The sequence below is a fragment of the Peromyscus californicus genome, unplaced genomic scaffold (genome assembly GCF_007827085.1).
Source record: "Peromyscus californicus insignis strain IS unplaced genomic scaffold, ASM782708v3 Scaffold_11__1_contigs__length_118956290, whole genome shotgun sequence".
Classification (NCBI taxonomy): Eukaryota; Metazoa; Chordata; class Mammalia; order Rodentia; family Cricetidae; genus Peromyscus; species Peromyscus californicus.
Window position 1 is genome coordinate 4,747,887 of NW_026294402.1, and position 144,179 is coordinate 4,892,065.

General features: G+C 45.3%; 3 protein-coding genes and 1 long non-coding RNA gene across 11 annotated transcripts in view; 1 reads left to right on the forward strand and 3 right to left on the reverse strand.

Annotated features, from left to right (window-relative positions):
- Positions 1 to 9,778: 9,778 nt before the first annotated feature.
- Positions 9,779 to 28,247, reverse strand: Birc2 (baculoviral IAP repeat containing 2). The gene is given in 10 exon segments (XM_052751701.1): positions 9,779 to 10,427; positions 10,510 to 10,551; positions 10,817 to 11,071; positions 13,558 to 13,585; positions 13,587 to 13,798; positions 18,626 to 18,671; positions 19,846 to 19,924; positions 24,674 to 24,773; positions 24,859 to 26,714; positions 28,119 to 28,247. Coding segments are annotated over 9 exon segments (1,836 nt in total). The 5' UTR covers positions 25,739 to 26,714; positions 28,119 to 28,247; the 3' UTR covers positions 9,779 to 10,233.
- A 1,555-nt stretch (positions 28,248 to 29,802) lies between these two features.
- Positions 29,803 to 50,090, reverse strand: LOC128118902 (baculoviral IAP repeat-containing protein 3). Of its 4 annotated transcripts, XM_052751724.1 has the most exons (10): positions 50,072 to 50,090; positions 49,808 to 49,877; positions 43,392 to 46,074; positions 43,183 to 43,282; positions 41,263 to 41,341; positions 40,434 to 40,482; positions 38,496 to 38,735; positions 35,515 to 35,766; positions 34,480 to 34,521; positions 33,491 to 34,242 (listed from the first exon to the last, which is right to left on the reverse strand). In XM_052751724.1, the coding sequence occupies exons 3-10, from the start codon at positions 44,242 to 44,244 to the stop codon at positions 34,049 to 34,051; spliced, it is 1,809 nt and encodes a 602-aa protein (XP_052607684.1). In that variant the 5' UTR covers positions 44,245 to 46,074; positions 49,808 to 49,877; positions 50,072 to 50,090; the 3' UTR covers positions 33,491 to 34,048. The 4 variants fall into 4 exon arrangements, with proteins under 4 accessions (XP_052607703.1, XP_052607684.1, XP_052607676.1 ...); XM_052751743.1 differs by lacking the exons at positions 33,491 to 34,242; positions 50,072 to 50,090 and adding an exon at positions 29,803 to 31,506 and having other exon boundaries at positions 49,808 to 49,938; XM_052751716.1 differs by lacking the exon at positions 50,072 to 50,090 and having other exon boundaries at positions 49,808 to 49,937.
- A 57,222-nt stretch (positions 50,091 to 107,312) lies between these two features.
- Positions 107,313 to 109,925, forward strand: LOC128118938 (uncharacterized). Its single transcript, XR_008221393.1, has 2 exons — positions 107,313 to 107,606; positions 107,674 to 109,925. It is a non-coding gene; the product is annotated as an uncharacterized LOC128118938 (long non-coding RNA).
- Positions 108,218 to 144,179, reverse strand: part of Yap1 (Yes1 associated transcriptional regulator) — a 99,040-nt gene continuing 63,078 nt past the window's right edge. For 2 of the 5 annotated variants that reach the window (XM_052751773.1, XM_052751757.1), the window contains exons 5-9: positions 131,969 to 132,150; positions 129,493 to 129,540; positions 118,577 to 118,707; positions 112,596 to 112,708; positions 108,218 to 111,043 (exon numbers count right to left, since the gene is read on the reverse strand). In XM_052751773.1, coding sequence (XP_052607733.1) covers positions 110,805 to 111,043; positions 112,596 to 112,708; positions 118,577 to 118,707; positions 129,493 to 129,540; positions 131,969 to 132,150 — 713 coding nt within the window. In that variant the 3' untranslated portion in view covers positions 108,218 to 110,804. Of the gene's footprint in view, positions 111,044 to 112,595; positions 112,709 to 118,576; positions 118,708 to 129,492; positions 129,541 to 131,956; positions 132,151 to 144,179 lie in introns of all 5 variants that reach the window. The other 3 variants (XM_052751767.1, XM_052751781.1, XM_052751790.1) reach the window with 3 other exon arrangements.

The following is a 144,179-nucleotide window of genomic DNA, read 5'->3' on the forward strand; positions in this document are numbered from 1 at the left end:
GGTCACCTGAGCTGGGGTCAAGCCCTTCCTGGGGGTTAGGGCTGTGTGCGCTCTGCAGGGCAGAGAAACTCACCGCAGGTGCCCATATACTTTAGGGTTTAGTCATACAAGTAGCCCTAGTGGACACAAGGGCTCAGATCCATGTGGCTGGGACCCAGTGGCTCTAGGGTGCTACCATGGTTGACCTGCAGTGGACGCACAATCCTCTGAGCCAACTTGCTGCCACTGCTGCAGAGGCTGTGGGCAGGAGCTATAGGGAGTGTGGGGTCTTTTTGTCACGTGGGCACCACTTATTATGATCGATCCCCATGACTCTATTAAATGGGTAACAGAATTTATTAAGTTATAAATTGAGGAAACACACTCACAATTACAGAATGGAGTAGACAGCAGAAGTCATCCTCTGATCTGGGAGCGAATCCACCACGCAGGCAGGAGCAGGGAGAAGGGGCATGCGACCCTTCTCCCTTTCTTTAAAGAGGTCACTTACAATGGCAGGAAGCACCACCTCCTTTGGGCTGTATAGCCCAAGGTCATGGGCAGAGCAAGTACCACTACAGCTCCAGCTGGCTCTCTTCACCTGACCCTATACCCCCACCCTCGGAGCTGCAATCCTGCAGTTTCCTTAGACCTGACTGGGCTATTGTGCGCCTTCCTGCCCTCTTCTCCAACCCTCTCCTCAGAGCTGCAGTGTGCACATTAACTCGCCCCTACACACACACACACACACACACACACACACACACACACACACACACACACTCACACTCACACTCTTCAAGGGCTGGTACACCTCTCAGCTCCCTTCTGCAGTATCCTCTGTCTATAGTCAGGACTCAAAAGTTTCCTATCTCTAAGCCTTCTTCGTTCTCAGCTTACAGGATTCAGTTTTACAGGGATTCAGGTGTCTTTCAGGCATGAGTGGCATTAGACTGTTGTTCTATGTTGTCCCACTTCAATTAAAAGCTGGCTTTGGAGTTAGCGTATGGCTGCCCCTCCTCTAGACCCAAGAATGCTTGTTTAAAGGTTTCCTCCAAAATCTCCCATATCAGGCGAGCCACCTGAAGGAGAGCAAAACAAAGAGACACACTATTCCCGATATTGCTACTCATCTCATACTCTTGGTTTTGATTTAAATCTCTAAAACTTTTGCTAAGGTGTGAATATATTTTCTTTTGTTTGTGAGACAGATTTTTGTCTGAGTTTCAAGACAGGATTTCTCTGTGTAACAGCTCTAGCTATCCTGGAACTCTCTTTGTAGAGCCTCCTGAGTGCTGGGGTTAAAGACATGTACCACCACTCCCGGCAAGGTATAAATCTTACCTCAAGATTTTTAAGTATCTTGGGTATAATTAAAAACCTGTAAAAATCTGTAACAAAAGGGTTAACTTAAAACCCATAACACCAGGCTTGACAGTTAAAAATCTACACATAGGCAATCTTAAAGGAAACATGTGGCTTGCTGTCATCTTAGTTCCTGTCCCCCAATAGGGATGGAGGTGGCCATGTGACTGACAGCCATCTTTGCTAGGGTTGGAAAGGATGGGTTTTACCATATGACTTCACTCCCATCTTGATTAAAAGTGCCCACATGACATAAGCCAACCAAGGAAAAAACAGCTCCTCCCAGCTGAGGCCCAAACCAGACTTCCCACTGTTTCAGATCATGCTAACGACCCTCCTCCTTGTCAGCTTCAACCCACAGTCCCTTCTCTCCCTCTCCAGACTCTTCAATCTCCCTTTCTCCCTCCTCTGCCAGAAGCCGCCCAAATCAACCCTCTCAGGTGCCACTGGCAGCCCTTAGTCCTGCTCCTCACTCCTGCTCAGACATGGGACTTCCTTTACCTCCCCCTACGTGACCTAAACTGGCCACAGTTCTCGTTTGTGGGAGGTTGCTGGGGTAGATGGCCTGGTCAAGGATAAACATCACCTTCTCATTAAGATACTCTCTCAAATAGAAAAGATTGGGGTCCTACACTGCCAATTCTTTCACCTGTATTAAAGAATTCCAGTATATTACCCAGCCCCACAACCTCACCTTCCATGATGTTTATATGATTCTCCACAACAATCTTTTACCAGGAGTGCAGGTGAGTTTAGGACCAGGCTGTGGGGTACATGCAGATGAAATCCATCAAACAAACGCCACCCAGCTATGGCTGAGGCAGTCCCTGACCAGAACCCTGAATGGAATTACAACACCCCAGGGGGCATCCTTGCCAGGGATCAATTTGTAACTTGCCTCCTGGATAGTATTCACAAGGCCACCTTTAAAGTGGTAAATTATGAAAAAATTAAAGAGGTCATCCAGGATAAACCCAAAACCCCAACCTAATTCCTTGACAGCCTCACAAAGGTCCTCTTACAATATCCCAGTCTGGATCCTGAGACCCAGACGGAAAACAGCTCCTTGTGACCCACTTCTCCTTCCAGAGTTTCCTTGATATTAGGGCCAAACTTCAACGTCTAGAGGAAGGACCCCTGACTCCACAAGCATAAGACTTAGCTGTGGGCTCCAAGGTATACCATGAGAGAGATGGAAAAGCTCAAAAACAAAAACACCCGATGCCACCTAAGGGCTTTCAGCCGGCCATGGCAGCTGCCCAGGCATTCAAAGCCCGAGAACCTCCGGGTCCCCATTTCAGATGTGGTCAGGAGGGTCACTGGGCCAGGTCTGTCCAAACCCTTGCAAACTGTTCTAACCACGTGCATGGTGCCATCAAGAGGACACTGGGCTACTGACTGTCCTCATGTCCTTTGCAATGTGAAGACATCAAGCCCAGATCACCCTCCAGCTGACCTAGGTCTGGCCATGGAGGACTGTGGGGCCCAGGCTCCCTTGGCCTGACCACCACCATCTCTAACAGGGAACCTTGGATAAGAATCACAGTGTCAGGACAACCCATCTTCTTCCTTCTGGACACCAGGGCCATGTTTTTGGTCCTGATGGAATTTTGGGACTCTACCTCTCCTTGTTCCTCTATTGTCAAAGTAGGGGGACAGCCTTACCAGCCTCACCAGACCCCACCACTTAGCTGTATTCTAGGGGCATTCCCCTTACCTACACCTTCCTAACGGTTCCAACCTGTCCTGTCCCCTTGCTGGGAAGGGACCTCCTAACTAAGGTGAGAGCCTCTATGTCTTTTGCTCCCTTTATCCTTTTAAACCCAGGCTCACCAGCTGTCGCCCCCTTCCTTCTCCAAACCACACACTCTGACACACCTTTGCTATTACCTGCTTCCCAGGTAGATCCCCGGGTATGGGACTCCCAAAACTCCTCCACAGTCAAACATCATTCCCCTCTCATCCAATTACAAAATCCTTTCACTACCATCCATGGCAAAAGAGGAGATGTAGCCCTGTTGCTTGGTTCTGGTTGTTTGGAAAGTTTTGTCTGTCTGTTTTCTGTGCACAGATGGGGCTATGTTTTCTGGTGTATCTGTAAGTTTCATTGTAAACATGGGAGCTGAGACAGAAATCAGTCAGGCTCAGTTGAATGACAGCAGCCACTGCACGCTGTGTTTCTGAGTGGTCTTGTTGGAGTGTGTGAGCGCTCTGTGGTCTTGAGTGTGTGAGCTCTCTGTGGTCTCGAGTGTGTGAGATCTCTGTGGTCTCGAGTGTGTGAGCTCTCTGTGGTCTCGAGTGTGTGAGCTCTCTGTGGTCTCGAGTGTGTGAGCTCTCTGTGGTCTCAAGTGTGTGAGCCCTCTGTGGTCTTGAGTGTGTGAGCTCTCTGTGGTCTTGAGTGTGTGAGCTCTCTGTGGTCTCGAGTGTGTGAGCTCTCTGTGGTCTCGAGTGTGTGAGATCTCTGTGGTCTTGAGTGTGTGAGCTCTCTGTGGTCTCGAGTGTGTGAGCACTCTGTGGTCTTGAGTGTGAGCTCTCTGGGTCTTGTTGGAGTGTGTGAGCTCTCTGTGGTCTCGAGTGTGTGAGATCTCTGTGGTCTCGAGTGTGTGAGATCTCTCTGTGGTCTCGAGTGTGTGAGCTCTCTGTGGTCTTGAGTGTGTGAGCTCTCTGTGGTCTTGAGTGTGTGAGCGCTCTGTGGTCTTGAGTGTGTGAGCTCTCTGTGGTCTTGTTGGAGTGTGTGAGCTCTCTGTGGTCTCGAGTGTGTGAGCTCTCTGTGGTCTCGAGTGTGTGAGCTCTCTGTGGTCTGTGCTGGGTGGTTTTGTTTGGCTCTTGCTGGTGCTGCCAGCTGCCGGTCAGTCACCACTGCTAACACTGCCTGCTAACGGCTGCTCTGGTGACCAGAGCTCAGAACACTGCATGAGTTTCTGAAAGATACGATTTAAAAACAATTCTTGTTTAATGAGGTTTTTAACACTACACCTCCATGTATTAACATACAATAATGTACCTCTGGCCACAGCCTAACTTCTTATACGTGAATCAAAAAAGTTAACCTTGGGGTCACCTATAGTACTGTCTTCTCAACACCTGTCCCACTTTCTAACATACAAGGTCCTCCAAACACTCCTCCCTTCCCAAGTTCTCTCTCTTCAGGGAGCACTGGTAGAGGATGGTCTATACTTTTCAGCCATGACCACATCTCAACATTTCAAACTGACTCAAGTTATAGATTTGATGTCTAGACTTGCTCTCTCCTCCTCTATTTCTTCCCATCTATACCTGTCCAGGGTAGCTGACATATGAACATTTAACATCCAAGAGACCTCCACTCCTAACCAACAGCCTATTCTAATAGGGTTGGGAAATTGCTCTATATCAGGCTGCCAAAGGCCGATTCAGTCCCTACAACCCCCTTACTCATCTCTCCTTCACCATGGCTTACCCCATGCCTGTTTCTCTATGACCAAAAGGAAGTTTACTATAAAAAGTGGCCAGAAACATGAAGAGGTGCCCATATTGTCCCGAAAATACCATGGGACAAATCTGGGGCCACCCTAATTGCATATCAGCTACCAACCCTCTGCCTGACCACTTTGAACGCACTGGTGTGTGTCTCCCCCAACCCCCAGGTGAAACTCATGACCATCGTTCATGGGACTGACTCTCACCCTACCTCTCTTAACTGCCCCGAGCCAATCACCACTCCCACCTCTTATCTCTCCCATCTTTCTCTTCGGTATCACAGACTGTTTTAACTACTCAGGGACACACTCATGTGGGCACACAGGATGCCTCAGACTGTAATTATACTTTGAGCACTGCGACCCAGCCCTTATGTCTGAAAGTTTACAATGCCTCAATCCTCTGTGGCACTCAGGTTAAGTGCTGCCCCACCCACTGGGTGGTCTGGGACTTGTGCCCTGGTCTTTTTCCCATCACAGGGTTTATAGTGGCATGGCACGGCAAATGAGTGGTTCAGGGCCGACCCTTTCTCACAGCCCTGGGTATAACACCGCTGCATCACCACTGAAACAGCAGGGCTGACCATCCATTTTCCTCTCAGTTCATCCAGGACCTCCAACGCTCCCTGCTCCATGGCCAAATAGTGGCCGTCATAGTGCTACAGAGTCAGCAAGGACGAGATTTACTAACAGCAGAGAGAGGTGGTCTTTGTCTCTTCCTCAGGGAGAAATGTTGACAAGATCTGACAACTCTAGATAAATCTCCAAAAATGTAACAAACAACTCGATGCCTCTGGCCAGTGGCTCACTGACAGTCTAACATGGAATTGGATACTACCCTTCTTAACCCCTTTCTCCTGTTTTTCTTAATCCTACTAGTCACACCCTGCCTTATAAATTTCTTGTCTAGATTTCTTCAACAATAGATTCAAAAGATTTCTAACCAGATTTTTAACCAGCTGCTATTACAGGATTACCTAGAAGCCAGACCCAGAGGCCAGCAACTCCTGATGATACTGATGATGATCAAGTCTGCCCAAAGGACTTGCACATTCTGATTCAGCAGGAAGTTATCTAATGATACCATCGCCTCCCTTCCCCATAAACTGATTGTTTATCAATAATGAACAAAAAGGGGGAAATGTAAGGCCCTCCCTCGAGCTACACAAGTGACCAGGACCCTCCCCGAGGACCTCCAACTGCCAGGTTCCACCCCCAGAGCATTCTAACTGTCCAGCTACAGAGTAAAAATAAAAAGCCCAAGCTCTGAACTTGAAATCCCACCTATCCCCACCCTAGAAAGCTCCAACTCACCCCCAAGAAGCTATACAAGCCCTGTCTTCGGCTCAGTTCACTGCTGTTTCTTGTCCACACAGAGGCAGCCACCCTCCTGGGTTCTTCCCTCCCAGTCTCTTGTGTGAGGTTTGTTGTGTGGTATGACTTTGTGGTATTCTTTGGCTCCTGACTGCCGGGATACCTTTCCCCTCAGAGCTGAAACACAGACTGGAGCTCACCTACGTGATACTTCTCCTTGATTACTGCTTTTAAAGACCTATTTCCAAATGCAATTGCATTCTCAGTTCCCATATTATAAACTCCAAAATCAAAACTCGGCCCAGAGAACAGCTCAGTTGCTTGGCAGACAGTGACTCCTCAATGCATACTAGCCAGTAGTAAGCAAAGGGCTAAAGAGATTAAACAGTAAGTTTTAAAAGGACTGACTACCATTTAAGAGGGCATGAAGGGCTTGTTTTTGTTTTTGAATTGCAGAGTCTGAGATAAAACTCAGATGGCCTGGCACTGAACTGCCTACATCCTCATCTTGGGGTAAGTTCTAACTGGGTTGCTTGACTGGCAAACTTCTAATTTTACTCCCTGAGAAAGCTGAATGCCTCATCAGAAATCATTCATAATAGGTCCAAGATGAAGATAAAAAGTTTGGCATGTTTTAGACCTACTATGTATTCAGGGTGTAAAAAACTTCTTTGCAGCAAAGTGCTAGAGAGGCCCACAGAAATCCACAAAGATACCCCTACAACAGACTGCTGGGAATTGTCGAGAGAAAGCCCGAACTGACCTACTCTGGTGATAGGATGACCAAACACCCCAAATGTCGTGCTAGAAACCCCATCCAACAACTGAGGGATCTGGATGCAGAGATCCATGGCTAGACCCTGGATGGAGCTCTGGGAGTCCAATTAGCGAGAATGAGGAGGGTTTATATGAGCAAGAATTGTTGAGACCAAGGTTGGATAAAGCACAGGGACAAATAGCCAAACGAATGGAAACACATGAACTATGAACCAATGGCTGAGGGGTCACCAACTGGATCAGGCCCTCCGAATGGGTGAGACAGTTGATTGGCTTGATCTGTTTGGGAGGCATCCAGGCAGTGGGACCGGGTCCTGTGCTCATTGCATGAGTTGGCTGTTTGAAACCTGGGGCCTATGCAGGGTCGCTTGGCTCGGCCTGGGAGGAGGGGACTGGACCTGCCTGGACTGAGTCTACCAGGTTGATCTCAGTCCTGGGGTGAGCGGGGCTGGAGCGGGGAGAACATGGGAATCCGTGGCTGATAGGTAGAACTGAATTATACTGAAAAAAAAAAAAAATTACCCCATCTAAAAAAAAAAGAAAAGAAAAGAAACTTCTTTGCATTTCCCCCATGGTGGTATGGACAAACTTTCTCTAGGTAATACAAGATTCTGAACCTAGGCAGTGCCATTTATTTATCCTGACAGAGCTTCAGAAATGGCCCAGGGATTTAGAGCATTTGCTGCTCTTAAAGATGACCAGAGTTCACAACTCCAGCACCAGGGTTACAACACCCTCTGTGGACAACTGCACACATGTACAGACAGAAACACAGCCAGAAACAGAAATCTTTACAAAAACAATCAGGACAGGATGGGAACATTCCCAGAAGAGTGGAAGGCAAAGATTTTATCCACCTTTCCGAGTCTAAACACTGATCTTGTGGAGTAAGAAAAAATGGATAGCTATTCTTGGTTGTCAACTTGACTATATTTGGAATTAACTAAAACCCAAAAATGGAGGGCACACCTGTAAGAGATTTTTGCTTAATTTGAAGTAGGAAAATTCACTTCCAATCAGGATCTTGAGTTGAGAAGACACACCTTTAATCCACACCCTTTGAGCTGGGAAAACTCACCACTATTCTGGACCACACCTTCTGCTGGAAGCCTATGTAAGGACACAGAAGTAGGAAGCTTTGCTCTTTGCCTCCTTATTCTCACCTCCTGAGCAAGTCCATTCCTTCACTGGCATTAGAGCCTACTTCTTCCGGATTCTGGTGTATTCTAAAGACCCGCTGAGACATCCAGTCTTGTGGACTGAGCAACTACTAGATTATTGGACTTTCCATTCATAGCTAGCCACTGTTGGATTATCGAGACTGCAGCTTGTAAGTCATTCTAATAAATCCTCTTTCTATACATATATAGATTCATTCTCAAAGTTCTGTTACTCTAGAGAGCCCTAACACAGAGGGTCTTGGTTTTTGTTTGGCTGGTTTTGTCTTATTAGCTATCCCTGGCTGCTCTGGAACTATGTAGTCCAGGGCATCTTTGCTCTGTCTTGGTCAAGGTTTTTATTGCTATGATAAAACACCATAACCTGCCGGGCGGTGGTGGTGCATGCCTTTAATCCCAGCACTCGGGAGGCAGAGGCAGGCGGATCTCTGTGAGTTCGAGGCCAGCCTGGTCTACAGCGCAAGATCCAGGAAAGGCGCAAAGCTACACAGAGAAACCCTGTCTCGAAAAACCAAAAAAAAAAAAAAAAAAAAAAAAAAAAAAACAAAAAAACAAACAAACAAAGAAAACACCATAACCCAAAGCAACTTGGGGAGGAAAGGGTTTATTTCAGCTTACAACTCTCAGGTCACACTCCATCACTGAGGGAAGTCAGAGCAGGAACTGAAGCAGAGGCCATGGAGGTGTGCTGCTTATTGGCTTGCTTTCTTGTACCATCCAGGACCACCTGCCTAGGAATGGTACCACCTAAAATGGGCTGGGCCCTCCCACATCAATTTTTAATCAAGAAAATGTCCCACATACATGTCTATAAGCCAATCTTATATATGTTCTCAATTAAGATTCCCTCTTCCCAGGTATGTCTAAATTTAAGTTGTCAAAAACCAACCAGCAGAGAGATTTGCTCTGTCTTGGTCAAGGTTTTTATTGCTATGATAAAACACCATAACCTGCCGGGCGGTGGTGGTGCATGCCTTTAATCCCAGCACTCGGGAGGCAGAGGCAAGCGGATCTCTGTGAGTTCGAGGCCAGCCTGGTCTACAGTACGAGATCCAGGAAAGGCGCAAAGCTACACAGAGAAACCCTGTCTCGAAAAACCAAGAAGCACTTGCCTCTGCTAAGACTGAAGCTATGTACCACCATGCCATCTTGTTTTGTTTGTTTTATTTCTGTTTGTTTTTTGAGACAGGGTTGCTCTGTGTAAATTCTGCCCGTCCTGGAACTCTCTCTGTAGACCAGGCTGACCTCGGACTCAGAGATCCACTTGAGTCTGCCTCCTGAGTGCTGGGATTAAAAGCATGCACCACCATGTCCAGCTTGTTTTTTTAAAATATACTTCAATTTTCACAAGTCTACCAAACCTACATCTGGGACTGGTCATGTATGATTTGGTCCACAAAGAGGGTACTACTTATCATTGACTGTGTCCTATCCCCAATCCTATCAACACCTACATACCAGGCAATATACTGTTTCTTGTAAATTCTCAGGTAGATTTATCTGAGTTTTTTGATAGTGAAGTCTTCACCCAATGCTTTATTTGCAAAGCATACACAGTTTGTTAGCTAAAGGAATTCTCATGAATTGCATCATTAGAAACACTTTAATAATTTGTTTTATGAATTCATTTTTTTACCTAAGAGCAAATGAGTGCAATGAAGTCTTAAGAAAATTACTTTTTTAAGTCAGGGTAGAAAACACACTGTGTTGATGCAAGCCTTTCAAAAACACTTTATTAGTACGTTTCTCACAATTAGGGGAATCTTATTTACCAAGTAACAGAAAAATCCTTATTCTCCAGGAAGGAAATGCACCATGAAGCATGAGGCACTGTAACTGCTGGGTGCCAGGGTTACTGGTTTCCAGGATTTCTGAGCTCCACGTCACCCGAATCTAAAGCTTTCACAAACTCCAAACCAAGTAACTCCTGAATGACACACAGCAAGCACCACCATTCCTGTTCTTATACATTCTCACTCCTTAGCTGACCAGCATGGACCTTCTCTTGCAACTAAACAAATTAAATATACAATACTGTCTTTCATGAAGCAGGATTACTAGCTCTGGAGGAGAGCAAACATGAATGTACTCGTTGAATCAGTAATTCATTCTTTGTTCAGACGGCTTCTGGTGTCCAACAATACTTTAAAACCACTCTTCATTTATGAGAGAAATGTGCGCACAGTCCCCTTGATCGTGCCCCTGCAGATGGGGCACTTTCTCAGGGAAGGGGCACACTCCTGGCAGACTACCAGATGACCACAGGGAATGAACACAATAGAAACCTCTCTGTCCATACACACTTTGCAAGTTCGCTCTTCTTGCAATCTCCGCAACTGCTCTTCCAAAGACAAGCCTAAGTTAGAGAAAAAGAGCGTTGGTAAAATGCGGCTTCTCAAGAGCGACAGAAGTAATGTGGAGTATTAACTGTGTTTTACCTGAAACGTCTTCTGCTGGAATATACTTCATGTTCTTTTCCACTGAAAAAAGAAAGCATACAAAAATCTATCTCTATCAATACAAAACACTTTTAATCTACTATTTTTATATGGATTTTTAATATATATTACAAAGAATACTACCTAGACAGTAAAATACACCAGGTTTTTGTTTTTGTTTTTTGTTTTCTTTTTGAACAGATAAAATGTAAAGATTACAGTTTAACTGGGTTTATTCTGCTAGCTCAACAAACAGATGAACAAAGCTCTACATAGCTATCTAAATAATTTTCAAAAAAAAACTCACCAAATAAGTTTTCATATAACGTGGAGTCAATTTCCTTCAGACAGTTTTTGAAGATATTGGCTGCAGCATTTCCTTTGACTAAAACAGTGTCAATCAGCTCTCTTGCTTGTAAGGGCACCTGTGTTTTCTGTCGGATGATATCATGTTCCTGTCTAGTGATTACACTGGCCTCAAGAAGATGATCCAGGATTGGAAGGACACACGTTAACTGCTGAAAGAGGGCCATCCTATTCTTCCGAATTAATGACAAGTCACCTTCAGTTCAAAACAAGCAAGAAGAAAGTTCATTACATTTCAAACGCCCCCAACTACAACCCAACCAACCCTATACACAAATTAGGCACTAAGCTGAGCTGAAGGAAACTGACTTGTGTGCACCTCGTTGCTGCCATCTCAAACTTCCAGATTAAACTCAGACTGCCCAAACAACACATACACACGCTTTCAAGTCTAAATACTGATGAATAGTAAAGCATGTGCCTCTTTTTCTTTCTCTTTCCCCACTATGGAATTCAAAAAGTAATTTATTTTTTATCTATATTATATCACTTTACTTGTTTACAAGTAGAGGCACACAAATTGTCATATTCAAAATGTCAACTATCTTCCAGACAGGGAGCCTCAGGATAGCATGAGTGGCTTGTCAAAGGCCACAATGAGTTGTCAAACCAGTCCCTAGCTGAATTTTTTTGGTTTGTTATTTACTAAGATAGGACCTTATGTATTCAGGCTCCATATGCAGCCAAGGATGGCCCTGATCCTCGTGACTCTTCTTCCCTTCCAAGTGCTAGGGTTCCACGTATGAACCACTAAACCTGGTTTACATCGTGCTGACTTCCTTTCTGAGACCCCACACCATCTATGAACTACAGCACTCAAAAGCTTAAGCTACAAATCAAGACCGACTTAGCGGGCTCACAGGTAAGTCTAGCCACTTTAGCCATGTCCTGCCATACATCTCAGCTTCCTGATGTGAAATATGAATAATAGCACCTTCCTTAAAGAGTTCAATAAAATACACATAAACCACTTACCACAATACCAGGCGCATTTTATAAATCTAAATTTATAGTGCAGCTTTAGAATCTAGCTTGTTCATAAGAGAATACCTTACTTCGGAGGTTAAGAAACTCCAAATTTAGTGGAATGAGCTGCCTACCTATTAACCGAAAAGGCCAGAATTTAAACACCGATCTGTCTCAATCTGGAAAGTTAGACTTTTAAACACATTGCTATATGGTCATACAACAAGGCTGTCTTGAACTAGTCCTTTTTTTTTTTTTTTAACATTTTCTTCCTGGGGGTGGGGGGGTGCCACATCATGCAACTGGTAGGGATCAGTTCTCACCTTCCACCACGTTGGTCCTGGCAGCAAACCCAGCCGTCAGGCTCGGCAGCAAGTGCCCCCCTGGCCTCAACTACGCCTACCTTGACTTAAGGACAAAACGGCCTTCCAACCCAATCCCCCAATGTACACACACAGACAGACAGACAGCCGTCACTCCTCCGACAGCTCTTCTAGGGTTCTGTACACTGTGGGGGGGGTACAAGTGCCATGGCATGCACACAGTAGCCAGAGGACAGTCTGTAGGAGCTGGCTCTCTCGAGCTAGGGCTGTCAGGGTGGACAGCAAGTACCCTTTCCCACTGGGCCATCTTGCAGGCCCTCTGCTAGCTCTCAGACTCTGTCTTCTGTAACCTAGTTTTCCCAGCTGGTCTACATGCTTGAGAACAATCAGCATTTCCATATTACTTACCTCTGCTATTCACATACTTAAACATATGAAAGTATTTGTTAGATGTAATTACTCAGACTTGTTCTGGGAGGTTAAGGTGTGAAAAAAAATCTACACAAATATCAAAATCATTTATATATTGTCCTTGGGTTAGGCAAAGGACCACAGGCCAGGATGTCATCTTAAGTTGGCGTTTTGGTGTAAGAAGCACCTACCAAGGATTACTAGTAAAATACCATATAGATTTGAAGGAACATTATTTAAAAAGTAGGAAAATCGGAATCTTTTAAAAAGAGATTCTTGCTATGTAGCCCAGGCAGATCATGAACTTGGCATACTCCTGCCTCTCTCTCCTGAATTCCAGGAGTATAGGAACTAGGCATGTTCCACTACAACCAGCTCTGATTCAGTTTTTAAATACTGCTTTTAAAAAAAAGAAAGTATTCATTTTTACGTGTGTGTGTATGGGTCTGAGTGTACGTATGTGTACCAGGTGCATGCAAAGGTCACAAGTATTCATTTTTGTGTGTGTGTGTATGGGCCTGAGTGTATGTATGTGTACCAGGTCACAAGAGGGTGTCAGATACCCTGGAACTGGAGTTTCGGACACTGGACTCCACATGGGTGATGAGAACCAACTCAGGCCCTTCGCAAGAACAGCAAAAGCTCTTTGTCACTGAGCCACCTCCCCAACCCTTGAAATCATGCTTTTTAAATTTAGCTATGTAAAAAGAACAACTGCAATATAGCTCAAGAAAAAAGTCTATTAAAAACCTGGGTATGGTGGCACATACTATGGGATCCCAGTACTTTGGTGGTGGGGTTAGGGAATTCAACGATAGTACTAGCTACAGATCAAATTTAAAGCCAGCCTGAGCTTGGCAAACAGTTCAGAAACACTGGTGGGGGGGGGGGGGGAGGCGTCACCAGCAATGCATGGGTGTGAGCTGAGGATGCTGCCGTGTGACATGTGACTGACAGACTGTCGCCACCAACCCTGCAATACCTGATGCCACTTCTTCAGTCTGTCTGTCCCCTCTCCTCCTCTCTTCTCTCATCCTCAGCATTAAGAAGTGCGGAGACAATGTCGCTGACGGTCCTGTAACTGTCCCCGGTGGCCAGGATGTGACGCTGCACCGTCTCTCTCACCAGGCCCCTGCTGAAGCCCATTTCCAAAGCCGCTCTAACCACAGGCGTGCTCATCATGACCGCATCTTCTGAACTTTCGCCAGGTCCAAAATGCACAACTGCTCATAAACAAACTTGCTAATGTTAAACTCCACATATTTAAAAACTATGGAAAAATAATGACTGTAGCACCTTTATTCTCATATCCTGATAAGGGAGATATATCATATGCATCAATTAAATTAAATTAACTTCAATAAAATTTAAACTTGATAATGGGTAAAATGAGAGGACAGTTTATGCACTATGCATTTAACAAATTACTTCCTATAGTTCATACATCCTAGACACACTTAATAAAAAGACTCTCCTAGGAACAGGCCCAGGCATCTGCACTGTTAAACATTTCACCAGTGTTGAGGGGATGACCCGGTGGTAAAGGCACCTGTTGTCAACCTCACAGCCTTAAGTTCAATTCACAGGACCCATAAGTAGGAGAAAAAGAACCAACTCCCCAAAGTCTTCCTCTTTTTTTTTTTTTTTGGTTTTTCGAGACAGGGTTTCTCTGTGTAACTTTGCGCCTTTCCTGGAACTCACTTGGTAGCCCAGGCTGGCCTCGAACTCACAGAGATCCGCCTGCCTCTGCCTCCGGAGTGCTGGGATTAAAGGCGTGCGCCACCACCGCCCGGCTCCTCTTTTTTTTTAAATGGACTGGTGTTTTGCCTGCATGTATATCTGTATAAGGGTGTCGGATTCCCCTGAAACTGGAGCCACAGACAGTTGTGAGCTGCCATGTAAGTGCTAGGAATCGAACCTGGGTCCTCTGGAGGAGCAGCCAGTGCTCTTAACTGCTGAGCCGTCTCTCCAGCCCCCAAAGTTGTCCTCTTAACCTCCATACACATGCTGTGGCATGGGCACCCACACATGCTGTGGAATATTCCTTTACACTGTGTGAATACATGTTGCTGTGACTGGTTTAATGAACAAGCTGACTGGCCAATAGCTCAACAGGATACAGTTGGTGGGAGAGCCAAACTGAGAACGATGGGATGAGGAAGGGCAGAGTTAGGAGTCGCCGGCAAAATGCAGAGAAGATGAGAACGTCAATACTGAGAAAAGGTACCAAGCCATGTAGTTAAACATAGGTAAGAATTATGTGTTAGTTTAAAGTGTAAGAGTTAGCAAGTAACAAGCCTGAGCTATCGGTTGAGCATTTATAGGTAATATGAAGCCACTGAGTGGTTATTTGGGAACTGGCTGGTTGGAGAGAAACGTCTGACTACACACACATACACAATAAATAAATAAATACTTTTTTTAATTTTTCAAAAATTAAGCAGGCAAGATGGGTCATGGTAAAAGTGTTTTCTGCACAAGCCTACCCAAATTCAAGTCCTGAAACTCACAGTAGAGTACTGACTCCTGAAATAATTAACCCTCACTGTCTCTGTGTCTCTCTCACACACCCAATTAAATGAAACAGAAGATCTTCCTAAATGATTCTAATATAAATTCTTTTTTAAAAACTAACGTGCGGCCGGGCGGTGGTGGCGCACGCCTTTAATCCCAGCACTTGGGAGGCAGAGGCAGGCGGATCTCTGTGAGTTCGAGGCCAGCCTGGTCTACAGAGCGAGATCCAGGAAAGGCGCAAAGCTACACAGAGAAACCCTGTCTCGAAAAAAAAAAAAAAACTAACGTGCTACAAAAATAAAGGAGTGAGAAATCACCTCCAAGCACGAAAATCGGGCAAACTGAACATGTGACAACACAGACAAAGCCTTGGGCCCTTTCCTGACACTCAAAAACAAGATTTAACAAGCTACATCCTCAAAAAATAAAAATAAATAAACAAACACACACAGTAGGAAATAGGGTAACATGGAGGTACAGCTCCTTGGTAGAATGCTTATCTAGCATTTGGCTGATAGCACATTAAAACAAATTTAATTAAGAAATGGGGGTATAGCCTAGGTAGAGGACTTGTCTGGCATGCTTGAAAATTCCATTTCTAGCAATCATACACACATCTATTCCCTTCCCCCATAAAAGGACTAGGTGTGGGGCTGGGGCTTTGCAAAGTGTGGTGAGTGCTTGCCAAGCACACATGAGCACTTGGGCTGGATTCACACCATCAATGGAGATGTATCAGACTTGAATGATGAAGAATGTCTAAACAGGTACTAAATGAGACAGAAAAAACAACAAAGATGGGAAGCAAAAAGACAGAATGAAAACACAGAGTTAATAAGCAAAGTAATGATGTTCTGAACAGAGAGGCTATCGAGATGAAAAGGTGATGAAAGTAGGAACCGGGAGCCCATTTCTGAGAGGACAGGCTGGGGAAGCATTTTCTGTTAACAGTCAGTGCGAGCTCATCCTGTGCTGCACTGTTCAGACACTTTTCCAAGACACTGTACTGCCATCTGCTGGAAACTGGTACAATAAACACATAAATGTCCAATGTCAAAAGTGTGGAGAGCAACCTCCTCAAAAGCGTGTCTGAAGAGACCAAGACAGCCTTGATCCTGACACCTCCTGCAGAAAGTAACACTGAAAACAAATAAAGTCTTGAAACTGAAGTGACAAAGTAAGCGATGGAGTGTCTGAAAGAGACCAGCAAGCGTAACAGTCTTAAACAGGACAAAGCTTGGCATGGTCAAGAAATAAAGACTGTAGTAGACAGTGAGGACAGCAGCCGATGGATGGAGTGTCTCCATCACCCCAAGTTTGCCAGAATACTCTAGGAGGGTCTTGAGCAGAGGGCTATTCCAAAGGTGACTAGAAATGCTGCAGATGGACTTGGGACAACCTAGGATGAGGGAGAACTGTGCAGACAGATCAGGCAGCACGGACAAGGCTGGCAGTGGGAAGATGGTGAGTATCTGGACATCTTGTGAAGGCCCAGCTGGTTCTGTAGCTGGTGTTATGAACTGCGATGAGGAGAGTGAGAGCAGAAGCTCTGAGGAACAAAAGTGAGGGACCCTGTGCTGCTTTGGCGTATTTACTGAAACGGCCCTTCAGCCAGAAATGGAGGCACTTTAAATTTAAGCGGGTAACTGGACATTGCCACCTGGCACCCATCTGACTGACACTTCACATGGTAGCCTGTCACTTAGAAACAGGAAAAAGGAGCTAGCAAAGGAGACTGCTCAGAACCAACACAAGACACAGGAAAAACCCAAAGAATGTCAGGGAAGCCAACCAAAGGGTGTGCTGAGGACAAAAGCCCGTGTGCTGGAGTGTGCTTGTCACCCAGCACTAGGGAGGCAAAAGCTGTAGGACCCCAGGTTAGGGCAGCCAAGAATATGGCACAACACACTTCCAAAAGCAGCACTCAATCGTATCAAATGCCAGTTGTCACTAAGTAAGAGGTCTGCTAGTACAGCAGTTTCCGGGGACCACAACACGAGGGGACCCTCGCCTCCTGTCATTACCAAAGCTACATTGACAAATTGGCAGCCAGGGCCATAATCCAGAGGATGAAGCCAGGTATGACGGCATATACCTGTAATAGAGCATGTAGAGGCGGAGGCCAGAGGATTCAAAGTTCAGAGCCAGCTTGGGCCACATTATGAAACCCCGTCTCAGAAATGGACGAATAAAGGGGAGATAAAGAAAGAATGAACAGAGAAGAGTTCACGGAGACCAGTGGTTCTGATACAAAGACAAGAGTTCTCTTCTCATGCTTCTGTTTTCTCAGTGAAGCACATGGCCTAGGAAAACCATGGCAAGAGCTAGAGTGCTACTGAGATGTGGCCCAGGGGGAAGCACTTGCCAGGCAAGCCAGAATGATCCTCAAAGCCAAGAGAACTGACTCCTGAGAACTGTCACACACACACATGTCCAAACATACATCATACACACAGGTACACAATCTCTTACACATGCTTTCAAAAAGAATTTTGTAAATTAAAAACAGAAATCTGTGAAGAAAGAAAATGTCCAACAGTCATTCTGAAGACTGACAAAGTGATTTTATAAACAAAAGTAAGATGTAAGTTTTAAGGAAGTTTCAAGAGGCTGGAAATATAGCATGGTGCAGCATGGCATACACAAGGCCCTGGGTTCTAGCCCCAGCCCCAGCCTGAAGAAACACTAAAGAAGAACAGGTACCCACCACTTCACCTCCCCAGTTCTTCTACACAGGGGCAGTACCACACACTTAGTACTCCTTCCTTCCATGACCAGGTGCCTTATCTACTGCAGGCACAGCTTCCATGACTTCTAGATCTTGGTCCTCTTTCTCTGTTCCAGCTAAAGCTGCCAATTCCTCTCTTGAAATGGTGAGCCAAACTCCCCTTCTGATGTGATTAGCACATAAAGTGATAGTTATTCAACCACTGGGGGACCATGACACGTGGAGATCACACACATCAACTACTGAGTATGGTTAAGATTCAGCTCTAGCCTGTGGCAGTGGTGCATGTCTTTAATCCCAGCACTCAGGAGGCAGAGCCAGGTGGATCTCTGTGAGTTTGAGGCCAACCTGGTCTACAGAGTGAGTTCCAGGACAGAGAAACCCTGTCTCGGACAAAAAAAAAAAAAAGATTCAGCTCTAATCCAGAGACCCTGCACTGAATACTATGTACCTCCTTTACACCTGACTTCCAGCCCCATCATCACAGATCAAGTGCACACTGGGCCTTTTCCAGCACACTCAAGCATGGCAGCCTTGTCCTCTGGAGGCAGAGCGTATCCACCACGCCTTTCATTGGCACTGCTTCAGACTATCTGCTTTCTGCCTGTGTCCTGTTGTCTCACATGAAATGTCAGCACTGCAAAGACCAATAAATGTCCTGGAATCTTTGAAAATATCACGAATCTTAGCAGACACCTAAATTTTCTACTCAACATCCTGCAGTTCCCCATATGACTTCCTCTAATATACTTTCACTCCTAACATTCTTACAAATACTCCGTTGTATTTGAAATGTTTTCCAACTTACTTGGAGGTTCAGAATTTTCTTCTGGGGTGTCTGAAGTGGACAACAGCTATGAAATAAGAGAACACTTGACAGTTAAATCAGAAATCTCAAACAGTCTAAACAGCACAGTCAGGGACTTGCCTTGCTGTAAGATAGGCTTCTCACTCTGTTGCTGAGGCTGGCCTAGAACTCATGGCAATCTTCCTGCCTCAGCTTTCCAAGTACTCGGTGACAGGGGGTGAGCCACCACACCCAAGCAAACAACAACATTTACTTTAAGTAAATGCACATACCCTTTTGGAAACTGGGTGGTTCAGATATTCATTTTAAGCCAGGTATGCTAGCACATTCCTGTAAGTTCAGCACTTAGGAGGTTGAGGAAGGAAGACTAGGAGTTCAAGGCATCCCTCCCTCGGCGGCATGCCTCAAACCTCTAAAACAAATAATGCACGTGTACACTGTACTTGGTTTTCTTTCACCATAATTATCACACGGCTATGCTTACACTTGATCGACATCCAAGTCAGGGTTCAAGTGTATCTCCATTTCAGAGAACAGGAAGATACAACAGTGGCTCCTCACTCCATTTGGAAAGTGATATTTCATTTGGGTAACTCTTAAAAGGTTTAACTCCCTAAAAAGGTTTTTTTGTTTGTTTTCTGGAAAAGGCAAGAGACATTGAAGATACCTCCTCAACCCCATTAAAAAAAATTCTGTATATGGCAGAATGTAGTATTTTTCAAAAAAGTAAAAGTAAAAATCAGTATTTATAAAGAAGCCTGAACAGCAAGCTAGCAACAAAACTACCAAGGGGATGCCATTACCATGGCTACAAGACATGTAACATGAACTCCACAGCTCTACTAAGCACACACCCACAACCTCAGGTATGTCTTTCTTCCTAAGAACATTTCTTTTTCTTAACTATGGTGCTTAAAATCGCTATAAGAACTTCTTGATCAACTCCAATTTTGCCTCAAAAATTTTGTATATAGAACTAATAAAACAGATATAAATAGGGGTCTCTGTCTCATTCAACCTGGAACTCCCTGAATGGTTAGATTTTCTGGCCAGAGAGCTCCAGAGATTCATTGGTCTCTAATGCCCTAGTTACCAGTGCATGCTGCCACACCCAGCTTCCGGTGCTGGGATCTGAACTCAGGGCCTCATATTGCCTAGTCGGCACTTTACCAAATGAGTCATCTCCCCAGCGTTCATGTTAATTTGAAGAATCAGTTTACCTGTTCAAGAAGATGAGGATATCTAGCTTGAATCTCATTAACAAACTCCTGCCCCTTCATCCGTATCAAGAACTCACACCTAAATGTGAAATAAAAATGATTCTAAATTATTTCATATCAAGCATTTTGATATTTCATATCAAAAATAAAATTATTCTAGAAGAGTGACTTTCAAATCTTCTGATTATACCCCACAGCAAAAATTTTACATCACAACCCAGTAGACATTTCTATCTAAGAGAACTCAAGCTATCATACACCAGCACACATTCTTACTGTATTAGTACCTTCCATTATTTTTCTGTCTCCTTCCACTTACACACAGCAAAGGGAAAATTCTGGACTCAGAAAGGGCAAAAGTTGGCATGTGAAAAACAATGTTACAGACATTGTCTTTTTGTGTTTAACACTATTTCGAAAACTATTGCTCATTATCTATTAAAAGTTTATTGCTCACAATGTAGTAATGGCCAATCCTGCTCCAGAGTTCATGCTCCTATCTTGAAATACAACCCACCACACTCCTCCAGGAAACACATGATCAAGTCCTTTATCTCCACATTTTGTAGCAGTTTCTCAAATATTTAAACTACTATAACTTCTCAAAGGAAGTTCACATAACATCCATTGCCATATTCAAATTTTCTTTTAAAAGCACAAAAACAAAAAAATCTTGATCTACACTCATACTATGTGCAAAAATAAACTAAATATGAAAGACATCCTTAACTGTAAGAAAAATCCTTTTGTCCTTCCTTACGTCGGAATGTTCTTCCCTCAGAAGCTTGGAAGGAAGGCTGGAGACAGCTCAGTGCTCAAGAGCACTTGCTGCTCTTACAGAGAGCCAGAGTTCAGTTCCCAGCGCCCACGTCAGGAAGCTCACAGTCTTCTATAACTCCAGCTCCAGGTAATCCAATGCTCTGGCCTTCCTGGGCATCTACATTCCTGTGCACAGGTCCACATGCAATCACACACTGTGCCAGATATAGTTTTATGTCCATAAGCTCAAGCTGTAAGGCATTTTTATAAACAGTGACTGAAGGTGGTGGGCCCAGTCCATCGTGGGTGGGGCCACCACTGGGGCTGGTGGTCCTGGGTTCTATAAGAAAGCAGGCTGACTTGATGCATGGGGAGGGGCTTGTTCCTGCCTCAACTTGATATGCCAGGGAGGCCTTACCCTCTCTGAGTAGTAGATAGGGGGGTGGGATAGGGAAAGGTAAGGATGGATGGGAGGAGGGGAGGGAGGGGGAACTGTGGTTGGTACATAAAATGAAAAAAAAAATTAAGGAAAAAAGAAAGAAAGCAGGCCGAGCAAGCCATGGGGAGCAAGCCAGTAATCAGCACCCCTCCGCTGTCCGCATCAGCTCTCGCCTCCAGGTTCCTGCCCTGTTCAAGTTCCTGTCCTGACTTCTTCTGATGATGAACTGTGATGTGGAAGTGTGAGCCAAATAAACCTTTCCCTCCCTAAGTTGCTTTGGTCATGGTGTTTCATCACAGCAATAGTAACCCTACCTAATACACACATAATTAAATATGGTCAAAACAAATCTAAAACAAAGTAAAGAAGCCTGGGAGTATAGCTTCATCAGATACAAAGCCTCTGCTTAGCATGCTGAGCCCACAGGATTCAATATCCAAAAACAGAACTTTTAGGTAGGGACCAAAAACATAATTCATAAAAGATAAAATGAAAGACATCTGTTCTTCAAAAGACTCTGTTAAAGGAGTGAGGAAAAAAGGGGAGGGGGAGCTAGAGAGATGGAGCAGTGGTTAAGAGCAACTGCTGCTCTCCCAGGGTGCCCAGCACCTATGTGAAGGGCTCTCAACTGCCTGTAATTCCAGCTCTAGGAGGTTTTATGCCCTCCTCTGGTTTCCACAGGCACCTGTATTCACATGGGACACACTCAGACAACCCATACACATACACATAAATAAAAATTAAAAACCAGAAGTGAAAACATTGATGGACCAGACTGACTCCATCTTAAGGATGGAGGCCATTTTGTTGTAAGGTCAGAACAAGTTCATTACTGTTTGCTGCAAAAGTTGACCATGCTTTAACTGTTTCTGGAATGTGATGCACTCCCCACCCTATGGAGTTGACTCACATACTGAATACACCCTGATAAGATCAGATGGTCTGCCAAATAATGTTAAAATGTTCAGCTAAGTTCCTACGTAGCCAAAATTCCTCTGGAAATCCTCCAACCCTTGAACACCCCCTAGTCTTACAGTTTTGGACTATAGAAACCCTACTCTCTCCTGTGTCCATTGCTATTTTTTCAAACTCCACTTTAGGGAGATAGCCTGAATAACAGAAAACAAAGCTTGCTTAATTTAACCAGAGAATCTGGGTAATGGTCTTTACTCTCATTCGGTGGGATTAACAAATATAAACCACAGATTAAAGGACAGTTTGCAAGAATGTTATCAGAAAGACGGCAAAGTCAAAGGTTCTTGTTTGCTTGCTTCTATAACAAACCCAAACTAAAAAAGACAGCTGTCCGTGGAATACACAGCCTAGGGAGAGCTCAATAACCCAATTAACATAAAATGAACACAGATATGTGGGTGGAGACTGTGGCAGTGGTGGGGTGTTTGAATGCTCGAGGTCAGGGGTCAATCAGCAGGATCACAGCAGAAAAGAGAGAGAGAAAGAGAAAAAAAGGAGGGGAGGGACAGAAGGCCCACTGGGGAGGACAGGCTTAGCAGAGACATCTGGAAACATGTCTCTGTATCAGTAGTCTGGCAGGCAGACACCACCATGGTTCCTAGAGGCTTACTTTGGGGAGAAACCCAGAACCTTTGCCACTGAAGTTATCAACAACCTTGAGATAATCACCGACCTCCTGAGGTATCACAGCAAAAGACTCTCTAGTGTGCACTGGCACTGAACTCAGAACCTCCTCTGCCAAGAAGCAGCCAGTTCACACCACTACTGCTGAGGAACCCTGCAGGCAGAAAGGAGCAGTTGCTGCAACACTCCACAAGGAACCACCTTCCTCCCTAGCCCATGCGCTGCATCCATGCTGCAGAATAACCTGCATGTCAGAGCTCATTCTATATCCACTCTTGTTCTTGTGCTCTTCAAGCCCCAGCCCTGCAGCTGTTCTGCACACACCTGTGCTCCACATCTACTCCAGCTGCTCCAGCTGTGTGTCCTCATCTCAGCACAGCACAGCAGTCAGGGCTCTCTCCGCACACTCAGAGATCGCTCTGTGGCTGCTCTTCAGGCTCTCGAACGTCAAGACAGACACCAGTGCTACTGCCCCCACCATTGACAGAACACTCACAAGCCACAACAGGTATCAACAGGGGTCCCATTGGTCAGGATGTTTCTCATGACAGAAGAGATCAAGTCTTCAGCCTTGCCACCAAAACCTTTAATGCTGCCCTGGACACTGAGAATCTCTAAAACTTTCACTGACAAAGACTTCAGCTAACAGAGCTGAATGGAGATTATGACACTGGACTTCCCAAGGAGTCAGAGCATACCATACCCCTAACAAGCCCAAGCCCTCACCCACCTACAGTTAAAGGTCTTTGCTCAACACAGTCACAAAATCTAAGATGCAAGAAACTTAAAACACAAACAAAAACCATAACAAAGGAATGCAATAATTTTCCAAGAACCAATTCAAAAAAAGGAAGAGAAAGGCGCTTACATACTGCCAGATAAGCAATTAATATTCATCTCCAGGGAGCTTGGTGAGTCTCAAGAGAACAAGACAGATAATGCAAGCTAAAATGAAAGAACACAATGAGCAATTCTCGAGAGCACAGCAAAGTACAAAATTTACAGGTGAAGACAAATACAAAATCACCCCATCATATACTTTTAAACTACTAACAATTTTTAACATTTTATTGATCCACTATAAATACTGCTACTTCAAAATTCCTGTTCATCATATATTATACAAAAATGACCAAAGGTCCTTGTAATTCCCTGAAGGAAGTCCAACAGATTCCTCATTATTATGGAAGGCATGCACAGGTCCAAAGTCCCTTCATTGTACGATTTCACTTACATGTGGTTCCTAAAGTCAAAACCTCAGATATATCAAGTAGGAGGGTGGTTGCCGGGGGTATGCTCGCAAGTGTGTGGGATACAGAGTTTCATTCTAAGAGGATGAAAAGGCTCTGGACATGACTATAAAACAGTACACATGTACTTTATACTACACAAGAATACATTTTACATGGCTAAATTGGTATATTTTATGTGTATCTTATCATAATAATTAAAAACACCTAACATAACCCATTCATTTTAGAAATGAGGTCCAAGTTCACAGAGCTAATTGGGTACAAACACACAATTTCCAATTCCATTTCACTAACAACTGTGCCCCTAAAATCTTGTTTTGTTTTGTTTGTTTTTTGAGACAGAGTTTTTCTCTGTGTAGTTTTGGTGTCTGTCCTGGATCTTGCTCTGTAGACCAGACTGGCCTCGAACTCACAGAGATCCGCCTGGCTCTGCCTCCCGAGTGCTGGGATTAAAGGCATGCACCACCGCCACCTGGCCCCTAAATTATTTTACACAATAATAAAAATTAAGAGGTTAAGGATATACCTCAGGGGTATAGTACTTGCCTACCAGATGTGAGGCCCTGGGTTCAATCCTCCACACCACAATAAATTATCAGTTTTTAAGAACCAATTACCAAGCTGGGTGGTGGTGGCACACGCCTTTAATCCCAGCACTGAGCAGAGGCAGGCAGATGCTGTTGAGTTCAAGGCCAGCCTGGTATATAGAGCTAGTTTCAGAACAGCCAGGGCTACACAGAGAAACAAAAACCAAACAAGTAAACAAAGAAGCAGTTACCTTGGAAACCACTTGGCATGCTCCACCCAGGGGTCGTCTCCAGACTCCCAACACCTCAGCCCGCCATCACAGCAAAAGCACTTGACATCATCATTGCGATCTAAACAAGAGAAAAAGACCAGAAACTGATTCATGCATATTCCCATAAGCAAACTAGATAAAACTCTAGTTCTGCTGCATCTTACCCATGTAGTAAAATCCAGCACTTGCAAGCTGCTCAGGCTGAACAGGAACACTAGACGGCCAGTACAAAAACGTCCTCATTCGAGCAGAGTGTGTCTGCATACTCAGATTTGATATACTAAACCTCTGTGTTTCTGAAGAATTTTCCAGAAATGGGCAGCTGGGGAAATGTCTCCGATGCTCTGACATAGCATCATCCTTCGGTTCCCAGTTGCTCAGTTTCCCACCACAGGCAAAGCAGGCCACCCTGTCTCCAGGCCCTATGTAATAGAAGCCGGCTCTGGCCAGGTCGGCCGGTGACAGAAAGGACAATGGCCACGTACTGTAAGTAAGAAGTCTGGCCTCTTCAGTAGTCATGGCATGGCTGCAGGGACTCATCCTCGATGGGGAGTCTTCCACTGCTCTAGAACGGAGAGGGTTTGAGGACAAGCTGGAGTAAGGACCACCGCATTCCGGAGGAGGTAACGACTGTGCAAACCCACTCCTCACAGGAGCTGTGCTCTTAGTCGGGGACGGCAGACTAGCTGAAAGCAGAGTGTGGACGAAGCTGCAGCTGGGGTACAGCTGCCTGTGCTTTTCAACAGGGCTGTCCCCTTGTTTCCAGTTGTCCAGCATCAGGCCACAGCAGAAGCACTTGACCTTGTCGTTGACGCCCGTGTAGTAAAAGCCAGCACGAGCCAGACTCCGTTCTGAGACAGGAACTCCAGCGGGGAAAGCTGAGTATGTGGACATTCTGTACAGCTCACATGAAAAGTCGTACTTCATTTTTTCTTTGCTCTCTCTCGTCCAATTTGGCAAGGTTGTGCTATTTTCCATTATACTTTTGGGTTTTTTTTGGTGTAAGGTACCTTGAACAACTCTCTGGGAGACAATTTTGTGCATGAGTAGTGACGGTATTTCTGACAGCTTAAACTGCCCTGTGAAGCGTCTCACCACTTCCCACTAAGCTCTCTACCACAGACAGAAATGGAATAGCAGGCTAACTAGGTAGAATTCACTCTGATTGGATTTATATAAGTTCACTGTCACATAGGACAAATCTGTCTCCTTTTCCAAGATACTACACTACTCAGGACTCTGGGACAGTATTAACTCTTTTGGGTAACCCAAGAGCTATTTACCCATAATTTACTTTCATGAAAAGTTATGAACTCTAGATACTAAGTCAATTGCTGACTATATTGGAAAAATTATATGCACGCTTTTTTCCCTTATAAGGACTTTAATACAACATCCAAACTACTCTATTCGTCTACCAAATACAAGTAACTAAACTCTCCACATGGCCACATTTCCTAAAAGCTAACTTCATATAGCTCATCATCATAGTATTTTCTAAGGTGGGTTATACTGATCTCAGTTACCTTCTGAGGAAGTTAACACACAGCCCTATTAAGACTACAGACAGTATGTGTGGTGAATGATCTTTGCTTAAAGCTTAGACTGTTATTCTTCTTACCCGTTAAATCTTATACGTCACTACCTCAAGCCTTCCTGTGTCTATCATTTTAAGACATCTGGTCAACAGACAGCAAGCTTAACTAGACTGCATTTTAAAAAGTCCACCTGTACTTCTTTTAAGTCTGCTAGAATTAAGGATGAATCAAGTTATCAAGACATAGCCTTCTGTTATCACAAGTATCTAATAACCCTGTTTTACCACAGCATTCCTGTTGCACAATGTACCACACTTACTAGCATTCTTTTTGAGAACTCAGTATTTTATATAACTATTCATACACAAAAGTACACTCCACAGAATTCAAACTGGGTTTTTTATAAAATTTTTCAGATTTCTATGACTGGGTTTATTTCTAGTGAAACATGGGAGGAAATGAAGACTCTCAGTGATATAAGTCTGAAAGGAAAAAAAGATATTTTAGAAAACTAATTGCATAGCAATTATAGCCTCTTCAATTTACTCAGTAGTATTTAAAAATGTCTCATTCTAGATAATGCATCCTAACTACAGCAGTTTCTCACACAACCAGTCTACTTAGAAAAGGTTGAAATCAAAATACATGCTTGCAAAAGACTTCCTAGAGCACTAATTATGCTTGTCTTTAAAATGCACAGCTTTATACATTTTATAAAGCAAAACTTTGAAGACAGATGGACATTTCCACCCAGGAAGAAAAACTGGTCCCCAATTTGTTGATTTTATTTATTGTTTATTTACTGTTACACAAAATGTATCATACTTCATGGGCATCTTTTTTATTTTTTGCAGGGACATGGTCTCATTCTGTAGCCTAGGCTGGCTAGGAAGTCAATGTAAAACAAGCTAGTTTTAAATCTTGTTAGAAATCTCCTGTCTTAGCATCCCAAGTGCTAGGACCACACTACTATCAGGCTCCTTTCATTTCCTGATTTACTATTTTGATAGGCACTTCATTGGAGACAAAAGGCACCTGTGGGTAATGGAAAGACAGTCTGCAGGGCTGCTAGTGTAGCTCCGTGTTCGAGCTTTTGCCTTGAAGGTAAAGGATCTGGGTTTAATCACCAGCAATTACAAAAAAAAAAAAAAAAAAAAAGGAGGAGGAGGAGGAAAGCAGCTGAACAGAAAATTCCTGAGGCCTGCTTGCAATGTCAATCTCAACACTTGGAAGAAAAGGCAGGATGAGATGCTCCACCAGTCAGAGCACTTATCTAGTCAAGGCTGAGTTGGCCTAGATGAAAGTATCTGGTTGTCATCAACGCATTCCGTTAAGGACAACCATTCCCTAACAATTCCAAAGCAACCATCGCAGAAAGCATCTCAAAGCAAAAGGTACAATAGCTTGTAAAGCACTGGCTCTCTATGGACACTGAAGGGGAGAGACACCTGGGTCAGAAAGACAAAATACATGTTACCCCCATTAAACCACGGAGTTATTTCTCGCATCACTACAGAGCACAACTTGAGAACCGAGATCTCCCAGCCGCACAACTGTCTCCGTTTAAAGGCAGTAAAAAAATGCCTCGGGTAAGTTTAAAACCCTGCGAGGTGGGCGTGGTGGTGGTGCATGCCAGTAATCCTAGCACCTGGGAGACTGAGGCAGGAGGATGCCGCAAGTTGGAGGCCAGCCTGGACTGGCTCAAAAAAATAAATAAACCGAAGGGAAAAGAAAGCAAAACTGGAAAGCAACTCCAAGGACTGGGGGAGCGAGCGGTGGTCCGGCGGCCTTGAGAACAGAGGGGTTCTTACAACACCGGCTGCACTGGCTTCGGGGAGCCGAAGGCGGCCCGCTCGCCCCGCCAGGCCGGAGGGAGCCGCACTCACCGCGGAGCCGGAGGACTCGGGCCTCCCGCGCCCGGGAAGCGGCAGCAACGGGACTGTTCAGCCGCAGCCTTCCCGAAAGCCCCCGGGGCCAGCGGGACGTCGAGGACGCGCGTTGACGTCAGCACGGCGCGCCTCCACTGCGATGGAAGGAGGGGCTAAATTAATGCGCGCAGCTGCGCCTGCGTGTTCGGGTTTTGGAAGCCGAACATCCGGGCCTCGCTGCCCGGGACCGGAACAAGGCTGGGCCTTCACGAACGCCCTTCCGGGCGAGCTGGCGCCCTGCCTCCGCTAGGTTCTTCGGGCTTTGCTTTCTTGTGGTTTACCTTGCGGTTGCACCTTTAGGGGGGCTCGGGAAACCTGTGGGAAAGCCCGGGAAGGCGCTTTTCCCACCTCACCCCGCCAGGGTCCTAGAGACGGCGCTATGGCGAACGCGGCTTCGTAGCGAAGGCGGCTGACAGACAAGGGAGCTGGCCTCGGAACGCCCGAGTCAAGCGGACTACACTCGGGTGCATGAACATAAATATAACGGGTTTTTTCGTAAGATAGGCCTTTTCATTGATAAGTGGGCTTCTCTGGCAGGCCCGCGCGGTGGCGCGCACCTTGGATCCCAGGAGTTCAAACCCAGCCGTGGCTCGCACACCGAGGCTTCCTGAGACCCTTTGGGCGGGGAGGCAGTTATGCATATTTTTTTTAATAAACGCAGCAGGCCCCAAACAAAAAGATAAGGAGAAAGCAGGGGACTGCTTGGGAGGAAGGTATAGTAGGAGAGTTAATGGTATAATAGGGGAGCGTATGGTCAAAGTGCATTATATATGTGATGAAATTGTAGAAGAATAAATTTAAAAATGGGAAATTAAAACCTGGGTTCTTTGCTCACGGGCATTCTGTCTCCTCACCCCCACCCTCCGCTGCCCCTCCCACACAAAGCGCTAGCACACTGGGAATCTGCACTCGTCTGTTTGGATGTTTTGTTTTTGTTATTTGGTTGTTTGGGGTTTGCTTTTGCAGTTTTTTGTTTTGTTTTGAGAAAAGATTTTACTGCACGGCTCAGGCTGACCTAGGATCTAGAATCCTACCTCAGCCTCCTGCATGCTGGGATTAGAAGCATGCCACTAAGAGGGGGGTTTCTAGGGTTTAATTTACGTTGGGCTAGAAGGTCTTAACCAATGAAATCAAATCTCTCAGGGGAACTCCAGGGGGCAAACATTTCAAAAATTTAGAAATAACAGGCCACTAGGTTAGGCAGCCAGGGGAATTCCGGACCCTAAACCGTTTCCCATTTCCTTTCCCCATCATTTCTGCCTGCCAGTCATCAGTCACAGAACAAGGCAGTCTTCTGTCCCAATGTTGATAGTAAAAAGAAAGTATTTGTCACAGTTTGTGATACAGAGAAAAGACGTGTCGTGGTTACCAGTGACTAACTTCCAAAAGTACACACGGATGCCAGTCACTACTTCTCGGAAAGTTACAAAAAAACATTCCTAATATTTGTGGGACTCCAGCAAGAATTGTGCACATTGAATTCAAGAGTATCTACTTTTCAGTTCTTGTCGTGACCAAAACATGAAATAGTGAATCTACTTCAGTATATAGGCAATTCAGAAGCTTCAGAACTTACTACTTTTTTTAATATTGTATAATCTTGGAGCCCACTCATTTATTTTGTTGACCATTTATTCAACTAAAACTTTCAATGTTGAGGTAGTTATGACATTTCATCTTTATATACAAAAAATATACGATTCAAGATATTTTTGAAGAAAAATTAAGATTGAAAAGATTTCTGCAACGTAAGTTGTATAATAAAACCAGGGGCTGGAGAGATAGTAGTTAAGAACACTACTGCTGCGGAGGACCCTGGTTCGTTTCCTAAAATCCACATCATGGAGTTCCAAAGAATTCGACGCCCTCTTCTGGCCTCCGTGGGTATTGCATACAAGTGATGCACTGCCCAAACATACAGGCAAATCACACATAAAATAAAACATATAAATAAAGAAAAAAGTAAAATTTCAAGTTCTTAGTAGCATGCCTTTCTCCACTTGCTAAATTGCAGACCACTCAGTATTGCACATAGCGACGAACGTTATAGGTGCTGGTGATACACGGCATAAGTACACCATAATATATTCAACTTTAACGATTTGATTCAAAAGCAGTTAAGAGCCAGGAATAGTGGCTCAGGCCGAGGATCGCTGCGAGATTAAGGCTAGCCTGGACTACACAGTGAGTTCCAAGCTAGCTTTGTTCCTTTCGTCTCTGCAGCTACAGTAGTAAGATTAGGTACCGCCAGGGGCGTGTGTGCAAGAGTCAGGAATAGTAGGTCCCTGAACCACAAAAGAGCGTCCCAGCCAGTGGGCCGGCCACAGGGTGTTACAGTGATGATAGAGGGAAGGCACAGCCAGCCGCCAGCCTTCATGACCACCACGGTCCACTCTGCCCGCCATCAGTAACCATGCACACTGCAGGTATCAGAGCCATCCAGGAAAGACAGGCCTGTTACTGAGGAGGAGATGAGTGGGGACGGCCAGGAGAACTTGAGCCCAAAAGAAGTAGAGCCAAGACCTGACCTTTTTCTTTATTTTCGGGATGGGTTTCTCTGTGTAACAGCCCTGGCTGTCCTTGGAACTCACTTTGTAGACCAGGTTGGCCTTGAACTCACAGAGATCTGTTTACCTATGCCTCCCGAGTGCTGGGATTCTAGGTGTTGGACACCACATCCTGTGACCTTTTCTTTACCAAAAGAAAAGTCAAAGTTTCCTCTAGCCAAAGAGAAAAAGTATTACCATAGATCTGGCTCAAGGACCATGCAAAATTCAAAAGATTGCCCATGTTAAAAATTGGGTTATTTCTAAGCTGAGGGTGTGTGGTATAGCATTTGAGACAGTAAGTTGAAATCTCAGCATTACAAGGAAAATACTAGAATGAGTTCTCTAAAGAAAAGAAATATTGTAAATTCAGCTATTTTCCCACTGACAGGCATTTGGGTGGTCTGCAACCTTCCACAAACACTATTGTAATTAGCAGTTTTGGATAAATGTCTTGTTTTATAATACTTTGCTAGGAATGGGTTGTTGATAGCTTCTCGTGTAAACCATATGTAATTTTGCTGGACACATCCACATGAGGGAATATTGGCAATTGTAACCCAAGAAATGAGACAGGGTGTATCTTTGTGCCTAGAGTCACGGCCCATGAGCATCAGCAATCCTGTCTTCTGGTCCACATCACTGGAGCAACACGTCACACAGGCACTGTGCAGCCATGCCCAGCTGTTTGCTAAGGTGCTAGGGATTTGAACTCAGCTCCTCAAGCTTGTGCAGCAAACCCTCTTAGCTGCTGAGCCATTTCTCCATCCTGAATGTGGCTTCTTCAGAGAGAGTAAAGACTGCAAGAGAGGGCAGGGAAGATGGGAGGGAATGATTCAGAACAAAGCATAATGACACACATGGATGGAAAAGAAGCAACCCTCCACTGTATATGGGGTTATGTCTCTTGCCAAAAATTTCCAAACTGCCTACAAATAGACTAGAACACCTCTTCCAAGAAATTCATGGCAAGATTGTGAACCCTGTTGTGATGGCGAATCTTCAGGGCCAAACAGGCATGGCTGTGTGTGTAGACGGACGTTCCAAGGAGTACATTAGCACCCTGGGACTCCACTGGCTCGAGCCCTGCATGCACTGCTGCTAGGTGAACAGTGGACCTCGCCACCTGTGGGCAACCTAGGTACCCACTCTCAAGTCAGGCTCCCGTGTACCTGCTTAAAACAACTGAAACGAGTTACTTCCCTTAGCAACCTCTTGATAGTGCTCCACTTCTATTCAGATATGTCCCAAGACACATCATGAAAACAAGAGAGATGAGCCACTCGGCCTAGAGGGGATTTGGGTCCATGCCCAGTAAGGCATACTGTATCCTTTGAGTGAACTTTTAGGGGAAATCCCCTATTTATTATCTTATGTTGGGTGTTCATTGGATTAAAATCAGATGCATCACAGGAAGGGACCTGTGCAGTGAGCAAAGGCTTCCATAGTCCAGTCCTAACAGGGAGCCCTCACCATGGCCCTTTGCAATCGAGCTCTGCTCTTGAACCCCACAACGCCCCAGACGAGCCTTGCTTGCTCAGTCACCACTGTCACCCTGACGCCGTTTCCTTCTGACCTGCCGTCTTGCTTTACTTTGAATAAAATATTCCAGCTACTTTGCAATCGGTGTGCAATTTATTTCATTCTCAATAAGATACCAAAGACTGCAAATTCCCAACCCGGACCCAGACCACCAGTCACCCTTTCAAGCTCTTCGGTCCAGACTCTCCATCTTGCTGTTGTGCAGTGCTCTTAGACAAGAAAGACCCTGCTCTGGCTTCATTCTGAAACTTCTCCCATCAGCTTTCTGTCAGAGCTGTGGCTCCACGCTGCTTCTCAAAGGCTTCCCCTGTGAGGACTTCCTGTTTGCCATGCTGTCTACCCACGGGGTCCAAATAAGGCTCCGTGCAAACTCTGCCACTGGGACAAAACAGTGACTGAGACTAACCTGGAGAAGAAAAGGCTTATTTTGTTCACAGGTTACCGACCGTTACTGAGGGAAGCCCACACAGGAACCTGGAGACGGGAACTGAAGCAGAGGCCGCGGAGGAACACTGCTTACTGACTTGCTTCCCAGATTTGCTCAACGAGCTTTCTTATACCATCCAGGACCTCGTGCCTAAAGATAGCACCACCACTGTGGGCTGGGCCAGTACCACACTAATTAGCAACTAAGAAAATGCTCCAGATATCCCCACAGGCAAATCTGATGGAGGCCACTCTTCCATTGAGAATCCATCTTCCCAGGTGTGTCCACTCGACAACTGAAGCTATAACGCTGGCCTGTGAGCACATACTTACTTTGATTAGCTCCCAAATCTTTGAACTCAAGGGTGGCCTTCAGGTAAGAGCTTGCCCACTCTGTCATTTCTCTCTTGAGTAAACTGTCACCAAGTTCCCTTTTACATCTATTTCAAGATTTCTCTATGTATGGCAACAACCTGAAAACTGTGAAAGGGACTCTGGGTCCCTTCCCCCATGCATGGCAAACTCATGTATGACTGGGGAAACATCATTGCAAGAAATATCAGTGGCAAACACAAAACCAAACACACCTTCTCATTCTGTACACATTTCCAGTCACCGAAGCATTGAGCTAGTTCCCAGAGACGGCATGTCATGCTGCCACACCTGACTTTATGGGGCTCTGGGGATCTGAACACGGTTCTCTGATTACACCATCTCCTCATCCCCATCATATAAGAATTCTTTAAATGGTATGGCAGGAATCTGGGTGCGACTAAACTGCCAGTATCATATAAATAAATAAATAAATAACAAGAGTAACTTTGTTGCTTTATTAATTTTTCCTTACAACTTCTTTATAAAAATTCTATATCCCTAAAATGTCATTCAATAAATAAGAGGTGTTTCCATGCATAAGACACTTAGAAAAGAAGTGGAAAATCTGTGTTTCCAGTTCTTAAAGCAACTGGAAAAGATTTCAAATTCTGAACCATAAATGCCAACATCGTAAATCTTCTCTGAGAATTTCAGGAATGCAGGCAACCCCCACTTTTCTCTCGGCATCTGCACACGCACATACATATGCTTCAGATGTTTACAGGAAAGAGCTTTGTGAGTGGGAAATAAATAGCACTTTTACGGAAACCCACTCAGTTTAAGAGTTAAATTATTATATAGTTGACCATTCACTCTGGAGTTCAGCGTTTTTTCTTTTACCCTTGTTCTCATTTTCACGTGTGTTTACTGATTTATTTTGAGGCGGTGTCTCATGCAGTCCAGGCTGGCTCAAGGTTCCTATGTGGCTGAGGGTGACACTGAACTTGTGTTCCTCCTGCCTCCACCTCTCACGGGCTGGGGTCGGAGCATCAGTCCTGGTCAGGAGAGAAATGTGCGCACCGTGCCCTTGATGGCCCCCCTGCAGATGGGGCACTTCCTCAGGGAGGGAGCACAGTCTTTGCAAACGACCAGATGGCCACAGGGAATGAACACGATGGATACCTCTCTGTCCATACACACTTTACATGTTCTTTCTTCCTGTAGCTTCCGCAATTGTTCTTCCATCGGCAGAGCTATGAAGAGGGGGAGATTTTTGATTTTAAACACTGGGTCTCTCTGTGGAGCCCAGGTGACCTCAGACTTTGGTTCTCCCACATCCAATTTCCAAGTGCTGGTCACATGGCATGCGATGCCATGTGAGGCAAGAAAAAAGAATGTTTAATGGAAAGCAGTTTGCTTTTCCTCTAGTGAAATACCAATAAAATTAAACAGTGATCTTCGCAGGTTTAAAGTGTGTGTAGTACCCTTACCTGCAATGTCATCTGTGGGAGGACGCCTAAAGTCCTGTCGCACTGGGGGAGGAAAAGGGAAAGCATTACCATGGCAACCAAGGCTGGTTTTAGCTATTTGTTTTTGTTGATTCATTTTTGTAATGCAGGTGTTCAGACCCAGGGCCTGATGCAGTCATGCTAGGCCAACAGGCTCTCACTGAGCCAAATCCACAGCCCAGAGTGCACTGTTCAAATTTTTTATTTACCTAGTATTAATATTTATTTGAGACATAGAATTATTCTGTAACCCAAGCTGGTACTGAACTCATAATCTTCCTGCTTCAGCCTCATAAATGCTGGGATTACAGGTGTGTATTACTATGTCCAGCAGCAAATTTATTTATTTACTTGTGAGTGTGTGTGTGTGTGCATGTGCTCAGGATGCCACAGTGTGTATAATGAGATCAAAGGACGACTTTCAGGAACATTCTCTTTCCACTGTAGATTCTGGGGATCAAACTCAGGTCATTGGATTTGTGAAAGGCTTATGGTGTGGTGGTTGAAAGAAAATGGCTGCCGAAGGGTGTGGCGTTACTAAGAGGTGTGGCCTTGTTAGAGTAGGCGTGGTCTTGCTGGAGAAACTGTGTCACTGTGGAGGCAGGCTTTGAGGGCTCATGTATGCTCAAGTCACTCCCAGTGAGACAGACTGCTTCCTGTTGCCTGTGCAGGATGTAGGTCTCTCAGCTCCAGCACCATGTCTACCTGCACCCTGCCATGTCCCACCATGATGAGCCTCTGAACTGAAAACATTAAATGTTTTCCTTTCTAAGAGTTGCCATGGTCATAGCAATAGAAACCCTAATTAAGACAAGGGCAAGCACTTACCTGCTGAGCCATCTCACCAGCTCCCCCCAGCAGATTTTAAACACTTTACACTTTGAACAAAAGCTCATAATATTAACAACAACAAAAAAACAACCCTAATTTTTGTGCAATTAAAATTTATAAGTTGGGTTGAGTTACTTTCAACAATCCCTCCTAGAAAATTCCTCCAAATAATTTTCTAGCACTCACCAAATAAATCTTGGTATAGCACAGGGTCACTGTCCTGAAGGGAGTTTCTGAATGAGGCTGCTGCAGTGTTTCCTTTGGCTAACACAGTCTCAATCAGTGTTCTTGCTTGCAAGGTCTGCGGCTTCTGTTTGACAGCATCGCACTCCTGTTCAGTGATCGCCCTGGCACGTAGGAGACAGTCCAGGATTGGTGTCACACTCGTCAAATGTTGAAAAAGCACCATCTTGTTCTTCCGGATTAATGTTAGATCGTCTTTATGAAGAGAGAGAGAGGGTGGGGGGTAGAGGGAGAGAGAGACGGGGAGGCAGGTTCAAACTTGGTCACAAACTTCTTTCTGTACCTACAAAACCCGTGAATGAAATCATACATGTGTGTATGTATTTAAAGATCTCCTGCACCTCAGGTTGGCCTCCAATTTCACCATGGCATTAAACTTATGTTTTTTTCTGCCACTGCCTCCTGAGGGTCAGCTCTCCAGCCCAGTTTATGCGGTGCTAGGAATCAAACCCAGGGCTTTGTGCATGCTAGGCAGGCACTCTGCCAATCAAGCCATGTCCGTAGCCTGATGTTTACCTCCTCATTGTTGATGTTCTATTTTTTACTGTAAAGCGATATCCATAAAATGATGAATACTAATACGAGGGGTCTGAAAAATTATTGTAGGAGAGGCTGTTAGTTAGGTGCAGGAGAGGCGGTTAGTTAGGTGCAGGAGAGGCAGTTAGTTAGGTGCAGGAGAGGCGGTTAGTTAGGTGCAGGAGAGGCGGTTAGTTAGGTGCAGGAGAGGCGGTTAGTTAGGTGCAGGAGAGGCGGTTAGTTAGGTGCAGGAGAGGCGGTTAGTTAGGTGCAGGAGAGGCGGTTAGTTAGGTGCAGGAGAGGCGGTTAGTTAGGTGCAGGAGAGGCGGTTAGTTAGGTGCAGGAGAGGCGGTTAGTTAGGTGCAGGAGAGGCGGTTAGTTAGGTGCAGGAGAGGCGGTTAGTTAGGTGCAGGAGAGGCGGTTAGTTAGGTGTAGGAGAGGTGGTTAGGTGTATTCAGTTTGTCGCCAGGACACACATGGAACCATGTGAGGAAGGACAAAAGAAACGGCGCTTAGTTAAAAACGCAGTCCTACATGTGCTTTTGTTCCCGTGTCACCGGTTCTGTCTTTTCATGTAGCCCAGGCCAGCTCACACTGACCTCGTCGCCTTCAATCTCTCCTGTCCACCCGAAGGTGCTGCTGCTACAGCATGTGCACCATGCCTGGGGCTAAACACTGGTGTCCACGTGCCTGGCAAGTACTCCGCCAATCAGCTACACCACAAGCCCGGCTTGTTTTTGAGACAAGGTCCTAGTCTGCTCTAACCTAGGCTAGTCTGGAACTCACTTTGCAGCCCAGCACTTGGGAGGCTAAGGCAGAAGGTCATGAACTCAAGGCCAGCCTGGGCTACATAGCAAGACCCTGTCTCAAAAGTTAAAAGGCAAAAGAGTAACAGTCTGCTTTCTGGTCTGCGAAGCTCTGGTCCATGCTCAAAAAGGAGATCAGCGTGGCTTCAGTCTGCGCCAGAGTGAGGAGAGCAATCAGAACCAGAAGAGATCTGCACATGCCCAGGGGAAGGTGGTTCTGAGCACGGAACAGAGCGCAGGGTCACAAACACAGCTCACGTGATGGGTAACTGGCCCTGGGGGACGGGAAACAGACATTGTAAACTAAGACATTGTAGGGAAGACCTCTCTTGTGTGGGCAGGGAGGGGACTTAAATAGGAATCTGTGCATTAAGCCAGGCACGATGGTCCATGCCTGTCATCACAGCACTTGGGAGGTGGAGGAAGGAAAATCAGGATTCAACTACACAGCAAGTTCAAGGCCAATCTGAGCTACCTGAGAGAGCACTGGCTGTTCTGGCAGTGGACCTGACACACACATGTTGACTAACAATCTCTATAACTGCAGTTCTAGGAGATCCAACACTCTCTTCGAGCCTCCAAGGGCTCCTGCACACACAAGGTATACATAAAACTCACACAAATACACATAAATTTAAAAATTAATTAAAAATGTAAACATTGTAGTCTAAGACATACTATTATCCTAATATTCAAATTAATATTTCTCCTGGATCCCATCTCAATTTATGACAAAGGGGAATGATCTATCTTGGGATCAAGAATGTGCTGTGGGTCAATGAGACGGCTCAGTGCAGAAAACACTCAATGCAAAAGCTTAATGATGTGTCTTTGATACTTAGAACCCAAAGAGGGTGGAAAGAGAGTTCTGACCCCACTAGGGTGTCCTCTGTCTCTATGTGTCATGGCACGCGCACACACACACACACACACACACACACACACACACACACACACCCCTCTTCAAAATTGAGAACTGATTTGACATTATGTTGAAATCAAGCTCCTTAGTGCAAATTTTGCTTTTAAAGGGAAATATGAAGGCTAGGTAATTGAAAAGATCTATGTGCACATACAGAAAACAAAAATCACACACAGTGTGTGATTCTTTGGAGCTTTTAAAGGTTACATGGTACTCTAAAAAAAAAAAAAAAAAAAAAACCTGGTTCTTGTAACCTTGAAATCTGAAAGAAAAGTGTTAACGTTTACTCAACATACACATTTTTTTAGTATAATGAGTAATTCGGATGTTTTTAATAGTGTGTGTGTATGTGTGTGTGTGTCTGTGTCTGTGTCTGTGTCTCTGTGTGTACATGTGCTACAGCATGCGTACAGAGGTCTGAGGAAACCTGTGTGAGTCAAATCAGTTTTCTCCTTCCACCAAACAGGTTCTGGGGATCAAGCTCCAGTACTGCGATTCAGTAGGAAGCACCCTCCCCCCGAGCCATCTCCCCAGCCCTGCACAATGCACTTTATTCTTTTCAGAATCTGAATTCAGAATATAAAACATAAGACAGACCGGGCTGGCTGGATGAGCATCTTTTTGGAACTGGCGGAGGGTGACACTCGATCTCTCTGGAGAAGGGCCTTGTGAGCTCGTACCTGACTCTGTTTCCTCAGCTGCCTGCTCCTTCTGTTCCTCCCGTATCTCATCTTCTGCATCAAGCAAGCCTATCACGAGGTCGCCGACGGTCCTGTAAGTGTCCCCGGTGGCCAGGATGTGACGTTGAATGGTCTGTCTCACCAGGCTCCTGCTGAAGCCCATTTCCAAAGCCGCTCTAACCACAGCTGTGCTCATCATGACCGCATCTTCTGAACTTTCGCCAGGTCCGAAATGCACAACTGTATGAAAAAGGAGATTTAACAGACATCAGCAGTGACACATACCTTTGGTTGTGGCTGCTGTTTTGAGACTCCTTCTAGCCCAGTCCAGCCTCGAGCTTATTATGTAGCCCAGGCTGATCTCAAATTAATAGCAATTCTCCTACTGCAGCCTCCCAAGTGCAAGGATTACAGGCACAAACCAACATGCCTGGCTTCATAGACTTTTTAAATAGCAAGTTATTGCAATATCAAAACCATAAAATTGAAAAATACATAGGCACTACACTGTATGCAGGCTGCTAACTTTATTTGGTTTTGTTGTTGTTGTTTTATTTTGTTTTTCAAGACAGGGTTTCTCTGTGTAACTTTAGAGCCTGTCTTGGATCTCACTCTGTAGCCCAGGCTGGCCTTGAACTCACAGAGATCCACCTGGCTCTGCCTCCCGAGTGCTGGGATTAAAGGTGTGCACCACCATCGCCCGGCCTGTTTTGCTCTTTTAAGACAAGATCTCACTAGGTTACCAGGCTGGCCCTGAACTCACCCAGGCTGGCCCTGAACTCCCTGGAGGACCCTTGTGCCTTAGCCTTCCAAATGCTGAGATGGGAAGCGCTATGCAGACACATGTGCCACACCTGGCTTCCAGAAAGCCTTTTCTGATTCCCCAGACTTCACTGTTTCTCTTCACTTTCTCCTCCAGATCTTGGTCTCTTATCTGACCTTTCTTCTGTGCCCTAAAATCATTCGCTCATGAGAACAGGAGTTGTGTTTATCTTATTTCCTATTCTTTCTTTGGAACAACAACAACAAAAATCTACAATAAAAATGTATTGCATTGGGGCTAGAGAGATGGCTCAGCAGTTAAGAGCACTGGCTGCTTTCCCAGAGGACCCAGGTTCAATTCCCAGCACCCAAATTGCAGCTTACAACTGTCTATAACTTGAGTTCCAGGGGACATGACACCCTCACACAGATATGCATGCAGGCAAAACACCAATGCACATAAAATAAAAATAAATAAATTATTAAAATATATTGCCTTGAACACTAAAAAGCAGAGCCAAGCATCTGTTCAAATGTTTGCTCTATCGTCTTGGGTTTAAGTAACAGGCAAGTCACATTGGCAATCTGAGCCCTGGGGCCCCAGTGAAAGGACCAGAACACTGTGTTTCACCCTCTCTACGGACAGGAGGAGTATGCCAGCACCTGAAGGTACAGTATATTTGTTCCCACAATGGCCCAACAACAGGGTAAGGCTGAGTGTATGTAGTTTGTATAAAGTGTAGATGCCCAGGGCTATGGGTGGAGCTCAGCGAAAGAGGTTCACAGGACCATCAAAAACAAACAGCAGAAACAACTGGACATAGAAAGCCAAGACACAACCTACATACACTGATTCGGTCTATGAGGTCTGAAGCATAAACTAGACATCTGCACTGTCTTCTAAATGCTATCCAAGCAACTCGCTGTGCATTGAAGTTTGACAGACAGTAACAGGGTGTATTAATTATAAATTACAAATCAACATGAATGTGCATTTACCATTATAACCTTTCAGTCCTTTCTGTTTATTTTTAGGACAGGGTCTCAAGTAGTTCAACAGGGCCTTGAACATACAACCCTTCCACCTCTACCTCCCAAATGCTGGATTACAACCACACCCATCTTCACCTTCAATCTTAATACAAAATGGCTCACTTTAATGCACATTACACATACTTGGTGAGTCTTGGTTCTCATCTTCTGGGGTGTCTGACGTAGATAATAGCTACAGGAAAAAAAATGTACATGTTAAAATGTAAACTGCATCCCACCACTGTGCTGAAATGACCAACAGACCAGCTCTTTAACCTACTACAAACTCCCTTTGCCCGGTCAGAAGCAGTATTTCATTACATTCACCAGGAATTTGAATAATGAGGCTCTAAGCTAACAGCTTCCCCCACGGTGCTGCAGTGAGCAAAGCCTCCTCAGTAGGACAGGCTGGATTCAGGAGAGGCAGCGGGTTGGCCTTGCATCCGCAGCTTCCATTACCCTAGATATCTGCTGGGGTAGGTTACACTTGAATCGCTTCCTCTGGCCACGGCTGACGAGCTTTTGAGCCTCAGACTATGAAATAAGCTCTTATTTGGTTCTTCCAAAGAGTGATAACAAATGCTTTCTCAAATCATTTAAGAAAAATTTACAGAGTAAACTTTTCCCCTCAAATGTAATTTATTAATTGCTTCAGAGTTTAATTCATTGCTGGTTGATTAAACAAATGCTTAAAGAGAAACACAACGAACGCTGTCTTTCATGTGGCTAATAATTACAGATCTATTTTTCTCACAAGGGAGGTTCCTGGCATGATGATGTTGAGGTTTGTGAGAAAAGAGGAGAGGTAGTGTTTTAAAACAACTTTTACCTTTTCACTAAAATATTACTCTGTGATTTATTTTACAAATAAATTTTTAAAAATAACTTGTTGAATAATTAAATTTTTAAAAATAAATGAAAAGTTTCTCTGTTGGGAAGCAATAATTAAAAAGGGAAAAGAGACCTTCCCTACCTGTTCAAGTAGATGAGGGTACCCGGCTTGAACGTGGTCAACAAACTCTTGCCCTTTGATCCTTATCAAGTATTCACACCTGGAACGTAAACAATGACGCTGTGAGCGCTCCTCAGCAAGACCACTTTGTTACTGCCAGCTTCAGATGGACAGGTGCACTACAAGTCATCTTAGTATGCCCATTTTTATGATTAACACGTGACACGAAATGTAACGACAAACTCACGTCCAAGAGCTCGCCTCGTGTGAGCTCTGGTTACCCAGGCAACAGTCACTGACTCTGTCAGGCTCCTGAGGAGTAACTCTGCTTGTGCCTGTTTGCCTTGTGAAGTTTCTTAGAGGTTCATTGTTTTTTAGGTTTGTGTATATGTCTGTGTCTATGTGTGTGCATATGTGTGTGAATGCAGGGCCCACGGAGGTCCGAAGTATTTGGTCCTCCAAGAACCGAGATTACAGGTGGTTGTGAGCTGCCTGATATGGGTGCTGGGAACCAAGAGCGGCGACCACTGAGCCATCTCACTAGCCCTTTGTTAGTAAGGTGCTGTCTATTGAGGTTAGGGTGAATTTGATTGGCTTCTAGTACTTTTCATATACTTCGGCTGTTTTACAAAATTAGTTTATTACTTTATATTTTATAGTTTTATTAATCTAGCTCTCTGGAGGCTGGTAACTGTTTCTCACGAGCTTGAACACACACACGAGTGCCACACTGTGGACTTGGCACAGGGAGAAAGAAACCGCAGCCAAAGGCGGGTCAGCCGCCGTGCTGCCACTCAGTGGCGGCCATGAGGAGCCCTCAGCTACCATCCTCAAGCCCGGCTCACAGCGGGCTCCGCTCAGAGCGCCTCCCTGCTCTCTTCTAAGGTTCCTAAAAGTACCTGTAAGCAAACATGGAGGCAGAGAGGCCTCTACGTGAGCCATCCCATCGTGTCCGTGACAATCCTATGGGCTGAAAACATGCAAACAGACTTCAGGGAAAGGGTGGGACATTCAACACAGCCCCGCTACAGTGAGTTTGCCAATCCCTAGATAATGGAGATCCACTACTAAATGTAAGTACAACGTGAATCACTGCAGCACTGAAGCAGACTCAGGATTCTTCTTGTGTTTTTACAAACTACTGCAGTGGGGGCTGGCAAGATGGCCCAGTGGGCGCTTGCCACCAAGTCTGGTAACATGAGTTCAATCCCACAGGGTAGAAGAAGGAGAGAACGAGCCCTCAAAAGTTGTCCTCTGACCTCCATACCACACACACACATAAAACAAATAAATAAGTATATAAAAAATTAACTAGAGTAATAGAAAGCACTTAAAAATCTATGTGAATATTTTTTTCTTTTTTTGACTTTTCAAGGTAAATATTCTCTCTTTTTTTTTTTTTTTTTGGTTTTGGTTTTGGTTATTTGAGACAGGGTTTCTCTATGTAGTTTTGGTGCCTGCCCTGGATCTCGCTGTGTAGACCAGACTGGATTCAAACTCCCAGAGATCCACCTGGCTCTGCCTCCCGAGTGCTGGGATTAATGGCGTGTGCCACCACCACCCAGCATAAGGTAAATATTCTTTATAATCTTCATAATGTTTAAAATCTGAAGTAATAGGGCTAGAGAGATGACTTAGCAATTAAGAGCACTGGCTGTTCTTCCAGAGGATGCAGGTTTGATTCCCAGCTCCCACATGTTGGCTCAGAACCATCTTTAACTCCGGTCACAGAGGATCCAATGCCCTCTTCTGGCCTCTGCAGGCACTGCACACAATGGTGCACACATATATATATATATATATATATAGGCAGGCAAAACACTCACACACATCACAATGAAAGAGAATCTGTAGTACTTAGGAGGCAAAGGTGCTATAAGGGAAGCTAATATGTCTCATGAAAACCATAGAAGATGCAAAGGAGAATTTCAAAGCAGTTACCTGGGAAACCACTTGGCATGCTCCACCCAGGGGTCGTCTCCAGACTCCCAACACCTCAGCCCGCCATCACAGCAAAAGCACTTGACGTCATCGCTGTGCCCTAAAATGCATAAGTTTGAATCAAACTTATGAATACATAAAATTTGCACACTCATGTGTATAACGTAACACATGATGGATCTGTAAGAGTCTCAGATTAAGATTCTTACCTGTATAATAAAATCCTGCACTTGCAAGCTGCTGAGGAGGAACCAGAGCACTAGACGGCCAGTTAAAGAATGTTCTAACACGTGCTTCCTGTGTCTGCATGCTCACGTTAGAGACAGTATATCTCGAGGCTGACTGACTCCGATCTTTTAAGAATGGGCAGCTGGGGAAATGTCTCCGATGCTCTGACATAGCATCATCCTTCGGTTCCCAGTTGCTCAGTTTCCCACCACAGGCAAAGCAGGCCACCCTGTCTCCAGGCCCTATGTAATAGAAGCCGGCTCTGGCCAGGTCGGCCGGTGACAGAAAGGACAATGGCCATGTCTGATAGGTGAGTAATCTGGCCTTCTCTGTATTCATCGCGAAGTCGTAGGGACTTGTCCTCAAACTAGGACAATCTTGATTTGCTCTGAAGTTCGCAGGGTCTGAGGGAAAGCTTGAGTAAGAGCCACTGAAATAGCCAGTGTTCTCCAAACTTGCACATAATGAAGGCATGGTGCTCGGCGCTGCAGACGGAAGAGAAGGCTGAGGGCTGGCTTCCAGACTGTTGGCTGGACTCAGAGTGTGGACGAAGCTGCAGCTGGGGTACAGCTGCCTGTGCTTTTCAACAGGGCTGTCCCCTTGTTTCCAGTTGTCCAGCATCAGGCCACAGCAGAAGCACTTGACCTTGTCGTTGACGCCCGTGTAGTAAAAGCCAGCACGAGCCAGACTCCGTTCTGAGACAGGAACTCCAGCAGGGAAAGCTGAGTACGTGGACAAACGGTACAGCTCACATGAAAAGTCGTACTTCAACTCAAATGTGTCGGCACTCTTCATCAGCTTGGACAGGAGGACACTGTCTTGAACCAAGTTCATGACGAAACGATGGGGAGGGGAAGGGACCAGCCTTCCTCTGGGGAGGTAGTTTTGTGCATGGCTTTTGGTCAGTTTTACTACTAGGCTGAACACCTAAAATAAGAACAAACTCATTTTTTTCCTTCTATGTATTTTGGGATTCAGTAGGATGAGAGTGTAAATCCTACCCTGATACATTTTAAGGCACAATTACACACAACCACACCTTTGTACAATCTTCATGCACACAATAAAAACTAGATTCTACCTAACAGCCAATGTGTGACAGAAGTTTGGGCACTCTGTGCCAGGCGTCTTGGGGGCAAGCCTGCTTCTCTTTGCCAGGAGGATGCATGAGCGGCGTTCATGCAACCTGCACAAAAAGTCTGATTCATGACACTGTGCATTCATAGCGAGTGAAACGTGGTTCAGATGCGATTTAAAATAATAAACCACTTCAAGACTCTTGCTTGTTTTTTGTTTCCTTTCAAAGGACCAGGATCAGACTCACTCACTGATCCTGTACCTTTTTTGCTCATCTGCGCAGCACTGGGGATCGAGCCCAGGGCCTTGGGCTCACAAAGCCTGTGCGCCTTACCACGGAGTTACACAGCACATCTCAAACTTTGTGTTTTCTTTCTTTCGTTCTTTGTCTTTTTTTTTTTTGAGACAAAGTTTCTCTGTGTAACCCTGGCTGTCTTAGAACTCACTGTGTGTTAATATTCTGATATCATAACACTCTGTAGACCAGGCTGGCCTCAAACTCAGAGATTGGCCTGCCTCTGCCTCCTGAGTGCTGGGGTTAAAGGTGTGCACCACCACTACAGGCTTGTAACAAAAATTTTTAGTTTTGGTCAGAAATTATCTCACAGAGAGTGTTCACTGAGCACATATTTATCAAGACACAAAAAAATTCTATTACCATCTGAACAGCAGAGACCTTCAAATTGAGAATTTCTCACATAAGATTTACTAGCCGTTAGCAAATCCGTCTTATATCAAGGCCCCAGGGGTTTGCTGCCACTGGCTGATGTGGCTTCCTGCAGTTCCCAGAAACGCAGGTTCTCTACCAAGGACACCAACTCATCCTCTGCACAGTTGTCACCAGGAGTCTCCCTCAGGAGACTCTGTCTGACCTCACTGACCCTCCACAGGGCTATGAAAACTTGGTCGTTCTAGGACATTTCCTTCTGAGTAAACTGGTTCGTTTATCAGAACAATGCAGCTGCCGCCGTTCCCATGCCGCAGTCTATCTAAAAGACCTGCAGAGCAGAGCTTTAAAATGCCAACGGCCTTGCGGGTGGACAGTTTCTCAGCTCTCAAGCAATGTCTGTCTCACTTCCTCTGAACTTGCTGTGTGTCCCAGAACATTTTCTTCCTGTTTCTTCTCTGCCATTGTCGCAACCTCTCAGCATGCCAGCGACCTCATGAGCACACTTCTCTACTCCCGAGTAAGCCTGATTACTCATTTCCTCTGGATAACCGGCACTGTGTTTGGATCTTTCTTGAACAGGGGCACTTTTTTAAAAACTGCCAGCCAGTGGGAGACGGCCAGGCAACTTCAACACTGCCTGTCACAGAGCTCCTTCCCTTCCAGGCATCAAATTCACAACCAAACCATAAAAAGCACACCTCCGAGAACTAGACCACATGCTTCAAATGAGCATCTTGGGACAACAGTCCCGAAAGTCCACTTAGAAATTAATTTGTCTGTCCATGCACAAAACTACCTCCCAAGGTTAGGCTACGTCCCTTTTAAGGGTTTAGGCCTCCATTTTGAGATGTTTTGGTTTACAGAAGAAACTGAGAAAAAAAGCTACAAGTGGTAGAAGGTTTGTGTCCTTTGTCAACCTGTTTAAAATAGAGAAATTAAGGTCAAATAACTCATGGTATAACACAATGTCTTTTTTCTTCCTCTCTCCCCCACTCCCTCTTTCTGGAGCCTGGGACTTCCCTACGTAGTCTAAGACGGCCTCAAATTCATAATCTTCCTGTCGGCTTCCCAAATGGGAAGATAACAAGCAGGCGCCACCATGATCTTTTCCTTTCTCCAAAATGGAGACTGGTATGTAGCAAGAAGCTATGCTAATCTGGGCTGGAGGTGTGGCTCAGTGGTAGGGCACGTGGATAGCACACCCAAGGCCCCTGCCTCAGTCCCCAAAACCGAGAAAACAATGCTACACTGGACTTCAAGCCAAGAAATCTCACGCAGAACTCATGAGTCACAGACAGAGCTCATGGAGATACATATATAGAAATATATATGTGCATATACCTAGACATTAATTTATACTTGAAAAAAAACTTGCAGAGTTCACACACACTTTGCACTCAGCTTCCCAAAAATAACATCTTACATAACAACAGTACAATTAGAAAACTGGAGGGAAATCCCTTTTTATTCCCGACTGTAAGAGCAGCGAGTGGGGACTCTTAACCACTGGGCCAGCATCTCCATGCTCTTTGCAGTAATTTGTCATGAGTTACATACAATACTTTATTCTTCATGTGCCTTTTGTTTTGTTTTGTTTTTTGAGACAGATACTCACGCTACAGCTCGGGCCGGCCTGGTACTCAGTCTGTAGCCCAGGCTGGCCGCAAACTCACAGTAACATGCTGCCTGAACCTCCTGAGTTCTGAGGTTATAGGCATGAGCCACCAACTCAGCTTCTAATTGTTTTTATTAGAATTCCTAATGCAGGGGCTGGAGAGATGGCTCAGAGGTTAAGAACACTAGCTGCTCTTCCAGAGGTCCTGAGTTCAATTCCCAGCAACCACATGGTGGCTCACAACCATCTATAATGGGATCTGGTGCCCCCTTCTGGCATAAAGTTGTACATGCAGATAAAGCACTCATATACATAAAATAAGTAGATCTTTAGAAAAAAAAGAATTACTAATGCATATTGATTAAACAAATTAGTGGATCTGGTTGTGACATTTACACACTTGCATATGCTGTGCCTTGGTCCTTTCTTCGGCCCTCCGTTGCCCCTCCTACCTCTCCAGCCTTTTTTAGTAACAGTCCCTCTTCAGAGAAGTGAAGGCACGCTTGCCTTTAAACCTCTGCATTCTTTTGCTTAACACAATTTCCTGTTCCATCTATTTCTTCAGATGATACCTTTAATTCTCTTTACATCGGAACATTACTCCAGTGTCCACACACACACACTTTCTTTATCCATTTATCTGTCAACAGGCATTCAATTTGTCCCATTCGTGAACAGTGCAATAAACAGTGTGTGGTGGTCTGGATGAGAAGGGCCCCATAAGCTCACAGATCTGCGTGCCTGGTCTCCAGCTGGTGGACTGTTTAGGAAGGATTAGGAGGTGTGCCCTTGTTGGAGGAGGTGTGTCACTGGGCTGGGCTTTGAAGTTTCAAAAGCTCACACCAGGCCCAGGTTTTCTCTCTGCCTGCTGTCTGTGCATCAGGATGCACTCTCAGCTTCCTGCATCCTGTCACTCTTCCTGTCAGGATGATCATGGACTGAGCCTCTGGCACTGCAAGCAAGCCCTTGTTAAAAGCTTTCTTTCATAAATTGTCTTGGTCATGTCTCCTCACAGCAACAGTGCAATGATTACAACATGGGGTACTCAGGAATCTCTCCCAAGCTGTCCTACACTCCTCCACATGCCTACCAAGGAGGAGGCGAGCTGGGTCATATAGTAGTCGTGGTTTTGGTTTTCTGAAATGTTGCACTGATTTCCATAGACACTAGACTAGCTTCCCTTCCCAGCAACAGAGGGCTTGTTCTCTTCACATGCTGACCAGCATTTATAGAAAGGTCTTGAGCCCTCGGTCCCTTCCTCCAATTTCACTTTCTCATATTGACTCGATTGGCTCTGTTCTTCAGAAAAGAGGTGCAGCCCTCTGCCTGCCTGTGTTCACAAACCTATTGGCCACCTCAGAGAAACAACTGCCCCTCATGGACCTACCCTCTCCCACTGCTTTGACCAGACTCCGGTTCACTTCTCCTCAAACCCTGCACAAGCCTAGGCCTTCCACACAGTACTCATGCTGAGTCCCTGTCAGCTTCCAAATGAACACAGCCTGCTTCCTACTCCAGCCTCTCCTGGGGCAGGCCCTCCCTCCACAACCAAGCCAACAGAACATCTGTTTATGAATCACATCTCCACACAACCACAGTTAGTCCGTGTATCAACAGCCCTTCAAACACTCTCCATATTCATAACATCAAATCCACAGGAAGCCCTGGCATCTGCCACTGGGGCCTGCTTCCTCTTCAACATGTCCTGATCCGGGCCCTGTCCACATCAGTGTGTAGGAGTCCTCTTTCCTTTACAGTGGTTCCTTACAGATGAGCTTGGTGCTCCTGCCTCTGCTCTGCTTCCTCTACCAGTTCCAGTAGACCTGGAGGGCTGCTGGGTGTCCTCACCCTCTGGGGTGGTCAGCCTGATCACCTCTCTGACACGACAGAGTAAAGGTGTCTGTTTCCCTCTCCTTGGACTAGAGCTCCTTCAGAAAAGGATGTACGCTTTCATTTCTGTAGCAGCCACAGGACCTGGCAAAGACCCTGAGCCTTGCTGCTGTGGTGTGAGACATATACCCCAGGCTGGCTCTGCACTCCCAATCCTCCTGCCTCTACCTCCCAAGTGCTACGATTACAGGCCTGTGCTACGAATGCCACCAAAACTTCTTGTTGCAGAATTTCTCCGCACAGCTGGCAGAGCCACCGTGTCCCCAGCCCCTTCTTTTACTAAGGGCATTTCCCGTGACTGCTAACTTGGCAGTTTACTTCCAGGCTCTGGAATCAAACACCAAAGGGTTTCAAGAAAGGGTGTCAGTCCCTTTTACAAGGGACACCACCGCATGGCCAGACATACCTTTAATCCCAGCACTCCAGAGCAGAGGCGGGTAGATATCAATGTTTCATTGAGTTCAAAGCCTGTTCTACTTACACAGTTCCAGGCCAGCCAGGGACACACAGTGAGGCCCAGAAAAACCACGTGTGTCTCAGTTTCCTCGGTGCAGAATGGAGATAATAACGGCACCCACTTCTTACAATTGATGATTAAATGTAAAATATATGTCTAAGTCTTCAGGGCGGAACTTGGCATGCGGTAGATAGAGAAATGACTACAGCCATTTACTGACTAGATTAAGAGCGTTGTTGAGAAACTGGGTGCAGCAACTCAGACCTGCAAGTCCAGCACTCAAGGGGTTAAGGCTGGAGGATTTTCCAGAGTCCAAAGCCTGTCTCAGCTATAGTGTGAGGCCAGTCTCCAACGTACATCACTTCCCCAAAAGGAAGAGCCCTAGTGTTTTTCCAAGCTGATCACTAAAACAACCACTCCAACCTGAGCTTCCCCAAGCTGTTCCTGTTCTCACTGTATCAAGTCCCCCTGATGCCTCTTGAAGAGTCGAATTAAAATTCCAAGGCCTCACTCAGAAAGGAGACAGACCTTGAGCTCCAGGAAGGCGTGAGGATGGGCAGCCAGGGTCAGTGGGGACAGCTGCAAGTCACCCTCCCGCAGGACCCGAGGTGCACGGCAGCCGGTTTTGCAGGCCACCCCTGGGGCCACCTCGGGGACCCTCACCCGCTCTCCACGCGCGCGTACTCACCGCAGCCCGCTCCCCAGGCTCCACACGCCAGCAAGGACGCCGATCTCCGGGGTGGCACCAGTCGCCTGGCCTGTGGGGTGCGGCTGAGAGTCACGACGCCTTTAAGTGGTGCCCGCCTGGCCTCGCCCACCGCCCCCACCCTGCCCCGCCCAGGCTGCGGCAGCCGCCGCCCGCCCGCCCGCTCGCCCGCCCGCTCGCCCGCGGTGCTTTCCTCTGAGACTCCGGGGAACTCCAGGGTGAAAACCACACGCACTTCCTCCTCACCCGCCGTGGCAACCCCGGCCGGCCGGGGATTTCCGTGGCCCTTCGGTGCGTGACTTCCTGGGCCCAGTTGGTCCGCGTGGCGTTTACTGAAAGTTCTGACTTCTTGGTGGCCAGGTCATTGGAAGCCTTGAAAACAGATGTGCAGCTTATGGGTCCGCATGCCTGGAAGAGGCCCTGCCCCCGCCTGCAGCCTCCAAGTCCTTCACAGTGAAAAAAAGGCCACAACTTTCCAGTCTACAACTGCTGAAGCTAAAAGGGAAAAAAAAAAACATGTAACTCTGGTTATTTTCACTTTTTGTTTTGGTCAAGAAAGAGATGAACATTTTTTAAAAACCATGTAGATCTCTTGTTCAGTTTATTTTTATTGTTTTAAAGATCAGAACTAGAGCTGCAGGTAGTAGCTAATGCCTTTAATCCCAGCCCTGGGAAGGCTGAGGCAGGAGGATCCCTGTGACTCCAGGTCAGCCTGGGCTACACAGTGAGACTTTGTTTTAAAGAGGTTAGAACTATGTTAGTTCTTGTATTTGAAAGGATTGTTTGGGGGCGGGAGACACTGCTAAGCAGTTGCTGCTCTTGCAGAGGTTTGGACTTCTGTTCCCAGCATCCATAGGCGGCTCACAGTCTCATGTGACTCCAGTTCCGGGGGTGGGGGGGTGTCCAACGCCCTCTTCTGGCCACCACAGGCACTGCACCTGCATGCGCACAGGCATGAAGCTGAACAAACATACTCTTTTTGGGAGGGGAGGATTTCGAGACAAGATTTCTCTGTGTATCCCTGGCTGTCCTGTAACTCTCTCTGTACATCAGGCTGGCCTCGAACTCAGAGATCCACCTTCCTCTGTCTCCCAAGTGCTGGGATTAAAGGCATGTGCCACCACCCAACCATACTTTCAAACAAACAAACAAAAAACTGTTTTGATCTGTTTTAGTGGTTATTTTCTTGTATTTTTGTTTCGTTTTGCCTTGCTGTTCTTTGTTTTATAAACAGGATGAATAGATCTAGAAAAACCAAGTTCTTTCCTTTAGCTTTTTCTCTTATAAGAGATGAGCTACGCTGCATCAGTGCTCTAGAAAAAAACTTAACTTTTGTAGTCTAACTCATCTGTCTTCTTCCATTTTCAGCGGGTTAGCAGCAAACTTAAGCAGCTTTACTCTAAGGGTGAGGGACCCATCTTCATTCTAGGAATAGGATGCTGTATTGTGGGCTCAGCTGAGGCTGAGTGGTGGGGTGGTGGTGGTGGCTGCCTCTGACCGCACCGTTCCCACTGGAAGTCTACCAGAGATCCTGTTTGTCAGTCACATGGAGAGTTGCATCTACCTTTGAGCCTCTTTTTGAGGGCAGAATCACATCATCAGTCTCCCTTGCAACGTTTGCACATTTTATTGCTGACTTTTTTTTTAGTTATTAAGCAAGGTGTGGCTCTAAGCCTGTGAGCAGGACTTGATAAGCTGGAGCAGAAGACAGCTGTGGCCTCAAAGGCCACCTAGGTTACATAATGAAGTCCAGGACAACCTGGACAAGAGTTAGACTATTCCTCAAAATTGATGATAAGAATTAAAGTTATTTTCTGGATAAACTCTAACTTGCATATGGGCAGGGACAGTATGTCTTTTATTCGATGCTTTATTCTAGCACCAGCAGGATGCTTGCACATGATAGGTGCTTAGTATCTTGATAAAAACTGAGCCAACCAATCCTCTGGGTTTTCTCCATTCTCAACTTGCATTCAGACCTTTAAGAGTAGAGCTCTTCTACTATTGATACTCCAAATGTATTTGCTCACTAAATAGCCATCTAAAGTCATTATTAACTTATTTTTATGGGTATGTGTACACACGGTAGTGCAATGCTTACATGGGCCAGAAGGGTCAGCAGACGCCCCGGAACTGAAGTGACAGAGGTACCGCAAGTGCTGTGTCCCCGCAAGAGCAGGCACTTGAGTTTCTAGCCATCTTTCCAGCTAAAATAGGCTTTTCAAGCAGGACTTATTAAGGAAACATTTGAATAAAGAAGAAAGGTAGCCGGGCAGTGGTGGCGCACGCCTTTAATCCCAGCACTTGGGAGGCAGAGGCAGGTGGATCTCTGTGAGTTCAAGGCCAGCCTGGTCTACAGAGGGAGTTCCAGGACAGCCAGGGCTACACAGTGAGACCCTGTCTCGACAAAACCGGAGGAGGAGAAGGAGGAGAAGGAGGAGGAGGAGGAGAGTAGACACAAAACCATTGTTTTCTCTGCTCAGTTTTCCTCTGCCATCAGTACCAAGCCAGCTGAGAGTGACAGGGACCGCAGACCTGGCTGACACACTGCGATGCATTCTCAGTATCTTATTAAATCATCAAATGTATTTTCCCTCAAAGGCCATCACAATTTCTTCCTAAGTAAGAATTTCACATCAAAAAATACTATAGCCGGGTGGTGGTGGCGCACGCCTTTAATCCCAGCACTCGGGAGGCAGAGGCCGGCGGATCTCTGTGAGTTCGAGGCCAGCCTGGGCTACCAAGTGAGTTCCAGGAAAGGCGCAAAGCTACACAGAGAAACCCTGTCTCGAGAAACCAAAAAAAAATACTATAAAAACTTTGCTCAACCTTTCCCAACTGTAACTTTTAAAGTTTTAACTATTTTATTTTATTTTATTTTATTTTATTTTATTTTATTTTATTTTATTTTATTTTATATTTTATTTTATTTTATTTTATTTTTTTATTTTATTTTATTTTATTTTATTTTATTTTTTTATTTTATTTTATTTTATTTTTTTTATTTTATTTTATTTTATTTTTTTTATTTTATTTTATTTTATTTTATTTTATTTTATTATTTTATTTTATTTTATTTTATTTTATTTTATTTTATTTTATTTATTTTATTTTATTGAGACAGGGTCTTCTCTACATAGCCCTGGTCATCCTGGAACTCTACATAGACCAGGCTGACCTCAGGCTCACAGAGATCCACCTGCCTCCACCTCTCAAGTTCTGGGATTGTTTTTTTTATATACAAAGATTCTAACCAAGAGCTTAGAATCAAAAATGAGGATAAAATCCAACTGGAGCCATGCCACCCTGGCTCCAAAGTAAGTGACAGGGATTTCCTGGGTTAGTGACAATTTTATGATGTCCTGTACACAACCAGGGTCAGGCACAGTGGCGCGCCTTTAGTACCATCACTCGAGAGGCAGAGGCAGGTGGATCTCTGGGAGTTCGAGGCCAGCCTGGCCTACACAGCAAGTTCCAGGCCAGTCAGAGCTGTATCGTGAGACCCTGTCTCAAAAATAAACAAATAGATAAATATAACCAGACCAGTTTTAACAAAGTCCTCATAAAGCTCCAATTGAGAAAAAAACATTATTTAATATTAATATCAATAATCTGTAATGATGAAATTTGCCCCTTATAAATTGCAGCTTACTTTAATCCTAATGACACTATAATGAAATAAGGTTTATCTGGCATCAAAACACATGTTTTTATATTACATTTATTTATTTATTTATTTATTTATTTATTTATTATGTGGATGTGTGTGCATGCCACAGCACATACATGTGAAAGGACATTTTGTGGGGGTTGGTTCTCTCCTCCCACCATGTGGGTACCAGGGAATTGAACTCAGGCCACTAGGTTTGATAGTGCTATCAAGTGATATCAAGTGATAGATAATGATATATGAGCCATCTCCCTGATCTAAGGTACAGAGTCTTTAAGTGTACACCTCCACAGTTTGTTTGTTTTTTATTTCTAATAGGGTTTTATGCAGTCCAGACTGGCCTTGAATCTTTGATCCTCCTGCTTCCTCCTCTTGAGTTCTGGGACTATAGGTGTGCACCACTGCTGTGGGCCGCAGGAATATATCATAAGAACTCAGCTGGTTATGGCAAAGTCACTACCTGGAGGGATCAGGGAATTCCTCCAGAGGAAGCCAAATTCCAAGGAGCTTTTGGTGTTGCTTGGCTTGTTATATATCAGCTGTCTTCTGTTATGAAAATCATGTGTGCCTTCATAGTTTTCCCAATTGATTTTTCCCTAAGAAGTGCTAACAGTGTGGACTGATCACTCTCTGGACATACACAGTCCAGGTATTTGGAGAACAGCCTCAGGAAAGGCTTCCTTCCCCCCAGCCCATCCGTTTCTCCCCTTTCAGCACTGGAATCAGATATCTCCCTTAGCCACTTTCAAGGACTAACAGAAATAACAGTCCACATGCTAGTCTCCTGATTTAAGGTAAATTCCACAAGGAGATGCCGCCTAGGTCAGGTGGACCTTAAGTAATAGCTTTACACAATTTAGCTCGGACCCTCCTTTTCTTACAGCCTTACTAACTTTATAGACCCCTAACTTCTTACCTAACTGCTGTGGATATCGCTCTGTATAAATAAAATGCTGATTGGCCGGTAGCCAGGCAGGAAGTACAGGCGGGACAAGCAGAGAAGAGAATTCTGGGAACAGGAAGGCTGAGTCAGGAGACACTGCCAGCCACCGCCATGAGTACCAACATGTAAGATACTGGTAAGCCACAAGCCATGTGGCAAGGTATAGATTTATAGAAATGGGTTAATTTGCCGGGTGGTGGTGGCGCACGCCTTTAATCCCAGCACTCGGGAGGCAGAGCCAGGCGGATCTCTGTGAGTTCGAGGCCAGCCTGGGCTACCAAGTGAGTTCCAGGAAAAGCGTAAAGCTACACAGAGAAACCCTGTCTTGAAAAACCAAAAAAAAAAGGGGGGGGGTTAATTTAAGATATAAGAACTAGACAGCTAGAAGCCCGAGCCATTAGGCCAAACAGTTTAAATAATATAAGAGTCTGTGTGTTTATTTTATAAGTGGGCTGCGGGACTGCTGGGGTTTGGCGGGAGCTGGAGAGAAACTCTCTAGCTACACCTAACCACTTCTAGGAATGTAGACTGAGCACACAGATCCCTTTTTGATATACTAACAGTCATTAGCACTCAGTTGACCTCCTCTTTTACCACTCCCATTTTGGATTGTAAAATAAAGCCTGGTGGTCACTGCCTGGGGAAAATTCTTACCTACCTTTATGACCCTGTAGAATTCAAGCCTGGTGACCTTGCTCGACCAGGGGATTGGTATTGCTTGGGTTTATAACTGGACTCCAGTAGATTTGGGGAGACTTAGGAGGAACATAGACAACTGAGAGAACTTAGAGACGGAGAACAGAGAGGTATAAGGAGGATTTTGACCAAAGAGAATGTGTGGACAAGATGGAAGATGAGGAAGAGCCAGATGGGGAAGTACTAGCTGGGTAAGAATGAGATGAAAAGGACCTAGATGAGGCAGAATTAGGATGAGAGAATGAAGATAGAACTTAGAGGGAGCAGTAGATGAATATAGAGAGAAATCAGGCAAGAAAGGAGCTAAAAGATAACAGAAGCTTGTAGAGAGAGAACTGACACAGAATAATAAAGTGTCTGGACTAAGGAGTTTCGTGTACATAGATTCCTTTCTTTTCATCAAAGATTAATTATCAGCTGGCTGTAGATTCTTCCCGGACCCTGGGAGGGGACTATCGAGGGGCTGGACCCCCTAAGTCCTCGATACATCACCATGCCTGTTTATGTGGCACTAGGGATGAAACCCAGGGACTTCCACTTGCTGGGCAAGCACTCTACCCACTGAGTTCCACTGCCATCCCAGACCCATGGGTTTTTTTTTTTTGAGATGGAATCTTATTGTGTAGCCCAGATTGCCCTGGAACTCACTATGTAGCCAAGGCTGGCCTTAAACTTGTGGCAATTTTCCTGCCTCAGTCTCCCACATTGCTCCTCAGCCCTCACAAGCCACAGATTTCATTTGTCTGTTCTTGAATGTCTTTTTCTTTCTTCCTTCCTTCCTTTCTTCCTTCCTTCCTTCCTTCCTTCCTTTCTTTCTTTCTTTCTTTCTTTCTTTCTTTCTTTCTTCTTTCTTTCTTTCTTTCTTTCTTTTTCAAGATAGAGTTTCTCTGTGTAACTTTGGAGCCTTTCCTGGAATTCACTCTGTAGACCAGGCTGGCCTCGAACTCACAGAGATCCGCCTGACTCTGCCTCCTGAGTGCTGGGATTAAAGGCTTGTGCCACCACCACCTGACCTGGCTCTTGAATGTCTTAAGACTGGAACTATTGATATGTGTTCACACACTTACTTCTGCCAATCAACACAGTTTTCAGTTTCATCAGTGTTGAAGTGTATTCATGATTTGTTAATCTTTATTGCCGACTTGATTGGATTTGGAACCACCTAGGAGACACACCTTGGATTTGGGTCACAGACTGAATAAAAAGAGGGGGGAGAAAAGAGGAAGCCAGCTGGACACCCCGCCCTTTCTCCCTGCTGCCTGGCTGTGAACACATGACCAGCAGCCTTACAATCCTGCCACCATGCCCCCCATCCATGGTAGACTGTATTGCGTCAAACCCTGAGCCAAAATTAACCTTTTCTCTCTTGCATTGCTTCTTTGTTGGTATTTAGTCACCACAGTGAGAAAGGTAACTAGTACACGGTCCTTTTTATTACCTCACAGCATCCCTTCCTTGTACACCACCATCCATTTATACACTCTCCTGAGCAGGCAATTCGAGTTTCTTAGTTCAGTCCCTTGTGAAGAAAGTGGGATGCTATCTCAGAAGAAAATCATGAAACAATTGCCTAAAGTTTTAGTGTACACTGTTTTAAATTCCCACAAGCAAGGTGTAAGAAGGATTTCTATGGCTTCACGAACTTTGCAAAACTTAGCATCCTCAGCACTTGCCGCTGCAGCTCAGCAGATAATGGGTGCTGCCTCCTGCTTTGGGTCTTAGCCTCTGGTGGTAACAACGTTAAGCACATGGTGGTGCATCCTCTGGTGGCTTAGGTGTCTTTTGTGATGGTTTAAATTTCAAAGCTACTCTTTGATGTTTGGTTTGTTTAGTTGTTGTTCACTTTTTGAGAAAAAGTCTTATGTAGCACACCTGGCCTTGAACCTCCAATCCTACCAAGTGATGACATCGTAGGTATGAGCTCTTTCTTTCTTTTTGATGTGTGTTCCTTTTATTTCTTTTTCTTTAATTACCACTTTAGTTAGAACCTCGAGTATAATGAATAGATGTGGCCTGTGTTACATCTTTGCTCATCCCTAACCTTGGGGGACAGTAGTGCTAATTACAGTTTGTGATGGATATTCAAATTGAGGGTGAGTTTTCTTTGGGGGTGTTGGGACAGGATCACATATCTCATATATCCTAGGGGTCTCAAACTGCCTAAGTAGCTGAGGATGACCTTGAATTTCCAGTCCTCCTGTCTCTACTTCCTGAGTACTGGAGTTACAGGGGTACACCACCATGCTCAATGTATGCGGTGCTGGCGATTGAACCCAGGGCCTCGTGCATGCCAGGTGTTCTGGTGTCATTTTTCTGGCTGTGATAAAATATCCTGATGAAAAGCAGCATAGGCAAAGAAAGGGCTTATTTGGCTCACAATTCCAGGTCACCATCCATCACTGAGGGAAGGGTAAAGCAACAATTTAACATCACATCACAGTCAGGAACAGAGAGAAATAAATGCCCCCAAGCCACCTGCTCACTCGGCTAGCTTTCTTTCATCTTGTTATATTCAGAACCCCACAATTGGGAATGGTGTCTTCTGATATCGGTGATCACGGCAATCCCTCCCATAGGCATACTCACAGGCCAACCTGATCTGAATAATTTCTCCACTGAAAATCTCTCTCTTCCCAGATAGTTCCAGGTTGTGGCAAGTTGACATTTAAGACCAACCATCACACTAGGCAAGTACTCTACCAACTGTGTGACACCCTGAGGCCCTGACTGAAGTTTGCAGGAGCCAAACCAGCTGAACACAACTCACCAGTGACAGGCCAAGTGTTGGGTCTGACAGTCCCCCATGTTGGCTAGGACATAGTTGTCCCAGGTCAGGAAACCTTGATTAGCACAGCAAAATGGGCTGAGACCAGCAACAGCAGGACAGAAATGTCGTCAGAGAGCTGTGTACTGTCCGCGACTGTGAATGCTTGTCCAGCTCACTTCACGCCCACCCAGCTGTCTGTGTGCTGTCCGCGACTGTGAATGCTTGTCCAGCTCACTTCACGCCCACCCAGCTGTCTGTGTGCTGTCCGCGACTGTGAATGCTTGTCCAGCTCACTTCACGCCCACCCAGCTGTCTGGGTACTGTCCGCGATGATTGTGAATGCTTGTCCAGCTCACTTCACGCCCACCCAGCTGTCTGTGTGCTGTCCACGACTGTGAATGCTTGTCCAGCTCACTTCACGCCCACCCAGCTGTCTGTGTACTGTCCGCGATGATTGTGAATGCTTGTCCAGCTCACTTCACGCCCACCCAGCTGTCTGGGTACTGTCCGCGATGATTGTGAATGCTTGTCCAGCTCACTTCACGCCCACCCAGCTGTCTGGGTACTGTCCGCGATGATTGTGAATGTTTGTCCAGCTCACTTCACGCCCACCCAGCTGTCTGGGTACTGTCCACGACTGTGAATGCTTGTCCAGCTCACTTCACGCCCACCCAGCTGTCTGGGTACTGTCCGCGATGATTGTGAATGCTTGTCCAGCTCACTTCACGCCCACCCAGCTGTCTGTGTGCTGTCCACGACTGTGAATGCTTGTCCAGCTCACTTCACGCCCACCCAGCTGTCTGTGTACTGTCCACGACTGTGGATGCTTGTCCAGCTCACTTCACGCCCACCCAGCTGTCTGGGTACTGTCCGCGATGATTGTGAATGCTTGTCCAGCTCACTTCACGCCCACCCAGCTGTCTGGGTACTGTCCGCGATGATTGTGAATGTTTGTCCAGCTCACTTCACGCCCACCCAGCTGTCTGGGTACTGTCCACGACTGTGAATGCTTGTCCAGCTCACTTCACGCCCACCCAGCTGTCTGGGTACTGTCCGCGATGATTGTGAATGCTTGTCCAGCTCACTTCACGCCCACCCAGCTGTCTGTGTGCTGTCCACGACTGTGAATGCTTGTCCAGCTCACTTCACGCCCACCCAGCTGTCTGTGTACTGTCCGCGATGATTGTGAATGCTTGTCCAGCTCACTTCACGCCCACCCAGCTGTCTGGGTACTGTCCGCGATGATTGTGAATGCTTGTCCAGCTCACTTCACGCCCACCCAGCTTTCTTTTTCTTTTTCTTTTTTTTTTTGGTTTTTCGAGAGAGGGTTTTTCTGTATAGCTTTGCGCCTTTTCTGGAACTCACTCTGTAGTCCAGGCTAGCCTTGAACTCACAGAGATCCACCTGCCTCTGCCTCCTGAGTGCTGGGATTAAAGACGTGTGCCACCACTGCCAGGCTATGCCCAGCGTTCTATATGAAGTATTTCTTACCCATATAAGCCTAGCACAGCTCTAAGAAGCTTTAGCTGCTGACAAGATGAATTCAAGACATTTATGGCCCTCGTTTCAAACCTTTGTGCCCACTGAGGAGCATGGGTGATTTATCAGGATTCTCTGGGTCCACCGGACTGTTGATCTGAAGGGCGGGTGCAACCATAGTCCCTTTCTCAAGGCCACAGGAGTGTGGCAAGAGAGGAGGAACATGAGTGCCAGACCCACCCACCCTCATGGTCACTGACACTGTCCCAGCTCTGCAGAAATAGGAAATACACACCCAACCCCCTGAAAACATGGAGGAGGGGGGGGGGCGCTATCCAACTGCTCCTGCACATTTTCTCAAAAACAAAAGCTCTGACCACTCCAGAAAGCAGGAGATTTGGGCAAGTCACAGCTCTGCTGGACAGTACCCAAGGGCAGGAGCAGCAGAGCTCCGAGCAGGACTATGTCGCCACGCTGGGGCTGCAGCTGGGCGTGGTAGAGCACCGGCCTTGGGCTCAATGCCCAGGTCTTCAAAACAGTAAAGAACTGTCCAGCCTTTTAAGTGTCACAGCGAGAGCCCACATCAGAACTCTTCTTGGCTTTTGTCTAGCTGTGTGACTACTGTGGTCACACAGTATCAAGGTCACCCACCCACACCACTCCTGGGGTCCCTGGTGCTTGAGAGCTGCTTACACCTGTGACCTGTTCAGTGGCTAGAAAAGGCCGGTACCACAACCCCGCCTGATGCCACTGACACCACCATTCCTCTGTGCAGGACTATGCCTAGCTGCCTTCCTGCTCAGCCTGTGCCCTGTCACATCTGGCTGCTCTAACCCGGGACAGACTTTCCCAAAGAGTAGCCCCTGCAGTCGGGCATATGTTCCTGAAGTCCATCCAGCTCCTAGAGTCTCGATGAGTTACCATTAGGCACCAATCTCTACTTCAGCTGTGAGGTGGGAGTTAAACATGCCCCTTAGGGAGAATTGGGAAGATTAAGTAGCTGATACTTTTAGATACTGTATTAGTTACTTTTCTCCTTGCTGAGATAAAATATCTAACAAAGATAACTTTGAGGAAGGGCTTGTTTAGGGTCTTGGTTTGAGAGCACCACCCCCTCTTGGGGTAGGCATGGTGACTAGGGCAGCCCAAGCTGGGGCAGCAGGAACATTAAGCAGCTGGCCACATTCTGTTCCCAGCTGGAACGCTTCCATGTAAATACAAATTTATGGTCTGGAGAGAAAGCTCAGTGGTTACAAGCACTTGCTTCCCTGGCATAGGACCCAAGTTCTGTTCCCAGCATCCTTGTCAGGCAGCTCCCAACTGCCTGTAACTCCAACTCCAGGATGCCCTATACCTCTGTCCTGCAAGGGCATCTGCACTCACGTGCACATACCCCCCCACACATACACATACACATGATTTGAAATACCAATTCATACAGGATACAGTGGGGCATGTTCTGTCTGCAGAAAACATTTGAATAACTCTATCACCATATTAACCATCACATTTAAGCCATCTTGACGACATCAACTAGATTGGCAACGTGTACATGACTTGACACATCTACTCACAATACACAGCACGATGTCACAATAATTGCTGACATACTGCACCAGTCCAGATGAAAGGTAGTCCTGTCAAAACAGTACAGCTCTGTTAGTGGGGGAAATGAGCTTAAATTTGTTCAAATTTGTTTAAGAGGCAGGACCACAATTACACAAGATAGCCTGAAACCTACCAACATAGCCTTGAACTCACAGACGCCATCCTGCCTCGGATTACAGGCATGTGCCCCAGACCTGACCTAATTTGTTTAATTTTGACATTTTAAATGCAAGTTCATTCAAATTAAGCTGAAATTACCAATTCATTCCCTTAGTGGGGCTCCTCCCCTTTGAAGTACTCAGTGTCCCTGGCTGGCACTGGTGGTTGCCATTTCTGATGCAATTTCTCTCACACCACATTTGCTCCCTCGATGGCTTAGTCTGATTTCTGTTGTTGTGATAAAACATTCTGACCACAAGCAGCCTGGGGAAGGAAAGAGTTTTTTAGCTTACACTTCCATGTCACAGTCTATCATGGAGGGAAGTCGGGGCAGGAGCCTAGAGGAAGAAGTGAAGCAGAGGCCTTGGAGGGAGGGACTCTGGTTACTAGCTGCTTGCTGGCTTGCTCCTCCCCATGCTTGCTCACCCTGCTTTCTTATACAAGCACTGCCTAGGGTGGCACCACCCGCAGTGTGCGGGGCCTGCCACATCAATCATGAATCAGTACGTGCTCCCACAGACAGGCCCAGGACGATCTGACGGCGGCAACTTCTCAGCTGAGGTCCCCTCCCAAGATGACTCTGGTTTGTGTCAAGCTGACAAAACTAACCAGTGCAGCTTCTGTCTCCTTTTTACATTCTTGATTTCTGTTTTTTCAAGACAGAGCCTCATGTAGCCAGGTCTGCCCTCATACTTACTATATAGCCGAAGGAAACCTTGAACTCCTGATCTCCCCCTCTACCTCCCAAATACTAGAACTACTGCACAGGCACCACCCCAGCTTCAGGCTTGCCTTTGAATTGAGTTTCCACCTTACTCTTGGCTCAGCCCTGGATTCTGTCCTGGATGCTTCCTGTAGACCAAACTGACTTCCTTGCAAGGCGGGAGCTGAGGGCAGGGAAAATGGAATAAGGGCCTCTAAGAAATAAGGTCGTCAAGGTGCGTAAGGAGGAAGGGCTGAGGATATAGCTCAGTTGAAAGCGTGCTTGCCTGATATGCACACAGCCCTGGGCTTGCTCCCCAGCACTGTAAAAACCAGGTGTGGTGGCATGCATATGTAATCCCAGCACTAGCAGGTAGGGAAGGGATATAGGCAGGAAGATCAGAAATTCAAAATCATCCTTGCCTACATAGCAAGTTCAAGGCCAGCCTGGGCTCCATGAGACCCTGTCTCTTTTAAAATATATATATATTTTATGTATATATATATATATATATATATATATATATATATATATATATACAGAAGATAATACAGAGCCATTAACACAATAACTTGAAAATCACACAGAGGAAGAAGTGGAAATACATCAACATTCATTTTCAGGGGGAAGAAAAGAGATCCTACAGAAAATTCTACTTACACACATTTATGACCATCTGAAGCAAGATCCCCATATGAACTTGACAAATTGTGGGGGTGGGGGGTTGTGATCAGAAATGTAGTGATCACGTTCTTAGTTAGGGTTTCTGTTGCTGTGATGACACACCATGACCAAAAAACAAGTTGGGGAGGAAAGGGATTATTTGGCTTACACTTCAGCATTACTGTTCATCACTGAATGAAGTCAAGGACAGGAACTCAAAACAGGGAAGGATCCAGGAGGCAGGAGCTGATGCAGAGGCCATGGAGGGGTGCTGCTCACTGGCTTGCTCCCCATGGCTTGCTCAGCCTGCTTTCTTATAGAACCCAGAGCCACCAGCCAGGGATGGCCCCACCACCCTGGGCTGGGCCTCCTCCACTGATCACTCACTAATTGAGAAAACGTCCTACAGGCTTGCCCACGGCCCAATGTTATGGAGGCATTTTCTTAATTGAAGGTCCCTCCTCTCTGGTGACTTTAGCTTGTGTCAAGTTGACATAAAACTAGACAGTACACCCTCCATAATAGAGAGAGAGAACACTCTAGATCCAAGACACCTTCTTCCTGTTTTGCTAAACTATGAGACTGGTGGTAATGCTGCAGATGCCTGAATTTCACCAAAGCACCTGAAAAAGCTTTTCACCAAGCAATGGGCACAGACCATCATCAAGCCTCTGCCAGATGACAGTGCTGTTGGCTCTCTGGTGTTCAGTCAGACTTGGGACTCATTTCTTTATTACAACGCTCTGCCTGCATGTCTGCCTGCACACCAGAAGAGGGCACCAGATCTCATTATAGATGGTTGTGAGCCACCACGCGGGTGCTGGGAATTGATCTCAGGACCTCTGGAAGAGCAGCCAATGCTCTTAACCTCTGAGCCATCTCTCTAGCCCCCAACAGGTCCCTTTCTTATGGCAGAAGGTTTGTCGAATGTCTCTGAAGAGGTGATACTTGGGAGCCTAGTACCAAATCTGTTCTTTGTGGAAATATAAGAGAATATAACCAAAAATAGATTGGGAACCACCACATTTGGTGGCACACACCCTTCCTTAAACTCAGCAATCAGAGGTAGATCTCTTGTGAGTTCCAGGCCAGCCTGGTCTATATAGCAAGTTCCAGGACAGGTAGGGTTACATAGAAAGACCATGTCTCAAGATCAATCAGACCGGGAACTAGGAGACAACCCAGCGACTTTGCTCTCTTAGCTCGTACAAAGCCGAAGAGAGGGTTTGGTCTTAAGCACAGTGGGTGTGTGGGGAGAACTATTGGATACTTTCTACAGCATTTTTACAGACGGAAGAAATCTGGGATTGAAAGCCAGTGAACTGGATCAAGTGTTTACAACTCGGGAAGATCTAGGGTTGGAGAAGTAGCTCAGTTGGATCAGCTCTCCCTTTGTATGCAAGCAGCCTGCACTGACCACAGCACTACACAGCTGTGCATGTGGTATACTCCCATACTCAAACACATGGGCGGGGAACAAGAGAGGATCAGGATTCAAGGCAGCCCTCCACTGCTTGCTGAGTTCTTAGCCGGCTTGGACTATAAGAGACCATGTCACAAACAAAAAGGAGGAGGAAGAGGAGGACTGTAATAATTGGGATTTATGTTTAAAATTCCTGTTGTCAGGGCTACTGAGAGGACAAGTAGGAGAGGAACTGATCTCAGGAGCTGGACTCCAGACTGGGCAATGCAAAAAGACTAGTCTCAAACAAAACACATTTGCTTCACTATGGCATAAACTAGGCCAAGACAGAACTGTGGAGATGTGACACGCAGTGTACCTTGTGTTGACCTGTGACCACACAGGCATGGAGGAAGCAGGGTGTGGAGAGTGCTAAAGTCTCCGGAAAACAGGTTGTGACGCCAGCAGTGTCTGGAGACTATAATCTCCCCACCCATGTGACTCCCCAAGACAGAACCTGGGAGGCTCCTTTTTCTCCCAGTGGACAGTGATAGTCACCTCCCCAGCTGGCATTGATGTGGCCAACATTGTTGCCTTGTAACCTCTGCCCTTTGGGTGGTCTCAGGTTGCAGCCTCTGCCTGTGGGTGGTCTCAGTTGCCCCCTCTGCCCTGTGGGTGGTCTCACTTGCCCCCTCTGCCCTGTGGGTGGTCTCAGGTTGTTGCCATTATTCCATTCCTGCTACACCCCCAGCCACCTCCTCTGTCCTGCTGCTCTCCCTCAGCTCCCGCCAGACTTACCAACCGCTCAATGTCCTTGGTTCAGTGCAGAAATCAAATATCAAAACTTTTTGTTGCACATGATTGGCCCTGTCAACATCCTGTCATGAGAGGGGGAGAGACTCACAAGGCCTGACCCCTCCCTGAAGATCTACAGGCAGTTCATGGTCACTGGGGGAAGGAGATGGAGAGACACTTTAAGTGGGAGCCACTAGAGGTGTGCATGCTCCTGTAAGTAACCTCTCGCTTGTGCTCTGGAAGCACCCCTAAGGAAACTTACTGAGCGCCCCCTCTCTCTCTCTCTCTCTCTCTCTCTCACACACACACACACACACACACACACACACACACACACACTTGTGCACAGCCACACAGCCATAGAACGAGAAGTAGTTAAGAGAAAGGAGTCCAGCAGGAATAGGGGAGGACAAAAGAGGGTAATGAAGAGGGGTAATATGATTTAAGTACATTAAACATATATACATATATGAAAATGAAATAAATTAATAAGATGTAATAAAAGTAAAATATGTATCTATTGTTTTTGTGTATATGGGGAAGGGCACTCCCATGCCACAACACAAGAGTGTAGGTAAGGGGGAAACTCCCAAGGGTCTCTTCTTTCCTTCCACTGTGCTGGCTTCAGGGTTCAAAGCCAGGCCCTTGGGCTTAGCAGCAAGTGCCTGCATACTGTGAGCCTGCAATAAAAAAGGTTTTAAACCAGCCGGGCGGTGGTGGCGTGGTGGCGCACGCCTTTAATCCCAGCACTCGGGAGGCAGAGCCAGGCGGATCTCTGTGAGTTCGAGGCCAGCCTGGGCTACCAAGTGAGTTCCAGGAGAGGCGCAAAGCTACACAGAGAAACCCTGTCTCGAAAAACCAAAAAAAAAAATTAAAAAAAAAAAGGTTTTAAACCAGCTTTCTCATAAAGGAAGAATGTTTCTTCTCTAGAGGACAGAAATGAAAGTTGATTTCAGGAAACTGTGATTTCATATCTGAGCTTCCAGTTTCTCTGTGAAAGGGAAAGTCAGTAGCCCTCTTGAGAGATGCTCTCCCCCTCTGCGCACCCCCCACCCAAAGGTATTTGCTGACCAGCAGTTTAGAACTGACCGGAAGTCGAGCTCATGGGAAGACAAGGCTGGAACAATGAGTCTACATATCCTGGACTTGGTGAAACAGGACATGGGGAGTAATGGACTCAACTGACCAGAAATTGAACTTATGGGAAAATAGGACTGGAACAATAAATCTGAATGTATATATTCTGGGCTCAGCAAAAGCAGGACACAGGGAGTAAAAAATTTATATCTCTGTAGATACCCTGCATCCCATCAGCCATCAGTAACCTTATGCTTATAGTTCATCCAGTAACTTCAAAGAACTACCTTACCCCAGTAAGGTAGCCCCCTCATCCAGTCCCGAGATATGTAACTCTCTGCACGTAAACCTTTCCTATATAAACCCCGAAGTGAGTGCTCAGGGCTGTCCTCCTCCACCCACTGTGTCGAGTGTTGGACACGGACAAAGCCCGGGCTTGCTTTTTTTGTTTGTTTGTTTGTTTTTTAAAGGTTTATTTATTTATTATATATACAGTGTTCTGCCTGCATACCAGAAACGGGCACCAGATCTCATTACAGATGTTTGTGAGCCACCATGTGGTTGCTAGGAATTGAACTCAGGACCTCTGGAAGAGCAGCAGGTGCTCTTAACCTCTAAGCCATATCTCCAGCCCTTGCGTTGTTATTAGTAAACCCATGTGTGCTTGCATCGGATATCGGCTCTGTGGGGGTCTTGTGACCTGGGCACAACATTTGTACATCTACCAGTGCTGGCATTGGAGGGCTCAGGGCTGCCCACCACTATGGACCCTCCCAGTTGATAACATTTCTAACTGTCCTGGTGGAAGCCCCACCTCTCTGCCCAGACCCTGCCCCTCAGAAAGTCCCACCAAACACAGCTCCTCCCGAAGAGATGCTCAAGACCACTCCCACAGGGTATTTAAACTGCCCCCCAGAAAACAGACGCATGGTTTTTTGGTCTCTCTTTCCTGTCCCTCAGAACACGTTACCTGTTAAAGCTGGGCTTTTTCTAATTTGGTCTGATTTGGATTGCTGCATCGGTGGAGAGACTTGTTGGGGTGCAAAAACCTTTCAACAACCACAGTCCACATTCCACGTCTCCCAGTGCCAACATCGGAGGCCTAGGGGCTCTGCTCACCACCGTGGACCCTTACTAGCTGATGGCATTTAAAACCATGGTCCATATTCCTGCCCTGAAATCTGCTGTTTTCCTTCCTGGTATGTGCTATTCTAGTATATTTAGTATAGTCCAGAGTGCCGCCTGGGTGGGGCGTATCTTTTGTTCATCTAGTCTTCACACCTGTCTGAAGGTAAATGAGCTGAGGGAGGAACTTGCATCCTTAGTACACAGAACCCAGACATTTATTAGATGAATGTACAAATATACATTTTTCTCATTAAGGAATAACTTTATTTCAGAATTTAAGACACAACCAGGTGGTGCCTCCCTACACTCTCAGCTCTCAGGAAGTGGAGGCAGAAGATAGAGTTCCAAGCCAGGCTCTGATACTTATGGACTTCAAGACCAGCTTGAGCCCTGTGACATCCTATCTAAAAAAACACATTTCTAGGAAATGTCATTAACTAAAATAACTTAAGAAAGACACCATGAGCTGCCTCCCTCTAACTACTGATCAGTGTTTGGTGAGCATATGCAAGGCCCAGGTTTCCTCCTCAGCAACCAAGCAGGGAGCATGTCAAACTGAGCAAGCACATAATCCTTCTTACAAAAACCAGAAACACTACTGGGTGGTGGTGGCACACGCCTTTGATCCCACTTGGGAGGCAAAGCAGGGGGATCTTTGTGAGTTCAAGGCCAGCCTGGTCTACAAAGCAAGTTCAGGAAAGGCAGAGCTACACAGAGAAACCCTGTCTGAAAAAACAAACGACAATAAAACAAAAAACCCACCAGATCTAAGAGTTTTACAACTTATCCCTAAGAAATATTCCATGCAGTTCAGGAAAAGCAGTTCAAGAATTCCCACGGAACCACAAAAGACCATGAATAGCCAAAGCACTGTCAGTAAGACACAGCTGGAGGCATCACAACATCTGGCCTCAAATGATAAACATGTCTGTACTGGGAGGAGAACAGACAGAATGGAGAATCCAGAAGAAAACGGCAATAATTTTTGACAAAGAAGGCAAAAACTGGAAAAGACTAGTCTGCTCAACAAATGGTAAGACTGTCTTCTACCTGGAAAGAATGAAATTAGATTCTCACCTTTCCCCTTGTGCAAAAATCAATTTCAAATAGATTGAAGACCATAATTTAAAACCAGAGACATCCAGCACTTACGAGGCAGATCTCTGTGAGTTCAAGGCCAGTCTGGTCTACAGAGCAAGTTCCAGGACAGCCAAGGCTACACAGAGAGACCCTGTCTCAAAAAACCAAGCCAAAACAAAACAAAACCAGAAACACTAAAACTTCTAGAAGAAAGCATGTGGGGGATACCCTCCAAGATATTAAGGTAGGCAAGAACTTTCTGAATGGAACACCAATAGCACAGGAACTAACCCCAAATATCAGCAGATGAGACTACATGAAATAAACCTTTTCTGCACAGTGAAGGAAGCCATCAGCAGAGCACACCGCCCATGGAATGGGAGAAAATCTTAACCAGCTACATTTCAGATGGGGTTAATACCCAGAAATTACAAAGAATTGCAGAAATCAAACACTAAGGAACTGATACTGCCAATCAAGTGATGGGGCAAGAGAACTGAACAGGGTTTTTAAGCAAAGAAACACAAAATTGCCAATAACATTTTTTAAAGTTCAGTTCCCACAGCTATCAGTGAAATGCAAATTAAAATTACTTTGAGACACCACCTCACCTCAATCAGAAACCTGACAATACATGTTGAGGAGGAGGTGGGGAGAAAGGACCCCTTACTCACTCATGGTGAGACACAAATCAACAGAGCTGTTAAGGAAATCAGTTTGGAGATTTATAAAAAAGTAAGAACAGAACCACTCTGACTGAACTAGTCCTCTCCTGTCACATCCCTAGAGAACCCCATACTCTACCATAGAGATGTTTGCACCCCCATATTTATTGTTGCTTTATCCACTATTGCAGAGTTGAAATCAACCTCTTTGTCCATCAACAAATGAATGGATAATGAAAATTTGGTTCATATATAAGCCGGAATACTATTCAGTTCTCAAGAAAAATGAAATCACAATATTTGTAGGAAAATAGGTGAATTTAGAACGTCTAATATTAAGAAAAGTCACAACCTCTGAAAGAAAAACAAGAATAGTATGTTCTCCCTCATAGACCCACCCTAGCCTGTAACACACCTATGATTGTGTGAACAAGTGTTTATGCAGGTGCAGTAAACATGCAGAGAGGACACAGAAGGGTCATAAAAGGTGATATAAGGCTCTTGCTGGTGTCAGCTTTTGTCATAAATTTTCTGGGGTTTGGTGACGTGAAGCTGCAGAGCGCCAGGACGGCTGTCCCGGCTTAGGAGAAGCTCATTCATACATGTGGGCTTTGGGTCCGCTGATGTTTTCTCATATGCAAGTTCTTTATAATAAAGTATTAATGAATAAACAGAGGGAAAGGACAATTGTAACAAATGTCTAACACTAAGAAAACACAGACAATTGGGATAATTTACGACAGAATTTTCTGCCTATTTCTGTATGCTCAGCACTCTCTCTCTCTCTTTTTTTTTTTTTTTTTTTTTTTTTGGTTTTTTTCAAGACAGGATTTCCCTGTGTAGCTTTGCACCTTTCCTGGATCTCGCTCTGTAGACCAGGCTGGCCTCAAACTCACAGAGGTCCACCTGCCTCTGCCTCCCAAGTGTTGGGATTAAAGGCGTGTGCCACCACCGCCCGGCTCAGCATTCTTTAAAACTATGTATGTGTGTGCCGACTTGCTCACATGGCCAATGACATGAAAAGAGCCGTCACCTTCTTATTGCTGAGGAGCTGAAAGCACAGAGGGTGTATTCTTTAAATCTCCAGGTCACACAACTAGACATAACCATAATTTTTTGTACTTTCACCCTGTCATTTAATTCTTTAGATATTAAAATTAAAACCATGTAAAGTGCAGTTTTAATTTAACAGTATCACTTGGCTTAGCTTCCACAGCAATAAACATAGCTTCGATATCATTTATGGTTACAGAGTGTTCCACTACACAAAGCTGGCCGCAGACAGTACTGCATGCTCGGCATACACTCATTTCTTGGCCATCGTTCTGACATGATGGTGCAGGTTTTGAGAAGCATTGTCACTGAGTCCAGAGTACGTGTCACACGGTCTTAAACGTCTGAGGGCAGCAGCTGCTTTTGCTGATGCTGTTTTCTTAGGCTTTATTTACTTATTTGTTTTATGTGTATAGGTGTTTTGCCTCATTAGTAGTGGCCTGATGGAGCTGGAGAGATGTTTCATCAGTTAAGAGTGCTCTCTGCTCTTGCAGAAGACCCCAGGTCAGTCCCCAGTACTCATATCAGGCAACTCACAAACACCTGTAACTCCAGTTCCAGTGGATCCAGTACCATCTTCTGGCTTCCATGACCACCAGCATGTATCTGGTGCACACACATACACACAATTTTTTTTATTATTGAAAAGGCTTAAAACTGAAAAGACTGTAGTTTTTTTCTTTTTTAACTAAGATAGTTTGAAGTCACTTCAGAGCATAATCTCATCATAAGTATAGTTTTGTCAAGAACTATACTTTGACCATGCCAGACACTGTGGCACACCTCTTTGATCCCAGGATTCGGGAGACAGAGGCAGGAGTATCTCTCTGAGTTCAAGGCCAGTCTGGTCTACAGAGCAAGTTCCAGGACAGCTGGGGTTACATAGTGAGATCCTGTCTCAAAAACAAACAAGCAAAAAACAAACAAACAAACAAACAAGCCCATGGTGTTTCAGCGGGCGTTGGTGAGGTGGTTCAGTGGGTTAGGACATTTGGCACCAAGCCTGATGTTCAATCCCCAGGGCCCCACCCACATGTGGGAAAAGAGAAGTGATTCTCCCCTAAGTTGTCCTCTGACCTCCATGTGACACATTAAGCAAACACATAATAAATTAAGTAAATAAATATAAAAGAATTAAAGATACTTCCAAAAATGTGGAACTGTGAGCTTCTCATAGTGCTTCTGCTTTATAAATGTCCACGCAGCCTGTGTCTGCAAGCCGCTCGTTATTCTTTGTCCGGCACAGCATCGCACTTGGCCAGGAGACCTGCCTGCCACTGCTGATTAGGAAGAGGAAAGAGAAGAATGTGTGCCTGGGAAGCACTGAAGAGCTCACGTCCCCCTGCTACCTCCATTGCGTTCCTGCAGCAGACCATGCAGCGGAACTCTGACTTCCCTAAATAAGAGCACGAAAACGGGAGAGCTGGCACACATCTGCAATCCTGGCATTCTGCAGACAGAGACATGAGGGTCAGTAGTTTGACTCCAGGATGGGCGGTATTGTAAGTTCCAGGATAGCCTGGGCTACAGTGTGAGAATGAGGTAGGCATGGTTAAGGAACCTGGGATTTCATTTGCATAGGCTGTGTGCACACTGTTAAAGATGATAAGCGGCTCTGGTTACGGGTGCTGGTTACCTCTCGGAAAGGTCACAGCCATGACAAAACCCAGTATCAGAGCTTTATTTGGGGATGGGGACAGAAGTACCAGGCCTGGGGGAGGTGCACATGCAGAGAGCAGAGAGAGAGAACAGAGAAGAGAGGGGGAGGTCTGTGTCCAGCTTTTTAAGGGTTCCCGTGAATTTGTGCATGCGCTGATTGCGTGGCCATGCACTGCGTGCATGTAATTACCAGTGTGCACTGATGACATAAGACGCAAAACCCCTTGCTTAGCTCCTGAACTGCGCATGTGCAGTCACGCAGCTGGGGTGGTGGCAGAATCCCAACACACACTCCTTTCCTAACAGTGCACTTGACTACCTGGGCCCCTCAGCTGCATCAAGTTCCACATGTACACACTCATGCCACTTTGAGCAATGGTGGTTGCTCCTCTCAGACAACTGGAGGGCAGTGTCCCGTTTCCCTTCAAACATGTCCCAACACATACCTGGCCGTGGAAGACAGGGTCTATCAAACCTAAACAGTTTCAGGGGCATGTATTTAAGGCAAGGCACGTCCTCTGGGTGAGCTCCACTCCCTCCCAGACCCCGTAGAAAGGAGGACCCAGCAGCAGTCCTCTACACTTCAACACCCTGGCTCAAGTAGCCTGCTGTGTCTTGCAGAATGTCTTGTACTGTCTCTTAAAGTAAAACTGCATGCTAGTTTCTGTTTGTGTGTGCATTTTCACTTCTTTGAATAAGATGCCAAGAAAGAACCTGAAAACATCCAGACAGTGACCCCCAGAAACAAGACCCTATCTCAAAAACCAAAGCAAATAAAAAAGACTACATTGACAAGGAGCTCACAGTAAGATACCTACACTTTATTCTAGTGTTAACAGACTAAATGTTTGTGCTGTGCCCCTGGTATTCGTAAATTAAAACCACGATCCTTGAGTGCATTGTTATTAGGAGGCAGGAGTTTTAGGGTGATTAGGTCATGGTGTGTGTGTGTGTGTGTGTGTGTGTGTGTGTGTGTGTGTGTGTATAAAATACTCATGAGTTGGATTCGTGCCCTTAAAGACACAGAATTTGCATTCTCACTCTCTGTCAGTTGAGACTACCTTCCAGACACGAGATCTGCAAGAATTTCAGTTTAGGGCAGTCTGTCTAGCCTCCAGAAACATGGGAAGTATATGTTTTTTGTAAGCTGCCCTGTCTATAATAACTTAGCATAACACCCTACAACATGGGAAGCCGTGAGAGATTAGAGAGAATGACAAGATCCCAAAAACTTGAAGGTCATCCTTAAAGGTTCCCTTTGAAGCTGACTTACTGGAGGGCATGGTCTCTGACTGGGATCTGCTAGTACCCAGCTCTCCTCATCCTAGGATTCCCATACCCTCACACCCCCACGGGCTCCCAGAAGTAACTTCTGCTGGCCAGGGCAGCAGCTACCGCTAATGCAGCCTGATGTAGCTTGGGAGGAGCATGGCCTCGAATATATCAGTCATCAGCAGCGTGGGATATTACCTATCTCTGAGAGCTGTTGTGGGAGCTGGTGCTTGGCATGGTACCTGGACCAGTGATGACTCTATAAGGCTTCCAAGAAATGGAGAAAAATCCACAGCCCCCACAGATCTTCAGGAAAAAACACGGTCAGTCATTAAGAATCGAGTTGGATGACAGCTTCCATTAGTGCCTTTGGGTTCTGCCACACATTAGCTGAAGGCATGCTCTTCCAGGAGGGACCCCACAGCCTGGAAATTTTTGCCAAAACAGGCCATTATGTTCGAGGGGTTCTTGTCAGGGAGACCCCATTTGCCACGCTGCCTGTAGCTGTCTTCCAGGTCCCCTGTCTTTGTAGTCTGCATTATTTCACATCAGCCTCCTGCATGCCCAGGCCTGTGCTAGCACCTGTTTCCTAAAGATCCAAACAACAGGCCTTTGTCTAGAATGTTCCCTCTGTGCTTCCAAGTTCCTACTCAGCCTCCCAGTCTCAACTCCAACTCAACTTCTTCATGGAGTTTTCCAGAAACTTCAGCAGTCAGTTGTTCCTCCTCTGTGTGCCCATGGTCTCCAACTCAGCTTAGCTCATTCCAGAGCGAGGAAGAAAGAAAGGACATGTGTTCTCATTTTTGTTTTGGGGGGTAGTGGGTTGTTTTTGTTTTTTTGTTTTTCTCAAGACAAGGTTTCACTGTGTAGCCCTGGCTGTCCTGGAACTTGCTCTGTAGCCAAGGCTGGCCTCAAACTCAAAAAAATCCACATGCCTGCCTCCTGAGTGCTGGGAGTAAAGACATGTGCCACTACTAACCCAAAAAAGGAGATGTTTTGAACACTCACTTTGAGTTAGAGATGGATGGAGATATGCCTGTATAATACACACACACACACACACACACACACACACACACACACACACAGAGTCTGAATTTTCATACTAGTTTGGGCAAGGATTAGTAATCGTAGTTTGTAAATAAATACTTTTGCTCTAGTGACCTTTATTCCAGAGTATTTTTTCTCTTTTTCTTTATCAAAAGACCTTACTATTTATTTCCACTCTAGTAGTGGGTGCTTAATATATGTTTTGTGTGATTTTTGGTGGGTGCAGGAACCATCCCTCCAGAGCTGCCCCTCTTAGTTTTTTTAGAGACAGGGTAGGTTGTTTAACCATCAAGGCTCAGGAGTCTGCCTGTCTCTGTCTCCCCAACACAGGGATTACAAGCACATGTCACCCACCATGCACACGATTTTACAGGGGCTTGCAGGCTGGAACTCGTGACTATGTACAAACAAGGCAGCACTCAGCTAACGAAGGCGTCTCCCAAGCCCTTAACAGGTTTGTTGTATTTTCCCCTAATTGCATGTCTAATTTTGACAATGAAATGCTTTGTTGGTTCTTATAAACAAAAACAGCCCTAGTTCTCTGTGATAGGCAAGAAAGAGAAGGTTACTGTTTGAGTAAATGACAGCTGCTGGGTTGTGAGTCTCTGGGAAAAGGTGCATTTGGATAACCCTGCTGACATGAGGGGATGTAATTAACACAGGATCAGCTGTGGCAGAGCTCATCTGCTGAGGCATGACTCCATGAAACTCAAGCCACTGGGATCCAGGAGGCAATTCTGGAATTTGCACTGGGGCCTTTCACATTTAAAAATCCTGTCACTCACCACGAGGAGAGAGAAAAACAGGCCAGTTGGCCTCAAAGCTGGTCTAAGGGTCAAATGTAAAGCCAATGGAATTGCAGCAAGCAAAGGAATCTCAAAGTTTCTCTAGGAATAAAGGAAACTGCCAGTCCACACACAAATTAGGTGGGGGCATATCCCTGTAACCCAGCACTTGAGAGGCAGAAGCAGGGGGATCACATGTTCAAGGTCATCCTTGGCTACAGGACTACAGAATAAGATCCAGGCCAGCTTGGGATATGTGAGACTCTGTCTAAAGAAATGGGCACGGGGCTGGAAGTTTAATTCAATGGTTGAAGGCTGAATGCTTGCCTGGGATTCAGGAGGCCCAGTGTTCTATCCTTTTTGCATGGCAAAAAAAGGACGAAAGGATGTAATGACACAGGGGACCCATGGGTCAGTCAGCTACAGCACACTGGGGAATGGAAGCTGACTTCAGTAACTGGATCACATGTGTGTACAAGGAGGGCATCAGGTCCGTAGGGAAACTCTCCTTTCAGTGTGTGCATCTTTAACGCACAAATATGTCAGCACGTCATACTTATTTTTGGACCCCAAGTTTGAGACAGCTGACTAAATCCATTACTGAGAACTATTCCACCACTGTGGGGTTTGGGGTTTACCTATCTCCTGTTTCCTTACCCTGACGTTGAAATACAAAAGATGCTATCTAAAACTATTTCCAAAGAGGAGAAAAAAAAATCTCATTAATTCTCAACATCCTGGAAAGCTGGTTAGGGATATAGGAGAAGTTATAGGTAGCTTGGACAAGGGGGCTTCAGGTACATGGGAAGACAAAACCCCGAGATAGAGTGCTGGCTTTTGATATGGGACACAATGTCACTTACAAAAGTTCACACTCACACTATTACAAAAATGTTGGTCCCTTCCTCCTCCTCCTCCTCCTCCTCCTCCTCCTCCTCCTCCTCCTCCTCCTTCTTCTTCTTCTTCTTTTGTTTTGTTTTTTTGTTTGTTTGTTTGTTTGGTTGGTTGGTTGGTTGAGTTTGTGTGTGTGTGTGTGTGTGTGTGTGTGTGTGTGTGTGTGTGTGTGAGAGAGAGAGAGAGAGAGAGAGAGAGAGAGAGAGAGAGAGAGAGAGAGAGAGAGTCAAATAGCCCAGGTTTGCCTCAAACTCACTAGATAGTCAACCGTCATCTTGAACATCTGATCCACTGGCCTCCACCTCCAGACTGTCGGGATTACGGTAGTGTATGACCACACCTGATTGTGCAGTGTTGGGATTACAGTAGTGTATGACCACACCTGATTGTGCAGTGTCGGAATCTGACCCAGGGCTCTGCACAAGCTAGGCATGCACTCTACGAGATCTAGCTTCTCACAAAGTTTATGACTTTGTACAAGTGAGTATTGCCATCTAGTGGCAACACCTTTGAACTTCACCCATCAACCCATCGTTTGTATCCTGTCAGGTACCACAAACCTGTAATCTCATCGCCAGTGAGATCCCACCCCACAGGGACAGAGCCCAAGTCTCACAGTGATATTCCACCCTTCACAGCTGACCTAGTTGAAACTGATTCGAACTTGAAAGGCAAAAACAAAAGAAACATCCTGATGAGCCATGGTTTGTTCTTGTTTGGTCGTTCATTGAGAAAGTGTCTCACTATGCATCCCAGGACAGCCTAGGACTTGGATAATCTTCCCACGTCAACCTCCAAGTGTGGGGATTAAAAGCGTGAGCCACCCCGTTCAGCCTTGTTCATCTTCTTAATAAAGTGCAAATTCTCTTCCACGGAGAAGATGGACTAATTACATATTCATCAAGCAGTTCTGGAGTAAGGCAACTTGAAGGCCCCTCCCTCCCAGTGTGGTTATCTCTACTATCTCAGCACACTCCTCCTGGCTTCCTGACACCCTCACGTTTTTCTGTAGCCACTGAACACAAAGAAAAACAAAATAAACTTCATGGGGACTATTTTAGAATTTCGTTCTTTTTTTAACAAAAAACAAAAACAAAGAAAAAAGCAGTCCAAAAATTTTCCTTCTGAAGGTTCAATAATTGAGCATTATGTCACCCAATGACAAAATGTACTCTTAGCATGCACAGTGCATGCACAAAACTGGGGCTTCATCCCTGACTACTCATTCTTACCACCCCACCCTTCCCCAAAAAACCTACGTTGAATCTACCAAAATAAATTAGCAGTAGATTTCCAGGACAAAAGATAAAGAGCTATGTTAACATACACATGTGCATGGAAGACATATGCAAGGGTCTGGGAAGGAATGGGGCTTGGAGTTCCCAAACAGTGGTGGTCACACACTGCTAGCTCCTGAGAGAGGAAAGGCAGTGTGCTCCCCTTAGGCATGGAGCCTCTCAGATAGTATAGATTAGGATCTGTGACATCTCCAGGCATGCTGTAGCTACCCTCTTCCTAGACCCTAGGGAAGGCAGATGTGGAAGCTGGAGAAAGCCTGTTTGTACCTGGTCTCCACTCCTCTGAGATTCAGATCTCTCCCACAGAAGGGCAGCTTTGCAGAGCAACTCCAGGTCTTCAGCCATCTTAAAATATTCTAGAGAAGCACAGTTTGAGGTGGCTAGTCTACCCCTGTAGCCAGAAGTTTCTTGGTCCCACCGGGGCCCAAGGTTGGAACAAAACTCTCCTACCCGAGGTCCCTCAGCAGCTTATAAAATAATCACTCAGAGGCTTATATTAATTACAAGCTGTATGGCCAATGGCTTAAGTTTCTTGCTAGCTAGTTCTATCATCTTAAATTAACCCATTTCTATTCATCTATGTTTTGCCACGTGGCTGTGGCGTTACCAGTCTGCTGGCATGTTGCTCCTTGGGTGGCAGGCTGGTGTCCGTCCCCCCCCCCCCCGCCCCCCCCCCCCCCACCTCTGCCTTTTTTCTCTCTGTCTCTCTTTCTTGGATTTCCCGCCTACCTCTAAGGTGCCTTGCCATAGGCCAATGCAGCTTTATCTATCAACCAATCAGAGCAGCACATATTCACAGCATACAGAACAACATCCCACAGCATACCCCCTCCCCTCATTCCTTTGCAATTACTTTTTGATAGAAAATGGAGTCGGGGAGGACGGTTGGAGAGATGGCTCAGTGCTTAAGAACACTGGCTGCTCTTGCAGAGGACCCAAGTTCAATTCCTAGCACCCACATGGCAGTTCACAGCCATCCATAACTACAATTCCAGGGGATCCAACGCTGCCTTCCATCCCCCATGGGCACACACATACATACATACATACATGTCCTTTTAAAAACAGAAAAATATATAGTTTATGATTGAGATTAATACTCGGTGGTGGAATACTTCCTAGCTTGTATGAGGCCCTGAATTTCATCCCCACGGGGCAGGGTGGGGGTGGGGTGGGGAGACGGCATCCATATTTAAGATCTAATTTGGAGAAAGATTCCATTAGGAAAACTTAGGCATATATTTCTCTAGTGCTGATTTTCATTTTAATTTAAAAATGAATTGTCTTTGTTGAGAAAGCACTCAGAAATGGTTTGCTGAATGGCAGAGCCTTATCAACAATGAATCATTCTCCAGGGGTGGTGCATATCTGTTGTCTCTGCATTCAAGAGGCAGAAGTAAGCCTACCACAAGTTTGAGGCCAACTGGTCTATGTAGCAACAGCCAGGGCTACGTGTGAGGCCCTACCTAAGAAACAAACAAACGAAGGTGGGCCGGAGGGATTCTCAGCCAGTTAAACTCATGGAACGCCTCCCCGTTACTACTTTTTAATGCTAAGGAGCAAACCCAGGGCCTTGCATGTGCTAGGCAAACATACCACCGCTGAATTTCCAGCTCTTGGTTTTTTTGTTTTTTGTTTTTAATAGGGTCTTGTTATGTAACCCAGGCTGGTCTCAAATGCATGTATGCCTCCTGCCTCAGTCTCCCAAGTGCTGAATTACAAGCATGCATCACCACACCTGGCTTATTCCTATTTTGAGTTTTGTAACTGTTGTGGTGTGGTTTAGTTTTTTGAGAGAGTCTTGCTGTACAGTCCAGGCTGACCTCAAAATCATCTGGTTCTTACTCTTTCTAAAGCAACCTATTCTCTTCCCCTCTCCTGCCAAACCTCAGGACTCCAGTGTTCCCTTCTCACTCACATCTATTGGACCCTACCTGCAGAATAAACAGGGTCTCGTTCTAGCTGTGGTGTAAAGGATGCAGAACAGGGAGCTCCCCGACGCTGTAGTGAAGCTGTGGGCTTGGTATGGTAGCTCACACCTATAACTCCAGCTCTGAGGCAGGAGGGTTGCTGTGAGTTTAAGTCCAGCCAGGTCTGTCTGGTAAGAGCCTGTTTTTTAATGAAGTTTTATCTGAGCTGTGAGAAGTGGCAGATAGCTAAAGCATTTCTTTCTAAAATCTCAGGTAAACTTTCACTCTAGAAATGCCAGCCCACAGGAAGTCACCTCCTTCCTGTAAGAGGAAAAACAGGCTGCTGTCCCAGGTGGAAGGGCCTCAGCTTGCCTGTGGTGGAATCCTGAGCTCCCAGCCAAGAGCCTCCAGCCAAGCCCGTCCTCTACCCCAGATTCGGGCAGGTCGAGACAAATTGTGTCCTCTAAGAAGGGTGAAATGGGAGCTGGAGTGTCTGCACCTTGGAAACACACAGGCCTGATGTCTGTGGTGAAGGGACCTGACAGAAATACTTTGTGTCCTCTAAGAAGGGTGAAATGGGAGCTGGAGTGTCTGCACCTTGGAAACACGCAGGCCTGAGATCTGTGGTGAAGGGACCTGACAGGAATACTTTGAGGGGCTCGTCCAGCTTCTGCAGAAACACTAGCCCAGGGCAGCCTGGAACTCTACCTTCCTGCCTCAGCCTCCTGAAGGCTGACATTACAAGTGTGTGCCAACATGTCTTGGCTCGAGCTAAGATTCTAAGACCCACTACAGAAGGCAAAGAGGTCTGAGTGCTTGATTAACAACTGACGGGTCTACAGGAATCTCCTTCTGTCAGAGCGTCATTGTACTGAGCAACAATGGTTTAGAACACCAAGGAATACAGAATTCTCACTCAAGACAGTGGAACCCGGGGTGCAAAATTCCTGTCCAAGGACAGTGCAAGCTGTTTAAAAAATGTAACTCGGCCGGGCGGTGGTGGCTCACGCCTTTAATCCCAGCACTCGGGAGGCAGAGCCAGGCGGATCTCTGTGAGTTCAAGGCCAGCCTGGGCTACCAAGTGAGTTCCAGGAGAGGCGCAAAGCTACACAGAGAAACCCTGTCTCGAAAAACCAAAAAAAAAAAAAAAAAAAAAAAAAAAAAAAAAAAAAATGTAACTCAGCACATGCAACTAAAAGGGGAAAGTCAATTCTGGAGAGATGGCTGCTCATGTAGAGAACCCGGGTTCAATTCCCAATACCCACATGGTGACTCACAGGCACCAGATACACGCATGATATGCACAAATACACAAAGACAAACATCCATGCACATAAAATAAAATAATAATTAAACCTTTTTAAAAAGGTTGTATTTCCCTCCTGTCCACCAGGTGACACACGAGCTGAAGCTCTGCCAGGTGCGCATGGCGCGCAAGAGCCTGCGGTGAGAGCTGACCCAGAGACCCGACCTTCGCTTAGTAGTTCTGATTGCATTACACTTTCTAGCCCTTTGAAGTCAGCAAAGCCCCTGCTAGGCACTTGGCATCATCTGTGAAGCCCTGGGCTTCGCGCTTCCCCTCACATTACCTTTCACCTACTTTAAAAGAAACCACTCATTGTTTGAGAGGGGAAAATCCAATTTGTCCTCCCAAAAGTCATCTATGATGGAGCGAAATGCTGCCAGGAGGTTCACAATGACCTGATTGCCTGGGTAGTGCCTGGGTGGGAATTGTTTGCCGAGCTTCAGCATTTAGGGCTCTATGTGGGAGTGCAAGCACATTTTTCTCGTGTATCTGCATTTTTTCTATATCGAAATAATGGCAGAAAATGTCCAATAATGTAAGAAATTTGCTTGAAGATTTTTAACAGACTTAACTTTCAGGCTTATTGGGCATTTTCCCAGAGTTTATAATGTCTCTTAATGGCTTGGGCTGTCGCTCAGTGGGACAGCACTATCACATTAAAGGTCCAGAGCTTGGTTATCTATAGATAATGAATGGGTTATTTAAAATATAGAACAAAGAAGGCCTGTTAGGTGCCGATCATGGATGCCGTACGTGATATGAGTCACACAGAATTCATTTGTTTTGAGATAGTCTTCTCAGAGTAGGCTGGCCCTAAATTCTCCATCCTGAATATATGATTCCCCTGCCTCCACCTCTCAAGTATGAGAATTACAGGCATGCACCACCATGGCTGGATCAGAACTCTTTAATGGATCTTTGTAGAATATGAAGCGGAAATTTCATACCTAGAGATATGGCTAAGACGCAAAATGTCCACCCATGTGCTTGTATATCCAAGCAGTCAGTCTCCAAGTGATGGTGATACTCTGTGAGGCTCTGGATCCTCTGGAGGAAGTGGATCTCCAGATCCAGGCTTTGGTGTTTATAGCTTGGTCCCACGTCCTGCTTTAATGTCTTGATCTGCCCAGGTGTGAGCAAGTGGCCTTATCTCCTAGCTACCACAGCGCAGAGCCTCTTCCAACACCGCCCTCCTCACCATGACAGCCTGTGCGGCCAAAGCCTGATCCAAGCACACCCTTCCTTCCTCAGGCTCCTTGCCTGGCTTCATTGCTGCATCATGCACACCTTGCCCTGGAGCCATGCAGAACCCTCCGAATGCTCCAGCCCCTTCCGCCGAATTTTTGCTTCTGCAAGTGCTGGTCTCTACCCGCAATGTCCCTTCTCCTTTAGAACATCCCATGAAGTTCCTGTCACCCTTCATGAATCAACTCAAACATTGTTTCCTCTTTTATTACTTCCAGGTCTCCTAGTTAAGTCAATTCACCAACCCTTTGTCCTTGGGACCACAGCACCCTAAGCACACCTATAAAAGGGTCCCTCACAATACTCTGTAATTACCAACTTTGGTTTTCTGTCCAAACTCTAGAGTGAGCTCCTAAGAACATGAGAGGGAACTGTGGCTGTTGATGTTATTTTAAGTCAGAGTCTCACATACCCCAGACTGACTTTCAACTCACTGTGTAGTTGAGGATGACCCTGAACCCTGCTTCCACCTCCCAGATGCCAGGATAATAGACCTGGGCCACTTTCAAAGCAGTTCCCACTTGGCTTTGATCAGAAATCTCTCAGGAAATTCCAAGTGAAAGAAATACTGTGTAGAAGTATATGAGTCAATATGAAAACAAAGCAGGTCTTAAGCATGAGCTGTGGGTCGGGGAGATGGCTCGGAGGATGCTTGCTGCCAAGGCTGGCAACCTGAGTTCAAGCCTTGGAAGGAAAGAACTAACTTCCTCAGGTTATCCTCTGACCTCCACATGCATGCCATGACACATGCACCCCCAAACACATACATGCACAAAAGGAAGAGATATGAAGTAATAAAAATAAAAGCTTTAAAAAGATAAAAACCAAAACCAAACATAAAACTTGGGTCATAGCCACGGGAGTGAAGGAAAATGTGAAGATCAGGGACAGAATGGAGACAACAGATTAAGAGAATCACACCAGTCTCGGAAAGTATCATATGCTAGATCACATGCTCCACATAAAATCCTACATGTGCAGGTTAAGCGAAAGTAGATATGAAATTATCTGTGGAGGTGGGGGGACAAGGGAGTAATGGGGGACAGAGGGGAGTAAATAGTAAAAAGCTGGACTGGGGGCTGGGTGTGTGTTGGTAAAGTGCTTGCCTAGCATGCATGAAATGCTGGGTAGTGTCCCAACACCCAATAAACACGGCATGGTGTCACACAGCTGTAAATTTGGCCTTAGGGTGGAGGCAGGACAATCAGATGTTTGAGGCCATCCTTGCAAGGACAGTTAAAATTGGATTGAGGGTGTGGCTCAGAGAGAGCATTTGTGCAGCACAAAGCCCCAGTGCAGGGAGCATAAACGAGGTCTGGTGGTGCATGCTTATAATGCCAGTACTCAGAAGGCTGAGGTAGGAGGATTAGATGTTTAATGTATACTGGGTGTTAGTTTTTCGGCTGCGTTGTGTTCTTACCCTGCAAGGAAATGCCACAAAACACGACAGAATCCGCTAACAGGAGTTTTATTAAAGGTAAAGGGACAGAGAGTGAACAGGCCTGCGGGAAACACATGTGTGGAGAAGAAGGAACCAGGAACATGGCGCTGGATTTTAAAGGCTGGGCGAGGACAGATCAGCGTCACTACTACACGCAAGCGCGTAGATCACATGGCCACGTTGCGCGCCTATGTGGCTAGTGGAACGTCACGGATCTTGGTCACGTGAGATGCCCTGACCCGGAAATGGCTATCCTGACCTGGACCTGGCTAGGCGGAAGTGTCCGCCAGGCATATGCAAACACGCCTGACCGTGGGGTCTTGTTGTAAACCTTTTACTGGGCTACAGGAAAACTGTATTACAGCACCAAGTAGATGATAAATCACAGTGTTCTTGTATCTGTGGTCGTGAGCCTTGCCTTTAACAGCTGAGCCACCTCTCAGCCCAACTGCAGCATTCTTAAGGCTCAAATGGACAAGAATGGGGAAAATGGTAGTCAGGCAAAAACAGGTAGAAATCGGAAGGAAACATACTTCACGGCCTTTGGGCTTAGAAAAATATTTGTTATCATTGCACAAACAGTTTCAGGAGGAGTATAATTATATCCAGTGCTTATAGATTTTGGTTTAACCTTCAAGTCATTTATACTTAGGAGACTTTGCCTACTGCCCTGTCTGAGGATCAGTCCCTACAGAAACTTCTGACCCCAAGGCTAATAACTGTGTTAAGTTACAGTATAACCTGGATGGGGTCCCGCTGGCTTTGATAGGGAAGGAAATGAATAACTACAGAGCAGCGGCCAATGCAGGCCAGCGTACTGGCAGGACCCGGGAGACTGCCTACTTAGAAGGAAGCTGAGAAAGCTGGAACATAGGACGGATATGAGCTTATTAACCTGGAGCAAAATAAAGAGCTCGACAACCTGAAATAGTATCCAGGAGTTGTGACAGACACCACCTGTGTGGTTTGAGAAGTAAGAAAAAGTGGGGATCATGATACAAGCTTCACATTAAACCTACTGCACTGGAAAAAGCACTTATTTGTGCTCAGATCTTCAGAGATTTCAACCCACAGTCTTTCGCCCCCTGCTTTGGGCTGAGGTGGCACAGATATGGATGCGGGAGAATCTCACAGCGTTATCTCTCACGGCATCTCAGGTGTCTGGAGAGAAGTACCCCCTTCAGTCCACTCCGCCCCACCTGTTCAAGCTACCACTACTTTCCAGTAGCTCACAGGCTGGGGATTCAACACGTGGCCATTAGGGGGCGTTCAAGAGCCAAACCACGGCAGAGGGAAGGCACACAGGGAGGGAAGCAGAAATTGGAGAAAGGAGAACCCGGTAAAATCCGGACGCTAATGTGGCTGCTAAATGAGAATATGCCACCAAGGCTGAAGAGGACTGTGTGTCCTGGGAGGCCATTACCAAATGGCCACACTGTTTACCAACGCTATACGGAATGCCCTGCGAGAGGGGACCAACATCGTGCCTACGGTTCGAATACGTCTTCTCCAAAACTCAGGTGTTACCAACGTGGTAGCAAAAAGAAGTGGAACCTCTAAGAGGTCATGATGAGACCATGGCAGCTGCCTCCCTGTGTGGGGGGACCATAGAAAAAGTTTCACACTGTTTTCAACTAGCTTGCCTTTCATACTCCCGACAAGCAAGCCGCAGCCTTGATTCCGCTCTCAAGATCACGGAATTGAACCTGCCTTGGATTTGACCTTCTCTCTCCCACGACTGTTGCAGTGACTGGTCTCTGCAGTGATTTTGCTGCAGTAGCGCAAACTAAGACAATCTCTAGTGAGTTCAGCGATGGCTCTGCGGGGCCGGAGACCATTCCAGAACAGAGATCTTCAAGAACTCTGGGGATGTTAGACCTGAAGCAACAGGGCTGGGCGGCCTGCCTACAGAGAAGCAGAATGTGCTATTATCGTAATGACTGACAAATCAGGAGGAACCGCCAGGGACGCCCAGGCTGCCGACTGACAGAACGCAGCCTTCCTAGTGGCAAAATACACGGGCAGACCAGGATAAATTCTAGCCCTACAGTCCGCAGGAATCAGCGTGAATAAAAAGGAAGCTGAGGATGATCACAGTGAAAAGTCCCAAGTCCTTTCTAAGTCTTTGGATGAGTCGGGTTTTATTTTCTTTCCTTTAACCTGTATGGGTGTTTTGTCCTTTAGCATGTATGTGGTATACCTGTATATCACATGTGTGCACAGTATCTCAGGGGCCAAATGAGGGAGTCAGGTCCCCTGGAACTGAAGCTGCAGAGAGTTGTGAGCCACCATTCGAGTGCTGGGAATCAAACCTGAATCCAGTACTCTTGGCCACTGAGTCTAGCCCTTTAGTCAGTTTTCCAACTTGGAGAACACTGACTGAAATAGAGGATGAGTCCTCAAGAGGAAGGAGTTGACTGGTGTAGCTCAGTGCAGAGTGCTAGCCTTCATAGCAAGTCTAGGCCAGCCTGGGCTACATGGAATCCTGTCTCAAAGTGGGTGGGGAAGGAAGAGGTAGCTAAAGAGACAGTCCACAAGGAAGGGAAGGGGCACAGACAGTGGCTGAGAGGCCGGGTCTAGCACACGATGGGGGGGTTAACCTCGGGGTGTGGACAAACGCAGGCAGTGGGTTCTCTTGTACAGACTCTGAATTTTCTCTTCTGGTGGCTTCATTCAGTGAAAAAGGAAGAAAAATGATTAGCTAAGCACTCTTCAGTTTACCCTCTGAGGAACACAGAACTGCTGGTACTTGGAACAGGGCCATAACACACTCAGACATAGGCCCAGAGACCAAGACTCAAGGTAATGGAGGAGGTAGGATGTCCCACCAGCCAGCTTATGGAGACTTATTAATTATGAAAGCTTGACCTTAGCTTAGACTTGTCCCAGTAGTTCTTATAATGTAAATTAACCCATTTCTATTAATCTATGTTTTGTCTCATGGCTTTTTTTTAAATTTTTTTATTATGTATATAGTGTTCTGACTGCATATATGCCTGAATGCCAGAAGAGGGCACCAGATCTCATTATAGATGGTTGTGAGCCACCATGTGGGTGCTGGGAATTGAACTAAGGACCTCTGGAAGAACAGCCAGTGCTCTTAACCTCTAAGCCATCTCTCCAGCCCCTGTCTCATGGCTTTTACCTTTCTTTCATTCTATATGTCTAACTCCCTCCACGTCCGTTGGCTTCTGAAGCATGCCTAAATTCATCTTCTACTTCCCCTCTCTCTCTCTCTCCCCCCCTCCACCACCAGAAGTCCTGCCTATACCTCCTACCCAGCTATTGATCATTCAGCTTCTTATTACACCAATCACAGCAATACAGTTTCACACAGTGTACAAATAGCCCACAACTGTAGGAATAGCTCAGATGGGGGATGAAGCATCTTGATAAGGTCAGTGGGATGGAGGGATGTGAAGAGGCATGGCCAGGCTCTCTCTCCATCTCCTTGCTCTTAATAATTTATTCTTTACTGTATAGCATGTATCCATATCTGACAGTATAATGTATACTTGATTATAAGGATACTGTGTCCCTCACTACAATGAAAGAATACGAGTCATTTGGATATAAACATTGTCTTGCACATTGGTGTCCCCACACCCCACTGTGTGTATATTAAGGACTGGGGATACAGCAGTATTTTCTTAGGATATATGAAGCCCCAGGGTCTGTCCTTACCACCATATAAAGGGGGGAGTACAAAATATATGTTGAAAACATATATGTATAATATATATACACACACATATATGATTAGATATAAGTAGCAAGGTAATAAAGAATCGGGTAACTTCAGTGTTTGGGGTTGAGAAATGGTCATTGAGGAATAGAGGCAGGAGCAAGCAAGATGACTTGGTTGGTAAAGGTGTTTGCTGCCTACCCTGACAACCCAAGTTCAATCTCCAGGACCCACATCGTGGAAGGAGAGAACCAACTCCTGCAAGCTGTTCTCTTGAGTGCAACACCTCATTGTGGAATGCATATATGTGTGTGCATGAACACACACACACACACACACACACACACACACACACACACACACACACACAGTTTTGACTTTTTGTTTTGTTTTGTTTTGAGACAGGGTTTTTCTATGTAGCCCTGGCTGTCCTTACTATGTAAGACCAGGCTGTCCTTGAACTCACAGAGATCCACCTGCCACGGCCTGCCAAGGATTAAAGGCATGCACAACCACACAGTTTTAAATATATATTACATTTATTCACTTTATGTATGAGTGTTTTGCCTTCATTTATGTATGTACACCACACGAATGCTTGGTCCCCACAGAGGTTCTGATCCTTTGTTACTGGTGAGACAGATGGTTGTTAGATGTCATGTGGTGTGAGAAACTGAACCTGAGTCTCTGTAAGAGGAACAAGAACTTTTAACCATAGATCTATCCCTCCAGCCCCTACACAAAAAAAAATATAATTTAAAACTTAAAAAGAAGAAATGGTGGTATATAAACATTATAGCAAATTCTAAAAGTATTTTAGGCACCTCAGGATTCTCTTTTTGGAAAAGAAAACAAGGAACAGATGGGATAGGATATTAAGGTAGATTGTTGTATCTACTTGTAAACTAATTTAGCAAACTGTCAGCCTTAGATAATTTGCACTGGTATGGATTTTTATACATTGATACAAATGTAAACTATTTTTCTATTCCTATTTAAGATAATTTGTATATTGTTACAAATTCAAAGCTATAATTGTCATATTGTACACATGTTCCTAATCCTATTCGAAATATTTTGTATATTGATACAAATGTATAATTATATTTATCATACATATAGTATATGTATGTTCTACCTCTGTTTAGGATATTTTGTGTATTGATACAGATTAAGGATATTGTTGTCATATTGCACTATACATTTCTACCTCTCATTAAGTTATCTTGTATAATGTCACAATATTGAGGTCATTGTCCTTATACAGTACATTTGTTTACATATTGTTTACTTTAATATGAAGCCTTAGTCCTTAGGTTATTTAGGTAGATAAGACTTACAGTTTAATAGTCACCCATGCTTGTCATATCTATAGTTATGTTAGTTAGGTTGTCCAGATTTACAGAAATATTTGTCAGATGGATAGGTAATCTTCAAACACTTCATAGACCTAGAAAAAAAATGGCATTTAGATGTCTTGATAACTTAGAATTCTGTTGGTATGAGACACAATTGCTCCTGACAGCACCGATCTACTCCCAGGAGAATGTTGGGCATCGAAGACATTCCATATGGAAGTTTATCCTCTTCTTGGCAAAAAATGGCCTGCTGGGCAAAGAACAGCCCTTGCCTCTGCTGCTGACAATTTGCTCACTAACCTTTCTGGACAAGCGGGACACAAGGAAAAGTGACTGCTGAACCTTGCCAAGACAGGATAAGATGGTCTTTCAAAATTCCTGCTTCTGAAAATGGTCTGTCAGATATTCTAGGCCTGTAGCCAAAAATGGATGCCCCAAAGGTGCTGAGAAACATTAGGTGACTGTCCAGGCTGCCAGCTGTCTCTGTCGATTCTTAAAATTTTTCAGAAATTGCCTCCTTGTGCTTCCTGTTCACTCAGATATTATTTTCCTTCTCAGGTCTTTGATGGGGTTAAAGACTAGATAGTTATAGTTATAATTCTCTTCTATTTTAGCTAAGAACATTTTAGGTACTAAAGTTAGAATCTTCAGGATAGGACAGCTATTGGAGTAATCTCTGTAACTTGTCATTTACCCATGGTTTGGACATTTCTGGACATTTAGTATGTGTCTCTTGTTTGATGTTGTTCTTGGTTGTAGTTCTATTTTTGTTTATGTTATTACCTTTCCCTCTCCTGGACAATACTTGATAATTGTTTCTATTGTATACAGTTTTATATTAGGTTAGAACTTCCTTATTTAGACAAAAGGGGGAGATGTAGTGGATACCTGTTCCACCTATGACCTTGAGGTACCAGCCGCTAGGGTGTGGCCTCGGGGCTAACTTAAGACTGAGGGGCACACATGCTTCACTCTCTTCTCTCCCTCTGGGGCTTAGATGGTGCAGACTGACTCAGGCGGCAGGAGCAGCATGGGACAGGACATCAGCCTTCCAGGACTCTGTGATGATTTTGCCTTATTCTGTTTAGTGAGTTGTTTTCTCCAATTTATATCCTAATAAACTCCCTATACCCCTTAAGCAGACTCCCTTGGATTTCTCGCTATAATCTCGAAATTGGAAACAGAAGAACTCAGAACTCCCTAGTCCCAGCAGCCCAGAACCTGTCCCTGGAACTCTAATCTCTTGCTGCCTATAACATACGCTTCTTAGATGCATTTCTTAGATGAGAGCTAAGCCTATCACTAGACAATGTGGCTAGCACGGCGACAATATTGTGTCCTCAGTACTAATACTGATGCAGCAACAGTTCTCCAGGGAGGCAAGAGCTCTTCAGAGTCCCCAGAGGCCTGGAGTTTGAATGGTGAGACGTGATTTAAGTCTGCTTTCTCGTACAGTAAGTCAAGCTGCTAACCTTCCTCTTGTACTCACCAGCCTTAGGCTGCTTCTGAGCGACTTTAACCTATCTCTCTGACAGATACATTATCTTCTGCTAAATAATTACCCTCTAAACTGTAGCCTAGCCCCAACCACCGCTATCATCTCACACGGTTTCTACAGATGGAGATACTGGGGTGGCCTAGCTGCTTCCGGTCTCTCCTGAAGTTACATTCGAGATGGTATCTGGACTAGGATCATAAAAAAGCTTGCCAGTGATGGGAGGACCTGTTTCCAAGCCATCTTATTTTCATAACTGCCATGTTGGTGTTCATTGTTAGCAAAAGACCCCAGTTCCCTAACACCTAGAACTCACCACGGAATGACTTAAGTGTCCTCACAGTACAGCAACCGACCTCCCCAAAGTGAACAATGCGAGGAGGGGTGAGGCAGAAGCCACATTTTCTGTCTTGGAAGATACACATCAGTTCTGAACTAGCCTGTGGGTCACACAGGTCAGCCCCATTTAGTGTGGGAGGAAAGTAAAGAAGGGCATGTGCACTGGGGATGAGAAGCCCTTGGAGACTGCCACCTTAGCAAGTATTATTCTGGGCTCATGTATTAAAGCAGATAACTCAACTTGGATTCTTGGTTCAAACGTTTCTTGCTTTGTGTTCTCAGCTTTCATCTAGTCAGCTAATACAGGAATCTATAGAGTACCTCGCTCTAAAACTACTCTTGTCTTCCCTTCATGTCTGTTTCAGAGCATTCCTTAAATCTAGTCAGCTCTGAGGCTTGAGAAAGGAGTCAGCAGTTAGGGAGCGCTTGCTGTGTTGTGGAGGACCTTGTCTGATTCCCAGTCTCCACATGGCAGCATACAGACATCTGCATCTTGAGTTCCAGGGCATCAAGCATGCACACAGTGCATATATGTGTACAATCTTTAAAACAATTGCTTGACTCCACAATTTACATATATCTTTGAATCTGAATGGTATTCTGAAGTTCTTATGTGATACAGCTTGCATTGCAACCCCACTCTTCATATGTAGAAACTGTTGAAGGCATTGAGACAGGATGGTTTTAGTTGGAAATGTCCCCCCGGGAGGTGGGGGTTGTGTGCTGATACAGCAGTGCTGGGGAGGAAACCTTCGGGAGGGGATTTGATCATGAGGACTCTAACCTTGTCAATGATGAATTCATTGTTAAATTGATTAATTTGTGTCCTAATTGGGAGGTGATGGAGACTTTGGAAAGTGGAACCGAATTAGAGAAAGGTCATTGGGCCATGCACATCTTCCCAAATAATGCCCCCAACACAATCATGCATTCACATAAAGATTTCTTTAAAAAGAAGAAAGGAAGCTGTGTGGTATCCATGAGCACAACAGAGGGCTGATTTTGTCCAGTGTGGGGAGGTGTGAACTTGCTCAGGGTCTGTAGATGTTCATGGTGGGACTCCAGAGGGACTGGCTGGTCTTTCACTGTGAAAAACCGTTGCTCTAGCAAGACTAGCTGAGTGACTTCCAAAAGTCACCAACTTCTTGGTTTTCAGGTGTTTGGTTCTGATGGTGCCTTTGACAGCTGGACTAAGGTTAAAATTGATTCTGGCAGCTACCCCACCCCCTCTTTGAAAACCGTTCATTTCAATGCCTAGTACATGAGCAGCATGTTCAGTTAGCACAAGTGAGCTAATGAGAAGTTTATCACTTGTGAGTGAATTAGTGAAATTATCTTTTCTCCCATTCATTCCACAATAAAAGGTACTTAAAAACACTATAAAGGGGGCTAAGAAGATGGCTTAGACAATACATTCCACAAAAGCATAAAGACATGAGTTTGGACCCCAACACCCATGAAAAAGCTGGGTGCAAAGGTATGTATCTGTAACAGTAGTGCTGGGGTGGGGAAGGTGGACCCCAGAGCTCACTGGCCAGCCGGCCTAGTCCAATCTACGAGCTTCAGGATCAGTGAGCATGCCTGAAATGAAATCACTGATCAGTGGGTCTGAATAGGAAGGAAAGTGTTAGCTAATCCTGCAAACTGCTGTTTCAAAAGCAGTGTTTCAGGTGCATCACTGAAATAAGAACATGCCCAGCTCATTCACCTTTCCTAGCATGATGCCAAAGAGAGGCACAACTGCACTTGCTCACTTAGGGCTTCTAATCCCGGAGCCGGCCTGCAAGCCCAGGCCTGCAGCCTCAGCCTGCCCAGCTCCACCTGGCACCTTTCAGACAGGCCCGTCTTATGCAAGTCTGACGATACTTCGCAGGACCTCCTAGCTTCTGGGGAGAACAAGACAGGTGGAAATAAGCAAGTCTACAAGAGCGTAGTTGAACGAAGAAAGCATAAAGATTTTTGTTTATGCTGAAGACTAAGGTTTGCTTTTGGATTAAACCTCGTAAGTTTATAAAGGAGGCATTAAAGCCTAACTCAGTACTCAATGTGGGGAAAAAACTGACCATACATTAGTATCTGAGGATTTAGAATTATATAGTCTCACCTTAATTTTTTCCGTTTGTTTTTGAAATGCCAGCAGAAGAATGTGACCTTTACATGGTAGTGTTTTATTTGGTATGAGGCATACTACTTTACTTTAAAAATGCTAGATCCTAGGCTATGTTTTTGTAGACTAGGACTCTCTAGTCGCTCTTAGCAGCTGGATCAGGCCTTGCATATCTATTGATCTCTACCTAGGGAGATCTTCAGATTCCTTCATCAAAATCAGACCATGGCACTCAAGATCCTCAGTAACCTCTTGCTGCTGCTTTAGGATAACAATCATGGGCTGTAGGTGTAACCTGTGGTAAAGGGTGTTTACCATGCCCTTGTGCAAGGAGGCCCCAGGTTGAATCTGAAACACACACACACACACACACACACACACACACACACACACACACACACACACACACACACACACACAGGGTGGGTGGCTCCTGTTTGCAATCCCAGCATTTGAGTTGGAATTGTAGTAAGTTTAACAGACTGGGATAACACAGTGTGAGAGCACCGTCTCAACAAAACAAGAGAACCAGGATAAACCTCTACTGCCCCACACGTCATCATTTCCGCGTTGGTTCCAATCAGGCCTTTCCCACTGGACTGTAGAGTTCTAGTGACTTCCCATCTCTGGGGTCTGCTCGCATGGTTTCTTGCTTGCTGCCGTACCCTGTGTTCACCACCTCCTTGATTCTTCATGGGAGGGACCCGGTACCAAAGTGAGAATGGCTTAGACACAGCCCTGGGCGCTCCCAGAGCTCGCCCCACCCAGCAATACTGTCCTCACTGCGCTTCCCCATGTGCTTGTCTGCCTCCCTTACTAGACAGTAAACGCACGCAGTCATCTGGCCATTCCATCCGCATTTCTGGAACCGAGTGAACCCTTGACAGCTAGTTGTTGACTCTGGCAGAACATGGAAAGAAAAGAAACTAGCGGGCTGGAGAGACGGCTCAGAGGTTAAGAGCACTGACTGCTCTTCCAGAGGTCCCAAGTTCAGTTCCCAGCAACCACATGGTGGCTCACAACCATCTGTAATGAGAGCTGGTGCCCCCTTCTGGCCTGCAGGGACACATACAGGCAGAATACTGTATAGATAATAAATAAATCTTTAAAAAAAAAAAGAAAGAAAAGAAAAGAAACTAGCACGGATACGTGATAGGGCTACGCGTACAGATCATTTTTTCAGTCATCAAACAGCTGCACAAGGTAAGGATCATTGACCTCACTCTATGCGTGGGAAACTCAGTTTCCGGAGTTTGGTAGTTTGCACAAAGGACACAAAAGCAGGATTACAAAACTTCCAAGTCATTGCAGTGGCTTTCCCATAGCCAGAAGGCCTTGTGTCCTGCTGGCTGCAAGGCCGCTGGGCTCCAGGGGGCAGGCATGCGCATGCGTAGTGCACAGACACCCGCACTCCGCCCCTCCCGGATGCCCCACCCACTCAACGCAGGGCGGGAGAGCGGAGCCTCCCCCAGGAACGGTGATGCACAAGTTTTGCTCAGGCATACCGGAAATGTCATGGAAAATCGGGAAACTAGTCACAGTAGCCAGGAGGCGTGGCAAAGAGTCGCCCATAAATCTGAGCCCTGCAGTTTCCTCTCTACAGACGCCAGGCTGGCAGGCCTAGCTGCGGCAAGTGTCTCGAGGTCTGGCTTATCGCTTTAGGCGGATGACTGTGAAACTCCAGTTATCACTGCGGGGTCTTTTTTGCTGAAATTGTCCGGCCCCACAAGGCTCTACACAGTGGTCCTGCCTTTAAGGTGCAGCGGGATGAAAAGAGCTTGCGGGAGGGTTGAATGGCCACGTCCTAGCTTTTGTAGCTCCTCAGTTCAGTTGACTGCATCTTCTCCACACAAGTTTTCAGGAATCTGGCAGAATGCTTCCCTCCCCATGGAAGCTTCAGTCCACCTGCCTTGGCTCCTCCCATGGTCGGACGTGAACTGGAGACTAGGGCAGGCAATGTCCCATGAGCAAGCCCACAACTAGTACTCTATTTGACCAGCACGTCCACCTGCACATTCTGGGCCCCAACACCTGGGTTCTGTCTGCTCTGACCCAAGACACTGTACTTCCACCTCGGATAGAAAGCTCACCACAGTTCAACTTACCTCTAAACACACACACACACACACACACACACACACACACACACACACACAGAACAGCCGTAAAAGGCATATTTATTGAAAGTTACACAATATTTTCTCATACCAAGGTCACTAATCTAAATTACATGTCTTACTGAAGGAGAGCACCACATACCCCCATGATTCTAGTCCTTTATTATTTATCATTTGCAATACACAATAATACAAGAGTGGGCCTGATGTGTCATGTGACCAAAGTCATGGGATGGTTGCAATGCCCACTTCAGCAAAACAATCACTGTTTCCACAAGGATTCTTCAAGGTCAAAGTAATTCTAAAAAGGGTTGTTCATTCTAATATTTACCCCAGATACAGTGACTCCACTAAATTCCCACAACAATGGCTAATAACTAGTGTTGGACGAATCCTACATAGTCTTATAATAAAAACCTGGAAATTGTGGTAAATGCTGAAAGATCAGAGGAAACAAGCCACAGCCGCTTCTCACCTTGCCAGCTCATCAGCTGAAAGGGGAAGATCCTGTCTTCAGGAATCCTCAGACTGAATGCCTCCCAGTCCTCAGCCAAAAGGGCTGAGTTCCTGTCTCCTCCCGCCTTATATCCTTTCTCTGCCCAACCATATCACTTCCTGTCTCAATCTTCCTAGTGCCGGAATTAATGGTAGCCTGTGTGTGTGCTTCTCAAATACTGGGAGTAAAGAAATGAGATCCCAAGTGCTGGGATTAAAGGTGTATGCCACTACTGCCTGGCTCTGTTTCTCTTTTAGACTGGATTAATCTTGTGTAGTCCAGGGTAGCTTTGAACTCACAGAGCTCCAGATAGATCTCTGCCTTCCGAGTGCTAGGATTAAAGGTGTGTGCCACCACTGCCTGGCCTCTGTGTTTAATCTATTGGCTGGCTCTGTCCACTCTAATCTTCAGACAAATTTTATTTGTTAGAGTACAAACAAAATATCACCACAAACTAGGCAGGGAGAGGTTAAGTAGAACATCTGGGAACAGAGAGGACTCTGGGAAGAAGAAGGGCAGAGTCGCCAGCCAGATGAAGAGGAAACAGGAGGTGCAAGATAAAAGAGAGGTAATGCCATGTGGCAGAATGTAGATTAATGTAAATGGGTTAATTTAAGTTATAAGAGCTAGTTAAAAACAAGCCTAAACTAAGGCCAAGCTTTCATAATTAATAATAAGGTTCTGTGTCATTTTTGCAGATTGGTGATCCAAAGATAGTCTGACAAGAAAGCTTGCTACACTCAAGATTAAGAGAGCTTGTTGCTCTTGCAGAGGACCTGGGTTCAGTTCCCAGCACCCACATAGTGGCTCACAACCATCTGAAACTCCAATTTCAGAGGATCCTTGAGCACCAGGCATGCATATGGTACACAGACATATACGCAGGCAGGCAGACAGACAGACAGACAGACACACACACACACACACACACACACACACACACACACACACACACCACACAGGAAAGAGAGAAGGAGAGGTTGATTGATTGATTTTGTCTTTAACAACTCTCTTCTAGTTGATAGTTAATAGAAGTTGATAGTTGATGGAAGGGTTCCACTCTTCTAAATACTTAGAAGTATAGGATTTGGGGAGCAGTTTTAACAATCAAACTGGTGTGTCTATAATTCTTCATTTTTCAAAAGAGTTGTTCATGCTTAACACCATTGCTGACATTCAATTACAGGTGGTTTTTAATTTTTAACTTAAATACTCAAATGAGCTGGGCGTGGTGACATGTCTTTAATCCCAGCCTTGGGAGGCAGAGGCAGGATTTCTGTGAGTTCTAGAGCATCCTGGTCTACATATCAAGTTCTAGGCCAACCAGGACTATATAATGAGACCCTGTATCAAAAAGAAAGAAAGAAAGAAAGAAAGAAAGAAAAAGAGAGACTGAGAGAGAGAGAGAGAGAGATAGAGAGAGAGAGAGAGAGAGAGAGAGAGAGAGAGAGAGAGAGAGAAGAAGGAAGGAAGGAAGGAAGGAAGGAAGGAAGGAAGGAAGGAAGGAAGGAAGGAAGACCTCAAATGAATGCTGTGTCATTTTTCCAAATATTTAATAACTTCTGTTAGCTCTCATCTGTTAGGTCCATATATCCAGAAATATATCCAGAAAGTAACTCAAACTGACTATGGCAGGATTTCTGGTAGTTGGTGTTCTGGTGGAAGCTCTGCCTCAGTCGCTGACACCCATATACCCAAAGAGTCTGGAATGCTCTGGTGGAAGATCCATCTCAACTCCCCTCCCCGATCTCTTTCCCCAAACCCGCCCCCTCAAAGCCCGCCAAATAGCAGCCCCTCCCCTAGAGCTGCCCTCCTATTCCAGACCCCCGTCCCCTCAAAGTCCACCAAAAGCCAACCCCTCCCTAGGGCTGCTCAAGACCATGCCTGCAGAGTACTTAGGGCTGTGTGACCCTTCCCCTGGGACTCTTTCCCTGCCTTCCCAAGGTGTGGTGTTCCACAGAGGCTATCTAGTGAGATCTTAATCAGGGTCAGAGGATCTGAGCTTGCTTTACCCAGCAGGGTTGCCTAATGGGATGATTTGGCCATGGGCTTGTTTACCAGGTGTTTGGAAGGGTCTACACTTGATGGTATGATGTGCTTTGACCTTACATTGTATAAAAAGCCCTTTTGAATAAAGCTGTAGGTGCAGCTGGGTATTGACCCAGGCCCTCCTGAAGCTATCCTGTGTCTCTCAGTCTTTCTCCTTGTAGTCTAGGTCTATCTTTCTACCCAATATTTCCACATTCCTCTCTCCTGCACCCAAGAATCCTTCCTTCCAAAGGTAGGAGCAGGTCGAAGGTGGTCTCCTACAGACTCCCACATCCAAGAGTCACCCAAGATTGCTTCGCTCATTAAACCTGGATTTATTAATTCGGTTTCACTGGTTTATTACAATAGTGGTGGTGGGAATCCAGCAACCAGGGATTTAAAATTTATCAGTTAGATAAAAGTCAGCATTTCTCAGGGACTTGTGGAACTAGTTCAGATCTGCCAAAAGGAGTCATTTCCCTTACCTCTGGCAACCTGTGGTTGCATATCAAAGCCCAACCATGTTGGCCTCCAGGCTCCCTCACAAGTACCTGTTATACATTTCAAAGTGCATGTCCTCCTGGCCCTTCTCACTGCAGCTCCCTGCTCTCCTTATCACACTCCCTCCCCTGCTGTGTTCACTATCCCCTCGTTTCCCCCCCCCCCCCACTATGTCTTCTTTCACACACAGCCCTATCTTCTCACTATCCCTTCTGCTATTTTTTCTCTCAGGCAGCCCTGGCCATGTTCCGTCTGTTTCTTTCTCTGCTCTGGACTCCTCCAGATGCCTCGGGATATTTTCTTTATTTTTTACCTAAATAAAATTCTTCTCTTAAACCGTACTATGGAGCAGTCATGTTGGTAAATTGCATACAATATCATACCCCATTAGTAAAGCCAATTCTTGTTACACCTCTAAAAGCCCTCAATTCAGGAGGTGAGGTGAAAGCCAAAGAGCCAAATTAGCTGCCCAGTGACACTTCCCACTGTCCTTCTGGGGTTTTCAAGTTTACAATTAATGTTCCTTGAACATGATCAAAACAGAACATCTATTTTCATGGTTTGTTAGCTTTACTTAGCTCAAGGAAATAAATGCATTGTTTGTTAGCAGCCACCCTGGGTGGGCAGGTGTTTAGAACAGGTAGCACCTCTGGTGGAGCCTCTCCCACAGGAAGGAGTCCAGTGAAGCCCTCAGTTCAAGCTTCACATAAAGTTTCAAGTTATACTTCCTGGGGTTCGCTCGCGGAAATATTAGGCTAAATGGCAGAACATGTCCCTGAAAGTCAGTATTCTCAGGTTCACTGCTTGGAATGAGTTAGGTCCCTTCATCTGCTCAAACGGACACCACAACTCCTTCACACATTCCCACAGCCAGAGACTTCCCAAAATTGGGGACCATCAGAGGACATACAATTTCTTGGAGGTTTATTTTTGCTGAATGATAACCAGTCTAAAACATATTATATGAAACGTTTCTGAGAGTTTTTTAAGATAAATCAGGAGAGTTTCAGAAGTTTAGTTTTTGCAGGGCCAGCATTATTTTCCAGCCTTGTATTTATCCTCTCCTTCCTCCGGTGTGAGACAACATCTCACCGCACACCTGCCTAGCTGAACTGGAACTCACTATGTAGAGTAGGCTGGCCTTGAACTCACAGAGATTCACTTGCTGTCTTCCAAATTCCAGGAATAAAGGTGTGGCTGCCACAACTGATTTCCTTTCCTTAAACAAAACAAAACAAAAAACAATCAAAAACTTTCTTTAAGAAAATTCTTGCTGGGCAATGGTGGTACATGCACGACTCAGGATCTCTGTGAGTTCAAGGCCAGCCTGGTCTACAGATTTCCAGGACAGCAAGAACTATATAGTGAAATTCTGCCTTCAAACACCAAAACCAGCTGGGCAGAGGTGGTGCATGCCTTTAATCCCAGCACTCAGGAGGCAGAGCCAGGCAGATCTCTGTGAGTTCGAGGCCAGCCTGGTCTACAGAGCAAGATCTAGGACAGGCACCAAAACTACTCAGAGAAACCCTGTCTCGAAAAACAAAAACAAACAAACAAACAAACAAACAAAAAAATGTTGTCCCTATTATGTGGTCCAGGATGCTCAAGAAATGTGGAGAACTTGAGTGGCAGGTATTGTATGTAAGTGAATATGTTCAAATGTTTAGCTGTGTTCTTAATCACTGAACCACCTCTCCAGCCCCACATTTTCCTTTTCTTAAATATTATTTAAGGGTAATTTAAGATACTATACCCTCGTGTATCAAAATTATTCAAGGGCTGACTAACCTTGAAGAAAGCTGGCCAACATCTCATTGATCTCCTTCTAAATCTACTAACTCCAAACAAAGCTAACTACGCTTATATCACCTTTGAAAGCTTCCCTCCGGGAGTGGAAAGATGGCTCAGCAGTTACCCACATGTTCACAAACCTTTGTAACTCCGGTCTCAGGGGATTCAATGCCCTCTTTTGGCCTCTGTGGGCACCGCACATACGTGATGCAAAGACATACATGCAGGCAAAACACTCATACACATAAAAATGAAATAAGAAAACAATTAAAGTGTTTATGTATATGTGTATACCCAGTATATGTGTGTGTGTAATACACACACACACACACACACACACACACACACACACATACACACACACGTCTCCAAAGATTGGCTACTAGTTTAGGCTACACTTGAGGACTGCACTAGGTATCAATCTCTTGTGAGCTCTTTTCTTTGTTTTCATAATTTGTCTACAGTACCTAAGTGTTATGTCTGAGGCCCTTGGTTTTAGGTCACAATGGTCTTTCTCCTGAGTTCAGTTCTCAGCACCTACATCACGGCTCATGACTGTTGATAACTCCAGGTCCAGAGGTCACCTTTGGCTTCTGAGGGCACCCAGCAGCCACGTACACACACCCCGTATAGACACACATCTACACATGATTAAAAATAAAAATTAATCTTTAAACATCAAAATAGAAGGCAGAAGATGAGAAGGAGGAGGGAAGAGGGCAGAGAGGAGGAGGAGGAGGAGGCGTGGCTGTCTGGAAAGCAGATGCACTTCTGGGGGACATTGCCCTTGAGGGCAGGTTTCCGGACCCCACAGCAGAGACTCTGCAAGTCCCAGTGGGGATTCTGGGGTGAGTGACTCACACCACTGTGTCCTTAATCACCTGTGAATACACTGAAGCAACTGTAAAAATAAATGAGAGAAGTCTGCCCAGCCTGGGTTGCCACAGCACCAACGTGCAAAGGGGGCTGGCCTCCTGTTCTGCCCCCCACCCCCACCCCGTGCTAATTGAAGTCGAGATGCCAGGAATTCCTTAGTGTAATGCAAAAGAAGTACTCAAAGCTGGGGGGCATAAGAATGCTGGAGGGTTGAGAAGCCTCAGTCCTTGGACTTCAGCCCAGCGGGGATGGGGTTGGGGGCCCAGCCACGCCTCTGGCCCTGGATCTGGGAAGATTCGGGTCATCAGATCATTTTCCCAGCCGGGCACAGAGTGAAGCAAAGCCTATGATCCTGGGGCAGCAGAGGTCCGGCTAGAGGCGTGACAGGTGTCATTAAGTACAGGTGGGAGGGGACTGAAGGGGCGGCTCATCAGTTAAGAGCACCGACTGCTCTTCCAGAGCTTCCACATACAGGCAGCTCACAACTGTCTGTAACTGCAGTTCCAGGGGACCCGACACCCATAGCAAAGACCAATGCACATAAAATAAAAATAAATTAAAAAAACAGAAACAAATACAGGTAGCAAGGTGGGTGTGCCTTCACCAGCATGTTTAACCCATGGGGCCTGGCAGTGGCTTATTGTCTATGGGTCCCTACAAGCAAATTCTCATGCTTCTGACAAAGAAGGGCCTGTCTGTCCTCTGAAACAAACAAACGAACAGCTTGGCATGAGGGCACATACCTGCAATCTCAGGACTCAAGAGATAAAGGCAGGAGGACTGGGGATTGAAAGCCCGCCGAGGCTACACAGGGATCTATCTATAAGACTCTTTCTCAAAATCAAACCATTACCACCAACAACAACATAATTTCAAACCAAGGACCAGGAGCAGCTTCAGCTGTTGCCCAGATTTCCTGCCCCCCATGCCCAGGCCCTCATGCAGCCCAAACTCCCCCCCCACGCACACACCCAGGCCCTCACACAGCCCAAACTCCCTCCCCCACACACCCAGACCCTCATGCAGCCCAAACTCCCCCCCCCCACACACACACCCAGGCCCTCACACAGCCCAAGCTCCCCCCCACACACACCCAGGCCCTCATACAGCCCAAACTCACCCCCCACACACACCCAGGCCCTCACACAGCCCAAACTCCCCCCACACACACCCAGGCCCTCACACAGCCCAAACTCCCCCCTACACACACACACCCAGACCCTCATGCAGTCCAGATTCCCCCGACACCCAAGCCCTTATGCAGTCTCCCATAGTAAAGGATTACATTATTTTCTCCTTGCAAAAATACAACAAAACAAAACAAAACAAAACAAACAAACAAAGAACCTAACAAAGGCAGATAAAAGAGGAAGGGCTTGTTCTGACTCACCAGTTGTGGAGACAGTCTATCTGGACTGGGGAACCATGGTGGCAAGCGTGTGGGGTGGCTGGTCACATGGAAGCAATGATGAATGCTGTTCACCAGCCCATAGGATGGTACCCCTCACATTCAGGTGTCTCTTCCCTGCTCAGGTAAGCTTTCCTGGAAATGTCCTCATAGACACACATGTACTCCCACGGAGACCCTAAATCTCATTAAGCTGATAATGAAGACTCAACACCTTCAGGAATCTGTCTGCCAATGTGGAGACTAATGGGTGTATCTCCTGCCTGTTACCTTCTCAGAGGGCTGATGTCTGATGCTATTTCTACAATTATCATAGAGAATGCAAGGGGATGTAGTACTCAGAATTTGCTCGAGGTCCACTACTAAAGTGGTTGTCCTTTTTGTCAATACATCTCTTTCCCCACACCTAGCCCATCTTCAGCCTCTACACCGCAGGAATGGTGCTGGCCTCCATGCCTGTCTCCTCTGTGGGGTTTTCTGGCCTGATTCACTGTCCTTGAGCAGCCTTTAAAGCAATCCTTTTGTTGGGTTTGAGACAGGGTCTCACTATGCAGCTCTCACTGGCCTGGAACTCGTGTAGAGCAGATTGATCCCAGCCCCCCAAGAAGGCCACACAAGTGCTTGACCACATCCTAGCTCTCCCAACAGATTTTTTTTTTTAAAGCTATCTTATGGGTATTCATCACACACTGGTTGAATAACATAATAGGTTAGGGATTAAGTCTCCGTAGGGATCGGTCTCTCCCATGACTCACTTCTCTCTGGTGTTATTTACTCTCCTGCTGACTGAAGGACCTGCCTTAGTTCTGTCTGGAAGAAGGAGCAGCATTGGGGCTGCTGACTTGTCTGTGCCACTGACCTCCTGTCCCACTTTGAGATTTTCTGGAATATCTGGCAGTGCTGTCAGCGTGCCTCTCTCAGATCTATAGGTGAGTCTGCTCTTTCTTTTTTACATAACATTTAAAATTTATTCTTTCAGAATTTCATACATGTATACAATGCATTTTGATCACACCCACCCACCATTTCTCCACAGACCCTCCCAACCTTATGTCCTTTTGGTGTGGAGCCATCATGGGAGCATAGTCAATCTACCAATGGCCACTCTCTTAGAGAAAAGTGGCTCTCCCCTCCCCAGCAGCCATTGGTTGCCAATAGATCCTCAGCAAGGGGTGAGGCTTCATGGCTACTTCATTTCATCCACATTTGAACTGGCTTGATCTTGTGCAGGTTACGAGTGCAACAGCCATGCCACGTCCAAAGGACAGTATTTCATACCATTCCTTACTACCTACCACACTTACATTCTTGATGCTCCCTGAGCCTAGATGAGATTAATATAGATGTTCCATTTAGGGTTCCGCATTTAACAAGTGTGGAGCCCACAGAGGTTCCTAGTGAGATCTGAGCTTGCTTTACCCAGCAGGACTGCGTAAGGGGATGGTTTAACCATGGGCGTGGTTACCAGGTGTGGAAGGGTCTGCACTTGGGGTGTGCAGTATGCTTTGATCTAGCAAGGGGGAGGTCTTTGGCCCCGCCCCTTGGCATTGTTATAAAAAGCCCTTTTGATGAGACAGAAGGGGCTGGTGGATTTTGATTCAGGTCCTCCCGCAGCTATCCCGAGTGTCTGTCTCATCTCCGCTATCTCTCTATACAAATTCCTCTCTCCTCATAGGAACCCTGTGAAAGGTGGGAGCTGGCCTCCCACAAACAACCACTTATTCACAGCCCTTTGACCAGTTATGATTTTCTGCATTAACCATTTTCAACTGTAAGCAAGAAGCCTCTGACCATGGTTGAGAGCAGAAAAGATTTATGGGCATAGACATTTAGAAGCCCATTTGGCAAGACCACTTAGCAAAATACTAACAGTAGGTTCTCTTGCCCTTGGGGCTTGTAACTACCCAAGCTTTGACCAGGTTTACATATCAGGCATGAATTCCTTCTATCAAACTAACCTCAAATCCTATCGGCAAACAATTGGTTACCTCCGTAACAATTATGCCCTTATCGCACTGTGGGTCCACATTACCCGGCAGACTGTAGCATGGTCCAGGACTAAGACCACTGACATCTTTTCTCTCTCACTGGCCTGCATTGCACCTTCTAGTTCTATGAAAACTAGCCAATGGGGAGGAAGTTTCCCGATCAGCTACAGATTGATTTCTCTTATGTCCTGCAACAAAATGTGTGGTGCCTTCAGTGCTGGGGTCTTATCACCCAGTTATGGTAGAAAACTAAGGCAATACCTGTGTGATTCTAGAAACTCCTGGGGCTCCCTGACCAATACTCATAGAAGTATCCCCATGGCACTGAGCTTTTAATAATCTGTGTCTTCTGGGAGTAGTATTGTCATCACCCCTCAATGCAGGGTACCTCCATTCAAAATCCTTTAAAAATTATGTGTTGTAATTAGCTTACAAATTAATGAGTCTTCATAAAGTTTTTCCACACATCCTTAGTTTTGGTTAACCCACCCTTTCTCCCATCTCCCCCATTATCACCCCTCTTAAACTTTTAACCCCTAGTATTCCCACCTCTTCTTTTATATTACATGTTTTCTATTATTCCTTCCTATTGTGTTTAATAGAGTTACAAGATAGGTTTCCCAGAACTGTGTAAAATTGGGTGTAATGGAGCACACGTATAATTCCAGGATTTGGGAGACTGAGGGATAAAGCTTTGATCATCCTTGGCTACACAGACAGCTTAGTGTCAGCCTGGGCTACATAAGACTGTTTCAAAATACAATTTTGTTTAGAAAAAAATATGGACAGCTTACTAGTTGGTCTTACAACATCTTTCTCTTCTCTCAAAATTATGTGTGTCTGTGAGTATGTATGCTGGTGTCCCTGAAGTCCAGAAGAGGGTGCGGGACGACCCCTTGTAGCTAGAGTTATAGGTGACTGTGAGCCACCTGATGTGGGTGCTGGGAACTGAACTAGGGTCCTATGGAAGGGCAGCAGGCATTCTTAACCCCAGGCACATCTCTAGCCTCCCCCTGAAGCCTCTTGCTTTGGTCAGTCAATATCTGTGAGCTATACACTGTGAAGTTTCCCTTTACCCTCGTAGGGAACAGTCTGAGACTTCAGTTCCCAAAGTGGATAGTGTAGGGCCGCCAACCTGCCTGGTCTAAGAAATTTTACCATCTTCAGCAGCATAAGACTCAGAGCAGTGAGAACACTGGGAAAGTTCAGGCCTTGGGGTCTCTGTTCCAGGGACTTTGGAAAACTGATACGAGTCTGGTCAATAATTTTTAGTTCAAATCAAGTGTTAAATTCCTTAAACACCACCCCTGATTTGGCCAGCACTGGCCTCTCCACTCCAGGCCAAGAGGAGACCTCCCCCAGAAGCTCTGAGCTGGTTGATTATGCTCATATGCCCGATAAACTGTTTCCGTTGGAATGCAGAAGACCTGTATTGTTCAATGGTTTGGACCACAGAAGACTGAAACCTCTAGTTTGCATCCTCTGTGCACTCCAATGGGACTCATATGGGGCTGAGCAATCTACTGGAGTAGAAGATTAAGCACATGTGACTTGGGTAGGGATTTCAGGTTAGTCATCTGGCTGCTCCACACGTCTTTACATCTCTCATAAAACCCAAGGTTGGCCAGAGACAAAGCCCAGTGTGTGTTTAATAAGAGTCCATACTGCTCTTGCAGAGGACCTGGGATTGGTACCAAGCATCCATACCAGGCAGCTCACAATCCCCGTTAACTCCAGTTTTGGGGAATAGCGTGCCCTCTTCTGGCCTCCACAGACACCCGCACTCATGTGCATAGACATATACACACTTAAAAATAAATCTTTAAGAAATCCCTAAGGCCATGAGGTGGTGGTGCACGCCTCTAACCCCGGCACTAGGAAAGCAGAGACAAATGGTGAAAGAGAACAGACTTCAACCAAGCTGTCCTCACCTCCACATGTGTGCCCATCACACCCACAAAATACAACACAAATTGTAAAAACATTTGTATTAAAATGGAAGGTCTTGACTCCGTCAGTGACCAGCTGTGACCACACGGGGCAGGGCAACGGCTCGGAGTAAAGGTGCTTGTCACCAAGTCTGAGTACCTGAGTTAAGCTCCAGGATCCACAAGGTGGAAGGAAATGACTCCTTAAAGTTGTCCTCTGATGGCCACATGCATACACATGCACACACAAAGAATATACATGTAAAAAAGAGTTGAGGTCTCCTACACATCACTTTGGCCCTTTTGAGAAGCAGCCCACTTTGGATGTCTATTGAAACATCCTCAGAAGCTCATCTTATGTGTGTGCATGTGTAGACCAGAGGGTATCAGGCATCCTCTCTCATTTCCTCCTTATTCTCTTGACGTATCTCTTACTGAACTCGGGGCTAAGCTTGTACTCAGCAAGCCCCAACAACGCTATCTCTATCCCCAAAGGCTTGGGGTTGTAGGTGTGTATGTGGGTGTTACAGATTTGAACTCAGGTCCACAGCAGGGGCTTATCTGCTGAGACACTTACACGCAAGCCCCAGCCCAAGCTTACATCTTCATCAGTATTAAGAATTCTTCAATGCAAGCTGCTGAAGGAGAAGAGTGATGTCAGTCAGATTCCTGGGGCTGCATCACTGGCTTTGAGTAGCTGGCTTCAGTAGTTCATGCAATGGTTCTTCCCGAGTCCGTCACTTGATCCACAGGTTTCAGAAAGGAATTTCTCCTTAAGTAGGCCAGGTAGGCAGGCCATCATTGTAATTCTGTGTAAATCCACCACTGTTGGAAAGTGATTGGGGACCTGGGGAGATAGCTCAGTGCTTGCTTGCTCAAGTTTGAGAACCTGGCTTCAGATCCTCAGCTCTCCCATAAGAGGCTGAAGGCTTAGCTAACTTAACGTGCCCATGGCCCTGGCCTCTATCCCCAGTACCAGTAGGAGGGGAGGAAGGGAAAAAGGAACTGACTAAGGCCCATTTTTTGGAGAGAGGTTCAATGTTGCTCGGAGTGATGTCACAGTTCTAAGCTCTGGCAATCTGCCTCTGCCTACTGAGGCTGGAACCTCAGGGGGCCACCAGTGCACTCTACTCTAATTCTCAATTCTGGAAGCAGTTAAGCTCTTAAAATGGAATGAATAGTGCTCATCAAAAAGCAAACACCAATATACATTTAAAGTACCTGTAATTACAGCTCCAGGGGACCTGACACCCTCTTCTGGCCTCTGTGAGCAACTACACAAGTGTGTGTGTGTGTGTGTGTGTGTGTGTGTGTGTGTGTGTGTGTGTGTGTGTGTGTGTGTGTGTTAGAAATAAAGTGGGATATGGGATGACACGGAGGACACTGCCAGAGCCATGTGACTCCAATCAGCATGAATGTGTCAACTCTGAGACAAAGGGGAGTAGCTGCCATATTTACTCTCACAGAGGCCAGTTTGGGAAAGCAATGGTTCCGAGGGTAAGGGAGAAAGGCAGGCCTGTGCAACCTCAGCTGCGAAGAAATGGCAGCGAGGGGAGGTTAAGTCCCATCACCACTCGGGACAGCAGTAGTGACTCCCTCGGCTGCCTTTACTAGGAACCACTGTGGTGTCAATGCAGCCAGTGCACAGCCCTGGGCCCCTCCCCAGCAAGGGGCAGGACTGAGCACAAGGCGTGTCTTTCTGTTCCTTCTGGTGCCGACTTCACACAGATTAGCACCTCTAGCTCTGAGGCCTCTGTCCTGAGATGCAGAGCCCCTGTACTGTGTGCCAAAAGGGGAACACTGTCAAGTCTCCATAAGCCGTTTTAGCAATGTGAAAAACATTTCAATGTCTAAAAAGCCTTCAGGTCTGCCTGACCAAAATTGCTTTGTGTCAACATCAGAAATTACATACACAAGAATAAATCAAATCGACTTCTTGCTCAAAGTCCAGGTCATACCATTTTCTTTGTATTCATAAAAACGAGTCTTTCACAAACATAACCTGTTTTGAAGATCATGAGAGAATGCTTCGGAAAAATAAAAACAAAGGCCAGGGGTGGAAAAGTAGCCCAGACGGTGGAGTGCTTGCCTAGCACGCCAAAGACGCAGCTCTAGCTCCACCGAGGACCAGGAGCTCAAGGCCATCATAAAAGACAGTGCCGGGCCCACCTCAGTTTCCTCCATGATGGCACATCAAGTTTTTAGATAAGGAGCCGGGCGGTGGTGGCGCACGCCTTTAATCCCAGCACTTGGGAGGCAGAGCCAGGCAGATCTTAGTGAGTTCGAGGCCAGCCTGGTCTACAGAGCGAGATCCAGGACAGGCACAAAGCTACACAGAGAAACCCTGTCTCAAAAAACAAAAAACAAAAAACAAAAAAATAAAAAAAAAAGTTTTTAGGCAAGAACAAAGCAGATTCTACTTGAGACACAAGGCACAACGGTCAGGACAGCATCTGTAGAGAACACCATGGCTCTTGGAGGCAACGCTGACACCTGGAACCTGTCTGCCAGAGACTACTGCAACAATTCTCAGTAATTGTTCCACTGGGAAACCACTAAGCCAAAAAAGAAGTTTTAAAGTTTAAGAACAGATTTTAAGTATATATTTGAACCACACGAGAAAACAAGAAGGCAGAACATAATAATAAACATCATGGTAACAACTTATGGATGGATCTGACATGAACATGCACTTATATCTAATAAAATGTAATATAGGTTTTATATATCTATGTATCTATATACACACATACAAATATATCTATATACATATCTACCCATCCATCCATCCATGTATATATATGACAAGTGTGCATTCTTTCTAAAATGAAGCACTAAAAACATGGAGAAGCCGGGTGGTGGTGGTGCATGCTTTTAATCTCACCACTATGGAGGGAGAGGGAGAGGCAGAGGCAGGTGGATTTCTGAGTTTGAGGACAGCATGTTTTACAGAGTTAGGAGGGAGAGGGAGAGGCAGAGGCAGGTGGATTTCTGAGTTTGAGGACAGCATGTTTTACAGAGTTAAGTTCCAGCCAGGACTACACAGAGAAACCCTGTCTCAAAAAACAAACAAAATAATAACAAACACCCTGGAGAATACTTTCTCAAAGTACAGACAACAATGGAGAGAGGACATCCATAGTCCATAGAAATACATGCTTGCCAAGGTAAAATTCTTGACTCTCAGATGCACAAACACTCTGAAGTATCATAGATACTACCTCCCACTTTTGAGTTTCAACACCAACTGGTATAGATTCTAAATTATGTAATTAATTTCTGTTCTTTTTCAATCTCTCTACTGTCTTCTCTAAGGCACATGTTCATTTAATATGAACACTTAAAAGCAGTAACATCACACATTCCAGTTGCTTCCCCATGGCCTTTTTTCTTAACAGTTGTCTCTGTATTTAGGAAACAGTTAAGATACTGCAGAGCACTGGTTGCTCTGAAACCCCAGTCAATGCCTTCCTGTCTTGATCCCAAGGCACTCAAAAGAAGTCCTAATTGAAAAGAACACAAACATAAAAAGCTGATACATTTTAATTAAGATTATAAAAATTGGTTTATTGTAAAAGAAATTCAAGAATAACCAGTTAAATTCTTATCCGCATGCTACCCACTACAGCCAGGAAGCACTAACCACTTTTACATCAGGGAGGACACAAGGAAGACTGCATCGAGGCCGTGATTCAGGGAAGGGAGCTCAGGTCCCCCGCAGTCAGCACAAGGGTTTGATAAGGTCAGAGCTGTCAGGTACCGAGGGCTGCTGGACACTGAGGTATTACAGGCAAACGTTCCCGAGGGGAAGACAGCACATCTCACTTGGTGGGTGAGCTTAAGCGGTTCAAAGTTTAGGAACAACTTCTTTACTGACAGCGAGATGCGAGCTCAGTCTTGATTGAAGAGAAAGAAGCTATGAAAGCTTTGCTATCACGGCCTCACTACCTTCACCAGCCCACGCCCACCTTCCCACCCTCCCCCACACTAAAGCTAGTTTGCCCAGAGGGTGCGGTCTGACTCTGTGGCTTACTGGCAAATGGTAGGCACTCATCAGTGCCCTATCATCTGCACACTCACCACACACTGTTGTCTGCCATCCCGCTGCTCAGTTTTGAATTAGAGTAGAATTCCATTTCTGTTCTAAAGTCAATGCATCCTCCTGGTGGCCGTTTCCCCAGACCTAATTCAAGGGTGAGTCTTCAGCTAGTTTCTTAGTAAAAGCCTTAGAGTCGATGGCTACAAATGACTAGGAATCATCATGTATAATACACGGATTCTGACTATGAATCATCATATATAGTACACTGATTGCATTTTTTTTTGAGCACTCCAAGTACTGAATAAAACTTTTCTACTTCCATTCCTGCACCCCACTAAAACAAAGGGCCAATAGATTTCTACCTTCCTAAGCTGAGGCTTTTCATAGCAGCTTTAGCCAGGGAAAGAATTTGTTCATTAAAAACCCTTGAAAATAAGGGATTCTTCTAAAAGCATCCAAAAACCCTTAAATGACAGCGGTGCTAGCTGATGCCACTACAACTCATAACCAACTACTACTTCATAGCTTATACTGAAGAGTTAATTCATGCTTATTTGTTCCTTTAAAAAATACTCTTTGGAAACCATCGTTACTCCTGGAGACACATACTCTAGCAATCTCTCTTCTTGTAAAAATAAAGGCATAATCATGCTATCTTTAGCTCTTTGCTAAGTTCAACTACCCCACACATTCACTAGTCTGACCACTTTACCAGCCGACTCATGACCTCACAGCATTCTACACACTCCCCCAGGGTCCATTCAGCAGGAAAGTGTGAGCAGGTTTTGTAAGAATGATCCTGTAGGTAACATTTAGTCTGGTCTTCATTGTGTTCACTATAAACGAGAACTCAAGTACCCACGCTTGCATCCCAAACTGAGGCGAAGGCAAAAGGAAGGCCCGCCTCTAAAGCTCACTCCTGCTCAGTGACTGCCCAACATGAATCGGTCCAAGGGGGAGTGAGGCCACTTGTTTGCTTCTGTCCAAGTCACCAAAGTGTATAGAGGGCAAGAGAGCGCCTCTAGGCTTCACCCACAACAAGAGCCCTTTCTAGAACACTGCCCTACCTCAAACACCTGCAGGTTGCCCCAACCAGAATTTAAACTATTTGTGAAACATAAACTACTAGTCATGTATTCTAAATGCTTATGTTCAAGGCTACCATTTAAAAAATAAACTGAGGAGGGTAACCTTAGATACATTCTGCTATCACACTACCACAGACATTATAAGTGTGTGTACATATGTAAAGGAGATAGCCAAGATTTAAACAGAATGGTAAAAAGCCAGGAAATACAGATTTCCCCCACAAAAGAACAATATCGCCCACCCCAAGCTACACCTATAAACAACTTCACTAATTTGCCTACATTTCAACAAAACCAATCACCTAAAAAAAAAAGAAAGAAAAAGAAAAACCAACCAGCACCCACAAAAAAAACCACTCAAACCTAGCCTAGAGTATGTGGCAATAATTAATATATGTCTATGGAAACTGTCTCATGCCTTATAAGCTTCTAAAATAAAATCCAGGTCACCACGTGACTAATGGTGTCACCAGAAGAAACAAAAAGCCCAGCAGTCTTCGAGCCCTCCTGATCAGCACTGAGTACTTTTGTACATAGGATGCCGTGCTTTTTGGCTTGTTGGACCAGAGGGCCAAAGGCAACTGAAGAAACCAGCTCTTGAACAAACACTCTGACATGAAGCATTTGAGTTCCCAGTCCGAATGTCCAGTTGAAATGATGGGTGAAGACACCACTGGCCAAAAGGAAGACCATCCATCATCCAAACAGGGTATTCGCCAGCAACCCCGAAGAACAGTAGTTACCATAGCAAGAGAAACCAAAGGGTTTGCTGTTTTGTGGTTTTGACTCTTTAGGGTCGGCTGTGAAGAGGTCAGCAACATGAACAGCAGCGATGGGCGGAGGAAAGCAGAACAGCGGATGAAGATCCCTGCTGGGCATCTGTTCATCTGTTTCCTGTATCAGCCAGAGACTTGCCCACTGGCTTATCTGAATTTCAGGGATGCACATCTTCGGCTCCGTGGACCCTTCACAGACTGGGAGGCTCTATAACCATGTAAGAAAGCTTTCTTTGTCTAGCTTGGTGGCGGCCAACACAGACTCCATGTCATTGAGGATGTCGGAACTCAGTGCTTCCTGCAGGCTGGGCATCAGCTCCTCCCCTTCTATGTTCATCGCGTCTCCTTCCAGTGTTCCAAGGTCCACATTTGTCCCAGGGATGGCTTCAAGGTAGTCTGGGAAACGACTCTGCTGTGAAGGCAGGGTGCTTTGGTTGATAGTGTCACCTAGTTTGGGGGGAGATAAACAGCGTTTTGTGAAGAGCACCAGAGTTGTCCTGCATGAGCAAAGAAGCACCCAGAATCTACCTTAGAAAACCACACACAGATCACAAGGTAACACCAAGTTTGCCCGGGCCTCACCACCTCACAGACATGCAATGTACAGCTTAGCTGCTCATTACAAAGAGGAACAGCCACTGATGGGGGCCTGAAGAACTGAAACTTCCTTGGAAAGCTAAATGCAGCGCCTTCTTTCTCTCTCCCAGAAAGGAGCCACCATTCCTAAGAAGATCAAGACGGAGGGTCTTTCCTCTCAGATGCACTCCAGGACACTAACATAAAAGCATGTAGACATGGTGCTCTACTCTTGAGTCACACAATAGCACGAGTCTTTGAGGATATGTGACCTCCCCAGACTCAGTTCTAAGTTCTCAGACTACCTGCCCACAGGCCTTCATGTATCTGTGACATTAGCTCCCCTTGGAGCTTCATCAGAACTTACGTTCAGGAAAACAAACGCCGTTTTTTTTTTTTTTAATTTTTTTTATATTTATTTATTAAGATTTATTTATTATGCATACAGTGCTCTGCCCACATGTATCCTTGCAGGCCGGAAGAGGGCACCAGATCTCATTATAGATGGTTGTGAGCCACCATGTGGTTGCTGGGAATTGAACTCAGGACCTCTGGAAGAACAGCCAGTGCTCTTAACCTCTGAGCCATCTCTCCAGCCCCACAAACGCCGTTTTTAAGGGGCTAAAAAGGAGACGTGAGGGTGAAAAGAGCCAAGACGGGGCAAGGCATGAGGTGGACTCAAGTGGTTCCTGAAGGGGATTTCAGATGTAGGTGGACCCAGGGGAAGCAGGGAACCAAAAGTTATCAAAATTCCACCTTCCTGCCTCAGATAAAAGCAGCCATGAAAGACTTCCTGGACACTTCACACTCCCAGCTAGCGCTCCTCACCCCTCCAAGGCAGAGAGAGGTCTTAGCTCTTCAATACCTCCACAACTATTTCAATAATAAAACCAATGGGTTTTACCCTAAACTCTCCCACATCTGGCTTCCTAGACTTGTAAAACCTTAACCACATCAGCTGAACCAAAAATATCTAGAAAAAAGAGATAAGACAATGAATCATATAATAAAAAAATTATCCAAAATTTAGAACACAAACCTAAAATGAGAGACTTCTAACAGGCCCCCCAACTCACATGTTAACAAAACAGACAGCAAAAGATGGTGTGTGCCTGAAATCTCAGCATTCTGGAGGCAGAGCTGGAGGGTCACAAGGCCAGCATGGGCTACACAGCAAGACCTTATCTCAAAAAGAAAGAAAAAAACCAACCCATGTTTTTTAAGGTTCATGACTTAATCCCAGCACCCCAGGCAGGGCCTCTGTGAGTCCCAGGCTACACAGTGCAACCCTGTCAAGGAAGAAAGGAAGGAAGGAAGGAGGGAAGGAAGGAGGGAGGGAGGAAAAACAAGACACAAGTTCTTATCTTTGCTCAAAGTAGTTCACTAGAGCCAGTGACCACCGTAACTAAAAGTGAATACTTGCCTGTATCCATTTCATCAACACTGTTCAGGAAGTCATCTGGGGTCCGAGGGACACTGTAGCTGCTCATGCTGAGGCCACTGTCCGTGCTCTCATCTCTAGAGTGATAGGTGCCACTATGAAAACATTGACAAAGACCGGCAGAAAAAATTTTCATCAATCCAGGGAAAATAAACGTGAATTACACATGACCATGATTCTCAAGAGGACCAGGGAATGATGCCTGTACTGCAGTGCCTCTTCAGAGCCCGACAGCCCCCGTCCTACAACAGGACAGACACACTGACTCTGACTAAAGGGACAGCTATTAAGGGCTGAGAGATATCCTAAGGTTCTGAGCTTGGTTACAACCTCAAGAAAAAGTGACAAGTTCCATTAACTATCTTGAAGCTTGGGGGTTCCAAGGCCCCGAGTCCCCAGAGAGAGGTCAAAACCTACACTCCAGGTGGGCAAGCCTGCATGTTGAATTCCCAGCTAGAGGCAGAAAACTCTAGCCAATGAAGAACCAGAATGCTTTTTTTTTTTTTGGTTTTTCGAGACAGGGTTTCTCTGTGTATCTTTGCGCCTTTCCTGGGACTCACTTGGTAGCCCAGGCTGGCCTCGAACTCACAGAGATCCGCCTGGCTCTGCCTCCCGAGTGCTGGGATTAAAGGCGTGCGCCACCACCGCCCGGCCAGAATGCTTTTTTGCCAAGACAGATGAGTCACCGAAGATAAGAGTTCCCACAGCCAGAGCTTCTTGCTTCTGGTGGGGGAGGGGAGCACCCAGACACTTCAGTACCAGATAAGAGGCCCAGCTTCAGAAGTGAAAGATCAACAAAGCAAAGGGACTTCAAGAGAAACAGGCGCCAACAGTATTTTTACTTAAGGCTGAATGGAAAGTCTCAGACTGCACTCATGAACAACAGAAAACAGCCTTGAAAATTCCTCAACAGGGGGCTGGAGTGATGGCTCAGTGGTTAAGAGCACCAACTGCTCTACCAGAGGATCCCGGTTCAATTCCCAGCACCCACATGGCAGCTAACAACTGTCTGTAACTCTAAGATCTAACACCCTCACACAGACATACACACATACACTAGTGCACATAAAATAAAGATAAATAGTTGAAAAAAAAAAAAAAACTTCCTAAACAGAACACTTTCCTAAGTGATGGCGGAAGAGTGGCTGGTATCAACTGGAAACCCCGAGGGCAGCCGCTATTCCTCCTGGTTTTTTCAGACCACAAATGTAGATGACTCTCCTCACATGATGGACACTTAAAGTGTTTGGTTGTTTAAATAAAACAAAACAAACAACCAGACTCCACCTGGGCATTAAAAAAAGAAAAAAGAAAAAAAGCTATATTCCAACCTTCCTTCCTGACTGTTCAATGCATTTGCCTCGTCCTTTCCCTGGAGCTGACAAACATCGGTTTATGTCTCACATAAATCCAAAAAATGCACAAACTTGCCTCTGAGACTGTTGGCCTACACACAGCCATGTGGATCAGCCCAGGATGCCTGTTAGCTTCACTCTGAATGTTGGGATGCTGTCCCCACAGGGACACCCATCAGACAACTGAGTCTGTAAGGAGGAGGTGGCCTCACAGACTCGGAAGCCACAAGGGAAGTCCACTGGGATCTGGGGAGAGCTCATACTGTTTTCTTGGGTACAATTGCTCTCTATCAAACCCCAGTTTACGCTGAGTGCGCCTAGGACAACCCAACAGGCATGAGAGCAGCTCAGGGGACAGAAGTGAAGACAGTGTAGAAAAGAACACGTAATTTTCATTGATTAGGGGGGTTGGTTACAAGTTGTTGTCAAGGGTTAGGAAAAAGGCTAAGCAAAGGAGATTAGATTTAAGGTTCTTGTTTAAAAAAAAAAAGAGAGAAAGAAAGAAGAAGAAAAAGACAATTACTAGTTTTAAATACTTTACATTGGATTGGATTGTTTTATATTGTATACAAATTATATATATTGAAATTGATATTGTTAGAAAATGCTTTATGTATATTTCTAATTGTACCGTTCATTTAACAATGTAATGCAATTTTCTGATCCTTGAATGTTATTATTACCAACTATTAGGATATAAAGAAATGAAAGTTAGTAGTTAGACATTACAATAGAACTTGTAGTCATATTAGATGTTTTAAAAATTGAGCAGATATATTTTAGACAGGTCATCTTCAAACCCTTCAGAGATCTGCAGAATATGGCATTTAAAATGTTTTAATAACTTAGAAAATTTTTCTTTTTTGTTATGACTATGAGACATGTTGGCTCCTGGCAGTACCAATCTACTTCAGGGAAAATATGGGCATTGAAGAAACTGCATATGGAGTTAACTTTCATTGTGGCAAAAGTTAGCCACTGGACAACAAAGTATCCTCGAATCAACTGCTGACAAAATGGACAGACAGGACATGAAACAAAGGACTACTGATTCTTGCCAAAACAAGTGTGGTTATGGCTTTATCAAAAGGCATCTTCTGAGGCCAGGACAATATGGCACCATCCCTGAAGTGGCCTTCGCAATTCGGAAAAGGTACAGTGCCCTTTTCTTCAAAGGCAGCTGAACAGGCAGTGGGCCGATGGCCTCTGATGTGCAATGGAACAGCAGCTGAAACAGTTATTCTTGAAGAGTAACTAAGCTCACGCCTCTCAATAGTAGACTGGCATTTGATAGAGGGATGTGGAGAAGAACGGGATGCTGAGATGAAGCCATATATACACAGCCAAGAAGAATGGACAGTTGAATTAAAAAACCATCAACGGCCGGGCGGTGGTGGCGCACGCCTTTAATCCCAGCACTCGGAAGGCAGAGCCAGGCGGATCTCTGTGAGTTCGAGGCCAGCCTGGGCTACCAAGTGAGTCCCAGGAAAGGCGCAAAGATACACAGAGAAACCCTGTCTCGAAAAACCAAAAAAAAAAACAAAACAAAACAAAACAAAAAACAAACAAACAAACAAACAAAAAAAAAAACAACCATCAACAATTTCCAGAATTTAAAATCCTGAATCATGACATGACACTAGTGGAATTCAGGTGTTTCTGGTACATGGACTGCTCTCACCCAATGTGAGGTTGAACTGTTGACCTTGTGTACATCCTACTTCACAAATGAGTCTGTCAAATACGCTAAGCCTATAGGCTGAAGATGATGCCCCAACACTGTGGAGAAACCTCAGATGATTGTCCAGGCAGCTGGCTGTTTCTGTCAACTCACAATTTTTTGGAAGTTGCTTGCATGCACTTCCTGTTTTTATTTTTGTTAGCTAATATTATTTCCTTCTTGGGTCTCTGAGGGAGTTGAAGATTAGTTAGTTATAGTTGAAGATTAATTAGGATAGAAAGTGAATTAGATACAATAGAATAGATAATGGAATTATTTTCTCTGAATTTGTCAAATACAAATGACCTTATATTGTATATAGTTATTGTACTTTTGTATATAGTTTTTCTTATGTTAGTTATAAGCTTTTTCTTTTTTTTTATTAAAATAGAAAAGGGGAAATATGGTGATATTTTATTTGTATTAAAATGTTATTTTTATGTTAATAAATAAAGTTGCCTGGGGGTCAGAGCTATTAGCAAGCCATAGGAAACCAGGGCAGTGGTGGTGTACTCTTGTAATCCCAGCACTTGGTAGGCAGAGCTGGGTAAGTCTCTGTGTGTTCAGGGATACAAGCCATTATTGGATACACATGCCTTTAATCAATACCAATCATGGAAAACCTGGAGGCCTATACAGACAGGCCGTGAGGAGGCGGTCATGTGGTTGGGTTTACAACCAATGAGAAGGCAGAACAGGAACTCTATATAGAGACTTTAACACAGGGGTAGCTCTGGTTCGGAGAGGTAGGACCACCGCAGGAGGAAGGGTAAGGTTTTAGCTCATAGCTCTGACCTCTTGGCTTTCTTCTTTGCATTGGTTCTGTGTTTCTTATTTAATAAGAAGGTTGGTTACATCTACACTCCACGGAACCACGCCCCTGATCTGCAGCGGCAGCAGAGTGAGGACTTTGAGGACAAAGGAAGGAGCCTGGAAAGTCACGAGCAAAGCTGCACAAGGGGGCACATCTGAGACAGGTGGGATGTGCACCGCAGGGCAGTGCTGAATTTAAGGTGTAGATATGATTCCTTAGCAAGCAGCACAGAAGACATCAACAGTCTTTTTAAAGGAAGAAAACTGCCATCCAGGTGCAGTTTGGAATCTGGGTACCGATTCTGGGACCTCAGCCTTTAGGAGGCTGAAATGAGGACTTAACTCTGTGGTTGGGGGCCAAGGCTTTGCTTGAAACAGAAAAGCCAAGAGCACAGCAAGTGTGAACACCATGAGGAAACAGAAGGCTGTACCAGGAAGGTCTGCACTGATCTCACAGGCTGAAGACTGTCATAAATAACTGTCAGGAAGATGTGCAGCCCATCCCTCCCCCTGCTGCTGAGAAGTTTGATTTTATCCTCAGATAAGCCTTCAACAAAACAGGTACTGGAACCTTTCTCCTGGGAGATTCTGTGGTGGGGCCTCTGCTCATTATCTCCAGCTTCAGTTTAGAAGCACAAGCTTATGTAAATGTACTTGACTGTAGACCAAAATTTAAATTCTGTGTAAGACCTAAGAATGCCTTTTACTGTTTTCAGACAGGGTCTCAACCATCCAGCAGGTTGGCCTGGAACGCGTCACTCAGCAGCTGAACTCAACTCCTGTGCCAGCCCCCCAAGTGCTGGAACCACAGTGAACAGCGCTCCAGGTCAGATATATGTATCCTTTCACGGCTTTGAAAACCCACCGGGCCAACCCTAGAGTTTACTTTCTTTTGACAAGATGATTTCACTGTGTAGCCCTGGCTGTCCTCAAATCCACAGGCATCAACCCCCTGCCTCTGGCTCGAGTGCCGGAAGTGAAGGTGTGGTGGCACAAGTTTACTCCAAGACTTTGAGGATGACGGAAAATCCAGTTGTTCAAAAACATTTCAACAAGATAAAAATACTTTTTGCCAAAATTAATTTTTTTTTCAATTTAACTTGTGAGAATTGAAAATAGTTTTCCTAAACCTTTTTGTTTTGTTTTTTTTTTGTTCTTGTTCTTTGTTTTCTTTGAACAGGGTTTCTCTGTGTAGCCCTGGCTTTCCTGGAACTAGCTCTGTATACCAGGCTGGCCGCAGATTCAGAGATCTGCCTGCTTCTGCTGGGACTGAAAGCATGCGCCACCATTGCCAGGCTTCCTGTACGGTGCAAGCTGGGCATGATGGCTCAACCTCGTAATCCTAGCACCTTGAAAGGCTGAGGTAGGAGGACCACCGATCATTTGAGTCCAGCGTGGGCTACAAAGAGAGACTGTGACTCAAAACAGAAGAGGAGGAAAGAGGGGAAGGAAAAAGTACATTGCTTCAAAGCACTTTGGGGAGGAGGGAGTCTAGCCCAGAGCGTTCTAATCTTTTTCAAAAGCAAAATTAACACAGCAGTGTAGTTTTAGTTAAATATTAATTATAGATGGTTTTCAAAGCATAAAAAACAGATGGCCAACCAGTGGCAGTTCTCAATGCAGTAGAGTGAACGTCGTCCACTCGAAACCCGGGGCAGTGCACTCATTACAGTGCACCTGTAACGCACTGTCTAGAATAACGCCACCAACATTTGCAGTTCTGGGTGGGACACAGCCTTACATTGTATCTCCTTATACGAGAGTCTTAAAGAATACGAGGCCTTCCATGAATATGTGGAAAGTTCCAGCCACTGATCCTTCACTAACATGCTCAGGGGTTAAGATGCTGTCGCTCACTTTCACAGGAAGACATTCACATGTTTCTTCAAGACTGCCATTTTAAGCAACATTAGCACAGAGTATAGGCAGAAGCAAGCATGTTGGAGCATTGACCCAGATCCCTTCCACAAGCTTCAACAACTCACCTTCTCGTACGGGATGCAGCTTTTTTAATCCCCAGCTTTGACTGCACTTGGCATTACAAAGCAGCCTCAACAAACACAATGAGCACTAACCTGTTAAGGAAGGGATCTGAACTATTGGTTGTCATTGTTCTCAATTCCTGAGACATCCCAGGAGAAGACACGGCATTCTGAGTTCCTCCATCCTGCTCCAGTGTGGGCAACTGGCTTCGGAGAGCTAATTCCTTAAACAAACAAACAAATGTAGAGAGAATCACTCTGCTGATTAACAAATTCACTGCTAGATTTAAAAGAGATAAAGTGCCACATAAGAGGGGTAGATACAAACAAAAAAGGGGTAAAATATTAACGTTTTTTCTTAAAGCTAACATGTTTCCTAATTAGAATAACCAAATTCTTCTACACACTTCAAATGACCGAAGGAACTAAGCTGGAGACACGATGTCAGTTTGCCTAGTTGTACTAACCCCCAAACACGCACAATCAACTCTTCCATTTCACTTTTCTGTTCTTTATTCGCAAAGACCCCCAAATCCTCCCTTGGGACATAATGGCAAGTCCTCACTTTAGACAATAATTCTTAGACTTTGTCATTACTTACCAGCTCTCAATGGTTTGGGGCCAGCAATAAAAACAGAACAGAAAGAACATTTGTTGACTTGTTGCCAGACACCAACCCTCCCCTCAGCCCCAGCACTGTGTGCACTCTGCTAACAAGCCTCACTGACTTCAGGGACATCCCCCCTTGAGCTGGACAGAGCTGAAAGGAGACTTTGGGGAGACATTTCTTCAGGGCTCCAACAGAACTCAGTAGAATCCTACCTGGACATCTGGCACAGGCTGAAGGCCCTGGAGATGCTTCAGAAATTTCAGGCCAGGGTCTCTCACCAGTCAACGCCTTCACTACTCTGCCCTACGACTTATGGCTGTGTCTCCTGAGCACACACCACCCTGCACAGGCTCCTCTCAGCCCACTTGTTAACTGACTTCTCTAAGTCACAAAGCATACTGCCAAGCCTCTCTGCAGTTTCCAAGAGCCAAGGCTGCTTCTGAGGCACATCCCCCTACGGCCCCTCCACCCACATTACCACCGCAGGGCGCAGGGCTGGAGAAACCTCTAAGACCTCCACAGCCACTTCTGATCTCCCCTCTCTGTAAACCCCACTCTTTTACCAGATTTATTTATACCCTTTGGTCATTCCATCCTGTAAACTGCAGCTCCTTAACCAGAGGTGCCTGAGTATTCAGGTTTTTGAACTTGCATGGAGATGTGGGAGGGAAAGATCACCTTAAATCTTTGGTAAATTTGAATGCAAATTTTACATTTTCTTCAATTATGAATGGACAGTAACAGTATTCATTGTAGTTCTGATTTTTCATCAGTATTTCCACAGCTTATAACTCAGATACCTCCATAACACATTATTGCTTCAAATCTTAAAGTACCATTTATTATGAAAAGCTGTGCAATAAATTCTCATTTATTAATTTGATAGGCATTATTAATAAAACTTTCCTTAAACACCAGGAAAATGCAGACCAAAACTAGTTCAAGTGACTATCAAGAAAACAAATGCTGATGTAGGAAGAATGGAAACCTTATGTCCTGCTGGGGAGCATGTAATTTAGTTCAGCCATAGTGGAAATCAGCACAGACAGATGCCAGAAACAGAAGGACCAACAGACCAGCTGCACCACTCCTGGGGAAACACCAGAGGGAACTGACTTCCTAGAGACACTTGCACATCCATGTTTGTGCCAAGATTCTGAGGCAGAAGTGGAGACCCAGTAACAGATGCATGGATAAAGAAAATGTGATATACATGCACAATGGCCTTTACTCAGCCACAAAGAACTGAACTATGCCATGAAGGAAGACACACGGAAATGGAGGTCAACACAGTGTGTAAAACAAGTTAGACTCAGAAAAACCGGCATCGTATGGTTTCTCCTGTTGAAAAATCTCATTAAAAAAAAAGAAGTATGCACACTCATATCCACAAAGGCATAGGACTGAAAGGCAGGCTGTTTGGAGGAGACCAATGAGGAGAAAGAGAAAATGTGTGTGTGGGTAAATATGAGGAAAGCATACACGATACACATGTATGAAAATGTCATAATGAAGCCCACTGTTTCATGCTAGACATTTTATCCTTCCTGTTAATTTATTTTTATTACATTTATTTGGTGAGAAGTGACTCTAATGATGATGGTGCACTCCTGTGGTTTCTCAAAACTGTTTTTTCCATGGGAGGCCTCAAGCTAAGCCCTGTTCTTGGGTGACCTCTTCTGAATATTCAGCCCTTCATACTCCAGACTCTTCCTACTCTGGTCTCTCTTGGCTGCTTCTTTTGTCCTCTCTACAAGCCTGAACTCGTGACTAATTAATGAAATCTACACAAGGACCTTTCAGGTTCTGACACAGTTTTATCTCCATTCAGGGATCTCAATCTGGAGCTGGGTGCCTGGCACTCAAGTGAGTCCAACTCGTAAGCTGAGATTGCTGGAAAGTGCCAGGGCTGGGACTATCCATAATGGAATCATTACAAGTGAAAGGTCTTCGGCTTTCTCTGGGCCCTGTGCCTATGTAGGTAGTGTGTGTGTGTCTGTCTGTCTGTCTGTCTTCCATATGCAGTGTCTGCATATTCTTTAGTGGGTCAAGCACATGTCCACTCCTTTCCCATTTCAAGAAGATGGAGACCACCAGGGCCAGCCTTGGATCTTGACTGTTCTTAAATCTTGCCATCTCTTCCTGTTCTACAGTTATTAACAACTCAGTTTCTCCTCCTATCAGCAGATGCTGCAGACCCAGCTCTCCAGACTCACTGAAAAAGGCAACTGAGGGATGTGAAGGCAGCCATTCATTCCTAGTTAACCAAGGAACCCAACCTCAGAAGGGTACCTGAGCCATAACCAAAAACTCAGCTAAACTGACCTTGAGAAGATCAATGAAAACAGATGGCTGTACTGTGGGTGATGGGGTTGGCATCAGTTTTGCATGAAACCAGAACCAAAAACACTGGAAGCACACACACAGATTACAGACATTATACTCAAGGCAAGAATATTTATTTGGCTGAATTCTGAAACAGAACTGATTAGATACCCTACGTAGTTTTGACAGAGATTCACACACTGCAGGTCAATGCCTTCTAACTGTGTGCTGCACAGTTCTGTAACTCAGTTTTCTCCTACTGCCAATGCCGCTCTCTCTCACTCCTGCCCTCAGAGAACCAGGGTCTGCATTTCCTGCCATTCCCAGTTAGTGTTTACATCAAGTTTTGTGTGAACGGACCCACATAGTATGTACTCTATACACACACACATACACACACCCTACCGACCTAGACTTAAGCCAGGTGAGGTGATGGCGCACACTCATAATTTCAGCACCTGGAAGGCTGTGGCAGAAGGATTCCCAGCTCTAAAACCAGCTTGGGCTATAAGACCCCTGTCCCGAAAACAACCCGAGAACTAGTCTAAACCCCCACCCCCATTTCTGACCATTACTACTGTGTTTATCTTTAATTTTTAAAAGATGACATCATTATTTAACATGGAGCCTTCCTTTTTTCTGAGTAGTACTGAGGATCAAATTCAGCACCTCACACTTGCTGGGCAAATACTGTAGGAGACAGTGTTATTGAACCCTGGTAGGAAATGCAAGTCCATCTCAGAGTGTGGCAAGCCCTTCCTTACCAACCATTGAGGAAAGCCCCAGACCAGGCTGGGACCACTGACTTTACTCACAGTGCAGAGCCAGCTCTAAACATGTCCCAGATTAGCTGAGATTTACAGGCTCACTGGGAAAAGCTACTGCATGTTTGAATTATTACAGAAGAAAACGCACTAAAAATACTTACTTGACTTAGAAAAAGTCAAATACTCTAGAAGAACTATTTGACCTTTGACATAGAACAAAAGCCTGACTAGGCTCTGGCCAAACTTCTGACTTGCTTACTTCCCCATTTTTGAAAGACTTTCACAAACTTTTCCAACTACCTTTGGGAAAAGAGAAGTTTAACAAACTCATATTTTTAGCACAGCAGTCTAATTTTAGGCATTGTGTTCAAGATGAACTAATCCCCAAGCTCCTCAGAGATAGAAGCAACTTGCAACATCAAATGCTTTGGTGAAATCACTCTTGTAGGCTATCCAATTATGTCCCAGGCTTAAGTTATAACAGCTCCACCACACTGACCCAGTTAAAGAATAATGGATGTACTTTCAGTAAGAGTGTTTGCTCCTGTGCTGAGGACTGACCTAGTGAGAGGCAAGAACTCTACCATGAAAGCCACATTCCCAGCCACCATGTGTTTTGACAGGATAGCGCGTACAAGGGATCCTTTGAAAAATCAGTTCACTTTGATGGTCATCCTCCTTCAATATTTGACTAGGTAAAGCATGAAGAAGGACACAGTCCCAAACTTCATCTCGTTCTGAGAGCTGCCTTAAGTCTTCACAAAATCGCTTTGACAATGTGCAGAATGCTTGTTTATTAAGCGTGGCTGTCATGTGCCATTTACCTCAGTACTTTCAGGTTTGGCTACTAAAATCACATACACGTAGATTAAGGAACAGTTAGGAAAACTGAAGCAAACCTTGGTTTTGAAAAGCAGCATCTAAAACAGTGGGGGTGGACACACGTGATTGTGTGTAAACGTGCCCAGGTGGGTCTCTATAGGAAGAGAGGTTGCTGTTTATAGACAATGCCCAAGGTATGTGATTAAAAAAAGGCGGAGGGGAAGCCACGTATGTTTCAGTCTGTAATCAGTAGTAGGGTGGCTGAGGCAGGAGGATTGCTTCTAGTTCAAGGCCAGGCCACGTCACAGAAAACAAAATAGAACAGAAGTTAGATCATGGGCAAAGTGATGCCTCCCCTCTCCCCCTCATCGTTTACTCAGGAAAAATTCACATTTATGTGGAAATATTTACATGGACTGTTCACTTCTCTAGCTTTTGACAACTCTTGATGTCAATAACAGTTTAACTTTATTGAACTCAACGCATCATATCATATATGCTGCATATGAAAATACTAAGATTAGCCATCTGAGGAGGAGGCAGTCAAGTCAACCTATACTTTCTTAAATCAACTGTTGTCTTTGGCAGTACTGGGCTAGGCTGCAAACATCTGCCTCTGGATACTACATGGCACTCGAGTGGGCAAGCTGGCAATGTCTGCCTAGGAGGGACACATTTGTGAACTAGAAGTCTGAATGTAGGAAATAATGAATAACTCCAAAATACATATTCTTACAAATAGTCTGCCTTGGAGAGAGCAGTCTGGACCAACAATTCTAAAATGGCAGAACCAGCCAGCTATTTCCATTGTTCAAGTATCAGCCAGGCATGGTGGTGCATGTTTGTGACCCAAGCTCAAGGCCAGCCTGGTCTACCTGGTGAGTTCCAGGCCAACCCCACCTCAAAACCCGAAACAGACAGACAGGGTCTTGTCAGCCTCATTTTCCAACTCATCCTTAAATCATAGTTATTCATTATTTCTAAAACAAAAAAATTAAGTTGGACTGGGGACTGTAGCCTAGTGATAGCGCTCTTGGCTATCTATCTATTATACACAAGGTCTTGGGTTCAATCCCAGGCCCACGAGGCAAGAGAAGAGGACCTACACTGACCGCTGGGAGTCATGCACGCCAAGCAAGCACACTCTAACAATGAATTGTGTGTCCTCACCCCACACTCTAACAATGAATTGTGTGTCCTCACCCCTTTATTCTGAGGTAGAGTCTTGTCTTGAACGGGAGATTCTCCTACCTCCTGGGCAGCCAGGACTAAACAGCCTCTAACAGGTTTAGCTTACAACACTTTAAATCATTTCTTGGTGCTGAGGATCAAATCTAGGATACACAGATATGCTAGCCAAGTGTTCTGCCCCTGTGCTGCCTTCCTAGACCTGTTTCTTTTTTTTTTTTTTTTGGTTTTTCGAGACAGGGTTTCTCTGTGTAGCTTTGCGCCTTTCCTGGATCTCACTCTGTAGACCAGGCTGGCCTCGAACTCACAGAGATCCGCCTGGCTCTGCCTCCCAAGTGCTGGGATTAAAGGCGTGCGCCACCACCGCCCGGCTCTAGACCTGTTTCTTAACGTCTGTGTCATCTACCAAATTATTTTCAAATCCAAGGCAACTCTTTTGACTGATACAAGTATGCAGTATACGTGACCATCATGAGGACTATACACTTCTCAGCTCTGGTAGGCAACACCACAAACACCTGAAGTACAGTGTTCTGAGGACCACACTGAGATTCAAAACTGTTTCTGATACATTTTACATTTCTAGAGTTTGGTCTTTTGTAACTTGGCTCAAAGCAAAAAGCAAAAAGCAAAAAAAAAAAAAAAAAAAAAAAGAAAAGAACAAAACCAGAAAGCACCTTATGGCTCCACTCCCTTAAGAGAGATTTTAGTTAGTAAAATGAACAAAGTAAACTATTAGTGGTGTGGGGGAGGTGATCTGTCTCACTGTGTAGCCCTAGAAGGCTTGGAACTCTATATAGACGAGGCTGGCCTTGAACTTGCAGCAATCTGCTTGTCTCTGCTTCCCATGTGCTGGGACTTAAGGCAAGTCCTGCAGTTTCAGGCATGTTCCTCAAAGCTTTTCCCTTCCATTTTTACACAAAATTTTCTTTAACATGCTCACCAAAAAATAAAGCAACCATTGAGAAACCAGTCAAATAAGTGTAAGATTTATGGAAAAGTAGGCCTTTCAAGAGAAGAGAGATAATGTCGAAAAAATTGTTAAAAGGATTTGTCTGCTAACTTGAAAGCCAGTTTTGGGTTGGGGAAAAGCCAATTCTTTGTGATTACTAAATTCACAAGGAAGAACTGTCTTTGGCAATTGTTTTTAGGTGTTTCTGAATAGTGGGGTGATTTTGCTATGTCTGATTAAAAATATGGGGCAGCTGAGCCTTTTCCTACCAAGTGTTCATGTAGCTGGCCAATGTCCCCAACACTGGCGCTCCTGGAGCACACCGAGAGGCCCTAGAACGACGGGAAGTGCTCTGATCCACAGCTACAAAACACTGACAGTAGCACTTCTAGGAAGAGTGAGACTGACTTTCCACCACCTAGATCGGAAGCTCACTGACTGCTGGGGTAAGACATTTTATTGTCTTATTTCCGGGTATTTCAACAGTCCTGATGAGGACACTTTTAGGGGAGACTTGGCCTTAGAGGAAGCAGCAGTAAGAGAGAAGGGGATGGAGCAAGGGTCTCACTGAGGAAGCACAGCTTACCAAATGCAGAGCCTACTGACCTCACAATGAGCCAGGAAGCCTCACAGGCAGGAGAGGACTCCGGATGCTCAGAGCCACACTTTCAGCAGAGGGGGAGGAAAAGCGCGCCGGGAAGGTATTTCCTCAAAATGGGTCTCCCTGAAGACCTTTGCAATGACAGCAGCACCGCCTTGTGACAGAGACCTGGCTAGTGTGCGCTCACCCTCGCAGCCGAGATGTTCACAGCTACAGTTTCTTCTGGATTGTGGAAATGAAAACTTATGCTCTATGTAAGGACAATTTCCCTGAATCCTGTAAACACACTGTAATAAATTATGGCGACAAGTTCCATATTTAATTATGAAGATCTAAAAATGCTTTGAGAGTCTTTCTTCTTTCGATATGATTCACACATGCCTTGAGGGTTTTCATTAACCCACAGGGACATAAGTACAAATGCCACAGAATCCCAAATACAGATGTGATTTGTTAACCTGATCAAAATCACTAACAAGGATTTTGACTTTAGTAACTTAAAAATGCTGACAGTGTGGCACACACTTGTAAACCTGTAACTCAAAAGACAGAATCCTGAAGACTTCTAGGAGTTCAAGGCCAGCCTGGTGAAAGCAGGAAGTTACAAGACAGCAGACCCACACAGTTAAGACCCTGTCTCAAAACCACCAATGCACATTCTGGAGCCTGGTGCCTGCTGACACCCGGCTATACAGGAGCTATCGACTATGAAGGAGCCACATTTACTTCTTGTTCACACGGGTGATTTCTACTAGAGGAGTAAAGTCAAACTAAGCAATGACTGTGACATTTGCAAGTCTGGAGCCTTCCTTTCCCATGTCCTCATAGACTGGGGTGAGCAATGTCTGGCTGACGATGGCTGACTTGACTCTCTTGTATACCTCTTAGGAAGATCTTCCCTGCCAAGTGTGGCGATGCACACCTTTGATCCCAGCACTTGGGAGGCAGAGACAAGTAGATCTCTGCAGGCCCTGTCTACAGAGTTCTAGGACAGCCAGGGCAACACAGGGAAACCCTAAAAACAAACAAACAAACAAACAAACAAACAAACAACCCTCAAAACGAAAACAAAATCTTTCTTGACACTGTTGCATGTTGCTTTGGCAAGCTGAGTGCTCTGAAACAGAAAACAGAGGAAGGGCCTCGAAGCCCTCAGAAGTCATGTCCCTTTCCTGCCCATGGTTCTCACTCCCTCTCTCCCCAAAGGCAGGCCAGATGGCAAACAGAATCCTCTCCTGCAAGGCAAACCATACAGTCCAGAAACATCACCCTTCCCCTTACTCTTCAAGGAAAGGGCACTGAGACCTCATCCCAGAAGTCGTACTATCTGCTGACTTTCCCAAGGTTCATCAAGACTGGATCTCACCCTCTTTCTACTGCTCACTGAACTGCAGTGTCAAAACTGTTTCCCTGGTTCGTTTCTGAAGGCTCTTGGGTCATGTAAAACACTAATTAAATACATAGATTGTGCTTTCCTCTACCGTTCTGGCTTTTGTCAGAGAAGTGATAGTACCCCCCTTATGATAATTGAGAAAAGTCATTTTTCTCTTCTCTATACGATGTCTTAAGGTCATGGAGAAAATCCCAGACTCCACCACCACAATCGAATATACTGATCGACAGCTTCACAACTACCAGTATGCTGACAACTAAAACATGCAGCACACCATTTGTTTTCAGAAAGGGTCCCGTGTAAGTACAGGCTGGTCTCAAACTCACTCTGTAGCCAAGGTAGGCTCTCAAGTCCTGATTCTCCTGTCTTCACCTCCCTATCCAGGGATCACAGTCTGTACGACCATGCCCATAAAAACCAGCAGCTTAAATCTTTAGCACGTGCAGTGGCATTTTCAAAAATTATCTCTCAAATATTTTTTGATCTAGATTACACAAATTTAAAGTATCCGTTCCAATTTTAACACTTAATGATTTTAGCCAGTGCCATGGCACACATCTGCCATTTGGCCCCAGGAAGTTAATGTAGGAGTACATGAGAATTCAAGGTCATCCTAGCTTACACATAGGGTGAAACCCTTTCTTAAAAAAAAAGCGGGGGGGGGGGGGGAGTGCTGGAGCGATGGCTCGGCAGTAAGAGCACTGACTGCTCTTCCAGAGGACCCGGGTTCAAATCCCAGCACCCACATGGCAGCTGACAACGTCTGTAACTCTAGGATCTGACTCTCATATAGACACACATGCACGAAAAACACCAATGCACAGGGAAGTACATAAATTTTTAAAAAGGAAGGTGTTTAACATCTCTGAATTCCTGGCAACTTTACTACAGCCAAGTATTTTCTATTCAAGTATTAAATGAAGATCTGAAAGCATTTCTTTACCAGATTTGGGGTTAAGATAGGAGCAAGAACAAGACTTTTGGCATCTACTTCTGACTTAAAGGACTTATGATAGATCCAAAGGTCAATCTTAGGAGTCAGCGCTAGCTCTCGAGAATCATTAATAGAAGCCACTGTTTCAGAGAAACACAGAACAGGGGACTCCAGCTTGTGAGATCCAGAGGTGGCACAGTGTCCCTCATCCTGAGAGCGTCTGCTCTACTCCAGTTGATTTCCACTCCCTTTGTGGGTTTTGTTTAAATGAAGGCATTTATGAGATAAAGAGAACAGAGTTCAGGTCTGGTGGTGTACATCTTTAATCCCAGCACTTGGAAGCAGAGGCAGGCAGATCTGTGAGTTCAAGGCCAGCCTGACTCAAAAATTGAAAAAAGAAAAGGTAAGAGTTTATTTCTTACAAAGTTAATTGGTCTCTGAAGATGGCACCTGACTTTAGCGCCGAGGAACTCCCCTGGCAGAGTATCATTCTGCCAGTCCCTACCTCTAAAGCCAATCCAAACATTACACTCCCTCTGCTTAGCCCAGAGCAGCTCCAAGACCCTGAGATGTTTGGCTGCAGGAGTGGCAGAAATCCCAGCACTGGAGGCTGAGGCAGGAGAGTCACTGGAAAACTGAAGCCAGCCTGAGCTACAATAGAGTGATGCCCTCAAAGAAAGAGGCAGGAGGGTGGGATGAGGGAGTAAAGGGGGGAGCATGCTTCATGGCTGCTTCTGCTCACCTCAGAGAGGCACATGGACCCTCGAGCTCCCAACTACTTTGAGTGTCATACAGCAGAAACATATAGGATCTGCTTCTGTTTCTAGAACCCAACTATTCCCATGGCTCAGACAGGAGTCTGTCAGGCAGGAGAGCAGCCGGGTGCTTCCGTTAGCAGTGCACCCTGGAGCTCACCATGGACTGGGCAGAGCTCGATTCCCCTGGAGCTTTGACATTTACAATGCCCTCCCTCATAAGAGAAAAACTGAGAAAAACTTTTATTCATTGTAATTTCCAAAAACAGCCTATATATAAACTAACTACTTTCTTTGCTATAGCTCAATTTACTGATTCTTTTAAAACATTAGGAAAAAAAATTGAGACAAAAATTTTTTTTAAGCTGCTCAAACAAAAATCATACACATTTAGAGGCTGAAAGAATGACTACTGAGACATCCTGTGTGTGAACTAGGAAGTCCTGGGAGTCTCCAGAGCCACACACACAGCCTGGGAGGATCAGCACAGGCAGACAGTCCTCAGTCCCTTGGAAAAGCCATGCTCAGTGTCCTGGGAGAAAGATGACTCAGCCATATCCACTCCGGCTCCTCTCCAGTGAGGACAGGGCTAGGCACACGGTGTCTCTCTCCTAATTTAGTTATCTTTTTCCCCAATGCTAAAACATCATATAAGAGCCTACCTGACATTTTGGAGCATTTGCTGTGCTGGGATTGATATTCCGTATTGCCTAAGAGTAAAAAATAAGACGGATAAAAATTACTTGACGCCACATGGTTTGGCTGTGTAGGCTGACTTATAAATTGTATCCAGACATCTTACCATAGAACAGAATTCCCAAGCTACCCAAGAAACAGCAGGCTAAGAAGGGCAGGAGCCAGCGAAGTCAACACAGAACAGACTGCCCCTCACAGTCTAGCAGCAAGGAGGACAGACAGCAAGACTTGGCGCCAAGACAAAGGCAACATTTAGTAACAGTCAGGTAGGCGCTTTGCTTCTGTGTTAGATGAAGCAGGAAGAAATAACTTTCAATGTTTCAGTGATAAGACACGGCTGTGGATGGAAGTTCACAAGAAGCCAGAGGCCTTAGGATGCACTCAGTTTGGATTGCTAAACAAACAGTCCATTTGCGTCAGAACAGAGATCTGTCCCCTCAACACAGGCAACAAACAGGAGGGAGCACAGCAAAGGAGCAGAGGTCACCTCTACAGAAGGGTCACTGTTCAGGACCCACCACCCGAGAAGAGTTAGAGAGTCTTTAGAAGGACTACACAAGCAGCAGAATTGGTCCACCAAGAAAACCAGGCTAACTGATGCAACAGGGTGACAGCGGCTTATTTCTTGACTTTAAAAACGAATGTAAAAACAAGAAGACATTGACATTATAAATTAAGTGAGTTTCTTATTATGAAAGCTTCTTGATTTTCACATGCATGTGAAATTGAGACTTGCATTTACTTTGACCAATTAATACTTGGTCACAACAGAATAAAGACAACAAACTAGGCTTTATTTTTTACTTCTTTTTATTTCTTCTAACAGCTACACACTGAAATCCTTGCTATTCCACTTTGTTCTCAGCTTGTTATGGAACTGGAAAGTACCCTTCCTTTCTTGCAGTGAGGAGTGAGAGGGGTGTCCCTTGCATTAGGATGCTTCCTCTGTGCGTCTTTTAGAGATGAGTTTTTAAGACCATTCTCCCCTCATTCGCTGGCATAAACTTTGCCAACCACACCTGGATCATGAGGACACATTATGAATGAGCATCAACACTTTAAGTATGAGTCTGTCTAGGAGTCCATGGCTCAACTTAATATATCTTTAAGGTCAACATTCTAGGAAGAGAAGTGTGGTGTAAAACTAATTTTAAATATGCACAGTAGCTATAATTTGGGAAAGACAACTTGGGAAGAACAAAAACTATTTGTATTTGTAAACATCTTGGGAGGGGTGTGTTGAGTATAAATGATAAACTTTTTTTTTTTTTTCAGAGCTGAGGACCGAACCCAGGGCCTTAGCAAGCGCTCTACCACTGAGCTAAATCCCCAACCCCAAACTTGGTTATTTTACAACCAAAAGAAAACTAGGGAATCCGGGAAAAGGAGATTTTATTTCTGAGTATTTTCCTTTTGTACGCTTGTGACTACTGTACTGTGTTATCATCTAGTTAAAGAGTTCACACACAAATTTAAAAGATCTACTGCTTAACCAAAGACCAATTCCCCACTATCAACAATATCTTAAATACTAGAAATAAGATAAACAAAACAAACAAAATGGTTGGGTGGGTCTGGGGATTTTGTAAACCCAAGGACTCACACGTTAGGCAAATGTCTTTCACCAGACTACACCTCAGCCCCAAACTTGTTTTAAGATAATTTCTTCTTATTCAGCCTGAAGACCAATAGCGTTTTCTGAAGAGAAGGGTCTCAAGCTCCTCGATGGCAGCTCCTCCTGCCCCTCAACACGAAAACAACGCACCAAAGACACACTGGGGTCTATACTTGGGGGCAACTGTATTCTGTCTTAAATGAAATTCTTTGTTTTAGCAATACTGAAACATTTGTCATTAAAGAAAGTGTCACGATGGTATACTCTACAAAAAACTCGTGTAAGGCAGATGTTTTCTCTAGGGATGGCCCGGAATCCCTCCACCTGTGAAGCTCTCATGTAAGGCAGATGTTTTTCTCTAGGGATGGCCCGGAATCTCTCCACCTGTGAAGCTCTCAGGAACATGACACCTGCGTCTTGGCTTCCTTTGATTTTTGTTCAACTGCAGTGACTATGGCCTAAACAGGTACTTTTCATTATTTTTTTGTTTGCTTCGAGACAGGTTCTCATGAAGCTCGGATTGGCCTTCAAATTACTATGTAGCTGAGACTGCTCTTGAACTCCTGACCTTTGTGCACTAGTCTTCCAAGTGCTGGGTAAGAGGCATGTGCCACCACTCTGGCTAACACAGCCCTTCATGATGCATGACCATGAGTTATAGTGCATGTTACCCAAGGCCAGTCAAGGAAGAGGACAAGGAGAGGCCAGACAGACCCGATTTTCATAAAGCCACCATTCCCCTAACCAAAGCTGAGATCCAAAGCACAGGCTTCTGTGGGAATGCAAAGACCGAAAGAGGAAGGCTGGACTCTAACCTGTGGCCTCACCTGCCGCAGTAATTCTTGCTGCTTCAACCGCAGTCTCTCCTTCTCCATCTGCAGCTGCTGCAGCTGCATCTGCTGCTGCTGGTTGGAGTTGCCCCCACCCAGGACGCCTCCCTGTGGGCTCTGGGGAGCCAAGGGTGGTGGCTGCTTCACTGGAGCACTCTGAGTGATTCTCTGGTTCATGGCTGAAACGAAACAAAGATGTGTCCTGAAAAAACTAGCAAAGAAGAAACTAGGTATGAAGAGCACAGACGGTCAGCCAGACGTCCTCAGACGCCACCACAGGTGATGGCTGTGCCTCACTGCTGCCATCACAACTGCTACAGAAGCCCCCAGGCAAATGGAACTTGTACAGCACCAGAGAATAGGAATATGCCACCAAAGTGGGCAAGCTGTACAAATACAGTCAGAGGGGCCAGCAAGGTTCTTGGCAGAGAAAGGTATGTGCCACATATAAAGCAAGATGGAATGGTACACATGTGTAATCCCAGCACTTCGGTTGTGAGATAGGAGGCAGAGGCAGGACAATCTCCAGGAATCTCAGGGTGGGTTGGGTGATGATCTAGGGTACGCAGTGAGAAGACTGTCTCAAGAGTAAGATGGGAAGGGAACTGATGCTAAAAAGTTGTCCTCTGACTCCCACACAGAATCTGTGGGCATGAATGCACACATGCATGCACAACCATTAAAAACAAAGTTGGAAAGAGACTTTCTACAAAGGATATAAATTTAATTTGAGGAGAACACAAGCAACAAAATAACTAGCCTTGACACTAATGTACCCCACAACGCAAACGCACAACAGTGACCCAGTGCGCCCCTGCAAGGGAACCTGCAAGCGGGCAGGTCTCATTAAACATGGCCATAACCTGGGCATAGCATCGGGAAAGTCAACTCTTTTGTCACTGGACCCATATAATGTCTGCTCTCTCTTGCACCATGTGAGTCCCAGGGTCAGACTCCACTCACCAGGCTCAATGGCACCTTTTCCATCCAAGCCTCTTGCTTTAGCAATTTTTTTTTTTAATCAATCTTACAGCATCCCTTCAAGAGTCTAACACTTCCCAACAACAGGGCAGCATACCTGATGCTTTACAAGGACATTAAAAAGAAAGCAAAATTAAACTGCTCTTCAGAAACTAGCCTCCAAGGCAAGCTCCTGTATACCCCACCCTCTTTTTTGAGCAAACTAGGCCTTCTTACTGTCCAGTTCTGAATCTTCCTGGGCTGTGGGTCTAGCTGAATGACATTAACACGAGGATGTCTGTGAAAGGCCCAGAGTTCTAGCCCTGTCGAATTGATGGGTCTTAGAAGGACCCAGAAGACATGCCTCTGGGGCTGTCTGGGAGGCTGCTTCCAGATGGGCTCAGCTAACAGGGGAGGAACCATGCTGAACATGGGTGGCATTAACTCCCAAGCTGGGTGCCCAGACTGGATAAAAGGGGGAGGGAGAAGGCCAGCAGGAGAGAAGCAGCCTCATATTCTTGCCACAGCTTCTCCACTGTCATGATCTGCTCTCCCACACTCTGAGCCAGAAAAATCCTCCCTTCAGGTACTAGTCAAAGCCACAAGAAAAGTAATACATCATCACAGGAGCAGAACAGAAACAACAACCAAGCATGAAAAACAGTTGAATAATTATCCACCAAGGCAGAAATTCTAGCTATTAGGATAAAACATGAAATAGGAACCCTACCTTCTCTTTCAACTACCCAAGTCTTCTAAGACGTCAGCAGTTGTTGGTACAGAACCAAAAACATTGGAAAAAAGAAAATCCGATCATTCTCTTACAGAGCCAGACTTCGAGAAGACCTGAGCCATTTGTCAGACTGCACAGTGGTTTATCAATTTTATTTCTATGTCCTTCTCTTGTTCCTATACTTTTACCCCAACCCAGATTTCTGTATCCCTGACCTTTCTCAATCTTTTCAGTCACATTTACTTAGTTTACATAAATTTACTTTCTCATAGGGTTCAAATTAGTAAACTTACCTTCACACCCCACTTGTGGCATACTTGCATTTTGGAACAGACTCATTCACCACTGGTTGTCACAGATACCTTCGACAGTGATTTCTACGAGTCATGAACTATTTAGAAGCATATTTCTAGCCTTCCAAGTGTATACTTTAGATCTTTAAAATAATTTTCATAAGCAGCAGAGAAACAGAAATACAGTGAGCCCCACGTGTCACTCCCCATTCCCCACGTTATCAACTGACAGCTCATCTCGTTGCACCTCCAGACAAACACCATGACCCTATGTGTGTATACTCAGCTCTCAAGTCAGCTCTTTCCTTCTGCCTTACTTTTGAGGCAAGGTCTGTCTTAGCCAAGGTCACTGTTGTGATGAAACATCATGACCAAAAGTAGCTTTGGGGAAGAAAGTGTGACTCTTCCACATCACAATTCATCATCAAAGGAAGTCAGGACAGGAACCAGGACAGAAACCAGGAGGCTGAAGCCAGAGGCCAGAGAGAAGAGCTGCTTTCTGATTGCCCCCCATGGCCTGCTCAGCCTGCTCACCCACAACAAACTGGGTTCCTTCCTCTCAGATGACTTTAGCTCATGTCAAGCTGACATAAGACCATTCAGCACAGTCTCCCTTGCTGTGTACTCCTAATTAGATGGCTCATAAGCTTCAGGGTGATCAACCCGCCTCCACCTCCAATCTTACAGTAGATTCGATACAAGACATCATGCCCTGCAAAGGACTACAGAGTAAACCCAGGCTCTTCAGGCTCTACTGATTCATTTCACCAGCCCTCGAAAACGAGGAACTCAGATTAATAGTTCAGAACCCATCTCTCAAACACAGAAACACTAAAAAAACCACAAACAAAAAACATGATTAATTTGTTTGTTTAAAACAGAATCTGAACAATGTCCACAGGACACAAATCCTAAATGTGTTTTAGCAAAACGATTCTTTAGATTCATTTTTTTCCTTAGAAGTTCCAAACGGTAGCAATTTATCATCCTTCCAGGTGCTAATCTGAAGTTCTAATTTTGCCATGTATCTTAATCACTTGAAATTTAGTTTGTTCAGGTTAAGAGCAAATGTCTGATTCACACCCTGAATACATTGTTTAGGATGAGCTGGCTCCAGAGCATCTTCTCCAGGCAGACAGTAAGCCTGTGTATTATACCCAACGGGTATTCTGACGATGCTCACAGTACCATTTTGAAAGCTGGTGGAAGCCTTTGAGTTCTGTCCTTGTAGTATGATGACAGGGTACCTGAGCAGCTTTTTTTGCTGGCTTTTAGTCATGAAAGGGTGTTCCAGACTCACTCTGACCCCGTACCAGATTTCAGCCACATCACAAACTCTTGCAAAATTCTCCAATTTCCCTCATCTGGGGGTGAGAGATAATATGTCTATCCCATGGTGTCTTCACTTTTGCTAAGCCCATTCTACAGTCTACACAATTTCCTGTTCTCCTTTTCCCCTTGTTGTGAAGAGCAATCCTAGAGGATGCTGCAGAAGCACACTATCACCCAACACGAACTGCAGCTCCGGTCCCATTACTTGTACGAGAACCATGCTCATGTGTTCTTCTACACGATAATCTCCCTTTACCGTTCGTTATTTGACCTCATCACCATGTAACCCAGGCTGGCCTCAAACTCCCAACCTTCTTGTCCCAGCATCCCAAATGCTAGGATTCCAGGTACAGTGTATGTGGTAGGAATAGGAAATCGTTTGTTTGTGATGTAAGGTAGACATGAGTTCTTTCAGCTTTTAAACTTTCCTTAATTTCTCTCCATGGGTTCATAATTTTTATCACCTATACTGGTTCTTTGTTATTTCTGTTCCTGGCTATCCCACCTGCTGATGACCTTCCTATCTGGTGTTGTCACACGGTGCAAACCCAGCCACACACAAGGACTGTGTTTTAAAAGCTGGCTTCTAATTTCTGGGTTTTAAATTAATTGTATTGTTGGTATAAGAACAGGGCATGCCATTTTTTAAAAGCTTTGTTTTTATTTTAAGTGTGTGTGTGCATGTTTTACCTGCATATCTGTGCACCATGTGTGTGCCTGGTGCCCTTAGAGGTCAGACGAGGTTGTTAAGACTCCCCTGGAACTAGAACTGCCGATGACTGGGAATCACCTTGCAGATGCTAGAAAGCAAACCTGGACCCCTGCAAAAGCAACAAGTGCTCTTAACCTTGGCCATCTCTCCAGGCCCCATGGTACTGATTCTAGGAAATTTGTGATTTCTTGGAGCCTTAACCTGCAGCTAGTTAATCCTTAAGTCCCTGTATTAGGGCAAGTCTGGCCAGTCGGCTGACTGCTTTCACCATAGCAGTGTCTTCCCTGTTATTGACACTTTTAGTCTGTGGAATCCAGGGGCACCTAGTCCTTTGGCTTGGCAGATCCTGACACTACTTTCCATTGTTTTATGTCCTTTTATTTTCCATCCAGTGGGGATGTGTTTTGAGTACCTCCTGGGGATATCCTCTTGGTTATATCTTGTTTACTAGTTGTCTCCAGGGCAAATGAGCTCAGGGCACAATCAACTACCTGACCTTCTTCAAAGCCTTATTTATTTCCACACAACAAAACCACATTAGACATAAAATATTTTAAGAATAAACGGGGAGCCTGGAGAGATAGCTCAGGAGTGAAGAGCACTTACTGCTCTTCCAGAGGACCTGAGTTCAGTTCCCAGCACCAACTCCGGTGACTTACAACCTTTGTAACTCAAGTTCCAAGGGGCTCTCCTAATGCTTTGCATCTCCTGCACACACACACACCAACAGCCAGCCAGACATACACACATAAACATAAAATGGACATTTTTTAAAAAAAATGGACATTTAGGTGGCTCTCTGTGAGTTTGAGGCCAGCCTGGTCTACAGAGCGAGTTCCGGGGCAGGCTCCAAAACTATACAAAGAAACCCTGTCTTGAAAAAACAAAACAAAACAAAAAGACATTTTAACAAAAAGAATTTAACAAAGAATAAATGATTTAAATTACGTTGGAATAAGTTAAGTGTTTTCCTGGGGAATGGACAGGAAGCTAACAGCATTTGAAATTATCTGTCACCAACACAGACAAATACACAGGCACTGTGGTATATCATACCTCCCCACACCTACCCCGACCTTTAGACTAACGAATCCAGACTACAGATGGGTACACCGATTCAATAACCCACTGAGTCTTGTTTCCACAGGGGCTTTGTTAAAACCCACACCCCCTCTTTCTTCAGAGACTGCCCTGTAAACACTGGCCCCTTCATACATAGCTCCCTCTCCTGTTTTCCCACTTGACCATGCTATTCACTGTCTCCAGGTTTTCCTGATTCCCAAAGATGTTCATGTTTATCTTTCCCACAAGTTTGAAAGGCATAAAGATGGAAGGCAGAGTTAAGCTAGAGGATCCTTCCTTTGGTGAGGCATGTTACTGGCATTCAAGAGAACATTGAGCACATGTTCACATTTCATGAACACCACTGTGGCAAGCTCAACAGCAGGAGCTAAATATGGGTTGAGGACCGGTCTGAGAGGCTCCGTACACAGTGAACAAGTCAAAAGGCCAGGCCTTGGACAGCGAGATGGCTCCGAGGGTAAAATCGTTTGCCACTCAGTCTGATGACCTGAGGTTGATCTCTGAAACCCACATGGTAGAGAGAAGCAACATGTGTGCCATGAGACATGCATACATACATAGAAAATTATAATGTTAAAATTTATTTTGAAAGCTGAGGCCAAGAGCAAATACCCACTGGCAAGAAAAATGTGTTTAACTCTAATTAATTAAATGAAAGAGTCCAAGTGGCTGGAGATACAGGACACAGATGAGAGCACCAATGCTCTTCCCAAGGACCAAGTGTGAGTCTAACACCCACATCGTGCCTCACAACCATCTGCAGTTCCAATTCCAAGGGATCCAATGCCCTTTTCTGGCCTCCACAGATACCAGGCATACAGTAGTGTCCTGAAATATATGCAGACAAAATCCGGAAAAATAAAATGAATCTAACAAATTAAATAAATGAACAGTATTAGAAAATGACCCCCTTTTAATTTGAGAAGTACTGGCATTATGAAATATGACAAGTATCAAAACAGAACCCAAGCTTGATAAGCATTTCATCTATTAAAAAAATAGAAAATGACTTTTTCCACACTAGATTTTTTTTGTTGACAGTGATAATAAGAGTAAGTAAATTTCTTATAAAATATAACTGGTGAAAACAAATTGGTCTGGGAATAGTGTTTCCTGTCTGCAATCCCTCGCAATGAAGAGACCCTGGCAATGCTCCAGCCTGAAAAATGGAGGGTGGTACCCGATCCTGGAGCTCCTCAGACTTCCGCAGGGCAGGAGGGCAGGAGGGCAGCACTGGGCAGGAGGATCACCAGACTGAACGTAAGCTGGAGTTGCACAGTGACAGACCAGCCTGCATTATAAAGAGTAACACTGACTCAAACAAACAGTACCACCTGTCAATATTCTGACCCGCCCCTTGAAATCCCACCCCCTTGGCACTGCCCTGTGTCCTGACGTAAAAGCCTCATTCTAAGGAAAAACTCCCCGCTTCCCCTCTCTCTCTCCCTCTCTCTCTTCTCCTTTCCTCCCACGAGGTGTGCAACCTCAACCTGCTCTCTCATTCTCTCTCTTTCCTTCATCTATTATAATAAATTCTCCATGGGATGCAGCATCTGGGTTGTGAATTACTGACCACCTCTACTACCGCATGGCATCTGCCCAGCATGTTTCCCTGCACACTCGGGATACCCTCAGGGGTCCCCCACACAGTAATTCATAACATTGGTGCAGAACATCGCCAGGCAATCCCACTGCTTTCTCCTGCCCTGCGGCAGTCTGAGGAGCTCCAGGATCGGGTACCACCCTCCATTTTTCAGGCTGGAGCACTGCCAGGGTCTCTTCACTCTACTGATCAGTAATATTCCTCCCTTCCCTTCTGCCATTTTCCCACAAGTGAGGATTCCTCTCGCTTCACTCGCTGGCACCACACGTCTTTGGGGCTCTAAGCCCCTCAGCTCCTGTCCCTATGCGATGGCATACGGAGACAGCTTATACCCTCTCAATTCCACAGCCCACAGCCTTTGTTACGATGGTCTACCAGCTATCTTGCACCGTTCATTGGTCCTCGATGACCCTCTGGGAGGCCGGAGGTCAGTCCGCTGGGCCTTAAACCTCACTGTGGAAAATGTCCCTATGGCGCCCCACCCCCTCCACTGCCGACGGCCTGGGTCCGTTCCCCTGTGCTGCTCGCACCACACTGCAGTCCGGGGGTGGGTGGGGTGGGTCCCTCTCTCCTGCCTGGCCACACTGCTTCTCCACCTTCCTTTCACAAAGTCTATTTCCTATGTGTGAATGGAAATGTATGATTGATATCACCATCTTTATTTCTTTCTGACTTTTAAATGCTTCAATTTATCTGTTCCTTATCTGCTCAGTTTATTTGGGGGGAAAAAACCCCACATGAACACATGGTCAGGTGGTACCAACTTATATAAGGGCAACCACATGGGCTAGCCGCCATCTTGGCTAAGGTCAAAACATGTTGGTCGTATGACTTCATTGCCATCTTTACTAAGGGCAGCATGGGCCGGGCACCCAGTGCTCAGGCTGTCTGTATGGAGGGAGGTTAAGGAATCGCCTCTCGCAGCCCAGTGTTTCACCTTTGTTTTACGGGCTGAGGAAAAGTCCTCCGGCCTTGGCCTGGTGCTCCCCAGCTGTCTCTCTCAGGCTCCAGCCATCTGGGCAGGGCAGAGGTCCAGTCCCTGCCTGCTGTTTGTTCCTCCGGGGCCTGGAGAAGACGTGCTCCCCTCTGGGGCATCAGCAGAACCACATGCAGGTGATGTCATTATATTAAGATTTTAAAATTTCAGATCTTAACATTAATACAATTTTGATACACTTGGGGTCACAAGCTCAGGATTTTAAAAGGATTTTAAATTTTCCTTGGTTATTCATTATCTGCTTTTCCATGATATGGATTTCAGTACTGATTGATGATACTAATTTATCTAAAACTTTTATTTTTTTCCTCACCTGTCTCTTTCTGAGGATGGTATTTTTCTTCCTCCTTGTCTTCCTTTCCCAATTACTAAGACCATGGGCCAAGAGGTTCCAAATAAATTCATACATTTTAACTCCCGTCTCTAGTCTGTATTTCAGCAGGCTGGCAGAAACACCGAAGGAGTAGTTGTGGACCACAACCTGCAGCACTTTCCCTGCTACGGACGTCAGCAGAGATTCTCGTGTATGTTATGTGGACCAGTCCAGCCCAACGTAATTGTTCCCTCCCTCTACAGCTGGGTCAGATAGCCACATACTTCTGACAACTGCCCCATTGCCCAGCCTTTGACCAGCCTTTGACCAGCCTTTCAGCTTTTCTGGGGGCCCTCACAACAATGCCCCAGAAGAGAATACATCGTCCCATCTTCCCTGTCCAGAATAGAGGACTGATTGGCTATCTAATGCCCACAAGCAGGAAAGAGAACAAGCTTTGTTTCTAGGGAGAGGGAGGGGGGCAGTGAGAGACAGGCAAAGAAGCTCTTGAGACTTCCTCCCTGAGGACCACTCCCGGACCACTCCCATCCACTATGTCATCTCCAGCTTTAATCAACTCTAAAACGGCAAAAGCAAAATGTCAAAAAAAAAAAAAAAAAAAAAAAAGAATTAAAATATCCTCCCGGATAAAATACAGCCTGAGCTGTTTGCATGACAAAAGAAAAACTGTCCTGAGTTGTACTTAAATCTGCTTTGACAGCAAACCAAACCACCCCATGACTGTTGATAAAAAGGAGCCGGGGTCAGCCACAGGCCTCCCTGAGTTTCCGAGAAAATGTCTTGAATTTTCAGACTTTAGGTAACTTTTAGGGAAGAGGGGAGTCAGATGACCTCAGGTCAATCCTGGAGGTCCACATGATAGAAGGAAAGAACTGACTTCTAAAGTTGTTCCCTGACCAACATGACTAGGATATGTTTGTGTACACACACACACACACACACACACACACACACACACACACACACGATACACGTTTAAGGAGAAATTTTAGGTTTCTATAATTTCAGAACCCTGGACTGTTATAAAGAATTATAGATGTTAGTTTTAGTTTCAGGATCATTAATTTCCAGTAACCTTAGCAAGTACAAATTTAAAATCAGATTTTTAATGAAAACGTTAATCTACATCAACTCTTTCACAAAAAAAGGGCATTTCTGTATTTTGTCTAATGCTTACTGAAGGAATGACCTTCTAAAACTACAAAGAAACAAATGTTTTTCTATTGATTTTAAAGTACAAAACGCCCATGGCTCTCTGTTTATATGATGTAAGGAGCTGAATTAGCTACAAAAAAATTGCAGTAAGTTGGTACATTAATTAGCCTATCTGGAATCTTATAATGCTGGCCTTTCTTACCATGAAAATGTACAGCTTAGAATGAGTGTAGAAATGAGCAGGCCCCATAGTAGGTAGAGGTGGTGGTACATGCCTGAAATTCCAGCACTCTGAAAGCTGAGGCCAGAGGATCATGAGCTGAGATCCTGTCTCAAAAGGGGTGAGAGGCACAATCAAGGTCCTAAAACTAATGGCTGAATTAATGTCTTTATTATCAATATATAGCTTGCTTGCCAATACTTAATAAGCCATACACCTTAGTGATTTTTTTTAAAACTAAGATAATTCAAATAGCTAGGTGGTGGTGGCATACATGTTTAACATGTTTAATCCCAGCACTGGGGAGGTAGAGGCAGGTGGATCTCTGTGAGTTTGAGGCTAGCCTGGAATACACAGAGAAATCAGGGGGTGGGGTGGGGTGGGTGGGTAGAGAAGCCATCCCCCTACCACACACATACCTTTTGAGACAGGGTCTCACTTTATTGGGCTGGCTGTCCTGAAACACACCCTATAGATGAGGCTGGCCTCAAACTCAGAGATCTACCTGCCTCTGCCTCCCAAGTGCTAGGATTTAAGGCCTACCACACCTGGGCAAATATTCCCATCTTTAACAGATGAAAACACCAACAAGTAATTCTACTAATCCATTTCCCCCTTCAACCCAAAAGGCTTTCTTCCCCTCCGACCCCACAAAACAATGTGGATGGAACAGAAAAGAAAATAAAGTCAACAGAGTCAGGTATTGTAGTGCATCCTATAATACTGGTACTCAGGAGACTGAGGCAGGGGGATTGTCATGAGAATAAGGCCTTATATTTAAAACATGAAATCAAAAGCAAACTTTCTCAACAGCTCATTTTGTATTCTGGGAAGAACATGGACTGCTAAATGAGGCGAGATGGATGGTGTATGTGTTCTAATTGGTTGTCAACTTTCTCTGTCCCCAACTGCCTTGTTCTCCTGTACATGGAGATAGATGATGGCGCTCTTAGAGGGAAGGACCACACTTTAGTTCACACTGTGGACTCCTGACTAAACGGTTTTAACTTACATGAAGTTCTGCCATGAGGCCTATCCCCAGGTAACCAATGGTCTGTAAGAGAAGTGCACCCTACACCGTGGTTCCCTTTCCTTCACTTTCCCTTGGCCGGTTTGCTCACACAGCACCCTCCAGTCCTTCACTGTGAACAGTAACTAGTCCTGTCCCGAATTAGTGATATGCTGTCGTCAAGATGCAGGGACAGACTGAAGCAGGGCCGAGATTCTGGGGTGAGCTAGGGCAGGAGAACAGGCAAAAATGACAAAAGCCAGAAGCCACCCAGTCTAGACCCCAGACTGTTAAATCTTTTCCTTTTCATCCAGTCCATAAGCAACAACTACCCCATCTTTAGCATATTTTAAAGTTAATCCAAGTAGAACCTGAAACTTAAGAAGTTGCGAACACGTGTACAGATTTGACAGTTCTAGTTTCAAATCACAAGTAAACTGTTACTTATCACGCCTCAGGTCATCTTAAGCTTTTAGATTTTAAAAACTGCCAGTTTAGCAGAGTAGCTCATGTTTACAAATCCCGGCACTTGAGAGAGCAGGCCAAGAAGACAGCCAGCATAAAGGCCAAACATTTATTACTACACAGTGAGTTCTAAGCTAGTGTGGGCTCAAGTGTCTAAAAATTAACTCTGATGAATTAGATAGCTCACTTAAGTACTCATCATGCAGAAATTATACATATTAATTTAACTTAATAACATAGCTACTCACCCTGGGTAAATAAAAATGTCAAGCACAAGTATTAAACTGTTTTTAGTTTTAAAACATTTATTGGGGGTATTTATTAGGGGGTATTGTCACCTTAAAGGAGTTAGTTCTCTCTTCCTACAACATGGATCCTGGGGGTAGGGGGCAGGCAACACCTTTACCACTGAGCTGATCTCAGCAGTCCCGAACTATTTTGGATATTTATTCAATAATCTTATGCATCAAAAACTCACGTCAAGAAATGCTCAAGTTGGCCAGGAAGTGGTGGGCACACCTTAATCCTGACACTCGGGAGGCAGAGGCAGGTAGGTCTCTGTGAGTTCGAGGCCAGCCTGTCTACAAAGCAAGTTCCAAGACTGCCAGGGCTACAGAGAAACCCTGTCTTCCAAAACCAAAAAGAAAAGAGAAAAGCTTAAGCTGAAGAACTGCTGGAGGAGATGGCAGGGCTTGCAGTCCGTCATGGTGGCCTCGGGTAGGTTCTCACACAGAAAGCAAGCTGACCAGTAACATACCACCTTCGGGCAGCGGGGCCGACTCTGCTACCGCCACCAGAGCAGCCCGCTCTGCCCCTCAGCAGGCATTTGCCAGGACAGTCTCTGGAGCTGGTGCTTGACTCTAGGTGAAAGGTTAACAGACCCTGGCTCCTCTTCAAAGAAAGTCCCAGCTGCAACCAGCAGACTAAAGCCAGCCTTCCCTGGCCTCTGACACCCAGGTTGTTGAGAAGTAACCATACACAAGAACCCAGACTACAAATATTTCTTTTCTTTCTCCGTATGTTTGGTATCTCATATAGTGCACAGATATACATAAGGACAAAACACTCATACATGTGAAATAAAATAATAAAAATAAAAGAATCAATTTTTTCTTTTTTAAAAAAGGACATAAAGTTAAAAGAAATGATAAATAAAAAGCTGGGTGTGGAGGTGCATACCTTTAATCCCACCATTCAGGAGGCAAAACCAGAGCTCTCTTATTTCCAGGCCAGCCCGGGTTACACATCTGTTACAAGCCCTGTCTGGAAACAACACAAACAAACAAACAAACAAACAAACAAACAAACAAAC

Coding starts and splice junctions, on each gene's coding strand:
- LOC128118902 (XM_052751724.1), bottom strand. CDS start 44,244: ATGAACTTGGTTCAAGACAGTGTCCTCCTGTCCAAGCTGATGAAGAGT. Junction 41,342..43,182: donor CATGCCAAGTGGTTTCCCAG/GTAACTGCTTTG, acceptor TTTACGTTCCAG/GTGTGAATACTTGATAAGGA. Junction 38,736..40,433: donor TGAGAACCAAGACTCACCAA/GTATGTGTAATG, acceptor TTTTTCATACAG/TTGTGCATTTCGGACCTGGC.